At 45.4% G+C, this 122,157-nt stretch overlaps 23 protein-coding genes across 26 annotated transcripts; 8 read left to right on the top strand and 15 right to left on the bottom strand.

Annotated features, from left to right (window-relative positions):
* Positions 1-1,212: 1,212 nt before the first annotated feature.
* On the bottom strand, positions 1,213-1,550 carry LOC309676821 (histone H4; the record flags this gene model as incomplete). The annotated part of the gene is made up of 1 exon (XM_082489468.1): positions 1,213-1,550. The coding sequence occupies one exon, from the start codon at positions 1,548-1,550 to the stop codon at positions 1,239-1,241; it is 312 nt and encodes a 103-aa protein (XP_082345594.1). The 3' UTR covers positions 1,213-1,238.
* Positions 1,551-16,373: 14,823 nt separating this feature from the next.
* On the top strand, positions 16,374-17,484 carry LOC309684321 (histone H1.10). The gene has a single exon (XM_082498192.1). It carries the CDS (start codon positions 16,390-16,392, stop codon positions 17,050-17,052), a length of 663 nt encoding a protein of 220 aa, XP_082354318.1. The 5' UTR covers positions 16,374-16,389; the 3' UTR covers positions 17,053-17,484.
* A 1,027-nt stretch (positions 17,485-18,511) lies between these two features.
* Positions 18,512-18,933, bottom strand: LOC309671180 (histone H2B 1/2/3/4/6; the record flags this gene model as incomplete). The annotated part of the gene is made up of 1 exon (XM_082482375.1): positions 18,512-18,933. One exon carries the CDS (start codon positions 18,931-18,933, stop codon positions 18,553-18,555), a length of 381 nt encoding a protein of 126 aa, XP_082338501.1. The 3' UTR covers positions 18,512-18,552.
* Positions 18,934-19,250: 317 nt separating this feature from the next.
* On the top strand, positions 19,251-19,963 carry LOC309676100 (histone H2A.J). Its single transcript, XM_082488570.1, has one exon. The coding sequence runs from the start codon at positions 19,269-19,271 to the stop codon at positions 19,656-19,658; it is 390 nt and encodes a 129-aa protein (XP_082344696.1). The 5' UTR covers positions 19,251-19,268; the 3' UTR covers positions 19,659-19,963.
* A 5,412-nt stretch (positions 19,964-25,375) lies between these two features.
* On the top strand, positions 25,376-25,687 carry LOC309676802 (histone H4; the record flags this gene model as incomplete). Its single annotated transcript, XM_082489446.1, has 1 exon — positions 25,376-25,687. The coding sequence occupies one exon, from the start codon at positions 25,376-25,378 to the stop codon at positions 25,685-25,687; it is 312 nt and encodes a 103-aa protein (XP_082345572.1).
* A 285-nt stretch (positions 25,688-25,972) lies between these two features.
* Positions 25,973-26,377, bottom strand: LOC309677688 (histone H2B 7; the record flags this gene model as incomplete). The annotated part of the gene is made up of 1 exon (XM_082490544.1): positions 25,973-26,377. Exon 1 carries the CDS (start codon positions 26,351-26,353, stop codon positions 25,973-25,975), a length of 381 nt encoding a protein of 126 aa, XP_082346670.1. The 5' UTR covers positions 26,354-26,377.
* Positions 26,378-26,874: 497 nt separating this feature from the next.
* On the bottom strand, positions 26,875-27,241 carry LOC309675534 (histone H4). The gene has a single exon (XM_082487865.1). The coding sequence runs from the start codon at positions 27,219-27,221 to the stop codon at positions 26,910-26,912; it is 312 nt and encodes a 103-aa protein (XP_082343991.1). The 5' UTR covers positions 27,222-27,241; the 3' UTR covers positions 26,875-26,909.
* A 10,591-nt stretch (positions 27,242-37,832) lies between these two features.
* LOC309686042 (histone H3.2) lies at positions 37,833-38,249 on the bottom strand (the record flags this gene model as incomplete). The annotated part of the gene is made up of 1 exon (XM_082498572.1): positions 37,833-38,249. Exon 1 carries the CDS (start codon positions 38,241-38,243, stop codon positions 37,833-37,835), a length of 411 nt encoding a protein of 136 aa, XP_082354698.1. The 5' UTR covers positions 38,244-38,249.
* Positions 38,250-39,480: 1,231 nt separating this feature from the next.
* Positions 39,481-39,944, bottom strand: LOC309685902 (histone H2B 8). The gene has a single exon (XM_082498380.1). The coding sequence runs from the start codon at positions 39,907-39,909 to the stop codon at positions 39,529-39,531; it is 381 nt and encodes a 126-aa protein (XP_082354506.1). The 5' UTR covers positions 39,910-39,944; the 3' UTR covers positions 39,481-39,528.
* A 325-nt stretch (positions 39,945-40,269) lies between these two features.
* On the top strand, positions 40,270-40,917 carry LOC309668957 (histone H2A-IV). The gene has a single exon (XM_082479522.1). It carries the CDS (start codon positions 40,276-40,278, stop codon positions 40,663-40,665), a length of 390 nt encoding a protein of 129 aa, XP_082335648.1. The 5' UTR covers positions 40,270-40,275; the 3' UTR covers positions 40,666-40,917.
* Positions 40,918-53,999: 13,082 nt separating this feature from the next.
* On the top strand, positions 54,000-54,383 carry LOC309675546 (histone H4). The gene has a single exon (XM_082487873.1). It carries the CDS (start codon positions 54,014-54,016, stop codon positions 54,323-54,325), a length of 312 nt encoding a protein of 103 aa, XP_082343999.1. The 5' UTR covers positions 54,000-54,013; the 3' UTR covers positions 54,326-54,383.
* Positions 54,384-55,266: 883 nt separating this feature from the next.
* On the bottom strand, positions 55,267-55,698 carry LOC309685139 (histone H3.2; the record flags this gene model as incomplete). Its single annotated transcript, XM_082498282.1, has 1 exon — positions 55,267-55,698. One exon carries the CDS (start codon positions 55,696-55,698, stop codon positions 55,288-55,290), a length of 411 nt encoding a protein of 136 aa, XP_082354408.1. The 3' UTR covers positions 55,267-55,287.
* Positions 55,699-56,606: 908 nt separating this feature from the next.
* LOC309686218 (histone H3.2) lies at positions 56,607-57,039 on the top strand. The gene has a single exon (XM_082498786.1). It carries the CDS (start codon positions 56,608-56,610, stop codon positions 57,016-57,018), a length of 411 nt encoding a protein of 136 aa, XP_082354912.1. The 5' UTR covers position 56,607; the 3' UTR covers positions 57,019-57,039.
* An 883-nt stretch (positions 57,040-57,922) lies between these two features.
* Positions 57,923-58,306, bottom strand: LOC309681386 (histone H4). Its single transcript, XM_082495251.1, has one exon. The coding sequence runs from the start codon at positions 58,290-58,292 to the stop codon at positions 57,981-57,983; it is 312 nt and encodes a 103-aa protein (XP_082351377.1). The 5' UTR covers positions 58,293-58,306; the 3' UTR covers positions 57,923-57,980.
* Positions 58,307-62,865: 4,559 nt separating this feature from the next.
* LOC309669239 (histone H2B 1/2/3/4/6) lies at positions 62,866-63,755 on the top strand. Its single transcript, XM_082479848.1, has one exon. The coding sequence runs from the start codon at positions 62,911-62,913 to the stop codon at positions 63,289-63,291; it is 381 nt and encodes a 126-aa protein (XP_082335974.1). The 5' UTR covers positions 62,866-62,910; the 3' UTR covers positions 63,292-63,755.
* A 966-nt stretch (positions 63,756-64,721) lies between these two features.
* LOC309681819 (histone H1) lies at positions 64,722-65,448 on the bottom strand. Its single transcript, XM_082495785.1, has one exon. It carries the CDS (start codon positions 65,415-65,417, stop codon positions 64,761-64,763), a length of 657 nt encoding a protein of 218 aa, XP_082351911.1. The 5' UTR covers positions 65,418-65,448; the 3' UTR covers positions 64,722-64,760.
* Positions 65,449-67,479: 2,031 nt separating this feature from the next.
* Positions 67,480-67,934, bottom strand: LOC309685769 (histone H2A). The gene has a single exon (XM_082498354.1). It carries the CDS (start codon positions 67,897-67,899, stop codon positions 67,510-67,512), a length of 390 nt encoding a protein of 129 aa, XP_082354480.1. The 5' UTR covers positions 67,900-67,934; the 3' UTR covers positions 67,480-67,509.
* Positions 67,935-71,761: 3,827 nt separating this feature from the next.
* On the bottom strand, positions 71,762-83,741 carry WBP11 (WW domain binding protein 11). Its single transcript, XM_082498227.1, has 12 exons — positions 83,653-83,741; positions 81,855-81,971; positions 80,985-81,016; positions 80,280-80,373; positions 79,739-79,935; positions 78,754-78,887; positions 77,849-78,048; positions 76,840-77,034; positions 76,115-76,216; positions 74,993-75,307; positions 73,579-73,761; positions 71,762-72,861 (listed from the first exon to the last, which is right to left on the bottom strand). Exons 2-12 carry the CDS (start codon positions 81,916-81,918, stop codon positions 72,428-72,430), a joined length of 1,950 nt encoding a protein of 649 aa, XP_082354353.1. The 5' UTR covers positions 81,919-81,971; positions 83,653-83,741; the 3' UTR covers positions 71,762-72,427.
* Positions 83,742-87,252: 3,511 nt separating this feature from the next.
* Positions 87,253-96,558, bottom strand: SMCO3 (single-pass membrane protein with coiled-coil domains 3). 3 transcript variants are annotated; one of them, XM_082498248.1, is made up of 3 exons: positions 91,392-92,225; positions 90,833-90,887; positions 87,253-89,029 (listed from the first exon to the last, which is right to left on the bottom strand). In XM_082498248.1, exon 3 carries the CDS (start codon positions 89,010-89,012, stop codon positions 88,335-88,337), a length of 678 nt encoding a protein of 225 aa, XP_082354374.1. In that variant the 5' UTR covers positions 89,013-89,029; positions 90,833-90,887; positions 91,392-92,225; the 3' UTR covers positions 87,253-88,334. The 3 variants fall into 3 exon arrangements, with proteins under 3 accessions (XP_082354374.1, XP_082354375.1, XP_082354376.1); XM_082498249.1 differs by having other exon boundaries at positions 87,253-89,026; XM_082498250.1 differs by lacking the exons at positions 90,833-90,887; positions 91,392-92,225 and adding an exon at positions 96,388-96,558.
* LOC309683831 (uncharacterized protein C12orf60) lies at positions 93,820-94,608 on the top strand (the record flags this gene model as incomplete). The annotated part of the gene is made up of 1 exon (XM_082498132.1): positions 93,820-94,608. The coding sequence occupies one exon, from the start codon at positions 93,820-93,822 to the stop codon at positions 94,606-94,608; it is 789 nt and encodes a 262-aa protein (XP_082354258.1).
* ART4 (ADP-ribosyltransferase 4 (inactive) (Dombrock blood group)) lies at positions 96,556-99,614 on the bottom strand. Of its 2 annotated transcripts, none has more exons than XM_082498246.1 (3): positions 99,512-99,614; positions 97,471-98,197; positions 96,556-96,669 (listed from the first exon to the last, which is right to left on the bottom strand). In XM_082498246.1, the coding sequence occupies exons 1-3, from the start codon at positions 99,593-99,595 to the stop codon at positions 96,575-96,577; spliced, it is 906 nt and encodes a 301-aa protein (XP_082354372.1). In that variant the 5' UTR covers positions 99,596-99,614; the 3' UTR covers positions 96,556-96,574. The 2 variants fall into 2 exon arrangements, with proteins under 2 accessions (XP_082354372.1, XP_082354373.1); XM_082498247.1 differs by having other exon boundaries at positions 99,502-99,556.
* A 3,586-nt stretch (positions 99,615-103,200) lies between these two features.
* On the bottom strand, positions 103,201-109,407 carry LOC309682470 (osteocalcin-like). Its single transcript, XM_082496560.1, has 4 exons — positions 109,303-109,407; positions 107,519-107,554; positions 105,009-105,078; positions 103,201-103,381 (listed from the first exon to the last, which is right to left on the bottom strand). The coding sequence occupies exons 1-4, from the start codon at positions 109,367-109,369 to the stop codon at positions 103,252-103,254; spliced, it is 303 nt and encodes a 100-aa protein (XP_082352686.1). The 5' UTR covers positions 109,370-109,407; the 3' UTR covers positions 103,201-103,251.
* Positions 109,408-112,177: 2,770 nt separating this feature from the next.
* On the bottom strand, positions 112,178-118,429 carry MGP (matrix Gla protein). The gene is made up of 5 exons (XM_082484607.1): positions 118,284-118,429; positions 115,491-115,641; positions 114,688-114,723; positions 113,445-113,520; positions 112,178-112,554 (listed from the first exon to the last, which is right to left on the bottom strand). The coding sequence occupies exons 2-5, from the start codon at positions 115,549-115,551 to the stop codon at positions 112,416-112,418; spliced, it is 312 nt and encodes a 103-aa protein (XP_082340733.1). The 5' UTR covers positions 115,552-115,641; positions 118,284-118,429; the 3' UTR covers positions 112,178-112,415.
* Between the last annotated feature and the right edge of the window lie 3,728 nt (positions 118,430-122,157).

The following is a 122,157-nucleotide window of genomic DNA, read 5'->3' as shown; positions in this document are numbered from 1 at the left end:
AAATGATGCTGCCTTGAACGCACAGAAGATTCATGTCTATTTTGCATTAATTGACAGAGACTGGAGCTAAGAAAAATAAGGGGTGCATAGGTTTTCCTTAACTGGAGTCTTTCTAATTGTATTTTTAAGCCTTGGTTTGGTTTTTCCCCCCCTCTTTTTTTTTTTTTTTTGGAGGGGGGGGAAGGAAGAGTGTCGATTTTTTGTTGTTTTCTGCTGGGGTTTTTGTTTTGTAGGTTCCCCCCCCGAGCAGCTTTAATCTGGAAATAGTAGAAAGTAATACTATAGCTGGTATGGCAAATGCTTTTGGATTTAGATGAATTGCATGTGAAAAACGCTCTATTTTAAGGCTATTGCTTGCCGAAATAAAACGTTTTTAATTCGCGAGCTTTCCATTTTTGCTACTACGCGTTTCTGCCATGTTTCCCCAGCCGGGAGATCTGTCCTTAGACCCCGAGCGGAGAAGAGCTTTTGGGCGAAGGGAGGACTGGTGCTGTCCCTGGGTAAGGAGAACTGCTCCGGCTTCAGCGACCCCACATCAAAAGCAGCAGCTTCCCAAGCTTTATTTAACACAGCAGACATGTTAAGAATAATGGATGACTCCCTAAAACACAGCTTTCAGAGGACAGACTTGGGATCGTTCCAGCATAGCGTTACGAGGTGGGGGCTCAGGGAACGATCAGCTGTGACACCTCCCACCCCATGCCCGCACATTACCATGGGCCGAGCATCGTTACCAGGATTAGCGTAATTTAAATACCAGTACGTGTCTATTTCTACTACTGTTTGCTCAATTAGTAAACAGACCAACGAGAGATGCCCGCAGGGTGATGCGTGCCCGCCTCTGAGCCGGGCCAGCTCACCAGCTCGGAACAGGAGCAGGTTTGGGGTGTCTTGCTATTCAGCTCGAATTATCGGAGCACAAGGAAAGAAAAATCCTGAACCCATTAGATTCCATTACACTGATACCGAAACTAATAGCTTTGATTCCTTGATCTACTTAACTCGGATGGCCTCTAGAGTATTACCAATGCATAGTTAAAGTATTTGTTTTTTTTTTTTTTTAAGACTTTTCTATAGAACAGCTTAATAACAGTAACGATTAATTAGCAAATACAAAGCCTCAAAGCACGTACATCTCTTTTAAGACTTTTGAAGCAACACAGCTCTTTTGCAGTTAAAGTGGGTGGCTCTTAAAAGAGCCTTTGGGTTGTCGAGATGGTGCGCAGAGAGAAAAGGCTTTAGCCGCCGAAGCCGTAGAGAGTGCGTCCCTGGCGCTTGAGGGCGTAGACCACGTCCATGGCCGTGACCGTCTTCCTCTTGGCGTGCTCGGTATAGGTGACGGCGTCGCGGATCACGTTCTCCAGGAACACCTTCAGCACGCCGCGCGTCTCCTCGTAGATGAGCCCCGAGATGCGCTTCACGCCGCCGCGCCGAGCCAGGCGGCGGATGGCTGGCTTGGTGATGCCCTGGATGTTGTCGCGCAGCACCTTGCGGTGGCGCTTGGCGCCCCCCTTGCCGAGCCCCTTCCCGCCTTTGCCTCTGCCAGACATGATGGTGTTCAATCCGGCGATACGCAGCTGCCGAGACTCTGGCGCCGCGCGGGTATTTATGTGTTGTGGTCCGACCTGGTTGGGGACTGCAGAGCGTGGGGGGGGGGGCGGGAGGGAGAGGGGGGCGGGGTTCCCGCCAGTTTTTTTCTGCCTCTGTCACAGGGCGTGATGGAACATGGCTTACTGTTACCTGTTAAACAGCGCTACACAGGAAACAAAAAATTACACCCACCCCATCCCCCGTGAACGAAAAATTTCCAACGGTGTACACGTGCGGAACAATTAGAAGGGTTTCTTCCCCTCCCTGGATTTGTATAAACCCATTTGCTGTGCGTAGATGCGTGGGTTTTATTTTCTTGCAATGACTGAGGTTTGCTTGCATAACTTTAAATTCTCATTATTTTTACGCTGCTATTCATTTAGCATTTAGTTTTATTTGTGTTCAAAGCTCTATAAACTTTTTTCCAGAAATTTTAATTTTTTGATACCTCTTACTGGCATTAGGGAATCTTCCACAGCACCTGTGCTGTCAGTTTTTCTAATATATTAGCTTTGTATTTTGCTTTCCACTTCCCATTTCTAAAATGGGGAATTTTTAAATGGAAATTTCTTAAATGGGAAGTTTGATACTCTCTTCTGATTTTTATACAAGCAATTTTGAGTCTGTAAGCATGTATTAACCAGAAAGCAGAATAGAATCTATTTGACATTATTGCCTTTATATAGATTGGGACTTTTACTAATTTTGCTCATTTGGAGTTACTGCTGTGGGGATTTTTTCCCTTATTTTTTATAAAATGTCCTTTAGTATAACTATAGATTTAAATTTCTGCTACCCTAATTAGTAAGAAAATCACCTTTCTCTTGTACTGCAGATCGAGCTTTTCAATCTTTAGCTGCTGTATTGTGAGTCTAAACCAATACTGGAAACAGACAAGATTCTGAATTTGTAGTAATGAAAGTAAGGAGCAATCGTTGTCTAAGGATGTTACAAATGTCACAGTACAAGGACATCCTGAGCTGGAATAACTAACCCATAAGGAATGGCTTCATTTTTTTCTGGAAAAAAAAAAAAGGCTATAATTTTATTTTCTTTTGACCTTTTATGTAGAAAATGCAAACATAATTTCTACATACTCTTCTAAAGTATGCCATATTAGAACACGTAGTAAGTAGTTCATATCTGTTGTTCTGCTAAACTGGGAAGGAGTAGCTTCCTTCATTCCTTTTAATTCCATCATAAACCCAAAGAAGTGTTTTGCTTTCTATGGTCATATTAAAAGCTTAAAATAAGAGCTCATTATCCTAACATCTCAAATATTGTTTCTAATACTGCCCTTAGATGTTTCCATGGTCAATATCAAATCTACGTCTTTTTGGATGCTGGGGTTTTTTGTTTGTTTGTTTTGGGGATTTTTTTGAGAAGAGGATAACAAATATGGTTTAGATGGCAATTTTCTTCTCCCTAGCTAGTCTGCATCACTTCAGGAAAGGAGTATATTAATAAACATGGGAATGATCTTTGCTTTTCCCCACTTCCGATAGGAAGCAACCCTCGCTGAAGTCTTCTAATCAGTTACTGTTCTCCGAGCAGAGGCATTCACTTCTTTTACCTTAGGCTGTAGCAACTGTGCTTCATGTTGCAGAGCTGCAGAGGAAGGCATAGGTATAATAGGAAGCTTCTTTAGATTAGGTGTAGTCCCAAGCGCACCTCCTTTCTCTTCCTGGGAGGAGTGAATGTGTGAACTGAGTAAGATACTGGGGTTTAAAAAATGTATTATGCTTGCTACAGTTCTTGTTTATACAGAACTGATAGGTCGCAAACAAACTCAAGCCTTTTCTGCTATAACTACCCTAAAGAAGTATTCCAGAATAGTTTTGGGGTTCTTTTTCATTATAACAGGCTTTCTTTTCTTCACTTATTAGTGCCTCACTAGCAGCAGAACACCAAATTTCAATATCCCTCTCATTCTGCTCCCCAACCCCTGCCCGTACTTACTAGTGACAGTGCTCAAGCAACAGCACTTAAAACTTTGTTCAATTAGAACATTGGCTAAGAACAGATTCAGAACAAGATGAAATCGAGGCAGATTTGATTTGGCGAGATAGAGGCAAATGACTGAGCTTCTAGTGTAGTGAGCACACTTTGCTGTCTGTCCCCCTGATTTTTACACTCAGCTTTTGGTTTCTGTTTGTAAGTTTTCAGATGCCATGCACCTGGGTTTTGCATCCTCTAGGTAATTAAGGTGATGTGTTTTCATATGCGTTTAAGGTTTAGGACAGTAAGATAGGGCTCCTGTAGGGTATTGTGTATCAATAACCTCAGGGTAATTAGAATGCACAGTTATTCATTTAATCCTAATGAAATGCTAATATTTCAGGCTTCAAGTTTTAGACCAAAAAATTTACTGTCAGACATTGTATTGTAAGAATATATATGAATAAACCTCTGGAAAGGGATTCATATTTTTCAAACTAGTAGTTTTGAATTTTGTATGAGTATTGGACAGGTTTTCCTATTCCTTGTGCTTTCCACTCACTGGCAGCTGGCGCGTCATTCCCTATTCAAAACATTCTGTCACTTTCAAAGGAAAAATTGAATTGCAATCTGTCCTTTTGTAAATGAGGCAGGTTGTACAGACCCCTACTTTGCACTGTTATCGTGCTCCTGTGGTCTGCCACACCGAAAACATAGCACATCTCATCTGGACTATCTGGGGGAAAGAAGAAAATCGTTCCTTTGTACTGAAAACCCGGGGCAATTTTGGCAGGTCAGCACACCCCCACAGTGGAGGAGAGCTCAGAGGAGAAGCGTAAAAAGACAATGAGCTTGAGAAATAATGTGCTGTAAAGAAAGCTGCACTTATCTCAACACCAGGGAGACCGGAGGGTTACCACGGTTTTAGATAAAACAGCTGCCCCAGTGAATCATCAGGTTCCCTCAGACAACGAACAAATAACAATGTCTTCTTGAGCTACCAAGACCAGCATGAGGGGCAGGGAGAACAGCGTATATGTGCCTCAGCTCAACATAAAGTATAGCAACTGGACAATAAATAAAACAAAGTTTGAAGAAGCGACGGGCTTGACATGGTTCCAACCAACGTACTCCTTCCCAGCCACTGGGGAGGCCCAGTAACGTGACAATAAAGAAACCAGTAATGTTTGCACTGTGATTCTACTGTATACTGTATATTGCAAATGCTATATTATGCTTGTGATGCAATTTCAGTACTTTGCTGTATCACTCTGCTATATCAAAATCCTATGTAACGCCAAATATGCTCAATAAGGAAATTTGACATTAAACACTGTAATATCTAAGAGAACCTGGTTGGAGAGTATTCAACTCTGACAACAGGGAGATGTGATCGACTGAGATCTGTCTCTATATGTGGGTAAGACTGAAAACTGCACAAGATCTGACTTCGTTGGCACACTTGAGGCTTCTAAATCTATCCCAGTGGTCCTCGCTCTCTGCATCCCTGTGGCCACACATCCCACCTTCGATCCAGCATGTAAGCCGCGTGACAAAGCTGAGCTTACTGAGATCGAGAACACCACGTGATTTTGGTAAGAAGTATTTTAAGCACAGAAAGGTTTTATCTTGAGACAGGCCCAAGTCAACATTTGCATGTGTGGCTTTGCCATTTGGAAGGAATCTCCTGTCAGTCCCATAGTTGAACACGTGGTTTATGTTGCTTAAGTAAAACGAGCAAAAAAATGTCACCTAATGTTTAAATGTCACAGCTATCAGCTTCCCAGTGTGTTGATCATATCTATCTATTTGATAAGTATGACAAGATTTCGGAGGAGCGTGATAATGAATTTAGTCTGATGATTAATCTTTTGATAACATCTCTCCTTTCCCCTTACTGAGACAGTAAGAGGTGGAGACCCCCATTCTCACCTTTTTATTTAAAGGCTCCCCTCGATCAGAGATACCAGAGGTTGAGCTGCCGCCCTGCTTTGGACTGTTTCCAACCTTCTTCTTGCTGCCAAGCTCAGAAACTACACAGGGACTGACAAATCACGAAAAGACCTCTGTGGTTGCCCATCAGCCTGGGCTGAGCCTTTGAGGATGCAGTTTGCCCCATGCAGAGAGTGGCTTCTTACAGACCAGAAGATGATCCATTCAGGGGCAAAATCTTCCAGAAGTTGTCTCGCTTTCCCCTGCGCCGTGCCAGCTGCAGGCAAGGGCGAATGCATGTTGGCTGAGTCACCGTTGTGCTGCTCTGCAGGAGCTGGATGCCATTTCCTCATGGAAAATGACATCACAGGATTAGTCTCCGCAACAGCGGAGCGCAGGAAGGGACGCTGCACACGCATTTCCGAAGGAATGTTGTGTTTGGCAGGCACCGACACCCAAGCACTCGCGTGGCCCTGCCACCACTCGCACCTCCTCCTCACCAGGCCAGATGGTTCAGGGTTCATTTCAAAGCACTGCTGTTTGTGCTAGAATTGCAGAAATACATTTTCTGGGGTGTTTGTCTCACACAACAACGTAGCAGCTGTCAGGACAGATGTCCTCAGCCAACCTAGCATGACTCTGGAGTAGTGAGTGTGATGTGCCTCACTCTGCCTTGGAAGGAGAAGGCTTGCATGGGCCTCATCCTCACCACACCATGCACAAGCTGCAGCCTTGCTAAGATACGTAGGTCCCTCTTTTCTCCATCATCAAAGTTTTAGGAAACATCCACTTATGAGTTCTGATTACAGCCTAGCAGTTCCCCAATCTACAGCCTGTCTGCTCCCTCGTCATGAGCAGGGTGCTGGCAGGCTCATCGAATAGAGAACTAGAGAGTTGGACAGAGAGGAACCTAATGAAATTCAACAAGGGCAAGTGTAGGGTACCGCATCTGGGGAGGAATAACCCCCATGCATCAGTACAGGTTACAGGCTGACGTCCTGGCGAGCAGCTCTGTGGAAAAGGACCTGGGAGTTCTGGTGGACAACAGGATGACTATGAGCCAGCAATGTGCCCTGGTGGCCAAGAAAGCAAACGGCATCCTGGGGTGTATCAAGAAGAGTGTGGCCAGCAGGTCAAGGGAGGTCATCCTCCCCCCTCTACTCTGCCCTGGTGAGGCCACATCTGGAGTACTGTGTCCAGTTCTGGGCTCCCGAGTTCAAGAAGGACAGGGAACAGCTGGAAAGGGTCCAGCAAAGGGCTACAAAGATGATTAGGAGATTGGAACATCTTTCGTATGAGGAAAGGCTTAAACGCCTGGGTCTTTTTAGTCTGGAGAAAAGAAGGCTGAGGGGGGATCTTATCAATACTTTTAAATACTTAAAGGGAGGGTGCCAGGTAGGTGGGAACAGCCTTATTTCAGTGGTGCCCAGTGACAGAACAAGAGGTAACGAGCACAAACTTGAGCATAGCAAGTTCGACCTAAACATGAGGAGGGACTTCTTTATTTTGAGGGTGGCAGAGCACAGGAACAGGCTGTCCAGAGAGGTTGTGGAGTCTCCCACTCTGGAGACATTCAAAACCTGCCTGGATGCCATCCTGTGCAACCTGCTGTAGGTGACCCTGCTCTGGCAGGGAGGTTGGACTAGATGATCTCCAGAGGTCCCTTCCAACCCTGACGATTCTGTGATTCTGTGAATAGCTGGTGGAGCTGAATAGGTCTATGAAGAAAGGCTGGAAGAACTCCCAGACCAGGTTTGAAGTCTTGGGAAGATAGTAATATACTCATTTCCTCATGTGAAGCTGGTTTAGGACATGGAAGAGAAAGAACAGGGTCAATAACCTGCAACTCAGGGCAGGGGCACCCCTTTGCCCATGTTGTTTTCTTCCTTGTGCTCTGGGCTTCTCCCAGGAAGACAATCAAGGATCAAGCCCAGTCAGACCTCTCCAACAGGCACGCCAGGCAGTTTCCCAGGTACAAGGTGGTCCATGGAGTTCAGAGCTCTATACCACACCATGCAAATCTGCTCCTGCTTTTGGGTAAGGGGCAGCAAGCAGCAAACCAGGTACTCGGCAACTACAGCTGATACTTGACTGCTTCTCTTAAATCATTACTTTGCTTTCTAAACCGGCATTAAAACAACACAGTCTCCTGACACATCAACCGTTGATTAAGCTGGAAAGATGTATCATGAAAGCACAATGTTTCCTGCGTAGCCAAGACTGATCAGCTCCTCTCCTTGCCTGGGCTCCAGCAGACCTGCACTGGGCAGTAATTTTCCCCGTCGAACTCTGCCAACTCTTGCAGAGTTGTAAGTACTTAAGAGCAGCTGAAGCACCGTCTGTCCAAACAGTCTCTCTGGGGTGTAGTTTTCCAAGTAATGAATCCGCAGTGGGCACCCCTGTAGGAATGTCTTGAATTTTGTCTTGGGCTGCGTTTCTGGAGGAAGCCAAGTCTGGAAAATGGTGACATGTATTGTGTCGGTTTCTCCAGACCCTACTGCTGTGCTTTGTCTTTGTTACAATAATACTTGGTTGGAAAACCAAATACTTGGCTTGGAAACCCCAGCTGCTTACAGGGGTTTATTTATGCTTAGGCTCTGGACACAGAAGCAGGCTTGCCTTTAAGGATCCAGCAGTTGAGAAAGCCACCAAAACCCTCAGGTTCCATCCAGGTCAGACCAGTCATTTCCCAGCCCATGCTTCATGTGCAGAACTTCTCTTTGACAAACTGCACAAGATTTCCTTCGGCCTATACCCTGGGTCTCTATTAATTGAGTGTCTTACTTTCAGCTCTGTCTGACCTCCCTAACTTGGTATCATCCACACAGGCTAAGGGTACATTCTTTCTTATCATCCAGGTTGTTATTGAAAACACCGATTATTATCAAGTATTCATTCAGCCCTGGGACATTCTTTTCTTTACTGAGTGTCCACAGTCACTAAGTTGTTCTCTACAGCCCTTTGACCTTGTTCTATAGTCAATTTTCAAACATCTAACAGGCTGATGATCCTGCCCATACTCCCTCCAATCGCAAATGAGAATGCTGTGTGAGATCCTGGGCTGCATCAAAAGAGACATGGCCAGCAGGTCAGAGGAGGTGATTCTTACTCTACTCTACTCTCGTGAGACCCCACCTGGAGTACTGCATCCAGTTCTGTATCTCCCAACATAGGAAAGACATGGACCTGTTGGAGCGGGTCCAGAGGAGGGCCACAAAGATGATCAGAGGGGTGGAGCACCTCTCCTATGAGGACAGGGGTTGTTCAGCCTGGAGAAGAGAAGACTCCAGGGAGAGCTCATTGTGGCCTTCCAGCACCGAAAGGGGGCCTACAGGAGAGCTGGGGAAGGACTTTTTACAAGGACATGTAGTGATAGGACAAGGGGGAGTGGCTTCAAACTGGAAAAGGGTATACTTAGATTAGATATTAGGAAGAAATTTTTCACTACGAGGCTCATGAGGCGCTGGAACAGGTTGTCCAGAGAAGTTGTGGAAGCTCCATCCCTGGAGGTCCAGGCTGGATGAGGCTTTGAGCAACCTGGTCTAGTGGAAAGTGTCCTGGTCTATGGCAGGAAGGTTGGAACTAGGTGATGTTCAAGGTCACTTCCAACCTAAACCATTCTATGATTCTGTGGTTGCAAAACCCTTATTAAATGCCATGTGTATTGTACACCACTCCTCCCCTGTCTGCATAGATTCTCTCTAATCCACAGTTCTGTGATAATTACCAGTACCTAGACATCAGCAATTTTTGTTGCTCTCCACCCATCATGAGGAGTCAACTGAACACATTTTATTTCTGACAGTTGCTCAGTCTCACTGATTCTTGGAGGTCCCGCTGTCTTCCCAGGTAACATTTTCTGGCGTGTCCCTCTACTCCATATTAGAAATTATTTCCTTACTGCTAACTTGCTACAGCAAAGAACATTAGTTATTTTATTTCCTACAATGTATACCGAGGAAAGATGACTTCTTCCTCTTCATGCTTTAAGTGTTTGAGAAGAAAGTTCAGTTTTTAGCCTTCTCTTTGGGAACTCCAACAGTATGTGCCTTTCCATTAGGGAATACTTCTTAGACCTCTCTGATAATTACTGTTGCTGTCTTCTATGTATTCTTCTCATTACCTGAAGTTAAGTACTAAAAACTAGGCCTAAAACTCCAAGTGAGACTATACCATTCCTGACTAAAGAGTAAGATCATCTTCATGCTACAGAGTCAGATCTTCATCTGTCTTGTAGATGGTGTCATTGTGTTCCTCTCCTAATACCTAGTAGCATACTGTTGTTGATTCATTGTCATAACTAAAACCTGAAGGTCCAGATCTACCAGGTGCTAATCAACTTCTACTGCCCAATATTTATAAAACTTACATATGTCTTTCCAGGTGAAGTATCCTACGCATTTTTGAAGACAGTGCCTCCCATTTATCTGGCATTTTTCAATACGTAAACTGTCCTCCATCATTCTAGCATTTCTTTGCTTGTTGGCACCCATTGTACTTCTATAGATGCCCTGTAGACTATCATTCAGATCATAAATAAAGTTATACCAGGTCTGGGACTGATCCTTGCAGAACTCTGTTTGGTACAGTATTTTTATTTCATAGTTGACAGTCATAAACATTTAAATATAACTTTCTGCCCTGGGGGGAGGCGGGCCGTGGGTTGTGCTATACCAAGTTTTAGGTATGATTACTGATTATTAATTTCAATTCTAATATTTTTCTAAAATGAAATACAATGAAATGAAAGGAAAATCTGCAGTGTATCAGCCAGCTCTAGGGAAACATTACAATCTCTACTGAGAGTCTTTCTAAAGTTAATTTTGGAGCAAGCCAGTTAAACGTGGTTTTAAGTTCTTCCCTTATGTGTTAAAACCGATGTCTGTTTTGACTACTGTAAAATCTTGATTTTATTCATGTCTTCCTTGAATTCGGCTGAGCTGGTAAATAGTACAACTCGGTATCAATGAAGTATTCCTTCCCCAGGGTGTGCTGAGTCGGTAAACCTGAGCAATGCAGAAATCTGTGAAACAGAATGCCTTATCACGTGCTTAGTTCTTGCCCATATTTTTCAGATGCCTTAAGAGTAACAGAGTGGCTGCACAGGCTGGGCGAATTGTTGGGTCTACCGCGTACTGTGACAGAAAAACTTTCAGCATCCTATTTCCCTTTCACTCAGCACGAAGGGCTAGAACTACCTTTGATAGCTTAGGAAATGGCATCTAATAACACGTACATCCTGAGTGCCACTGAAGGGGCAGGACGTAGATTTTCTGTATCGATGGCCTAGTTTCCATTTCCATCTCTGACTGAACCAGTATTTGCAATCTGACTCACAAAGAAAGAATCGTCATTTGTCTGTGTTGTGCACCCGGGAGAAAAGACAGCATGTGACATAGGTTTAGATACCATATATATGTTGGTTTTTTTTTTCCCGGGCACTCAGTGAGAGTTACAGATAGGGTTACATTTTCACACGTTCACACATAAGACCCCAGTATTCCTTCATCTTTTTCTATTTATCTGCTTCCTCTTTTTCTTCAACTGAAAACAATACAAAATTTATAATCTACATAACTCAGTAGAACAAACTCCTGATCATAAATGGGATCCCTATGTTTAATAGTGCTGCTGCTACTGCTAATCATAATTCTCAGTCCCAGAGATGGGTGGAGAGAAGTAAAACCTGGTTACAAGAGGATCTCTGATCCACAGGCTTTCAGAAGCTAGAAGGAATATTTTGATACTTTAGGCTTTCATTTTCTGGACAGGCAAGGAGATTTTGAGGCTGATTCATTAAAATGCATTCATTAAAATTCGCTCATTAGGAATTATCTAACAGTTATGGCAGGCAGGAGAGTGAACTCTCCCCACCTTTTGATCACCCCAGAATGTAGGGATTTTTTTTTTTCTTTTTAAGTGGCAGTTTTGTTAAGACTCCAATCAACCTTAACAAGTCCTACAGTCATGGACAACATGACCACTGAGCGAAATCAGGGTAGTTCAAACCGATCTTGACAAGCCTTGAAACTAAGTATTGTGTGAGAGGTAACAATGTTTTTAGAAATTAACTTTAATTAACTACCAAAAATGTAAAAGTGGCAAGAGCATCATTTTGAGTCAATCTGTACATAGGTTTCACAACTTAATCAGGAGAAGTATTATTTGCAAAATAGTCCTAAGGGAAATGACCGTTTCCCTCCAATCAGCACTGGTGAGACCCATCTGGAGTGCTGTGTTCAGTTCTGGGCTCCCCAGTGCAACAGAAACATGGATATAACTGGAGTAAGACCAGTGCAGGGCCACAAAGATAATGAAGGGACTGGAGCATCTCTCCCAAGAGGAGAGGCTGAAAGAGCAGAACCTGTTCAAGCAGAAGAAGAAAAGATTCAGAGGAATCTTATCCATGTGTTCAGATACCTCATCAGGGGAACAAAGGAGACAGAACCAGAGGCTTCTCAGTACTGCCCAGGACAGGAGGCAATGGGGACAAACCGAAACACAGGAAATTCTACTTAAACAGAAGAAATTTTTTTTTGGACCAAGCTCCCCAGAGAGGTTGAAGTGTCTCCCTGCTCTAGCTGACCCTTCTTTGAGCATGGGGGTAGAACTTATTGCCTTAGGTGTGAGATTAGAAGGCAAGATAGGGTTTTTTTTTTAGGAATCATGATTGTTCTAATAGTGAAATATCAACTATATATTTTTGTTAGCTTACTTGAAGTATATATCTAAAAGGATACAGGCTTCTTCACTACTGACAGCCCTTTGACATCTTAACTCTTCCCTACTATATAAACTTTGCAATTGCTGAATCAGTATTGTCAATATAGTTGCACCATGTCAGAGACTTGACTGATGTCTTTTTATCTTCGCATGGTGTTTTTATTATTAACGTTGAGAGTGATTAGTGGAATGTCTACAAAATCGTTCTTTGTCAAGAAGCTAGCATGCTTCACTTAGAAGATCGTCATTTCTCTGGGTCTTCACGATGCTAACAATAGTAATTGTGATTAAATGAGTGTAGACTTTCAGCTAAATTTGACTAATCAGCTTATCTGGATTGTTCTCCTCCTGCAGTCTGAATGTCTCATCTGCCTCTATTTGTCTAATGTCTAATCTGTTTCTCCTCCATGTGGAGCTTCTGTCTTGATAAGAACTGCTATACAATTTTAGGAATGACTTCTTACATTATATGTGAACTATTTTTATTTTGAAGATCCTTGCATTAGAAAATGCACTCGCATTTTGTATGATCTTCTGTAATCTGCACTAGCACCTATACTGCTAGGCAAAGAAGGAACCCAGGGCACGTTATGCGATGATGCATGGAAATTAAGTTCTGTTTTAGGGACATAAGGGAATGCATTTTAAAGAGGCATAAGGAATTGGTTTGAGGTTCTGAGTACGAGATAAACAGAGCCTGCATTTGGGCAGGGTGCTTGGAAAGGAAAAACAGGTGAACTTTCAATCTTTGCTGCTTGATTGAAGTTTAGTATAAAAGTCTAGTATAAAAGGTGTCTCTCCACATGGAAACTGCAAACAAATTTTATTACCAGCTCACTCTCTAATTTTTTTTCCAGATAAGGTTTCTTGACAGTAAGAAAATTTCTGTGTCAGTTTGAAAGACTCTACCACTGATTTGCTAAATCACATGGTGGGATGCTTGCTTGGCTTTCTCTATTTTCCTTATCTGTGTAACACCCAGGGCAATATCAGTGCTATTTCTAAGGTTGATTGTGATGTGTGTCTCTAAAAACTGAGAAAATTTTTTTTTTTTTTTTTTTTTGCTGCAGTGTTGCATTTAACAGCTATTTCCAGCAACGCAAATCTGAAAATCGTTCAGAGCTTCTGGCAAGTTTATTTTATCCAATTAACTAGCAAATGTCACTACTGGGGCCAGGGGGGGAATAATCCTAGAAAAACCTCCCCTTTTCACACCACCTCATATCTCTAAAAAGAACCCCCAAAAACAATAAATAAAATCTCGTTTTGCAGAAATGGTTGGTAAGACCAGGAAAATTCTCACCACTCAGAAGTAGGCCAGGAATAATGCTCAATGCGGGACAGGGCCAGTTTGACGTTGAGGACTAGGTACAATAAAGGATGCTGACACATAATACTGGAAGGCAACTGCTAAGTCTTGCAGTGTCACAGACTATTAGGAAAAAAAACCCAAAGAACTTCAGAAGTGTAACTCAAAATAGTCAGCACCTGAAGGAAGGAACTGTTTAAAAGACAGGTGGATTTACTCGGACCTATCCAGAACTAAAAGTGGGAGAAGTCCTAAATTCCGCTCCTTGAAATCCTCCGTTCACGACCTTCTTCCTCTGCTTTCTTTACAAAAATGGAGACGGTCTTGTCCCTTTAAAACTTGTCACAGAGTAGGGACAGCAATGCCTATGTGCTGTGGGTGGAGTTCAAGTCACTGCCGCTACTTAGGGAGCGAGAGATCTTCCTCCACCTCTCTCTACCTCCTGTCTTTAACCTGCAGCCTGTCTGTGGGGGAGGGGAAGGAAATCTCTCCTCTTCTGGTGGACTGAGAACAGGTTTACAAAGCCCAAGCTTGAAGGGAAACTTGCCCAAATGTGTGAACGTGAGGGATGGAGCTGGTGAAGAGGACCCATTCTTGGGGCCACAGCTGCACTCTTCCACCAGCGGTTACTGTCCACTCCCAGTTGCTCCCAGCTTCCTGACCACTTTCAAGTGTAATAAACTAGATGTGCAGAGATCTAACACTAAATCAAAGCTACAGAGATTAAGGCACGTTAAGCTTCTTTCAGTCCTCATTCTCAGAAGAATGTGCATTAAACAGACCTGGATAGATGACAACCCTTCCCGGCTCTGTCTTTTGTATTACAGTCTGATTCTGCCTTATGCCCATCTCCATCCACTTAACCTGGAAAAGAAGCATAATGCCCTCATTTTGCTACCAGCAACTGCCTTTTTACCTCTTAGAAAAATATTCCTACAGCTCATTTGGGTTACCAGCCTGAGCTTTCCAACTCTATGGCTCCCGTGGATTTGTCCTACCTGTTTATGTCATAGCGATGTCACGTTCACACGAGGAGCGTGGCAGATTTCACAGCCCGCTTCAATATGCCTTACAGTCTGGTTTTTACTGTGGGGTACGGAAAAGCCTAATTTTTCCCTTTCTCTGCTTTTGCCTTCCTGTCCTTCTCTCTTTCAAAGTATTTATTAGTTGGCCTAAAAATAGAACTAAAAGAAAACATGAAAAAGTGACCATTCATTGTTTTCACTTTTGTTATTCTAATGTACCCCATTTTTCCTTGTAATTTTAATCGATCTCATTTCAACTAAAACTACTTGCTATTAAGTATAACTTAATTCTGCCTTCAACATTTAACATATGAAAATAAATGTCAGGGCCTTTTGCAACATACTGCTTATCTTCTGGAATCTCAAATTCATCCATCCTAGAAAAGACGCTCCTTTGCTGAAATAGCCCGCTGATGTTTTGCATTACAAGTTTTTACAAAGTACAATGGGGCGAAATATTAGGTTTGGGCTTAATTTGCTCTTTTCAACCAAGGGGAAAAAAAAGCCTGTTGGTTTTTTGTTGTTGCTGTTGTTGTTGTTTTAATTAGAAGCAAATCGAGGCTTTTGTCTTCTGATTGAATAAAAATTATCCCAAACAATTCATAGCAGCCCTTAAAAAAAGTAATTAATTTTTGTTGTCACTTTGTGAGGGCTTAATAATTAAGTGGGAACATAACCATTAAAGCTTATTCTGATTTACGAGGATTGTCTGAAAATTATTTTAACATTCTGAGAATGTGGATGAAAACCTAAATTGGCAAGTGTTTTCCTTTTCCTTTAAAGAAAAGAATGGCAGGATTTATGAAACCGATGAAGAAAAGAAAACAAAAGCCAACAATGTGTGCCCGAATATTTATAGATAATATTGAGGCCGAAGCATTCTGGTAACACAGGCCAGATTTCCATATAATTTAATTTATTCGGGGAAAATCGAGGCTTCATCCGGCTCCATTAATGTTTAAGTAGTATGCAATACATATTGGCGTATCTATACATTTTTCCCCTACAAGTCTGCTTCTGATTTCTGCAGGTCTTAACAATAATATACACTACTATAAATGAGAAAGCGTTAAATTAACACTTTATCCGGATTTCATAGGCACTAACTAGGCATTGACAGATTCATTTTATAAACAGAAACTATTTTTAAAAATATTAAAATCGTGCTATTCACTTACAGAACACCACAAAAAATGCAGAGCCCTGGCAAGTTCCAGACACTTTTCAACAATATATATATTCCTCCGAATGTCTCTTATTTCCCCAAAACACGAAATTCTGTGGAAATACTGTGTCCTTAATAGTTAAAGATATGGTTAAGGGAGTCGAATCTTTATCCATATTCAAAGCTCAGCCATGAAATTGTGTTACTTCCTTCTCTTTGAAATCAATTTACGACAAAAATACTGAAGCTGCCCCCTCGGTTTCTATCCTAATCTGGAGACAACCCCCTAAAGAATAAGTCTGCATTACGGGGGAGACTTTTTATCCACGGGTTTTATTTTAATTTAGAAGGAAAAACAAAAGTTTGCCGTTCCCGGGGTCTCTCTGGCTTCACAACGCGGGGTTAAACACGTCTTTTCTCTCTCATCTGAGGTCCCAACAGCAAGAAATTCCCCCGAATGAAAGTCCACCGTCTCCTCTTCACTCCCCGAAGAAACTGGGGCGATTTCGCGGCACGCATTTTACAAAAAATATGAATTTATAACTCCGAAGAAACACAGACTCGGAGGACGAAAAGCTCTTCCTGGCTAACAGTTAGGCGGGCTCTGCAAAGCACCAATCACAGATCACCGCTTCGCTATAAATTCAGGCATCGGGGTTACTGTAGCCCAATTACTTTCTTTTGATTAGGAAGAAGTCTCTGCAGCGATGTCGGAGACCGCTCCCGCCGCCGCTCCCACCGTGGCGGCCCCCGCCGCCAAGGCCGCCGCCAAGAAGCCCAAGAAGGCGGCGGGCGGCTCCAAAGCCCGCAAGCCGGCGGGCCCCAGCGTCACCGAGCTCATCACCAAGGCCGTGTCCGCCTCCAAGGAGCGCAAGGGGCTCTCCCTCGCCGCCCTCAAGAAGGCGCTGGCCGCCGGCGGCTACGATGTGGAGAAGAACAACAGCCGCATCAAGCTGGGGCTCAAGAGCCTCGTCAGCAAAGGCACCCTGGTGCAGACCAAGGGCACCGGCGCCTCCGGCTCTTTCCGCCTGAGCAAGAAGCCCGGGGAAGTGAAGGAGAAGGCCCCCAAGAAGAGGGCAACCGCGGCCAAGCCCAAGAAGCCGGCGGCCAAGAAGCCCGCCAGCGCCGCCAAGAAGCCCAAGAAAGCGGCGGCCGTGAAGAAGAGCCCCAAGAAAGCCAAGAAGCCGGCGGCCGCTGCGGCCAAGAAAGCGGCCAAGAGCCCCAAGAAGGCGACCAAGGCTGCCAAGCCCAAGAAGGCGGCGGCAGCCAAGAGCCCGGCCAAGGCGAAGGCAGTGAAGCCCAAAGCGGCGAAGCCGAAGGCGGCCAAGCCCAAAGCGGCCAAGGCGAAGAAGGCGGCGCCCAAGAAGTGAAGTGTTGAAGTGGAAATACTGAAACCCAACGGCTCTTTTAAGAGCCACCCACTATAGTCCGCAAAAGGGCTGACACACTCCGTCACCGAGCTCCGTGCCTGCAGCAGAGTGAACCACACGCCACTATCCGTGTGGGACGTTCGTCTGTGGAGTGGATGGGACGCAAAACTTCCGGCCGTGGTTGCGCTAAGACTTGGAATAATAAAGTTCACATTCCCTTGCGAAAACGTTTTCTAAAGGTTGACTTTCTTTTTTTTTTTTTTTTTTTTTTTTTTGAGCACCGCGAGAGGGTGTATGTGTAAAAGGGACCGCTGGGGGCGTGGAGGTTTCTTTCGGTGCTTTAACCAGCGCGGTTCCTAACCAGCCTGAGTGCGACCGCCACACACCTCTTGCTGACCGTAGCCGGGACCTGTCAGCAAGGCTCCTCCCGCTCGCTTGGCAGTGACCTTTCCGCTTGGCAGCGCCGTTGTTGGGGAGTTTTTAATTTCTGCGTGACTTCACCGACCTGCTTCTTTTTTTTTTTTTTTTTTTTTTTTTTTTTTCCCGAGAATGAGATTGTCGGGGCGGGAAGGTTGGGGGAGGAGGAGGGGGTAATGAGAGCTACCAGCGATCCTCTTTCGCACCCTGGTGGCGATGCAGCCGGAGCGGTAGGAGCTGTGCCGGGCAGCCGCCCCCGAGCCCCCGCGGGGCAGGAGCGCTTTGCGCCGGGGGCTGCTGCGGGCGGTATCGGAGCGCAAAGGCAGAGCGGCGCGGAGATTACCGCAGCAACGGAGTCTCCGGGAGCTCAGCCCACGGCCGGCAGTGATTGGTTGGCGGGAGAAGCCGCAGCCGCTGATTGGACGATCGGAAAATTTGGAAAAGCCCGCGCGGCGGCCGGTGGTCCCGCGTCGCCGGACAGCTCGTCCTCCCCAAACATCTGCCCCACCTTATAGGTGTCCCCGCTTCTCCCAGTTTTATTCTCCTGGTCTTTCCCGGCTGCATCCCGTCCTCTCATACAGAACAGGAAAATTTTAAGCTTAGACCGCTCCGGCACTGCCATGCAAAAAAAAAAAAAAAAAAAAAAAAGTGTGTTCTATTTTCCCCTCATCCTCATTTTTTGGGGAGGCTGCTTTAACATAGCTATTGGGACCTCTGTGAATTTATTTATTTATGATGGAGCTTGTAGTATAATGCACTAGAACTCCTATCTCTATTGTAGAAAAGCTTAACAGGGCTGCTGAAAATTTATTGCAAAAGTACTTGAATGTTAACATCTATGAATGGTTAATAATTTGAATGTACTTGAGGCTGTAAAACATTCAAAGATTTCAGAAACAGATTAATTAATCAGTGTAAGCTGATACCCTGATTAAACGGATTCATTGCAAATTCTTTTTATGCTTTTGAAGTACATCTTCGCACCCAAAAAGAGTGAGATACCAATGTGTTAAAGCTCTTTCAGGGAGTACGTGGGTGGCTCTTAAAAGAGCCTTTGGGTTAAAACTGGCGGCGCGAGAGGCTCTACTTGGAGCTGGTGTACTTGGTGACGGCCTTGGTGCCCTCGGAGACGGCGTGCTTGGCCAGCTCGCCGGGCAGCAGCAGCCGCACAGCCGTCTGGATCTCCCGCGAGGTGATGGTGGAGCGCTTGTTGTAGTGCGCCAGGCGCGAGGCCTCGCCGGCGATGCGCTCGAAGATGTCGTTGACGAAGGAGTTCATGATGCCCATGGCCTTGGACGAGATGCCCGTGTCGGGGTGCACCTGCTTCAGCACCTTGTACACGTAGATGGAGTAGCTCTCCTTGCGGCTCTTCTTGCGCTTCTTGTCGCCCTTCTTCTGCGTCTTGGTCACCGCCTTCTTAGAGCCCTTCTTGGGCGCGGGGGCGGACTTGGCCGGCTCGGGCATTTTGAACTGATATTCGGCTACTTTCTCAAGCAGCTCCGCACATAAAATGGCCGCGGCGCCCTTTATTTATAGTGCTGTTATGCAAATACCGAACCTCTGACTCGTACAATTCGATTGGCCCTCCCCCGACTCGGGGCGTACCTTTCCTTCTGATTGGTCCCAACACGATCCGTCTTCTCATTGGTTGTGTAAGCACCGGCTGCTTCCAGCCAATCACCAAGCGCTAAACCCGCCCAGGGAAGGGATAAAAGGGGAAGAGCCGCTGCGTCAGGATGATTGTCTCTGTCTCCTTCAGCGCGGGGCTGTTGTGGTTCTTATTTTTAGGCGGCTGAAGCATGTCGGGCCGCGGGAAGCAGGGAGGCAAAGTGCGGGCCAAGGCCAAGTCGCGCTCGTCGCGGGCCGGGCTGCAGTTCCCCGTGGGCCGTGTTCATCGTCTCCTTCGCAAAGGTAACTACGCGGAGCGGGTCGGGGCTGGGGCGCCCGTCTACATGGCGGCCGTGCTGGAGTACCTGACGGCCGAGATCCTGGAGCTGGCGGGCAACGCGGCCCGCGACAACAAGAAGACGCGCATCATCCCCCGCCACCTGCAGCTGGCCATCCGCAACGACGAGGAGCTCAACAAGCTGCTGGGCAAGGTGACCATCGCGCAGGGCGGCGTGCTGCCCAACATCCAGGCCGTGCTGCTGCCCAAGAAGACTGAGAGTCATAAGGCTAAAAGCAAATAAGCTCAGCGAGCGAAGCGGCTCAGACTTCGTAAACGGCAACATTATAACCCAAAGGCTCTTTTCAGAGCCACCCACACGCTCAGAAAAAAGAGTTGTGATGCTTTCTTTATACAGGTGCTAAGTATTTCTTTGATGTTGTTAAGGAGTTAAGACTATGCTCTATGGTTGCTTCTTAACTTTTGGTTCCCGCCTGAGAGTCGTGATACAATTGCTAAGTCCTCATCCTTTTAATGAAAGAACACCAGTTACATTTGTGATTCGTTGATTGTTTTGTGTCTTTCATGTAGCAGAATCAGTAAAAAGCTTATTCTTAAAATTGAATCTGCTCAACTTTAATGACTTCACAGGCTACTTGTAGTGTAAAATATGGGGGGGTGGATGGAGCTATGCAGGATGAAAATAAATAAGAGAGCATTCTAAAGCCAGGTAATTATATCTATGAAGAAAGGCTCCCTTTGCAGGCCTCCTTTTCTGTAAAGGATGTGAAGTGTCCCTGTGACTTTAGAAACAAGATGAGAAATGCTTTAGTGGAAAGGCTCATTTTCATCTAGATACTTAACTAGTCAGACCTGCACTGTAAAGCAACAATGTAGCGTCTTTCCATTCAGAAGAAACTATTTGTGGTGCTGGTATGTTCCTGTTTTGTGGGGTTTTTTGGGGGGGTTGGGGGTTCTTGGTTGTGTTGTTTTGGTTTTGTTTTTGTTTTTTTTCAAGCTTACCATTTTTATATTCCCTTACTGTACATAGCTGTTCCTCTTGTTATATCAGTTAACAGCGGGCGATATTATTTGAATTAATCTTCCATGCTGTTGGCACAAGTATCACCCAACAGTACAGTGTTAAAGCTTTTTAGAGTTGCTGTTATAAATTGTGAGAAAGACTGGCTGATTCCTCTTGCTAGGATGTTCCTGGAAGCTGTACCTGATGGTCTGCAGCGCTCTGTGTTAGGGCCACAGCTCCCACCTGTGCAGCTCCTCTGCCCTCCCCATCCCCTGGGGAGGAGGCGGAATGCTCTGGCCTGGAGGAAGGAAAATTCCACCTATACCAAGATGCTACCCCCTGCACCCCTCTTCCCCCCTCCACTCCTAAGCTGTATCAAAGAGGCTTAAAAAGGTAGGACTACTTAAGTGTTGCCTACCTAAAAGGTAGAACTGTATCCTGGCCAAAGTGGAATATCAGGGATTATTTGTGGAGAGAAATATAAGAGAGCTGCCTGGAGCATCAGACTATTCTGATGTGGTGATAGTATCAAACAAAACCTAAGGGTTTGGTTTGCAAGCAGATATGTTTAGAGCTGTAATGTTTTCATTATGTTGTTTTACTGATCCTCATTAGCTGCAGCTACATATCTCCTGGCACTTATACTTCTCTTCTTGAAGAACTGTAATGATATCAAAACTGTGTTGATATCGAAACTGTGATTTAACATGTGCAAGTCTTCTATATTTAGTTTCCAGAACAGATCCCTGCATATGTGCTTATTGGAAGATAGCTATCATAGAACAGTTTGGGTTGGAAGAGACTATCAAAGGTCGTATAGTCCAACCCTCTTGATGTGGGCAGGGGCACCTTCCGCTAGACCAGGTTGCTCATGGCCCCATCCAACCTGACTTTGGATAATTCCAGGGGTGGGACATCCACAACTTTTCTGGGCAACCTGGTCCAGTGTTGCACCACTTTTGTTGCAAAAAAAAAAAAAAAAAAAAAAAAAATTCTCCTTTGTATACAACCTAAATTTACCCTCTTTTTGTTTAAAACCATTGCACCTTGTCCTGTCACTGCAGGCCTTGGTAAAAAGTCTCTCTTAGTCTTTCTATACTGAAAGGCTGCAAGAAGGTTTCCCCAGAGCCTGCTTTTCCCCAAGCTGAACAACCCCAACTCTCCCAGCCTTTCTTCATGGGAGAGGTGCTCCAGCCCTCTGATCACATCTAGGGCCCTCCTCTGGACCAGTTTGAATAAGTCCATGTCTTCCCTTGTGTTGGGGACCCCACAGTTGGACACAGTACTACACAAGACCAGAGTAGAAGGGGACAATCCCTTCCCTTGACCTGCTGGCCATGCTGCTTTCTATGCAGCCCAGGATATGACACGCTTTTTGGGATGCAAGCGCACACCTCTAGATCAAAGCACTGGAATTCCAGAGAGAGCCCCTGGCAGTGGGGATATCTGTATCCAGGAGTGAGATTTCTCTCTAAACAAACTCCTGTATATCGAAATCAGAGTTGGTACCACGGGAGAGGGCCCTGCCCTTCTCTGCCTGCAGAAGCAAATACAACACCTCTCTCCAATTTTTTTTCTTGTTATCTGACCAGAAATTCATCCTTTGCTTCAGAATATCATTCCAAACACCTCTTATTTCACTCACTGCTCTGCTCACCTCAGTAACTGGTGTTACACTCTCTGTTGTACTGAGGTCCAATTCTTCACATTCCCTATTTTTGTTCTTAGCCACTAGTGCCTGTGCCAGTTGTGAACCGTGTGCTGCCGTCACACTGATGAGGCCTCAAATGTAAATGTCCTCTAAGTCAGGTGGTTTATATGATAAAGAGTGCTAGCAAATGGACTGGCATTAAAGACTTGTGACTTTCAAGCAAATTTCACTGGATGGAGGAGTGTAGCAAAGCAAGTTTAAATAAATGAGCTTTCTCTCATTTGCATATAGAGCAAACAGTAGTAAAGAGGAAATTCATACCATATGGTACCTTAGCTGTATCACTGGCTTCCAATAAACCTTCACATTCTAAAGAACTTGTGATGCAAAAAAAAACCCAAAAAAAAACAAAAAAAAAAAAAACCCAACCACCTCCAGTCAAGCTCCCTCAAATGTTGCAGGTCACAGTTATGTTTAGGAATAACTCAATAATGTCAGTCTATATCTTAAAAGTCTTAGAATTGCCTAGTTAAAAAAAGTAAGATGAAAGGCTTTCCTATCTGTTTTTCACCTTTCCTTTTTCTGCAATGTTAGGAATAATGTACTCTATCAAAAAGATCTTACATGACTTTAGTTTGCATATTATTATTAATACAGTTGTAGAAGATACAGCCATGGATCTAAATAGCCATATAACCTCTCAAGAAAAACTAAGAGCAACTTTGCAGTTTGATATAATACAGTGATGTGATGATTTTTTTACTAATTATGTACTTTCTTGTGCAGTCATGGTAAGAAGTTGCCTTACTGAGTGAAATGCAAGTTCCCTATTTTAGTTTAATGAGAGAATAGGGCGACAGTCCTAATTAAAGCACACCTGAAAAGCTAGGGTTTTTTTTTTTTTATATTGTTTTTGTTTTGGTTGTTTAATGGAAGAGAGTTTTGCAAAGGTTTCCTTTTTCATTTAAGTCTCAGTACAATGGGTCCAAACTCGTGAGCCAAAGGTAGTTCCTATAATCTGGGGATTGGATCCTAACCTTTGATCCAAGTAACGTTTATTGGCTCCAATCCACAGCAAAAACAACTTCATTCGGCGTTATATTTAGCAGCAAGATTTTCTTTCTGCTTTAATTGTTTTTGTCTAAGAACACCCTCTGGTCCATGAGAGAACCGATGATGTCGCTAACACTTGGGACACACATCTGTGGCTACTGGTAGCAACATTCAGGCACGTCAGCCTTCTAGAAAGCATGAAATTCAATTATATCAAATGTGCTCCATGCTTTGAGGAAAGGTGTTTGCAGTTAATTAATCTGTAAACTACTGGCCTCAGCCCCTGCATCACCCATTTCTGCCAGGACACATTGGAAGATGATTTTCCAAGTCTTCCAGTGGTTATACAGCTAGAGGGAGAAGTTATATTAGGATACTCATCCTGCATTTAGGAACAGTTAAGAAAAAAATCGTGATTTTTGACGGCCTAAAAGATTTTGTGTGATTCATTTAGGCTTCATTTAGCATTCAGAATGTTGTTTATAACTGCATTAGGAAACATATGTAGACACAAATCTTCAGGTGTAAAGAACAAAGCAGACTTTGTGGAGCCAAATGGTAACATCAGGCACCAGCCTGGCAGGTCCACTAGCAAACCTTCCACTCGGTCTACAAAGCTTTAGTTCATTCTGTTCAGTCAAAAAGCAAACATAATTAAATTAAAGCTAGTTTTGCCTGCTCGTGTCATATATATATGTAAGTGGCACTTTTTTCACTTTAATTTGTTCAAAGGAACAGTTGAAAGAAAATGGAATTCACAGTGATAATCACAGAAAAAAAAATGCAATTTTTTTTTGACACTTGTAATTAATATATTAATATCTGAATCGTGTTTTCCCCTGAATTTAGGGAATATATTCTGACAAGAAATATTCTGGAGATTTTGCCTAAATTCTGTAAATTACATTCAGGAATTAAATTACATAAACAACTCTACAAATTTAAAAGGATATCATTAAAAGGTAAACATGTTTGAGGGACACAAAATACTAATAATAAAACAATTGGCAAATACGAGAGCCATATAATTTCTATTGTAAGTACCATTTAAAATTTATAACAATTTAATTAAAAAAACATGGCCTCATAGCTCTTTCAGTATTTATTCCCACTTCACACATACAGTCCGACCTACTGTAAGCAGCGTGGACGCGAGGTTTGCTGGCAAAAGTGTGAAATACACCCCAAAATTTCTGCATAGCTTACTTGAAGAAAAAAATTTAAAAAAGAAAAATATTTGTTTTCTTTCGTCCGTCGGATCCAGCCGCAGGCTAGCGAGCGCTTCTCTCCTCCGGAGGCCGGCAGCTCCCGGCGCCCTGCGGCCAGAGCTGCCCGCGGGACCGCGCTGCGGGGACGCGGGTGGCTGAAGAGGAGAAACTCGGACGGTTCCCCCCGCGCGGCCGCTCGGAGGTGCCTTCGCACGAGCCTCAAGGTCTCAGCATCTCCCACCGGAGACCCTCACGGACCGCTTTCCGCGCCGCTTCGGGCCTCCGCTCCCTTCTGCCTCTCGCACCGACACAAAAGCGCTGAAGTTTCGCGGAGGGGGGGGGGAAGTGGGGGTGTGCGGAGGAGGGGGCAGCTGTGGGCAGCGCGGTGTCCCGGTAAACAAAGAAAACGCGGAGCCGCCACGGCCGAAACGAACAAAGAGAGGGCTGTCCGGGAAACGGACTTCCGTGGGCTCTCCACGGGAGGAGGCGGGGAGCGGCGGCGGGGCGGGGCGGTACCGCCGAGCGCGGCTCCGGATTCGTCGGATTTTGCCGCAGACCCGCGGGCAGCGGGGACGGACCGGCACCGGCACCGGCACCGCCACGGGGCCGCGACCGCCGCAGCCCCAAAACGCGTCCCGGGGCCGCCGCCGCCACCCCTCGCTCCTGCCACCGGCGGAGCCCCCGAACTGCCTCGGAACAGTCACCCGCGAAAAGGGAGGGATGGGGGGGCAGGAAAGAAGCCAAGAGCGGCGCGCGCTGGCTGCGGGCAGGAGCCGCGCGCGGGGCGGGCAGCGCGGGGCGAGAGCCGCGCGCCGCTGGCCACTGGCAGAGCCGGCGGACGCGGCGCGGGGGCCGCCGTCTCGAAGGGAGCCCGAGCCGAGGGGCCCGGGCCCGAAGGAGTCCGCCCGGCGGCGGCGGTGGCGGCGGCGGCGGCGGCGGGCGGGGGAAAGGGAAGGCGAAAGGGCGGAGACTGCGGGCGAGCGCCCGCCTCCCGCCGCAGTCCTCAACCAGGTCGGATCCCGGGCCATATACCGACGCGCCGACGCCCCGGCGGCGTGCAGTGCAGGGCTGCGGGGAGCGTGACCATGTCTGGCAGAGGCAAGGGCGGGAAGGGGCTCGGCAAGGGGGGCGCCAAGCGCCACCGCAAGGTGCTGCGCGACAACATCCAGGGCATCACCAAGCCGGCCATCCGCCGCCTGGCTCGGCGCGGCGGCGTGAAGCGCATCTCGGGGCTCATCTACGAGGAGACGCGCGGCGTGCTGAAGGTCTTCTTGGAGAACGTGATCCGCGACGCCGTCACCTACACCGAGCACGCCAAGAGGAAGACGGTCACGGCTATGGACGTGGTCTACGCCCTTAAGCGCCAGGGACGCACTCTCTACGGCTTCGGCGGCTAAACTCCCAATCACAAACGTTACACTGTCAAAACACCAAGGCTCTTTTTAGAGCCACCCACCAATTTCACAATGAGAGCTGGTCTTTGCTACACAATATACATAACATGAAATTTTGTAGCTCAGGGTTATATAATATTGTTTACTCAAACAGTACACATGCTATTCGTACAAACATAAAATTGGTAAGTTAAGGAGAAAATCGTTATATTTATCTGCAATTACAGCTCTTTTTAAGAAACCGTGGGGGCTCTTAAAAGAGCCTTTGGGTTAGAGTTTAAAACCATTTTACTTGGAGCTGGTGTACTTGGTGACAGCCTTGGTGCCCTCGGAGACTGCGTGCTTGGCCAGCTCGCCGGGCAGCAGCAGCCGCACGGCCGTCTGGATCTCCCGCGAGGTGATGGTGGAGCGCTTGTTGTAGTGCGCCAGGCGCGAGGCCTCGCCGGCGATGCGCTCGAAGATGTCGTTGACGAAAGAGTTCATGATGCTCATGGCCTTGGACGAGATGCCCGTGTCGGGGTGCACCTGCTTCAGCACCTTGTACACGTAGATGGAGTAGCTCTCCTTCCTTGCTCTCTTTCGCTTCTTGTCACCCTTCTTTTGCGTCTTAGTGACAGCTTTCTTGGAGCCCTTCTTGGGTGCTGGAGCAGATTTCGCCGGCTCAGGCATCCTTAAAAGTTAGTTTGCAAGATCTTCACTGTACCTCAACAACATCGAAAATGGCGCCTGCCCCCCTATTTATAAGGACGTTATGCAAATTAGAGGATTGTAATCGTTCCGTTCCTATTGGAGTAAAAAACATCAACGTAATTACAGGCACTTCCGTGCTGTAACCCGTCACAGCTTAGGAGCTGCATCTATACAATCATTGTGATTTGCAGTTACGGTAATGGCGGTACTGCCCTCACCAACGAAAGTTACATAGATACATAGTAAAAAGATGTGTACTCAGTACACACGCTAATTATTAAAAACGTCTGGTATTACTCCACTGGGTATTTTACAAAATTCATTTTTTTCAGGACGTTTAGAGGAAGAAGTTCTTTTGTAGCAACTTTCAAGTCCTATTGCTATTACCAACTAAAAAATATTTTAATACCACAGGTATATTAAACACTTCAGAAAAGGGGAATTCAGTAATTAACAGCTCTCGTTGTGAAATTGGTGGGTGGCTCTAAAAAGAGCCTTGGTGTTTTTTGACAGTGTAACGTTTGTGATTGGGAGTTTAGCCGCCGAAGCCGTAGAGAGTGCGTCCCTGGCGCTTGAGGGCGTAGACCACGTCCATGGCCGTGACCGTCTTCCTCTTGGCGTGCTCGGTGTAGGTGACGGCGTCGCGGATCACGTTCTCCAAGAAGACCTTCAGCACGCCGCGCGTCTCCTCGTAGATGAGCCCCGAGATGCGCTTCACGCCGCCGCGCCGAGCCAGGCGGCGGATGGCCGGCTTGGTGATGCCCTGGATGTTGTCGCGCAGCACCTTGCGGTGGCGCTTGGCGCCCCCCTTGCCGAGCCCCTTCCCGCCCTTGCCTCTGCCAGACATGGTCACGCTCCCCGCAGCCCTGCACTGCACGCCGCCGGGGCGTCGGCGCGTCGGTATATGGCCCGGGATCCGACCTGGTTGAGGACTGCGGCGGGAGGCGGGCACTCGCCCGCAGTCTCCGCCCTTTCGCCTTCCCTTTCCCCCGCCCGCCGCCGCCGCCGCCGCCGCCGCCGCCGCCGCCGGGCGGTCTCCTTCGGGCCCGGGCCCCTCGGCTCGGGCTCCCTTCGAGACGGCGGCCCCCGCGCCGCGTCCGCCGGCTCTGCCAGTGGCCAGCGGCGCGCGGCTCTCGCCCCGCGCTGCCCGCCCCGCGCGCGGCCCCTGCCCGCAGCCAGCGCGCGCCGCTCTTGGCTTCTTTCCTGCCCCCCATCCCTCCCTTTTCGCGGGTGACTGTTCCGAGGCAGTTCGGGGGCTCCGCCGGTGGCAGGAGCGAGGGGTGGCGGCGGCGGCCCCGGGACGGCGTTTTGGGGCTGCGGCGGTCGCGGCCCCGTGGCGGTGCCGGTGCCGGTCCGTCCCCGCTGCCCGCGGGTCTGCGGCAAAATCCGACGAATCCGGAGCCGCGCTCGGCGGTACCGCCCCGCCCCGTCGCCCTCCCCGCCTGTGCTTTCGGACGCTTCATGTGTTGCTTTTTAATTTTTTAGCTTTTAGTATTTGCCTGCGTGGAGACCTTCCTCGGGCATATTTAAATAATCTCTGGCAACCTCGTCCTCTTCGACCTACAGCTTCTTTACGTTGTTAAATCATTCTACGTGTTGCTTAAAAGAGGTGTGGAGGGAAAAAACCAGGCTGCCTGATAAGACGTGTTTTTTTCCCTTTTTAAAATGTAATGAAGAATTTCCTTCGTGTAATTTAGAACGTGATTAATTTTGTGGGTTGGGTTTTGTTTGTTTTGTTTTTTTTTTTTTCTCTCTCATGACACATGCACAGAGACACGCAAATATATGCATATATCTGTCATACCTTTACCTATCCAGTGTATTTTTGACCATTGTGAGAAAAGCCAATACCTAAAAAATTCTTTGAGAGAACAGACAGTGAGGGAGAAACACAAGTCACAATGTCATGTTCAGAGAATGCTTCAATGGAGAAAGCAAAAGACCTGTTCTTGCTCAGCACCTCAATGGAAATGAAAACTTAAAATCCTCTCACACTAGTGATTGGTATAGCTAACTCTCCTCGCTAAACCCGTGCCATTTAAAATAGGAATGCCACTCATATTTTTAATGGTTAACAACAAAATGTAGATCAGTGGTCTATCATTACTAACTTTCCTGACTTAAGGCAGACTTGCTCAAACTACTAAACTTTACTTCCTGGTATGGATAACATTCAAATAATTTATACTAACATTAAACACAATTTCATAATTAATTTTTTTTTTCAGCTACCTGGGGTTTTTCCTTTCTCCTTTTTAACAGCACAGATTTTCACAAATTTCTGGTGATTTTGGTAATAATAAATATTTATCCATTTAATAGAGCAATATTGAGACAAACATAAATAAGCTTTGAAGATATGTGAAAATTAGAATTTCCTGAAAACCTTTCCAAGTATTTTTTTTATGCATGTGTGGTTTCTGTTTCAATTTCCATTTAGTCTTTGTATTCTGAGGACTCATAGCATTATAAATGACCTTCACTGGAATAATTTTATGTAACTTCCTTGGAAATAAGAAAAAAAAAAGTGTTTTAGCAGTAAACTCCCTATCCCCCTGCACCTTTCTTATTTATTAATCATAATGGCTCACACATTATTGGGGTAAGAAATTTAGCTTGTTCTTTTCCTTTACCACCCCTTCCTCATCCACTAGAGAGTGTACTAGATACACATGCAAAAGGAAATTGCTATCCTTTTAAAAGATATATTTTATATATATTTTTAGATATCTCTTTATATCTATATTGCTTTTCCAAACAGAACCACAAGGCAACAGGGTTTTTCTTCTTTAAATATTTGTTATTTTCTTTTAGCTCTTTTTCCATTTCCCTCCTCACCAGGCAACCTTGTTCAAAACTCTTCAGCCTTCTTTTACGAAATTGTAAATCTATTGATAGCATCTATTTTATAATTCAGGCAGCTGCCTGCTTTGGAATTGTTACTACAGCATTTAAGGAAGTGTCATAGCCCATTTGATTTTTATTTTTTTTTCCTTGATACAAGGCCCTCTTGGCTCTTCTGCTTAGTCACCTTTTAATGAACACCACCAGTCAGCTTTCCGTTTGATTCCTACATTTCAACTAGAGTCTTGTACAATTAAGTGGTAGATCCATTAGCACGTGTGTGGGTCAGCCTCCAGTCAGATGAGTCTTTTATATTTAAAAAGCAAAAATGATGAGCAACTCCAACCTCCAAATCCGACTCTTAAGTAAAGACATCCATAGGACTGATGGAGAAATGAAACCGTGATGGAAAGATATCTCAAGGAGGAGAAAGGGTACACACAATACCATCCCTTTTGCCACATCAAAAACCTGGAGGAGCCTCATGGAGGGTCTCGGGGAAGCTCTGGGAATTCTGATTTACTTTCCTGGGGGACAAGGGTGAGAGTGGCTGTGCTATATAGTATAGTAGTGGAGTTCCACATCTATACTGGGACAGTGTGGTAATCGGTGGGGACTTAAAATTGTACTTTCAGTTAAATAGTAGATAAATAGTAACTCTTAAATGTTATTTCTAATCTGTTAAAAAAAAATAACCAAACCCTCGAAAACTCTTAAGGATACAGAGTATCAGTATTTGGAAGTGTTCTTAAAATACAATGTATACAAAAGTGTTCATAAAATACAATGTATTTTGAAATACCTCTAATGTGTTCTTAGTGACATCCATTTCAGGGCCACCAGGCTGAATAAATTTCATAGGGATAAGTTAAGATCATACTATTTGGGCTAAGTCTGAAGCTCCCAGAAGTTACAGATATCTTCAAATGTATAACAACTGCACTTACACATACACATGTAACAACTGCTATTCAGTCTTCATGGCATGTAAACAGTATTGACTACTTCACATTAAACTGACTGTTCATTTTATTTGTGTAGATCGCACTTTTGCTGCCACAAGGTGAACTCAAACTCTGCACAAATCTGCCGAAACCACCAGTGAAGCAGCAAGAACTGGCCTGGCAAAGGCTGCTGACTGTTATGGTTTTCAGGCATTGGGTGCTGAGGTGGGGTGACACATTTGGTCTGGTGAAACTTCTGTGTTATGTTGGGCTAGAGATTACCCAAGTGGCCCGAGAGTGCCAAATGTTGGCAACCCCCACGTTTTCTTTGGTGTTTGTATAGTTATCTCTTTTAGACTTTTAAAATAAACTCTCCTGGAAGTGAACTAGTCTATATCCATGTAAATGAGCTTCATTTTTTTTTTCTGGACATGTTCCTTTTCCCTACAAAAGGAATACAACAACAAAATCTGTGAGGTGACCCTGCTTGGAAGAACAGATGGGAAGATCAAAACTGGTACAGCCAAGGAAAATAACATTCAGTTTCAATGATCAGCATTGTATTTCATTCAGAAGAATGGAAGAAAAAAAAAAAAAAAAAAAACAACAAACTTTCTTAATGTTTTATTTCACTATATAACTAACGAATTGTAGCTAACATGGTTCTTTGCTTAAAAGGCCTTAAATCTCAGCATGACAGTGATTTTTTACGAGCTGCTTGACTGCAGCAAAGCACACAGAAATTCTCAAACGCTGCTTATCATTGCAGTGGGGATCTTAACTGCTTTTCATGGACTATCAGTAGTATGAATTAATTCTGAAAATGTTCAGAGCTCAACTCGCTGAACTGGCATTTGAAACACACGGGACATTTTGCATTTGATTTTTGGCTATTGCTGAAAGGCTGCGTCCCAGCAACCATCCTTCTTCCCTTTTCCATCGTGTTTCTTACATCCTGCTTTAAGCTCTGCATACACATGTGTATTACAAGATTGGCGCACTGTGCTAAAATCCATGGGAGCATACTGAACGTTTATTGAGAATTATCTCACGTGCCCTCTGGAACAATTTATTCCTTATTAGTGGCTTCACAGATCGAAGCTTTTGCAGGCCAACATTTTGTATGGCTTTACTGATTCGTCTTGATGGATCAGTGTTGCACTTTCGATAACATAAAGAAACACGGGTGCAGAGAGAACGGGGCTGCTTATAACTACCTCAAATACTCATGATATGAGGCAGGCATGCAGGGAAAAAAATGGAAGGTCTTCAGAAACATGTAGTGATGGGTCAGGATAAAGGTTAAAGAGATCAATGAAAAGGATACAGAGGAGTTTTGAGCAGCTTTTCGAATATCTTGAGTACATTGAATCTCCACATGTACATCAGAACAGATGACACAGCACTGCCTTTGCTGATGTATGAAGATGGGATAATCAAGCCCAGTAACAGGTTTTCTTCCCCAGTCCTGTGCTAGCAATTTGTCACGGTGTTTGGGGGTAAAACAGCCTGAAAGACAGGGAATCAGTTCTGGAAAAGAACAATACGCTGCCACTGCCTGGAAGCTAGATAACATATTTCTTTGTGATTAACAGTTAACTGATGTTAAGAAAAAAGAAGAAAAAAAAAAAAATCCACGACGTATAAACACTGAAATGCTACAGCAAAGCTCAGCGCAAGACTTTACAAGCAAACGAAGGCGCTTTTATTTTAAAGCAGAAGTGATTTCACCCGCACATCTTAACACACGCTCAAAACCAAACAGACTGGCAAGTGGGCAGGCCAGTATGGCTTGCAGGGACAGGCAGGGAAAGGAATGCTTGCTATGAGCCCTCAGCAGGTCTCCAGGGAGGGGGAGGTGTTGGCTGCAATGTGAGCAGTTTCGAAGCCAACAGCAATTCCATTCTTCTGTCTCTCCAACCTCTAACGCTTCTGTCACCATTAGTATTTACTCACCAACTGCTGCCTCCCGTAGCTGAATGCCTTATTGGTCCAGGACTGATCGTTATCTTCCTGGCGGCTTCTCTCAATTGCTTTTTGTTATACTGTCCCTCGGTTTATGCCGTGCTTTGTTTTTGAAGCCCGAGTATCCCAGACAAGCTGCAGGTAGATATTTTGGGATCCTGATCACCTACTATCTAGGTGCAATTGACACCCTCCCTACTTACAGCTCTTCTTTCTGGTGCTTGCATATACTATGGGTTTCCACATTTATGTGAATATGTGGGTTTGTTTTTTTTTTTTTTTCACATTTCTGGACTTTTTTTTTTTTTTTAAGCTCAATATTTCAGTTATTAATATTGTATGAGTACCCATCAGAGTGGCAAAGGTCACCGCTCTTTTCTGAGAGAGGTTAAGGCTTCAGGGTTTAGCAGTTGCAGAATAATGAAGTGTTCACCCCAAATCAGGACGGTGGCCTTTGTAACGCTGCTGCACACTGCAGCTCTGTCCTGTCACCTAGGACACTCCTACAAGTGGGAGGTTGGAGTTTTCACACAGGCTGCAGCCTGGATGCTTCGGCACTTTGCCACAGTGCTGTCCTATAATCAATTAATCTGTGGCTAAAGGAAATTTAAAAGGCTAGAAATGTCTCATCTCCTGGACTTTCACATTACAAAGAACTTTATGTGCTGGCAAGCAGTACATGCTACAGTTCTTTGGAGTCTATACAGTGTTCTATTTTCCCAACTTTTTAAAAGGTGTAGAAATGCTTTTTGGACCCAGTTTTAGAGCTTCTAAGGCAACACATCTTTTCATAAAATCATAGAATTGTCTAGGTTGGGAGAGACCCTTGGGATCATCAAGTCCAACCATCTACCCTACTCTACAAAGTTCTCCCCTACACCATATCCCCCAACACCACATCTAAACGTCTCTTAAACACATCCAGGGATGGTGACTCAACCACCTCCCTGGGCAGTCTATTCCAATGCCCGACCACTCTTCCTGTGAAAAATTCTGTCCTAATGTTCAGTCTAAATCTACCCTGTTGGAGCTTGAAGCCATTCCCTCTTGTTCTGTCATTAATTACCTGTGAGAAGAGACCAACACCAACCTCTCTACAGTGTCCTTTCAAATAGTTGTAGACAGTGATGAGGTCTCCCCTCAGCCTCCTCCTCCTCAAACTAAACAGTCCCAGCTCCTTCAACCGCTCTTCATACGATTTGTCTGCTAGGCCCTTCACCAGTTTCATTGCCCTCCTCTGCACTCACTCCACCACCTCCATCTCTCTCTTGTATTGAGGTGCCCAAAACTGGACACAATACTCGAGGTGTGGCCTCACCAGTGCTGAGTACAGGGGCACAATCACCTCCCTACTTCTGCTGGCCACGCTATTTCTAATACAAGCCAAGATGCCATTGGCTTTCTTGGCCACCAGGGCACAAAATATACAGTATATTAATATACAAAATATAAAGTATTTAATATTCATTAATATACAAAATATACAGTATTTTAAAATATACAGTAAATTATAACACCACCATTTAATAGTTAGAAGAGTTTGCATCCCAAAACCAAGGTATCAAATTGAGATTACTCTTTTGAAGTACCAGGTTTGTTGTTTTTTTTTTTTTAAACAAATTTGAGTTGGGTTTGCACTGGTTTATATATTACATTCCTCAAGCAAGTTGCCTTATTATTAGCTGTTTTTACTTCAGTAACAGCTTTGCTGAGAATAGAGCTTCCCTTTTAACTATCGCTTCATAGTAGCTGACAAACAGTACCTCCTAGAGCTCACCTATATATAACATAAAAAACATAGCGAGTTTTCATACTGCTGTCACAGTGGTGTTTGTACACCTATAATCTGAAAGATGCTTATATCCAGCTGAAGATACAACATGACCTGAAAGCGGGAGAGAAGGATGCAGCTAGGCAGCACCGCCCAGGCCAGTAGGAAACCTGAGGCTGGATCCAGATCAGACTTCACTCTTTGTGATTACTGAAAACTGTGACCAACAGGCGATTCATCTGTGAGGCAGCCCTGAAGAGGGATTTGCAAATCAAAAGAATGCGACAGGATGTTTAGGATTTATCTTTACATACTGGCTTGCATGGAAACCACCATATCACCTTTACAATTTTTTTTTTTTTTTTTTACATTACAATAGCCTATTAAAATACAATAGCCTAATAAAAACCTCACTTCTTTTTCATATGAATAGGTCTGTTTAGGGCTTTTCAGAAAATAACAAACATCAAGAAGGGCTGATTCAAATATTTTTGTTCTGGAAAAAAATGCTTTCATCAGACTTTCTTTTCTATATTTCTGATGAAAGGAAGTATTTCACCAGAACCTCAGTGGTTATGTCCCGTGTTATCCATTGGACTGATAGGGAGTACGTTCTTCTAAGCAGTGATTTGAGCCAGATGATACCATAAATGATCTGGCACTGCACTGGACGATGGCAAAACAGCCAGGAACAGTTCTTCACCAAATATCTCACTAAGTGTCTAAGACCACCTGCAAAAGCACCTTATATGATTACCAACAGCCACACCGAGCAAAGCACCAGCAGCTTACAAGCCAGTCCACAGCTGCTCCACACACTGGTCTTGGGCAGAGCCAGCTCCTACCTGGCACCATTCCTTAGCTCAGGGTCTCCCGCAAAATGCACAGAAATGCTTCTGCACCTTGCTGGTACCAGAGGACCCTTCACTTTCACTCTTCCTTTCCGTCAGGAAATCTTGCACTAAGTTACCTGTGTGTTTTCGACTAAACAAATTTAACATCAAATAAACTATCTATGGCAAATTCCGTTTTATTTTGTGCTGTCTTCGAGGGTTTTTGTTTGTTTTGTTTTATCAACTACCTCCCAGGATCTAATCCTTATCAGATTTAACTGATATTCAGAAATTTTTTTTCCTGAATTTTATAGCAAGTGCAAGATGTCTTTCAATCCCCCAATTAATTTGTCTTTGCTCACCCCCCCCCCCCCCCAAAGTTTATCAAATACTCCTGATATCAGTTCTTATTCGTTACTTATGAATTTTCCCCCAGCCTACGTCTGTTTTGGGATTTCTTGTTATTGCTCTTTTATAGTTAAGTGATTCGACACCATATGCAAACTGGTAGGATTCCAGATAGGATTTATCACTTGCACAAGGGGGGAAGAGCAATAAGCTGCAGTCAGTGTGCCACTGAGTTCACCATATCACTACTACAACCATCTGCAGCTCTTACAGACTTCAGAATCCACACAGTAAAGTCTTTCTAATTGGTCCACTAAGACAAGCTACAATAGAATATTATTAGCATCCTTTCATAATGTATTACACCCCCAAACTACCTCAGACTCGGACATTATTGCAAAAAAAAAAAAAAAAAAAAACACCACCAAAACCCACAAACCTTTTGCAAATCTATTTCCCTCTCAGCTGATAGAATGTTACTTTTTTTTTACAGTTCAAGCATACAACTCTTAGAATGAGTCCAAGTAATACTACATTTATTAAAAATCCAAGGTCTTTAAAAGACTAGAAGAAAAATGATAGTGATTAAGATGAATATAAACTGTTTCCCTTTCTCACTCCTCAAAAATCATTTCTTTCTTGAACGTGTAAAAAAAAGCATCAAGCTTGTGGGTTTTTTTCAGTCCATGCTGAAATGTAAGTATTCTGACCCTTGGCTTAAGTTATTAGATATCCACTATATAAAATATTAAGACTAGCTGTTTCACTTGATTTAATTATTACTAATTTTATCATGAACATTTATAAACAGGTTTAGAGAAATAAATAGATCTCTCGCTGATACAGACAGTAACGGGAAATGAGTTTGCTTTCATTAAGATTCATTTCTGCAATCACACTGGTAATCACGTACTAAAAAAAAAAAAAAAAGAAAAAAAAAAGAAAAAAGCTGTTCTGAAAAACACAAATCCTATATGAATGAACAAATAAGGGGGGGAGGGGGGGAAGGAGAAATCGCATCTTAATTCCCAAAGTGCTATTCCCGATACCTTCCCTCCTCCCTTTTACCCCTCCAAGGTTAAGTAACAGAAAATGGCTGAAAGTGAGAAAAACAAGGGATAGAAAATGGTGTATGGAGGCACTTGATTGGTCAGATTTTGCTGCAGAGTCCAAGTTCCTGACATAGAGAAAGGAAAATTTCTTAAGATGAAGCGTACAGCAGAAAAGCGGGAGTACTGCAGTTTTAGGCGTTCCAAAAGAAATATTTCCTCTAAGCAATTCTGCGTGGCTCCTTGTTTCTAAAGCTTAAACGAAAGCTGTATTCAACGCAATCCAACCGCTTCTTAAAGGCACAGCTACTCCTTTGTAGCGTTGAAAAACCAAAAAGACGTTATTTCCAATACTTCAACGGAACAGCAAACTCCTCAAATTACACAAAACCGCGCGCAGCATATAAAAAGAAAGGCGATGGATGGAATATGAGAGGACATTTTTGAAATCGACATTTTTCAGGCGCTAATTACAGATCTACTGAGTAGGAGGGCAAGAGGTGATGCAGCTGAACTTACAGTCAGTAAGAAACCTCGTTTTCCAGGTAGTTTCACAAAAATCACCAAATAGAAGGGCTAAGGAAGAATCTCCATCTAACAATAATTCTCATCTCGATGGCAAGTTTTTAAACAAAAAATACTGCTGGGAAAACACTTCCTCGACGCTTAGTGCAGGAAATATTACCGGGAGCATAAACGCAGATAGAGAAAGTTTATCTAAATGGGGGTGTCTAATCATTCAGCCGTGATACCTATAAGCATAAAGGATGTCCCAGAAAAAGACAACTCCTTCAGCGACTCCCGTTTTCGAAATTACCCTTGCCAGCACCCTACCTCCAGCTCTCTCTGGAAATACATTTATCTCCGGAATGAAGGAGAAGGCCTTGAGAAGGGCTGAAGATGCGCAGGGAACGTCGCCTGCGACAGGGACAATCAGGTCACGAGTGATAAAAATCACTGTCAGAACTACCGACCGAGCGCTTTTGCTGGAAGGGCGGGAAAGGACTTCTTTGCTTTCAGAAACAAAATGCCCTCCACCAACACCAACACCCCCCCCACACACACACAAAAGGGGGGGGGGGGGGTGTTAGAAAACATATTCGGTCAGGACAATAAATTGTAGTGTTGTTACTATAAGAACACGAAATGACCGCAGCAGAGCAAGAGGGGTTTACGATACCCTTAATCCCTGAATACGTCTTCTCTATTCGAGAATGAAGAGTTCTGTAATCACCTTTACGAATTAAAGGAGCTCGTACGAATGATTCTTAAGACACAAATAGCAAAAATATTTACAAGCCTTTTAGCGCTATGTTTTCATTCAGAAAAGTAAAGCATATAGTTATGTTGGTTTTTTTTTTTTTTCTATAACAGATAACAAGTCCTCTGAGGACACACGTAAAAAGCAATTCTCACCCCAAAAGATTTGTCTTAGCAGGACCGCCTAAACTAGAATTAACCCCACCGTACTATTTTGCGACACTCAGGATCCTTTTAGACCCCTTTGAAACAGGACTTACACATTTAGTACTTACTTGACGAGATACCGGCTCTTGGTCACTGTAAGACTACCCGAAAAGCATATGGAAAAACACATTACTTCCTACAGAGAGAAGAGTTTACAGCTCTTTCGTGGCCATGTGGTGGCTCTTAAAAGAGCCTTTGGGTTTTCGATAGACTGGAAGATCCGTTCGCTAGAAACTTTTAAGCGCGCTCGCCGCGGATGCGGCGGGCCAGCTGGATGTCCTTGGGCATGATGGTGACGCGCTTGGCGTGGATGGCGCAGAGGTTGGTGTCCTCGAAGAGCCCCACCAGGTAGGCCTCGCTCGCCTCCTGCAGCGCCATGACGGCCGAGCTCTGGAAGCGCAGGTCGGTCTTGAAGTCCTGCGCGATCTCCCGCACCAGGCGCTGGAAGGGCAGCTTGCGGATCAGCAGCTCCGTCGACTTCTGGTAGCGCCGGATCTCGCGCAGCGCCACCGTGCCGGGCCGGTACCGGTGCGGCTTCTTCACGCCGCCCGTGGCCGGCGCGCTCTTGCGGGCCGCCTTGGTGGCCAGCTGCTTGCGGGGCGCCTTCCCGCCCGTCGACTTACGCGCCGTCTGCTTCGTGCGCGCCATCTCGCCCTGAACAACTTCCTACCACTGAGCAACGAATGAGACTATGCAGGCAGCGGCCGCGGGGCCCGCTATTTATAACCAGCACCGCGCTGTGATTGGCTAGCGTGTAGGAGCACATGCCATTGGACGACAGGAAGGATTTGAAAAGCCCGCCGTCCGGCGCGGCGCAGGGTTGGGGCGGGGGGGAATAACGGCCGCTTCCCGCTCTGCAGTTCCCTTCCCCCGCTGGAAGCGGCGGCGCTTTCGCTTCTCTTATCCCGCCGCGCTGCCCCGCCGAGCGGGACCGGCAGTGCGGCTCTGCCACGGCCGTACCCTGCCGGCGGACGCGGAGGTTTTACTGTGATCTCGCCACGGACACGCGTCTATCGCCGCCTCTGTCCCGGGCAGAGGGGATTTCACACCCCCCCCCCCTTGCAGAAGGCTTTTAAGAAAAAACAGCCTTCCAGACGCATCATGCGCCACCTCATGTTCGATATATCCCCCCCCCCCCCTTTTTTTCTTTTAAAAAAAGCACCCCTTATTTTTTGTTTGGATTTCCTATCACGTTGTCACTTTATGACAAATCTCTGCCGTGCTTATTCTCCATCAATGAGAGGACCGAAAAAACCTACGCCACTTCCATACGAAATCTCCGGGACTAATGAAATTATACTTTCCTCTGCACCATTCACTGGCGCTGTGCATGGCGTAATAGATTTCGTGATACGTTGTCTTCCAAACAGCACGCATAAACAGGTTAATCCCTATGGAGCTCTCCACGTAAACAAGCCGCTCTGGCTCTCGGCCAGGTCGTGACATGACAGCTGATGCTTAAAGGGGACGATATTTTATTAGGAAAAGGTATAAATGACGTTGTAATAAGGGTGCCGTTGTAAAACCCCCTGCTTTATTTCCTATCAGAACGGCATAAAATAGTGACACCTTAAACACTGCCGTGCATGTTTCTCCGTAATTACTCAAAACTACAGCTGAGGTAATTACTTTAAAATGAGGAAGGAAAACTTTAATAGCCTTAGAAGTTAATTAGGTGCTTGACGTTATTTTTAAAGACATGCCCGATGAACAGTTGGGGAAGGGCACGTACGTGACGATCAAAACCCCCCAATACTTTTAACCCGATAAACATTTTCACTGCTATTTATACAGTACGTGCTAGCCTAGGAACTAAAACAGTGCCCAAATACAAATACCACTCACCGAAGCAAAAGTGTAAACGACTCTTTTAGTGAATTTGTGGGTGGCTCTTAAAAGAGCCTTTGGGTTAAAACTGGCGGCGCGCGAGGCTCTACTTGGAGCTGGTGTACTTGGTGACGGCCTTGGTGCCCTCGGAGACGGCGTGCTTGGCCAGCTCGCCGGGCAGCAGCAGCCGCACGGCCGTCTGGATCTCCCGCGAGGTGATGGTGGAGCGCTTGTTGTAGTGCGCCAGGCGCGAGGCCTCGCCGGCGATGCGCTCGAAGATGTCGTTGACGAAGGAGTTCATGATGCCCATGGCCTTGGACGAGATGCCCGTGTCGGGGTGCACCTGCTTCAGCACCTTGTACACGTAGATGGAGTAGCTCTCCTTACGAGTCTTTCTACGTTTCTTGTCGCCCTTCTTCTGCGTCTTGGTCACAGCCTTCTTAGAGCCCTTCTTCGGAGCAGGAGCGGATTTAGCTGGTTCCGGCATTTTACAAGTCTGTCACTACCTGTCTGGCGCAGGAACGACGTAAATACAATAACGGCGACACCCGTATTTATAGGGACGGTATGCAAATGAGATGACTCCAGACAGTTCAATTCTATTGGACGATACGGAATGGTGATGTCACACCGTCCGGCACCTCCGATTGGTGGCGATTTCATCTGCCTTCCCATTGGTTAAATTCACAATCGCGGTCTCCACCAATCAGAAATCCCACCGATCCCCAGAAGAAAGGGATAAAAAGGCCGGGTGGGGGCCCTCGCTGGATTCCTGTGTTTTATTGCAATTTTTTTAGTCTTTTTGCCTCTCCTCCCTCTCCCCTCCCTTTTTTTTAAACTTCTCGTTCACGACATGTCGGGCCGCGGGAAGCAGGGCGGGAAGGCGCGCGCCAAGGCCAAGTCGCGCTCGTCGCGGGCCGGGCTGCAGTTCCCCGTGGGCCGCGTGCACCGGCTGCTGCGCAAGGGCAACTACGCGGAGCGAGTGGGCGCCGGCGCCCCGGTGTACCTGGCGGCCGTGCTGGAGTACCTGACGGCCGAGATCCTGGAGCTGGCGGGCAACGCGGCCCGCGACAACAAGAAGACGCGCATCATCCCCCGCCACCTGCAGCTGGCCATCCGCAACGACGAGGAGCTCAACAAGCTGCTGGGCAAGGTGACGATCGCGCAGGGCGGGGTGCTGCCCAACATCCAGGCCGTGCTGCTGCCCAAGAAGACCGACAGCCACAAGGCTAAAGCCAAGTAAAAACTCTCTTGCAACGAACAACCCAAAGGCTCTTTTAAGAGCCACCCAAAGCTTCCTGGAAGGAGCAGGATCGCTTGGCCCTTCATATACTCGCTTTTCTAGTGTGCTTTGATATATTTGGGAACTTTAGATGTCGAGGGAAGGTGTCTAAAGCATAAATGTTCTTTCCATATATACTTTTAACTTTTTTTTTTCTACTGATCGGTGTAGGTCCCTGCTTTTTTGTTTTTCTAAGAAAGTCGACATACTTATGTAAACGTTTCTCAGTTTGACTTTTTTTTTGAAGAAAATAAAAATCAGTTACGACTGATGAGATCAGCCACCGCAGCGTGGTGGAAGGAGAGGAGATGAGGACCCGGCAAGGGTCGTGGAGGGGTGAAAGGCTCGCTGCCGCCCCCCGCCCCGTGGTGTCAGTCGGGGGAAAGCCCCGCGAACCCCGGCGGAGGTGGGCTGGAGAGGTGGGCGGAGCTTTCGTGTCCACCCGCGGCGGGGGCGGGGCGGGCGCCGGCCAATCCGAGGGCAGCGCGCGGTTTTCAAACGCGGGGCGGGATGGGGCGCGCTTCTCTTGGCGCGCAGCCGCTGCCGCCCTGGGTTCGCGGGTGGAAAAGTAGTCCCAGAGCTTTGGGAGTAGTGGCTGCTTTGTTTTCTGTCTCCTGAGGCTCGTTTGTTTGCGATTTACTGCTCGCAGGCAATAGTGATAAAATTATGTTTCGCCGGGGTGCTGTCCCATGTTTAATCCAGGATCGTTTCCAAAAGACAGCCTCAGCTATTCTAAGTAAGTGATGGCGGCGGCGGTGGTGGAAATCATCATGGAGGATCACGGTTTAAAACAAAATAGGCTAAAGTGTATTGTTCCACAGCATCTGAGCTCCTACAGAAGCACCGTGGACAGTCACATATATGTGCAGCAGAGGATCATCGTATACCAGTCTGGACTCAAACTGGTGTTTCACTTCTTTCTGACACCGCGTGTGGTGTTTAAGAGCGCTATGGGGTTTATCTGGAAAAGTTTCCTTTCCTTTTATGGTATTTTCCCCTGGGTGCTGCCGCCTTTGGTTTGGCAGAGCCTTTCATTGCCACCCTTCTTAGGGCACTTCACTGCTGCCTTTGCCTTTCTGAGCGTGAGAGTTCCTCAGGCTCCGTGGAGGCGGTCATGGCCTCCGTGATCAGCTTAGTGACTCAGGCCCGCGGGTTTTGGAGCCGCCCACTACAGCCTTCGGCTCCCTGGAGGTGGGGGCTGGAGCGGTGTGTATTCTCGGACATGGTCAGAGACAGCTTTCAAAAAGGGAGGGGGGGGTGTCATGGGGATATAAATCAAGATAATCAGTGAGAGGCCAATATTATAAGGAGGAGCATCTCTGCCGTTGCTGCCTCAGGGAGTCTATCTCGCTGGAAGGTAGTGAAGGCTCCTCTCTGCTCTGTGTTTCCTCGGAACAGAATGAATATATATATATACATATTTATTTTTTTTCACTGTAAGGGACACTGCATTCCATCCATTGTTAGGCACATATAAGTAAAACAAGATTTTCTTTCTTTTTCATGTTTTATGCGGAAGAAAACAAAACCGGCCGAAGGGCAGCCAGGAATATACTGCTGGGAGCCTCCGAATGAGGCTGCCTGAGGGCAAGGGGGGGAGGGGGGGTAGTGCGGGGGGGGGTGGTGTTTCCTTTGTTCTTCAAAAGGGGCCCTTGAGAAATAAGGCGAGGCAAACTGTGCTGCTTTTTACAGCGTCCTCCCTCAGGAGGCAGAGGAGTGAGTCATCGTGGCAATGTGTTAATGGAAAATGTTTTTCGAGCAGAGGGAGGTGACGGAGAAGTGGCCGGCTGCAGCGTTGCTGGGAAACGAGATGAGAATCGCGAGACTTGTTTTAAACGGTACTTGCTTCTTACACAATTTTCAAGTTGGTGGGAGTTTGGGGGGGGGGGTTTGGTTTTTTAGTATTGTGTTGTTTGTGGGGCTTTTGGTGGTGGTGTTCCTCCCCTCCCTGCCCTGGAACAAGCAGAGGATTATTATTTTTTTTTTTCTTCTCCTTTTTATCAGCTCCATCTCGTCGAAAGAAATTGCATTAGGTATTAATCATCTACCATTTAGAGTTGGATTTTGAACCATATCAACGGCAGGACTTTATTAGTAGCCATGCTGAATTTTAAGGCTAGAACTGGTGTAAACACTTGAGGATTTTTTTTTTTTTTTGTTTAATAATCTCAGTTTCTTTTATGCAGTATATTAAGAAAAATAACCTTCTACTGATGGATATTTACTATGAGGGGAAAGAGATTGCGTAGGTCTGAAGCACAGCACTGATTTGCAGAAGGTCCTGATTGGGCCATTTGAAAATCCCGTGTTTTGAAACAGAGGCCTCCCAGGTTTCATTTTTGCCCTCGGAACGCTCCGTGAGGAGGGAGCATTTCTCTTTTTTTCAAGAGGAATGCTCACACAGAAATGCCTGAGAAGGATGCATCTCTGTTCTGCTTCTCTTGGAAATTAAGGAAAGAGGGTCTTTTTTCCCCGGTGACGTTTGAGAAATCACTTGAAAACACAAGGATTCTAATATTTCACATTCAAATAAGATAGGGGTAGACTGAAACCTAGTTTAAAGTATTTTTTTCTATTTTCTTCACTACAAACTAGTTACGGTCAGTAATAGTAATTCAATAAATTTACCATTTTGTTCTCTGCCTTTCTACCCATGTTTCCTCCTTGAGACGGTGCATATAAAAAGCTTGGTTTCCTTGCATAGCAGTTTGACTAATGTTCTGTTTGCCATCAACAGTATTATCACAATGGTTTTTGGCATGTTTTTATTAGTACAGGCAAACTGATGAGTTCTGTATTAAAAATCTTTTTTTCCTTCAGCTAAAATATGACTGGAATATTTTCCTACAGTTGCTGCATATAGTTCTTTTCCTTGTTTCTCCTGACCAGCCATCCATGTTTAATGTAGAATGGCAATATTCTTCCACCTCATGCCACTATGTTACAAATGAACATGTTGTCTGCATACCATAGTTAAATAACAGTCCTATATATGTTAAAATAGAACTGGAGTATAGCACATATTAGCTTATGTGACAGATGAGACAAAGTTTTCTTTTGGTACCTGTAAAAAAAAAAAAGTCAAATTTCCAATTCTCCCGAAACAGAGACTATGTTTAGAGAGGAGACATTGCTTTATTCTGGTCAGGGTGCAAGGTGGAATATTTTCACAAATCATGCACACCAAACGGGACACTCCGTGTGGTTTATATACCCATTTTACAATATCATTATCATATTAGTACCTCCTATCTCTATTTGATTAGTTAGGAATTTACATATGATTGCACAGTGGAGTTATAGCTCGGGGGAAGGTCTTCACCTGGGCCAGGGTCTTGACCTATGGGGGTGATTTTTAGTATTATAATGAAGGTAGTTTGGCTTAGGACACTCAGAATTTTCATTTTTCTAGCAAGTTTCGAAACATGTAAATTAGTAGCATTTTCAGGGTCTGTATGCTTGTATGCTCCAGGATGTTTCATTTCAGGAATGATAACAATACTGGCTTTCCTTGATTAGGAATTCTTTCACTACAGATTCAAGGATAGAATCCTCATTAACCATGAGTCTCAGAAGTTCCTCAACTAAACATCCCCCACACTTGTAAAGCAAAACATCCCCAGGGCCAACCATCTGGCCAAGTACACAGCAAAATGCTCGTATGCAAGACCCTATATCAAAAGTTCAGCTGATGCCAACGGTTAACAAGTCTAGCTAATTTTAATGCTAACAAAACTGGCTAAAATTTTAGCTATAAGACAATACTTTAAGAACAAGTATTTTATTTCAGTTCAGATGCCAAATTTCTAATTAGTCTGCATCCTTCTTCAAAATTCTTTCCAACTATTCAGCCTAAATTCTTGAACAGAGGAGGAAGGTTTTAGATTTAAGAACAGTGCACCGCACTGGTGGTCATGAAAAGACATTCAGTGTCAGAGGTGACCTAAACTACTTTTGACCTTTAAGTCCACACTTATGCTTTAAAGTACTGGCTACGGCATAGGTAGTACAATCTCCCAGATAACCTGGCCTCAATGTTATTCACCCTGTAGTTACTTCATAGTTCTCTGTTTTTCCATAAAGCACTAGAAGATAATATGCATGGTAATGTATTAAAAAAAAAAAAAAAAAAAAAAAACACAAATCCAAACAAAAAAAATCCCAAACCAAAAGCCCCACACAACAAAACTCATGCTCAGTTGCAGAAACCTTCCCAAGTATGCAGACAAGTAAAACAGAACCAATTGATAACAGAACACTGATACTGTGATTGACTTCTTCATAGTGACAATAGCATATGGGAAAAGTCCTTAAATGTTCTTTTCCTTCAAAAAAATCTTGCTCACGTTTTTCTTGAAAAAGACTGCTTGTGTGCTCTGTAGCAACCTGAGTGTGAACAGCATAAAGTCCTTGTCCAAATTCCCTTGGTACTAAGCAGTCTTCTGCAGAGAAAGGTGTGATTTTTATGATTTTTTTTTTTTAATCTCCCCCCTCCCCCCATCTTTCAGGAGAAGTTGCTTTAAGTTACTATATTTACAAAAATGTAGGCAACTTAGAGCATTTGCCTACAAAAGTGAATGGGATTATTTGCCTCCTACTGCAGGTATATCCATGAAACCGTAGGCTGTTATTTGTAAAAGTGACTTGAACATTTATGTGACACAGTCTGCACAAAGGTTAAACATTTACGAGTCTGTTCATAAACTATTTTCCAACACCTTTACTCAAATATTTAGTTCCTTTAGTATCTTTCTACAATCATACATAGCAAACCAAAATGTGGTCTTACAAATCTGGTGTAATATATAGAAACCTTTTGAATAGTATATTCAGTAATTTACTTTATATATTCCCTTGAAAGCAGGCCTGCTTAGATACCAAATAATTTTTTTTTTTTTTAAACTTATTGACATTGTTTATTTCTCTCAGTTATATCCTACAAGGATTGATTTAGATATTGGTAAACATGAAAGAAACTCGCATGTCTTCATTCACACAATTTCAGGGGCACTAATGCTGATATTCGGGAAATGTGAATGACAGAAGTGAAGTCTGAAAGCCAATTGCGCTATAGCGGTAGAAACGCAGCGGAGACCTTCATTTGCAGGTAAGAATATATGCTCTGAGTGTATTTAATATGAACAGAGAAGCAGATTGCTGTAAATCGTAGCCGAGTCCTTGTGTGTCCTTCTCTGTGCATCTTCGGAGGGTCTCCCTAATATTCCTGTGGCACAGCTGAGTAACGGCGGAGGGCGATGAGTTTGGGGGAGGGATATCGATGGTTTTGGGGGATGCCCCCCAAGACTGTGAACCGGTCCAGGCTCGGCCGCAGCTGCCCGGGGAGGCGCGGCCCCGGGCGCCGCTGCGCCCCCGCTGCAGCAATTTCTGACCAATCCCGCCTGGGAAGGAGCTTCCCTCCCTCCCTCCCTCCCTCCCTCCTCCTCCTCCTCCTCCTCCTCCTCCTCCTCCTCCTCCTCCTCCTCCTCCTCCTCCTCCTCCTCCTCCTCCTCCTCCTATCTTCCCCTCTCCCTCCAGTTCCCTTCTCCACCACTCCCTCCCCTCTCTTCCCCGGGTCGTTTCCATTCCGTTAAGCCGCAGGCGCGGGAGGAGAAATCCAGCGGTTGACACCCCCGTGAGGTGGGGGGCACCCCCCCTCCCCTTGCTGCTCATCAAACCAACCTGCCTTTTGAATACCTCCAGCTTTTCTTGCATCGACTGCTGGTTTTATTTCGATTCTGCTTGATTTTTTTTTTTTTTTACTGTGGCTGCTGCCCAGGGTGTTTAAAAAAAAAAAAAAAAAAAAAACCAACAAAAAACAAACCCAAACAAAAACACAACAAAAACTAAACAAAATAACGAAAAGACCCCAACCAACCAAACCCACACCAAACAAGGAGCAGTCGGGGCGTGAGCTTGCTTTGTTAGAAAAAGTTATTTTGAGTCTGCAAATTTTGCTGCTGAGAAAGCAACACAGCATCCTGCTTGGTAAAACAATTCCTGTAAGGAGCCTGAGATCATTAGAGTCTTTTCCCCCTTGTTCATTTTGTCCTAGAAAACTTGACGCATGACTGCATGTGTAGGGTGTACAGAAACAACCCTACCGTACTAACTAGGCTGACGTGGACAAACCTTTCTCCTCTGCAGGTGGTATTTCTATATATCACCTCTTTAAGCATTCAGTTATTTCAAGCCTCTGAACTCCGTATATGAACCATATTGCTCTTGACATGCAGAGAGGGATTTCAAATAGAAACCAAGTCCTCCGCTCTTCCTACAGATGCTGCAGCTTTTTCCTGCTGTGGAACTTCCTCTATTGCCTCCCCAGGTGAGAGAATCGTGGAAATAGCTATACAAACTGATATACTATGTAAATTGGAAACCCTGGAAAAAACAAACAAACAGTTAAGTGAATAGGAGGTTTTGGTGGGGGATTTGTTTGTTTTCGGGTACTGTGTGGTATTTCTTCGAAGTTATGAGAAAAACAAAACTGATCCTAAACAAATGCATGTAATTGAATGGCAGCTGATACCACCAGGGATCAGTATAGAAGTTTTTAAGAGATGAGAACTATTTAACACCAATGTTAGGAAATGCTCATAGTTATGCAAGCAGCTGTGCTCTGCAGAATTAATTTCTATAGAGGAGATGATTGTGTCCTCAGCTTTTCACTCACCTTCTGCTTTTCTCTGTCATTTTGAAAAAAAGGTATAGAGATAAGGAGTCCATTTACTTAAGGAAACCACCAGTGATATTTAGGCAGCTCTTCTGGCCTCTTTTGGTTGGGAACTGACTTTATGATTAGGTTGGGCCTCACTAAATTTGATAGATTTAGTCACTGGCCTTATGGATAGTTAAGAAGATCAGTAAGAAGTTCTTCACCCAGTAGTTGTCTCTGTTCTGAAAGTGTCCTAGTCCGCTTAGTAGGGAAGCCATTTTAGACCTTTTATCATCTTTATCACTCTTCTCAGAACTTTCTTTTCCAGTTGTACTACACTTTTTTTTTTCATTTAGAGGCCAGAAATGTGCCCACTACTCGAGCTGCAACTGTTTCACACAATGCTACAAAGACACAACATCCTCTGTTTTATTCTCTGTTTGTCTTCTGGTGATTCTTGACATACAAAATGTTTTAATTTTAGCACTTCAGACCATTGAACAAACTATTTATTTAGTTATTTATTGTTTTCTGTTGTGGAAGTTTGTTTTGGGTTTTTTTATTAGGATCAACCTGGAGATTTCAGTGAAGGTGGAAGGTGGTGGTGAGACAGTTCTGAATACTGCGTCAGGGATCGGGGACAGGTAGTGAAACTGAAAACTGTGGTCAAAAAGAAAGTGAATAAATGAGAGATGAAGTCTTTTTTTTTTTTTTTTTTTTTTTTTTCACTTAATGACATCCAAAATGCCTAAAGCTTGGAGAATCCAAGATGCGCATGTCATAACGGTCATGGCAAGAGCATTGTTACTGCTCAGGCAAATGGAAATCTTGTTTATAATCAAAAGGATGGTTTGATTTGCCACCATCCAGCATGATCCAAGTCCACATGTCTCTATAGGCGGTGAAGTTGCTAGTCCTGTTTGTGCACAAACTCCTAATTGCTGAAGGACCTTGCAGCCATATCGAAGCAGCCCTAATGCTTTTTTTTTTAGGTGGGAGGGATTTCAACAGAATATGTCATACTTGATGTGTGTGTGTATGTATGCGCAGATGTCACACTGGAGGTGCAAAAGGACAGTATCATACAGAACAGCATAGGATAATTGTTGTCAAGATAATACCAATAAGATTAATATTAAATTACTATCTATTGAAAAAAGGGGAGGATAAAATAGGTCATTACCTTGCAAAGGACTTTGTAACTTTCTCCTGTGTGCTTTTGATTTTGCTTTCAGCCTGAGCTGTCCCTTGTCCATCTCCGCAAGTTTGGGGATACCCAGCGAGGATTACTGCATAAACACACCAAAGCATGAAAAGGTAACACTTTTAAGCATCATCAGTAACTAATAAATACCTATATGATTTTAGTGAGGTTTATAAAGCTTTGTCAGAGAAGGACCCTGTTGTTCTTTGGGTGGGAGCTGCCGCGATCCACACTGCACAAGGATTTCCAGCTTCCACTTGGAGGAAAACAGGTCAGAACGCACAAGTGGTGGCCTTCAGCCCACAGTTGCAAGTAGAGAGCCCAAAGGTAAATGCACATCCAAGAAGAAACCCTGCTGTGCCCTGAGGCAGACAGACCCGCAGGGAACAGTCAGTCAAGGTGACAGATCCATCAGGTTAGTCCAGGTGAAACGAGAATGAAAGCCAGGGCTCAGCTGACCAAATCTCAGACAATCCAGCAGTAATTTAGGGGCATATTGAGCTGTGAGGAGCAACATGTGGGACTTTCCTTTATAGACAGGGAATAACCACCAGTCATTCTGATAGCCCTGTCTTCACTTTCCCAAGAGGTGGCCTGGGCAGAGATTGACAGCTTGGAGACTCCATACGAGTAGGACGCACAGAGCATTCATTTTTCTTGTGCTTTAGTTAACATATTTGCAATACAACTTACAAAAACAATTTGTTTTCATGAAGTTAGACAACTTCTGTGATATTTTCATCACATTGATTGTCACTCCAGGCAAAAATCCATCTCCATATTTCCCTGGACTTTGCATTTCCTGTGATTATGCTCTGAGAACACTTACGTTTCCCTTAGAATGTGATGCAGTTTTGTTCCTTTCCCTCATAAATTTAGCCCATAATCAAAATAGCACATTTATCACAAGCTTCTGGCTTTAGCAGGTGAGGTAAATCTCAACAAATTGCAACATTTCTATAAGAATACTTTTGGTTAGGTTTAAAAAAAAGACACCACAGAGAGTTTCTAAGTTGATATTAATTCTCCTATTGAACTGAAATTGCATGTTCTGGGAGAGATCAGCAGCTCCTTCAAATAACTAAAAAGTTTTCCTCAAAACCCCAAAGGAAAGTAGATCATCGAAAAGAAAACAAATTTTGAAATTCAGATTATTTAACAGCTTCCTCAAGGGGATGGTTGTCTTTTCGGAAGGCCAGGAGCATTAGCAGGAATGGTGGGATGGGAAAATGAAAGCCAATGCAGAAGGGAAGAGGAACATTATGATCTTCTATGACATACCCAGAGCGGGAAGAGGAATAAAGTAATTTCCTTGCTCCTTCCTGCCCTCACCCAACCTGCTCCTTCACTCCAGTGTGCCCTGGCTGCCTTCCCACACCATAGCAGACAGCTCAAGGCTCTTCCAACTAATGTTGACTGATCAAGTAGAGGAAAACAGAACTCTTCACCCTCCCCAGACTGTCTTGAAAAATGGGAAAAGCTAAACTGTAAAAAAAAAAAAAAATAAAATAAAATAAATAAATTTAATGGGTATTTCATATACTCACTTGTTGGTTCCGAGTAACAAAATCCTTCTAAATGAACCACTGGGGGTGATGGATGGACACTGGCCATAAAATATGAGACCAAGAGGTCATATTAGGAAACGAAGTGTTACTCCAGAATTCAGTCAATGCAAATGGCTCAGAGCTCCCTCCTCCTTTTCCGGAATATGGAAAGGTTTGAGCTGCTGTAAACAGGATATATGCCTCTCCTTTTGGTTTAATTTTGTCTATTTTCAGGAGTCCCTCAACATTTCAGTAATCTACACAATGTTATTTTATACTTACAGCTGCCAGTGAAAAGTTTAGAAAAGTACCACAAACATACGCTACGCTAAAATAAAGCCAAGAAAATTGAACTGGCTGTTGTTTGGTGTGGAAACGATAAAACTGAGTAAGCAGAACTTGACTTTAATGATCTGTAAGAGACTACTTGTAAATTCCCTGAAACAAATGGTGAGAGACGAAAGGGAGAGGGAGGAGGAGGAGGAGGCTCTCAGAGCTTTTCTGAGGAACTTGTCAAAGGTTCCAAGTTCCAAACATCTCCCAACTACCCTGAAATGTAGCTATAGCCACGGGGCGAATTATGCAGGCCTTATGCTCAAAGCCATGATAACGCCAACACCTGCTTCTGCAGGTGGGAAAGAAACTCACCTGAATCTGGAGGAGGGAAACAGGACAGCGCTGCTTTTCATCGGCACGGAGAAGATAACGAGAATCTGTGCAGTTGTTTTGTTTCTTTGGAAGGCTGCTATGCCCGATAATGACCTCTGCCTCATTATCCATAAAATGCATATTAAAATTGACACCCCTGTACATGCTCATGAAGATCATGCTAAATATATATGACTATAGCACTTGTCTCTCCACCCAAATCATGCTACACGTCACCTGGGGGGTGGGGGGAACTTGAGTAGCATAACAGTGGAGGGGTTTGTACTGATAAGGCGAAAAAGGGAAAATAAGTGCCCCTAGAGGGATTTTTTTTTTTTCCCTGGGGAGATCTTACACAGAGGAGCACTTCTACAAACCAGAGACCCCCCGTGGGCTGGACCAACGCTGGAACCAGGACTGGTGATCTCTTTTGCTCTCTTGCTCTGTCTCTTCTTCTCTATCCCTCTGTTTCTCTTTCTTTTCTCTTTTCTTTTAAAATTGTTAAGTAACACAAGGCATACCTTACCACTCGCCATGATTCATTGCATATCTGTTGCTACGTACTACTTTATACCATAATTTGTCATACACCTGTTGGTAAGTAACGCAAGGCATACCTTACCGCTTGCCATAATTTGTTATATACCTCCCCAATTATCATGGACCTGGTTAAGACATATATTAATCACTGTGGGAATCTAATAAATGTTTTCGTAAGGACCTTGAGAGTTGTCTCACCTTAGTCCACACCACTGGGGATTTGAGAATCTGAGTCGCTTGCCCCCCCTCTTCCGAGTGGGGCGTGACACAGTCATGAACTATCGAATAATATTTCCTCAAATAACCCAAGCACACTGTAATGCAGCAATCTATGTGTGCCTGAACATTGCTATCATATCTATAAAAGGTTCTGTGTAAAATCGATCATAGTAAAAATTCACTCTTCAGAGCATCTGTGGTTTTCATCCCTTTTGAAGTTAAGATATTGCTTAGGTCAGGAACAAATTACATTTTTAGCAGTTTTGGTTCTTCAGCTGGGTTGTTACTCTTAAGAAATAACAGATCTCGGATAAGGATGAAAAGTTGATTATTTAAGGAAGTCTAATATAGAGAGAATCAAGAAGGTATGATGAAAAATAAGCAAATGTTAAATTTCAGGGGGGGGAAGCAATATTAACCACACAACAAATGCCACAAAAAGAGATCTAGAGAACTAAAAAGAAGGCAGAAATGGACGCTAAAGGAGATGATTGCAAGTTTTTGACAAAGTGCCAATCAACACTGGGCGTGGGAAGTGAACAGGGCAGCTTGCAAGGCAGAATACCTATTCCCACTAAACCACATAAAGAGAATTAAATTGTTTAAGTGGATAATCTACCAGAATAGTAACACCTACACAACTGAAGTCATCAGGTGAAATGAAAGCAAAGCTCTAGAAAAGATGGGCAAAAAATTACATGCTTAAAAACATACGTGCCAGATGAGAAGGGAAAAATAATTCTTCCAGTAGTCCTGGAGAAAACAAAAAGGGTCTTCTGAATCTAGACAAATAGAGGGAAAAACCACACTAGTAACTACCAGGGAAAAGGTGTGTATTAAATACTGAGAGAAGTAACAGGCAGGAAAGAATACACTTTATTGTTATCCAGAAGCTTTACTGAGCTCTCTGTTGTAATGTATTAACGCTGTAACCTGTAAATGGATGAGAAAAAAAGACTGCATATCATTTTTTTTTTCCCCTCAAACACTAAGTGAAATGATAAATAGTGTGCAAAGACAGAGTGATTCTAATATAAACTGAGGCGCTGCTGTGCCAACGGCACCATTAAGGTTGATATGCAAAGATATATATTTATCTTTCCTACTCCTGTAAAACTAAACCAGGTGATATTAATAAAAGGTGATATGAACACTACAAAACCACCCATCTGCACATGAAAATACTTATCAAAATGGTGGCCAAACATAAGCTGAATTAAATAACATACATACAAGAAAGCTACAGAGAGAAAACAAAATGATCCCAAAACACCCTCACAAAGCAGCAAAGAAAGAGAAAATTATTTCAAGAAAAAAGGATGAAAAGGACAATGAAATTAAAAAAAAAAAAAACAAACAAAAAAAACCCACACAAGTGACAGCTCAAAGGGAAAGAGCTGTGAAATTACAAAAAAAAAAAAAGCTTTTCACAAACAGGAAGCATTATAGAAATGGGGATGCATGAGGAAACAGGGGAAAATGGAGAAGATCAAACAAAATTACAGATACCTGACCAAGCAAACACAAAAAATAAAACCTGTGTAGTGCACTCAGTCAGATATAACTAACCAGGGAAAAACTCCTGAAAAGCACGAGACTGTAAATACTAAATGCTTGGAATTGCATTTATTTGGTGATCCTTCGAGAACAAAGTAAAAATACCCCCAAATATATATCGACGGTGAATTTAAATACTAAGTGAAAAGTGAAATGGTGTGTGTTCGCCCGTGTGGTTCGAGGGCCTTTTGCGCGGGTCGTGCCTCCGGGACACACGGCAGCAGCTGCGGCCGAGCCCCGGTGGCCACAGACCCTCAGCAAAACCCAACATCTCCGCCCGAAACGATAAAGCTGCTGAACCGGCACCGTTCAACGCTCTAAAGATACTCTTAAAACAAAGGGCTACGCCATAGGTGACGTGGCCACGCAGTGACCTCCTCCGAGTCGAAAACATCGGGTGACCAGATCGCCACAGCAGCAGCCTCCGAGGTCCACCCCGCCTTCGCCCCCCGGTCGGGCCCTTTGTTGGAGCGCGGGGAAATGGCGGCGGCGGCGCGCGGGCAGGGCGGGGCGGCAGCGCGCGGGCGGGAAGCGGCGCTCCCGGCCCCGCCGCCCCCATTGGTTGGATTCTACTGCAGACCCGCCGCTGCCGCCCACCGCCCCGCGCCCACGCGGCCCCCCAGAGCCGCCACGGCGGGGCCGGCAAGCCGGGCCCTGTGCGCGGCGGGAAGGAGGGTGTCCCCCCCGCCCGGCCGTTTGATCCCGCGGCGAACGGCCCGAGCCGGCGGCGGGGCCGGCTGCCTCCCGGGGCCGCCCTCCCCCGCCCCCTGTCAGAGGCGGCGGCGCGAACGTCCCTGCCCGCAGGGGGAAGGGCGCGGAGAAGAGCCCGCCCTTGCCCTGCCCCGTCGCAGTTCTCAACCAGGTCCGACCGCTGCACATATACACAGCCGCTGGGCGCCCTTTCTGTCACACGCTGCCTGGGTCGTGTAGGTCGAGAGAATGTCTGGCAGAGGCAAGGGCGGGAAGGGGCTCGGCAAGGGGGGCGCTAAGCGCCACCGCAAGGTGCTGCGCGACAACATCCAGGGCATCACCAAGCCGGCCATCCGCCGCCTGGCTCGGCGTGGCGGCGTGAAGCGCATCTCGGGGCTCATCTACGAGGAGACGCGCGGTGTGCTGAAGGTCTTCCTGGAGAACGTGATCCGCGACGCCGTCACCTACACCGAGCACGCCAAGAGGAAGACGGTCACGGCCATGGACGTGGTCTACGCCCTCAAGCGCCAGGGACGCACTCTCTACGGCTTCGGCGGCTAAACTCGATTCCTGGGAATAGGTTACGCTTTTAGAACACAAAGGCTCTTTTCAGAGCCACCCACCTTTTCTGAAAAGAGTCGTAATCACCGTTTTCTGTGTGCGTGTATTGGTTTTGTAGTCGCACTTAAGTAGATTGGGGGAGCCGGGGGGGGTTGGAGCTGGATGTTCCCCCCTGCTCACGGTTCAGATCCTCCAAGCAACAGGGGAGTTTAAAACACAGCGGCGGAGTTAATCTCGATTGCTTGTTGCTGCCTGGGGTCGAAAGAAAAATACGTCGATTATACAAGATCTATGTCTTTCGTTTCTCCCATCCCCCACATTCCCCTCTTCTCCACTGCCCTGCTCCGAAACAGGAATAAAATGGAATAGCACGTAAGAAAACCAGGATGCCAGGCAAGCCCACGCGCCCACCAGATTCAGAGCAGCCCCCTCCGACGGGGGGGGGGGGGGGGGGGGGGTGTCATGATATGGCGGCGCTCTCCTCTCGGCCACTCCAGTGGGGGGGACAAAGGGGGAAGGTGCCGCGATGAAACGCGCCACAGATCGCTGCGGGGAGGGACTGCGAGCCCTGTACTAAAGCCCCTTCTCCCTTACTCCCCTCGCTCTCTTTTCTCTCTCCCTGAAACGTTCCCTGTTCTCTACAGGCACTGCTTTCTACCACATTCCTCCCACTCCGCGCCGGCAGCTTTCAACGGGGAACCCCAGAACTGGCCCCACACGCGCATCGGGGCCGAGAGGGGGGCGGAGGAGAAGCGTCCGCTACGGTCCCCCGCGGCCCGAACCTCCCCTCCCGTTTTAACCAGAATCGGCGCTGCATCAAGCACCGAAAACACCAGTGCTACCGGTGAGCTACAGGTCAGCTACCACTGCTCTGAAAAACACCCAGAGACACAGCTCCCTTTCGTGGCCGCGTGGTGGCTCTTAAAAGAGCCTTTGGGGTCGGTGGTGGCAGGCCAGCAGCCTCAGGCGCGCTCGCCGCGGATGCGGCGGGCCAGCTGGATGTCCTTGGGCATGATGGTGACGCGCTTGGCGTGGATGGCGCAGAGGTTGGTGTCCTCGAAGAGCCCCACCAGGTAGGCCTCGCTCGCCTCCTGCAGCGCCATGACGGCCGAGCTCTGGAAGCGCAGGTCGGTCTTGAAGTCCTGCGCGATCTCCCGCACCAGGCGCTGGAAGGGCAGCTTGCGGATCAGCAGCTCCGTCGACTTCTGGTAGCGCCGGATCTCGCGCAGCGCCACCGTGCCGGGCCGGTACCGGTGCGGCTTCTTCACGCCGCCCGTGGCCGGCGCGCTCTTGCGGGCCGCCTTGGTGGCCAGCTGCTTGCGGGGCGCCTTCCCGCCCGTCGACTTACGCGCCGTCTGCTTCGTGCGCGCCATTGCTAAGAGCCGCTCTGGTCCCGCTAGTGCACCGCGAACAAGAGAACAGCGGTTAACGCAGCCGACCGCGACTCCTTTTTATATCCGAGCGCTGTTTGTTCATTGGCTGATGGAAAGGGCCGATCTCATTGGGCCAATTTGAAAATCCCGCGTTAACCCCCTCTGTGCTGAGCCGCGGTCTTTAATAGTCAAGACACAGCATTAATCTTAGTATCTTCCGTTTTTTCGAAAATCGCTTTTCTTCTTCTTAACGACTTGCCTTTATTAATTTTACCCTTTGTTAAGTTAATTCTTCTCATACAACCTGCAAAAAGACTTTGATACCAAAGAAGGGTAAAATGTAACCTGTTTTATAGTTGGGTTTTTTTGAGGACAATCTTTTTTTGTTGTTGTTTCATTACTAAAATGCAAGTATGTAAAAAGCTAGTCGCATATTTAATCTTTCTGGATTATTTAGGGAAGCATTTCTGGAGGGATCATATGTTTTATTTATAATTCAAAATCAAAAATACCACGTTAGTGGGCCTTTTAGCAACTAAAATCACATACCTTATCCTATAACATATTTTAAACGCAAATCCGGTAAACAGGATTCAGAGTCACAAATAAAGCAGAAAAAAAAAAAGGCAGAAGAAGCAAAAACTAGAGAAATCAATCTTTTTAAGGTCTTTAATCTTCCCAAAAAGAAAAAAAAAATGGGGGGGGGGCGCTACTTCTCTCTGGAAAGGGCTGGGGCTCGGGGCGACTTCAGCTACCGCCGCGGCTACAGGACGGTCCGAAATAACCAATTAAAATCTTCGCTTTTTCGGCCAATCAGAGGCGGGAGGGCGGGGCCACCATTCACAATAAATAGGAGTCGCAACAACCACTGTCTCTCTTCGCTCAGTGGTTCAGGTACGATTCTCAAGTATGGCGCGCACGAAGCAGACGGCGCGTAAGTCGACGGGCGGGAAGGCGCCCCGCAAGCAGCTGGCCACCAAGGCGGCCCGCAAGAGCGCGCCGGCCACGGGCGGCGTGAAGAAGCCGCACCGGTACCGGCCCGGCACGGTGGCGCTGCGCGAGATCCGGCGCTACCAGAAGTCGACGGAGCTGCTGATCCGCAAGCTGCCCTTCCAGCGCCTGGTGCGGGAGATCGCGCAGGACTTCAAGACCGACCTGCGCTTCCAGAGCTCGGCCGTCATGGCGCTGCAGGAGGCGAGCGAGGCCTACCTGGTGGGGCTCTTCGAGGACACCAACCTCTGCGCCATCCACGCCAAGCGCGTCACCATCATGCCCAAGGACATCCAGCTGGCCCGCCGCATCCGCGGCGAGCGCGCCTGAGGCTGCTGGCCTGCCACCACCGACCCCAAAGGCTCTTTTAAGAGCCACCACGCGGCCACGAAAGGGAGCTGTGTCTCTGGGTGTTTTTCAGAGCAGTGGTAGCTGACCTGTAGCTCACCGGTAGCACTGGTGTTTTCGGTGCTTGATGCAGCGCCGATTCTGGTTAAAACGGGAGGGGAGGTTCGGGCCGCGGGGGACCGTAGCGGACGCTTCTCCTCCGCCCCCCTCTCGGCCCCGATGCGCGTGTGGGGCCAGTTCTGGGGTTCCCCGTTGAAAGCTGCCGGCGCGGAGTGGGAGGAATGTGGTAGAAAGCAGTGCCTGTAGAGAACAGGGAACGTTTCAGGGAGAGAGAAAAGAGAGCGAGGGGAGTAAGGGAGAAGGGGCTTTAGTACAGGGCTCGCAGTCCCTCCCCGCAGCGATCTGTGGCGCGTTTCATCGCGGCACCTTCCCCCTTTGTCCCCCCCACTGGAGTGGCCGAGAGGAGAGCGCCGCCATATCATGACACCCCCCCCCCCCCCCCCCCCCCGTCGGAGGGGGCTGCTCTGAATCTGGTGGGCGCGTGGGCTTGCCTGGCATCCTGGTTTTCTTACGTGCTATTCCATTTTATTCCTGTTTCGGAGCAGGGCAGTGGAGAAGAGGGGAATGTGGGGGATGGGAGAAACGAAAGACATAGATCTTGTATAATCGACGTATTTTTCTTTCGACCCCAGGCAGCAACAAGCAATCGAGATTAACTCCGCCGCTGTGTTTTAAACTCCCCTGTTGCTTGGAGGATCTGAACCGTGAGCAGGGGGGAACATCCAGCTCCAACCCCCCCCGGCTCCCCCAATCTACTTAAGTGCGACTACAAAACCAATACACGCACACAGAAAACGGTGATTACGACTCTTTTCAGAAAAGGTGGGTGGCTCTGAAAAGAGCCTTTGTGTTCTAAAAGCGTAACCTATTCCCAGGAATCGAGTTTAGCCGCCGAAGCCGTAGAGAGTGCGTCCCTGGCGCTTGAGGGCGTAGACCACGTCCATGGCCGTGACCGTCTTCCTCTTGGCGTGCTCGGTGTAGGTGACGGCGTCGCGGATCACGTTCTCCAGGAAGACCTTCAGCACACCGCGCGTCTCCTCGTAGATGAGCCCCGAGATGCGCTTCACGCCGCCACGCCGAGCCAGGCGGCGGATGGCCGGCTTGGTGATGCCCTGGATGTTGTCGCGCAGCACCTTGCGGTGGCGCTTAGCGCCCCCCTTGCCGAGCCCCTTCCCGCCCTTGCCTCTGCCAGACATTCTCTCGACCTACACGACCCAGGCAGCGTGTGACAGAAAGGGCGCCCAGCGGCTGTGTATATGTGCAGCGGTCGGACCTGGTTGAGAACTGCGACGGGGCAGGGCAAGGGCGGGCTCTTCTCCGCGCCCTTCCCCCTGCGGGCAGGGACGTTCGCGCCGCCGCCTCTGACAGGGGGCGGGGGAGGGCGGCCCCGGGAGGCAGCCGGCCCCGCCGCCGGCTCGGGCCGTTCGCCGCGGGATCAAACGGCCGGGCGGGGGGGACACCCTCCTTCCCGCCGCGCACAGGGCCCGGCTTGCCGGCCCCGCCGTGGCGGCTCTGGGGGGCCGCGTGGGCGCGGGGCGGTGGGCGGCAGCGGCGGGTCTGCAGTAGAATCCAACCAATGGGGGCGGCGGGGCCGGGAGCGCCGCTTCCCGCCCGCGCGCTGCCGCCCCGCCCTGCCCGCGCGCCGCCGCCGCCATTTCCTCCCACTCCAACAAAGGGCCCGACCGGGGGGCGTTGGGGTGGACAGGGACGGGATGGCCTCTGTGCTCGAGTAAATCCACCGTTTTATAAGGAGTGCTGAGCAACGCCTTTAATACATTTCATTATTTCTTTTCCATGGAGATGACACGTTCCCTTTTTTGTAGGTGGTTGCATCAGTTTGCGTCTCTGCATGATTATGGGGCTTTTCTGTGCTTATGGGACTGAGGTGCTGATGAAGAAACTGATTTGTTTATCTTATTCATGTACCCATCGAAAAAATTGAGATTGCTTCAGGTGCTTTTGAAGATTTGGCTTGTGTTTCTCATGGTCATGGCCTTACTCCTTACTGATACATAATATCTCAAAGTATTCCTTTTGGTTTTTTTTTTTTCCTTCACAGAGTTTTAATTTTCAGGCAGATAATATTTTTTGTAAATTGTAGTTCTATATCTGCTCTCAGAGTGGAGAAATCATCATTTTAATGAGTTGCCTCGTTCATCTTGAGAAATCTCAAGTTTCCAAATGTAATTTATTTCTGAAAATGCATAGCAAGTTTTCCTCCCCCCCCTTTATACTTTACTTTCATCTTGTGGCTTTTTCAGTACAGCTATCTTATGCTCTAGAAAAGTACCTATATATTTACTGTTTAATACTTATAAGGTCTTCAGGTAATAGTGACAGTCAACAATTTACAAGGCCAGAAAACTTGCAGCTGTAGATGGCAACGTACACAGCATTTAATACGATTATGTTTAATATTTCAGTCTAAATGGCTAAAAGATCTACCGTACTTACCCATAACCTTAAAACCGGACTTCTCAAATGTAAATCTAAGGTGCACCATGCACTTTAGAAATTTTCCAAAATAGTCAGAACTTCTAGAGAGCTGTGATTCATCATCAGTGTAACTGGAATATCCCCTAATTCTATGTGCTATTATCTAGTAGTTCTGTAACTCTTCATGAGACTTGTTTGTTTTTTTTTTTTCCTCCATATTACCGCAGTGGAATACACCAAACTAAATTATGTTCGGATACCAATCCACATCTCTAATGCTTATCCTACTGCTCTTAAAATCAATCTTTTTTGTCTCTGCTGCTTTGTTTTGGTTAATGGTTTCTGTTTGCTTGCTTTTCAGGAGGTTTTGGCACTGCCAAGGTGTAGTCTATAAGCTCAAGATAATACACAGGTCTCTGACTTTCCTTCATCAGATAAGTGGTCCTCCAGCATTTCTGGTTGAAGAGGCCTCAGAGGTGGGATACTGCAGAATGCCAAGGCACTACTCAAAAATTCCATTTTTTCCCCTTGAAGCCCATTCAGGCAATAAGCACAGACAGAAAAGGATTATCTGTCTGCCTCGAGATTTCAGAACAAGAAAAGGCATTTTCCAGAAAAATCTATTCAGAGCTCACCCAGGAGCTGCTGCAGTGGCATAACACTAACAGCTGATTTACCTTTGTGTCTTCCCATTGCCCCCTAGAAATTTTCAGCTGGAGCAGTTACCTGAACAGGAGAAAACTGACAGCCCGTAGCACAATGTGCTCACCTGGCAGGAAACACCCCAACTGGGGAAAAAGAATCCCATAATTCATACGGTTTGGTAACATGCAATAGGCTGGGGACTCCTTCGAAGTCTGATGTTCCTTGAGTTGTTCCGGAGCTATTCTTGAAGCCTTTTCTCTGTTCCCTCCCACCAGACTTAGATTTTCTGACTCTGAAGGATTATTTCTTTTGGATGCTCCAAAGCCTTGGTCAGTCACTGGAAACTCCATTGTTATCAAAGTAGTGTGGATGATGAGTGACTGGTCGTTAACAAGTTCCTATCCATTTCCTTTAGTGAAAATGGGGGTTTTCTTGACTGTTGAGAAATATCAATGTCTAGATTTCTTTTCCATAAACCCTGTCTAAACAGTGCAGAAAACTCAGCTCTTCTGCCATTATTGATAAGGTTTCCACAATCTGTTCTTTCCAAGAACTTGAGTTCCATTTATAAATACCTTCTAACCCTCTTCCTATTGCCCTCCACAATTATTTCGACTTCAGCACTCTCCAGTAGTACCTGTTTGTGACGGGGCAGCACACACAACCACACTACACCAGGAATGACTAGCCTCCAGTTGTTGTTTTTGAAGGTTTGTGTTTTGGTTTGGTTTGGGGGTTTTTTTTTGTTTGTTTTAAGAGATTTTTTTAGCTGGAAGGCAGAACCAAGCAGTAGCTGTTCGGTTCGCAGCAGCCACCTTTCTTCAACAGAGGCTCTAACCTGGATTTCTGGCTTCTCTTCTTGCTTTGCTGAAAAAGAGGAATATTATTCTCGTGGAAAGGCAGATAGAGCTCCCTCCTGCCTCCCCGGGTTTTCTCCAAGCTGACCGACCTGCTAAAAGCAGCTGTGGGGGAAGTAGAGGAAATGGAGATGGATGAGCACCCGCTGCATGCCCATTTCTGATGAAAGAGAAGAGCTGGGGGAGGTGGACACGAAACCAGAGCACCGCAGTATCACAGAGGCAGCATGAAGCTGCTCCCCTCACCACGGGTGGCTGGTTTTGTCCCCCTCCCAGTTTAGGTGCTGAGCACAGCAGAAGAGCTTGCAAGCAAGCCTTACTCACTGGGAAGGAGAAAAGTCCCACTCTTTCCTCATCTGGCTCCCTGTCTTGAGACAGCAGTATTTTGGACATAGGCTGGAAATATTTTTGCATCCAGAGTTGTCCCCAGCACAGTAAAAGCAAAAAAAAAAAAAAGCAGAAGCAAAAGGAGCCTGGTAAGCTGAGCGATCTTTTTTATTGCTTGCACCGGTATCCAGAATCTCTCTCACTAGCTTTACAAATCTCCTCAACAATTAGCTTTGTTATGATTTTAGCAATCTCACTCACCTTAAGTGACATTTACCCATGCCAGGTAAGTTGCTTGTACAGGACCATGCCATCCAGCTCCTCTGATACCAACAAAGTCTAGAGTTTGAATGACCTTTAAAAGTTCCAAAAGGAAATAGCATCATGACAGCACCGGCTATATGATACCAAGTTATCCAGTCCTAGAGTCATTCAACCACCAATTAACTTGATCCCTTTAGATATGGATCATAGCGCTCTCATTTACCAATGAATGAATTTATAACTAATTTATAATGTGGCCACAGAGAATTTTAATTTAAAAACATTGTGATTCTAAATTTATAGGTTAATACTATATTAAAGAACGCTTCCTCTATGATATACGTAAAACAGCCCAGCAGAACTGCATCAGAATTCTTAATACCACTGATCGTATTAGACTGCTTAAACAATTATTTTTTCTTCTTGAACAATTCAGTCAATTTGACGAGAAAACAGCCAGAACTTCTGAGGCACAATAAATTCAAAATTCAATTTGAAAACTGATTCATCTTTTCTTAGTAGGAATATCTTGCTTTGACTTAAAGAAATTCAGCCGATATTTATTACATCCCAAAAGAAGCCTGCATTCTTTCAACTGACACGCTAAATCAGAACTTCCACCTCATTTAAAGTCCTGAAACACAAGCCCTGTTTTGTCGGCCAGAAGAATTAATTTCAAACACAGTTAAGAAAGCTCAATATTCCAGAGCCTCTATATCTTTTCTGGTTTGTTTTTGTTTTAGTTTTTCCCTTTTATATGTAACTTGTGGCTGTTACAAATGTAGACTGTTACGTCAGGTATGCAGGTATACTTTTTGAAGGAACAAAAGAGTAGCAAAACCCCTTGCAATTCTCTTTTCTTTTTTTCTTTTCTTTTCTTTTTTTTTTTTCCTTCCCCTGAAGAAATTGCTGATAACTACGCTTTGCACGTACGGCTCCGCCGGAGGAGGCGGCTGCAGGGGACACACGGGCCCGGGTGCTCCGGGGTGACCCCGGGGGCGGGGCGAGGCCAGAGAGCAGCGGACGAGCTTCGCCACCGAACCGCGTGATCGAAAGAGCTCCCTGTGACTGGCTGATAGTATTCGAATTATTAGCCAATGCTAGCGTGGGATTTAAAACGGACCAATTACACAGTCTCTCGTACGAGAGCTGACGTCAGCGGCTCCGTTACCCAATAGAAACGCAGATCGCTGAGGCCGTAAATTTGCATAAGGCCCCTATAAATATGGGAGTAATCGCATTATCGGGTACTCCGGTGCTCCAGAGCCACCCGAGAATTGCTGCCATGCCCGAGCCGGCCAAGTCCGCCCCCGCGCCCAAGAAGGGCTCTAAGAAGGCGGTGACCAAGACGCAGAAGAAGGGCGACAAGAAGCGCAAGAAGAGCCGCAAGGAGAGCTACTCCATCTACGTGTACAAGGTGCTGAAGCAGGTGCACCCCGACACGGGCATCTCGTCCAAGGCTATGGGCATCATGAACTCCTTCGTCAACGACATCTTCGAGCGCATCGCCGGCGAGGCCTCGCGCCTGGCGCACTACAACAAGCGCTCCACCATCACCTCGCGGGAGATCCAGACGGCCGTGCGGCTGCTGCTGCCCGGCGAGCTGGCCAAGCACGCCGTCTCCGAGGGCACCAAGGCCGTCACCAAGTACACCAGCTCCAAGTAGAGCCTCTCGCGCCGCCAGTTTTAACCCAAAGGCTCTTTTAAGAGCCACCAATTTTTTCACGTAGGAGAGCTGAATTACTGTTTTTTCTTAAAAGGTACGTACGTAGCCTGTTTGCACGTAACTGAAAAGTTAAGTACTTGTTTCTTTAAGTAGGTAAAAGGCAGCCGCTTACTTTTTAAGGTTATTTTTGGGGTGGGGGGGTTGGTTCTCTGTTAACAGCCTGTACTCAGTCTGCAGAATTCTACTTCGTTGTTTGAACCTCAGAAATGAGTGCGCGCACTTGAGTACAGCTGAAAAGCAGCGGCGACTTTGTTCTATTGTTTACCCTCTTTTTAGAGCTCCGAAGTTCCGCGGGGGGGATCGCACGTCGTCTCTTATTGCTGAAGGGGTTTAATGCCTCTGTACTTGATGGGTCCGGTAGAAAATCTTTGCTTAATAGCAAAGACCTTGCTTCTCTGCTCTAAACTGCAAAATAAACTTAAGAAAAGATTTATTTCTACTTTTTTTTTTTTATCAACTAATAACTATTTTTAAAGCAGTTTATTGAAACAAGTCTGCCCGTAGCAGTTTTGTAGCTCGGTTTCTCTTTTTCCTGTACATTCCAACATTCCAGTGCGCACCCCACCCCACCCATCTTTTTTTTCAGTGATATAACCGCCTCTACTCGATTGGAAATAGGGACACTTTTCTTTACGGAAGCGTTTTACGGTTTAAAACACCGACGTCCAAGCTTGCGAAGGAGCTGGTGTTCTTGGCTGTGAAGCCGGCGGCGGCCAGTGATGCGCAGGGTACCCGGGGGCTGGGAAAGTGGGGCCGCAGCTCTTCCTGCCCCGGTGCGAAGGCGAAGTTCCGTCCGCCGGAGCCGCGCTGCCGGGGATCCTCTCTCCGGAAGGGCAAAGGCAGAGCCGGAGCGCGGCACACGCCTTTCACCATCCCGAGCCACATCGCCCCCCGGAGCCCGTGAGAAGCGGAAGGAGGGGGCGACGCGGTGCCGAGGGCGGGGCGAGTCACCACCCTGGGGGGCGGTGCCTGGCGAGGAGGGGAGGGGCGGGGCTGGGTGGGCGGAAGGGGCCAATCCCCGCCCAGCGCGGGACTTTTAAACTCCGCCGGGGACCCGCAGTGAGAGACACTCGCTGGGCCGCGGGGTCGGCGCCGCCGCCCCCTCCTGCTCCTTCTCCTCCTCCTGTTGTCGCTCCCGGCTGCGCCGGTGAATTGCGAGAGGGTGGAGCAAGGCGCCGGGCTCCTAATTGCACTTAGGAAAACATTTTCTCTTTAAGGAAGCGCGGGTTTCCCGTGCAGGCTGCACCGAACGCGCCCGTTTTGGGAACGGTAAATCACTTCAGCCGATTCCACTCTGCTACTACGACTACCGAAGTGTTCCAGCTCTTTTTCAGATTGAGTGGGTGGCTCTTAAAAGAGCCTTTGGGTTTATTTAAATGAGTAGACTCTATAATTTTTTCTCAGGCGTTTTACTTCTTTTTGGGCGCCGCCTTCTTCGCCTTGGCTGCTTTGGGCTTGGCCGCCTTTGGCTTCGCTGCCTTGGGCTTCACTGCCTTCGCCTTGGCCGGGCTCTTGGCCGCCTTCTTGGGGCGGCCTGCCTTGGCTGCTTTCTTGGGGCTCTTGGCCGCTTTCTTGGCCGCGGCAGCTGCAGGTTTCTTGGCTTTCTTGGGGCTCTTCTTCACGGCCGCCGCTTTCTTGGGCTTCTTGGCAGCGCTGGCGGGCTTCTTGGCCGCCGGCTTCTTGGGCTTGGCTGCCGGCTTTTTCTTGGTTGCCTTCTCCTTTGTCTCGCCGGGCTTCTTGTTCAGCTTGAAAGAGCCGGAGGCGCCGGTGCCCTTGGTCTGCACCAGAGTGCCTTTGCTGACGAGGCTCTTGAGCCCCAGCTTGATGCGGCTGTTGTTCTTCTCCACATCGTAGCCGCCGGCGGCCAGCGCCTTCTTGAGGGCGGCGAGGGAGAGCCCCTTGCGCTCCTTGGAGGCGGACACAGCCTTGGTGATCAGCTCGGTGACGCTGGGGCCCGCCGGCTTGCGGGCTTTGGAGCCGCCCGCCGCTTTCTTCGGCTTCTTGGCGGCGGCTTTCGCCCCGGGAGCGGAGACAGCGGGAGCGGCAACAGGCGCGGTCTCCGACATAGTGGCAGCCGTCGTCCACGAATCGGGGGAAACCACTGGGCCTGGAGCAACGCGGCGGCCTCGTATTTATAGAGCGGAGTCGGGCGGTGATTGGTGCGCTGCAGCGCCCGCCCCGCTGCACGGCAGAAAGGTCCCTTTCTCCCCGCTCATTTTGTGTTTCTTAGGAGTCGAAAAAGCCGGTTTTTATCAGAATTCCCGCCGCCCACCCGCCCCGAGTTGGCAGTGGCGTGGAGGAGGAAGACTCTCGTTCCCCTCGGCGAAGTTTCCCTCCGGAGAGGCGAAGGGTGGGTTAAAAAAGAGGCGATAAACCCCGAGTCCTGGACCTGGGCAGACCTCGGGAGGCAGAAACTTTTGTTTTTCCTTCTAAATAAAATCCGCGGCGTGGGCAGCTGAATCTCCAAAGTAATTAATTATTATTCTTTAAAGGGTCTTCTCTCAATCTGAACTGAAAATCGGGGATTTGAACCGATATCTTAATCGCAAATTGATTTCAAAGAGGAGGAAGTAACACAGGCTCATCTTGAGCACTGAATATGGATTAGAAATTAGCTCCTCTGTCCAAAATCCTTTACCCTTTTCAAAATAATTAAAATAAATTAAATTAGGGCATCATGCAACAAGGCAAGAAGCAGATTAAAGTCCTGCGAAGGGCCATTTGTGCCCCAGAAGGAGGTGACTATCTACAGCACAGCAGCTCATACTGTGTCACTCAGGGTGCACAATACAGACATGGTTCCCCGGTGCTCTGCTGCAGAAATCGTTATTTTCTTAATAAATTAGGCGACATAAGAACTTAACAAGGCCAGCTTTAGATAACAATTACAATCAGTGCCCTATCGCTTTATAATTGAGCAGTGTGTTTATTTTGCTACAGTTTGATTGGTGAAAATCTGAGTTGGCATTATCTGAGGAGACACTGCTGCAGCTGATTTATTTCCCTCCCCTTCCCCTACTTCAGCACAACAAAACTTGCCCAAATTATCAGTTCAGGCTCCCCTTTCACAGCAGATTGCAAAATATTCAAATTTTTAATGTCCAGTGATTAATTCTCACATTGGAAGCAATATTAAAAATAACTTATCCAAACGATGTATCTGTTGTGCCAAAAATGACTGGCGGCGAGCAAGAAGTGGACAGTCTTCATTTGTGCTTTACCAAGACCATGCTTAAACAAGTTAAAAATAAACGCATTTTATTTTTCATAACATATCAGAGAATACTTGTTTTAATTCTCTATTTTCTTTGTTGACTACAAACCTTTGTTCTGCCAAAGGCCCGTAAACTGTTTGTTACTGCTTGTGACTGCAACTGGCAGCAGAACTAGAATTTTGTACAATGTTACAATTCAAATAATTTATGTTTTCGAATGGATGGTTATTAAAATGTGTTTATTGACCTGTAACCACTGATTTTCCGTTTCTATTTCAACATCTCCAAGGTAATGTTCAGCACTCCATGTTAGATAAAAATCAGAACTGGCAACAGTCTTTTTCACCCCAAATTACCTGTCCAGCCGTTACCGATTACTCCCAAACCCAGCCAGCACTCCAGCAGAACACAGGCACAGCAGCTCAGACAAAGCCATGAGAAAACCATATTAAAAATTAATAATTCAGAATGCCTACTATTATTACAAAAAAAAAAAAAAAATGACATCTGTAGGTCAAGAGGTTGTTTATAGAGAGGGGGCGGGTTGTTTTTGGAGGCATCGGTGTTGCCTCTATTTCACTTAAGGCCGGGCCCAGAGGAGCAGCTGGTGGGGTCCAGGGGCTCCGTCCTGCAGCAACCTCCCACCTCGGGTCCTTTTCACCCTGACCAGAGCGAAACCACCTTTCATGGGGAATAAATCCCCTTTTTAACACGTAGTTACCAGCAATTAACGTTATTTTGCAACGTTGAAGCCCAAATCTTTAAGTTTTTTCTTGGGACTTTTTTATGCTGAACATGTTAACATTTTTAACAGCAAAACTAGGTTGTTTTCTGGGCTTTAGGGTTTTTTTTTAGGATCTACAGCTCCTTTCATGAGGAAATGGGTGGCTCTAAAAAGAGCCTTTGGGTTACTTTTGAAGTGGGAACGCTCCTCGGATTAGTTTTATTTACTCTTGGCCTTGTGGCTGTCGGTCTTCTTGGGCAGCAGCACGGCCTGGATGTTGGGCAGCACCCCGCCCTGCGCGATCGTCACCTTGCCCAGCAGCTTGTTGAGCTCCTCGTCGTTGCGGATGGCCAGCTGCAGGTGGCGGGGGATGATGCGCGTCTTCTTGTTGTCGCGGGCCGCGTTGCCCGCCAGCTCCAGGATCTCGGCCGTCAGGTACTCCAGCACGGCCGCCAGGTACACCGGGGCGCCGGCGCCCACCCGCTCCGCGTAGTTGCCCTTGCGCAGCAGCCGGTGTACGCGGCCCACAGGGAACTGCAACCCGGCCCGCGACGAGCGCGATTTAGCCTTGGCGCGCGCCTTCCCGCCCTGCTTCCCGCGGCCCGACATCACTCCGGACACTTCTTCTCGCAGCCGCCGCCCAAACTGACGTGAAACAGGCGTCGCTATGCCCCGCGCCCGGCCCCTTTTATAGCTTCCCCGCGCGCCCCGGCCCGCTTTCTGATTGGCTGCAGCACGCTCGCCCTCTCTCCGACCAATGGCGTTGCGGATCCAAATCTACCCAATGGGGGAGCAGAAGAATGCCCCGCCCTGCGCGCTGTCCCCACCCACCAGCAGGCGGTGGCCGGCGAAGGGGGGGGGGGCAAGAGGCAGCTCCGCGGCGGGCGGTCTCAGCGCAGCGGCGGCGCGGGGCGGGGTCCAAACCCACTTTCCCCCCGGCTCCGGTCGTTGCTCGTTTCGGCCGAGCAACCACCGCCGCTGCTCTTCCCCCCCGCTCCCCCGGACGTGCTCCAGCAGCCCCTCTCACAGGCGAATGTGTGCGCAGCTGCCTGCCAGGAACAGTGGGAGCCTCTGCTAATGCCATCGCTGTCGTTTTAGAAGTCATCCTGTATTTAGAACCTCAGAAATGCTACTACAGGATAACTTTTTAAATAAAATATTATTATTACAAAATAGAAACGTTCCTTTCAGTAGTTCTGGCTTGCAAGTGTTCCTACCAATATGTGTAAAAACCAGACAGGACCATGTAACAGGAAATTTCTCTGATTCTGGAGACAAATCACTCAAATACTACTTTAATCAAACTCACGTGGTATCATTTACAAGGCTATTCTACAGAGCATTAGAAGTCAGGCTGTGATGCTTTTATTCAGACTAGAGAATATCTCACTGCACCAAAAAGCTGAACTGACTTCATCAAGATTCAGGATGTTTCTTTGGTGGGGCCTGGGCTTGTCTTACAGACAAAGAGAGTCCACATCACTTTTTGCCCCCTTGCTCTAATTACCCACAGTTTCTCTTTATTCCTCGATATCCTTTGCTCTTTCTTCCATGCATTTCTAGCAAGGGCAATGAAGCAGCCTGGACCCCGGACAGCCACATCCTTCCGCTCCCCCTCTGTTCCACAGAGAGATCTTCCTCCATTTCCCCACAGCATGGGATTCTTCTCTCATTTCCATACGTCCCCAGTCTGTGTGATTTTTTTGTTCCCATCCTCATTCCTTGCTGCTTTTGTTACTCTAACTTGTGGCTCTTTGTAATGCAACTCAGATCCTACGACATGGATATCAAAAACTTACAGTGAAGCGAGTAGCGTGCGTGCCAGGCTATGCTGCTCGCCCTGGACACTGGCATTGCCCTATTTCAGGGAAAGACAGACATGACTCCCACCAGATCATCCACGATAGCCTACCAAAACAAAACAAACAAATAAAATAAAATTAAAAACCAAACAAAAAAAACACATTTCACCTAAATTCTGCAAGTCAGAGAGCAAGAGAGAACTCACGGCATCCTTGTTTCCAGTAGGGTACAGTAGTAGGAATTCTGATCTAAATTGTACAGCATATGTCAGTTGTGGCAGGATTACAAACAAGGCAAAATAAGAACAACTTCATAGCCCACACAAAGGACAGTCACAACTTGTTTATGTTTGAGCAACCAAGACAAGCTCCCTGTTCTGCAGGTTCAGTAACCTTTAGACAGCATCTTTCCCCAGTGGTGTGATTCAGTGGATTACACCAAATTTACTAATCTCAGGAATCTTTCCATATTTCCACTTTTTGGGCCATCACTAATCTCTGATCCATCGGGCAAGTCACATCCCTTCTCTCTCCCCCTTTCCTCCCCATGAACATTTCTTATTCTGTGAACACTACTCAGGGCCACAGATGAAAAATGTGACCCCAAGATGGAGGTGGTATTACAGAGAAGAATTCCAAAGCTCTGTGTTGTGACCACACAAAGACATGAACAAATTAGACTGGTTTTACATTACCAGTTGTCCAGAGCTGAGAACATCTATTCTGGAGTTGTAGAGAAGATGGTATTCCAGGGTTGCGCCCGTAACCAGTGCCATCATAAGGTAAATACATAATTGTTTCCACAGGCTGTGTTGAAACACAGACTGTTCTTGAATATGCCACAACCTTTGTATTGTGTTCTTCTCTCCTTTCTAACAAAACAATTTCCCTTTAAATCATAGAATCACAGAATAATTTAGGTTGGAAGGGACCTTGAAGATCACCTAGTTACAACCCCCCTGCCACAGGCCGGGACACCTCCCACTAGACCAGGTTGCTCAATATTCAAACATCGATTCAACTCTCCCTCAACAAAGAAACAGTATCAATTTGATATGTCAAATTGAACAGTATTCCATTGTTTTTTGACCAGTATCAGAGTATTGAGACACAGTAGAGATACTAGGGAGCATTTCCCTATTTCCTCTTGACAGAAGTACAAGCACAAACCTTACAGAATTCAATAGATATTCAGCCAAAGCAAATTTCATTGATTTGTTCTTTAAGGATTCCACTCACTCAGAGTCATTACCAGAGAGCAAAGATAACACACGGATCAAGGGAAAAATCCATTTGGCTGATGCAAGCATTGCCAGATTAGCAAAGAAATTGCTGGGGGGGGAGGCTGTCAGCAGTTCTCAAAGCTGGATTTGATGTTTCTGACACAGTTCATGATTTGTGTGGCTGATCGACAACCAGGTGTTTACCTGAGCGCACAGACTGAAGTCAGGGCATCCACGTACCCCATTGCTTTCATAAAAGTGACAGGAAGAGTTTACTTCTTTGTGCTCTTTCCACTTAGAACTTCATTAAAGGCAAGGAAGGGGAAAAAAAAAAAAAAAATAAACCACACACCCCCATATTAAATTAGCTGAAGAAGCTGAAGACAAACCACAGTTCTGGTCAATCAGATGAAGTATCAGGCCCACGTGCAGCCAGCTTCTACGCACACAGTCCCAGATAGTAATACAGCTCCCAGACTCACATGTTTATCCAAAAATAAAACCACAACAGAGAAGCCTCCTATATGAGTGCCACACAATGCAGTAGACATCCTGGCCTTGGACTTGTCCCAGAAAAACCAAACCCAACCCAACCCAGCCCAACCCATCTTGCAGTTCCTGGATGATTTCCATTGTCAAATCCATTTTTCCCCATGTGGTCTCAATGCCTATTCCAGGAGCACTTTCTCCTCCAATTCATCATTCCAGACAAAACTTGAAATATTTCAAAAATGCAATTATCTCTCTGAAGCAGCAGCTCATTTGAAAAAGACTTATTACCCACACAACTGATCCCATTGGTCTTAAAACTGATTTGTTTACAAGACCCCAGGAGATTTTGCAGTCTGTTTCAAATGAGAACAAAAGTTCGCTTCTTGCGTGTGGTAAGGGTTACTGGAATATTTGGCTTAGTGAATAAAGCTAAAGGAATACTTCCACTGAAACAGAAAAAGAACGCTTTAAGCTGGAAATTTGAAAGTCCTTTTTTAAAAATATCTGCACCTTAAAAATCACTAACTTCACATAATTTGAAATCAGAGATTCTCCACCACTAAAATTACCTGTCCAGCTCTCAGAATTAAAACTGTTTACCAATTTTTACTTAAGGTAGTCTGTCCAAGATGCATCTAGTGGGTATCTGAGGCTTGACACAACAAACCTTTCAATAAGAGTATATAAAAGAAATCGCTTTGTAATTATTAGTAGTACTTCAGGACAAGTTTCTACTAGCTACCAACAAACGCTGAAAGGGATATTTAGAAACTTAAAGACAAGAATATGGCAGAACTTTAGCTAAAAAAAAAAAAAGTGTATGTTATTTATAATGTAGCTATTACTTTTCTTTTCTGAGGTTCAGAACACCTCTACCTTCCTGCAAGGTCAGCAAAGAATCTCCCCCCTTTCCATCTACATAGTACTTTCAGACAGATCACAAGGAAACCAGTATTTTGATACACTGAACATTTATTGTCTTTCACAAGACAAAATGAAGTTTCCCCTGCCAATGAAAAGCCATCGAGATGACCATAAAGGGGACAGGGTGCAAAATTCCAGTGTACAGTATATGCAACAAATTACCTCCCTGACTACCCTGGAAGAAAGATGATTGATCAATCTCACTGCAACTAAAAAACAGGATTATAAAATATTTACAGAAAAGAACAGTACAGAAAATAAAAACTGGACAACCATATGTGTATGAAAAGCTGCTAACACTTTTCTGGCTCCTTAAAAACCAGTTCCGCTACCCTCCCAGTGTTCAGGATGTGCATGGATTCAGACAGAGCATAGTCACCCCCCACGCTCCCCCTCCCCAGAGTACCATTATCTCCCTCCAAGGAAGGGGCAGGACTTGAGGAACACAGCATCACCTTCTTGACTGTTACTTCCTTCCACCAAGGGGACACGCTAGCTCTGAAAGGAGGTCCCCAGCCACACCTCATCTGCAGCAGTCTCTATTCAGAGCATACTGGCAAGTTAACTTGTGGGTAGGGAACTATTCCCTGTCATGCGAGCCCTTTTGTTGCTTGCAGGAGGACCTTTCCTTCTCCTCCCTCCACGGTGGTCTGATCTGTGTGGAGGGGCAGGAAAGCTAACTAGGACTACGACAGGTCACAGGAGACCTTCCATTTCTTTCATGAAGGCTTCATACACATCATCCTTTGTCTGTACAGAGATAGGGGCAGATGATCCAGCCTTAGGGGCAGCTTTGGTTAATGGGAGAGCAGGCTCATCATCCTGTTTTCTCTGGGAGGCAGCAGAAGCCCCTTTATTCTCTCGGCGCACTCGCAAGGCAGTGGGCACAAAGCGAGTGATCTCTGCCTTGGGGTTAGTGATCTGCGGCTTGGCACTGATCGTGGCCGTAGCTTTCTTCTCAATGGTGGCCGCACTGGTGTCATCCGCCTTGGGGCGCTGAATCAAGCTGGGTGGGGCACTCAGTACGCCGGGATTTGGAATGGGAGCTGGTGGGAAGAGCCCAGGTGGAGCAGGTCCTAATGGAGGCACCAGGGGTGGCCGTAACATGCCTGGGCGAGGAGGAGGGATACCTGTAAGAAGAAAAGAAAGCGTGAACTGACTCCACACCTGTGAGTCTTAAAATCTTTGGTCAAAAACTGCACAGGCTCGGAAAGCCAAGAAGGAAAAAAAAACAAAACAAAAAAAAAAACCAACAACAAACAAACAAAAAAAGAACATGAAAAACCCCAAAACCAAAACCCACCCCCCCCCAAAAAACAAGATGCGGTAGCACCAGCTTTAAAAAAATAAAAGTGTTTTCAACACTGCACCAAATGCTGCACTGAAAAAGCTGCTGCTCCTCACACTTTGAAAGCTACAGAAGCCCGTGTGTTGCTCCCTTTCAAATTTTAAAGTTATAATCTGAAAATAAAGTTTCTTGATGATCCATCCCACTGGAACTTCAGAGTCATCAGAAATGTCTGACCAGACAGAAAAAATAAATACCCCTATCTCCAACTCATTAAGTGGAACACTATTATAGCACCCGGGGGTTATTTAGAAACAGTCCAGCAGAAGTTTAAATTCTGAAATTCCCTTTTTGAGGGATTTCTTGCTACCAAACTGCACATAGCAGTATGGAATTATCTCTTGTTATTACACAGAAAAAGATACAGCACAATGCAACCACACAGACAGGAACAAAGCAAACTGGTAACCACTTATACTTCCTTGCTTGGTCACCGCAGCAGAAACTGGGAAAATAAAGCAGGGAGAGACTGGGCGCTGAAGCAGACAGAACACTTTACCTGGTGGGGCAGGAGGGGGCAGGCGAGGAGGAGGCCCACGTGGAGGAGGACCTGGGGGCAGACCTGGTGGGGGGCCTGGGGGAGGACCAGGTGGTCGCCCAGGTGGAGGACCCGGTGGTAGAAGTCGAGGTAAAGGCCCACGCAGCCCTGGTAAGCCAGGAGGTCTCAAGAATGGAGGAGCTCCTGAAAGCATGCAGACAAACAAAGAGAAATTTAGTTCATGGTTAAGAAAACCCAAAACTATCCCATCAACTAATACTAAAGATTCTCAACAGGAACTTGAAAACTGTTCTAATGCTAGCCAGCTGCCAGATTAAACAGATCTTGTAAAGGGCTCTTCCCCATGTAATGAAACAATGGCCGAGAACAGCTACTGACCTGAGGTCGTTAGAATTTAAACAGCTAAAAGGGAACGAATTTCTCACTCTGGCATTTGATGGAACTTCTGGACCGAGAAGTAGTAAGTAGTTTTTCTCTATTGAAAGTAACTGTTTTGAGGTTCCTTCTCTAGGGAATATCAGAAATAAAACTGTGGGGAAGACACTGGAAAGACTTTTGCTCTCCACCCACTCTCCTTGGAAAAAAAAAAAAAATCTCATTGTTAATGTATCCATATAGAATACAATACATTAAAATCCTAGTATACTGCTCCTCAGTACAGTCCGACTATTAATCTTTTCAACGTAAGTATAAAAACTAAATGAAAACACTCAGGTGTTTGCCCTCAAAAAAAAAAACCATACACTATAAAAAAAAATAAGTCACTCATTGGCCTCATTGCTAGTGGTCTCCAGGCAATCTAATACTGACATAAATTCAAATTTAGTACTTATTTCATCTAAGGATAGTTTTTTCCCCTAACAGACCTGAAATACAATCACATGGTAGAACAGCAGAAGCCTTCACAACACAGCTTGTCAAAAAAAAAAAAAAAAAAAAAAAAAAAAAAATCAACCCACCCAAAAACCACACAAAAAACCCACCAACATCAAAGCCTCTAAATAGGTAGTGACTCCCAAACCTCTTTTGCATGTCTTGTTCAGGGCAGAGTGTGAGGAGAACAACACAAGAAAGAAAGAAAAACAACCAACAACACTGTAGAGACACATGGCACCAAGCCTTGTCCTTCATACTCCAACACCGTCTCTGCTACTGCTTCAGTCTTAGTGCAAAAAAAAAAAAAAAAAAAAGGCAATGTCCATCAGGCTGACTACAGCTACAGGAGCTTGATGCCTCAAAAGCACAGTACAGCAACAACAGACTGACCGCAGAAGAGATCACACAGCAAGAGACCACACTGGGCTCCGATATCTCATCTGCAACACATTCTGCAGCTTCAAAACTCCCAAACTGATACACTGGCTGTAGTACGGAGAGCCTGCATCCTTCAAACCAGAGTAAATCAAGTATTCACCTGGTGGAGGGCCAGGTGGAAGGCCAGTAGGTGGCCCTGGGGGCCTCAGTGGAGGGGCCGGAGGTGGTCCTAGCGGAGGTGGCCCAGGCATAGGAGGTGCCTGTATCTGAGTTGGAGGAACAGGCTGTGGAGGTGCTTGCTGCTGTTGTGTCTGGGAGGTTGCAGTAGATGACCCAGTCTCTGCAAGAGCTTCCTCGCCGAGTTGTTGTTGCTGTTGTTGTTGTGATGTCTCTTCAGACTCTGAGTCCTCTTCCTCCTCTTCCTCTTCTTCTGAATATTCCTCCACTTCTCTCCCTTCTTCTGGGATTTCCTGACCTGGAAATGGAGATGTATTTATAAAATCACCCTACAGGTATTTGTGAACAGCAGAGAACTTGAGCACACATTTTATTTTTTTTTTTTTAAATAAGAAAAAGAAAGATAAACCTTACTTTAAAGGAAAAACAGAAAGAAAAAAATTAAAAAAAAAATAAATCACTGTTCTAGATACAGTTCTGCCACCAAGAGCCATGTGTTCCTGTGAGAGCTGAAACTTCTACTACCAACCCAAATGACAGCTATTTGATCTACAGTTTGTGGGAGTTTGCAGGGAGGGGGGGAATGGGGACACAACCACAAAATAAACACAACCCCCACGTCCAAGAAACTCTGGCACCTTTGAAAGACACTGGGGTGCCTTTCTAAAACAAAGTCTTCACTCTATTGGTTACCTTATTTCTGCAAAAAGATATTTTTACAGAGCACAGATCCTTACAGATTACAGGCTGAGTCCACAGACAATTTCACCCTTTCTTTTTCACTAAGATATTCATATTTCATTTGAGTAATTGTTGAAAAGTTAAGCAAGATAAAATTTAGATCCCAGTACATCAAAAACCCCGTAAGTTGCTACTATAACTTCAATTCTGCTATGCAAAACACACACTCTACTAAACTAAAAAGAATTTACAAAAGACAACAAATACCTAACCACAGCTTATACTCTTGGCAGATCTTACATTATGACAGTAAAAATATTTACTTTATAAAATAAAAACCTATGCAAACAAAGTAAGCTTACTAGAGAAACCTTAACTGGAAGCTTAACAGCATATCTCCAATTAATACATCCATCTCACTCACCTGCCATTCGTAACATCATGGCCTGGAGTGGAGTCAGTTCTTTCATGTTCTTTTTCTTTTTTCGTGACTTCCCAGGCATGTCTGCAAACCGTACACTATGACCTGGGGAAAGGAAAGCATGGGCAAGGGTGGCAGGACGTTGGAGGAAAATAATAAAAATGAGATAGATTTAAGTCTTCTACGTAGTATGGATAATGTAGGATTCTAACATAGTGATGGTGCTTACATAAGGCTTAATATTGGTGTTACTGATTATTTGAAGACTTGCTAACCTAGTATTCATTATCGATTGGTCTCAATCGAGAAAAAAATATTATCCAAAAGCATTAGCGGCATGAAATTTAGTTGTCTTAGTTGTTCAAGTCACTGAACAGTGAGTGTATTTTACAGTGAGGCTTAATTTTTGTAGGGTACTCTGCCAATTCAATGTTTCAAGTGAAAAATGGCTAAAGACCTTACTAAGCTAACTCAACTGTTAAGAAAATGGGTCCATCCAAAAAAAGATGCTTCACTTCCAGATAGTTTCCTTCCGATCCATTTACTAATTAAAACTCTTCAGCTAGAATTTAGGTGAGTTAGAACAGAGTTAGCTGGCTAAACAAATTATTTTCCCCTCCTAGTCAGGAAAACAGACACAAGCTATTTTTCTCTTTTGAAAAAAAAAACAAAACCACCACACACCACACAAAACACCACACACCCCATTCTACAACTTCCTATCATACCTGATTTCTTTTCTTCACCACCTTCCCTCTCCTTGTCATTATCACGATGCAGGAAGTCCTCGCCCTCACTGTCTGCATCTGACCTGTCGCTGTCACTGTCATCGCTACTCTCATCATGCTTGTCTTGATCCATATCCTCAGGATAACCTTCATCTTCACTGGTACTGGACATATCATCATCATGCCCTCGCTGCCCTGCAGGAAGCAAAGTATTAGGAAATACGTAAACTCCAAATACACTGAAAGACAGAATATTTTGTACATCTACAGTTAGAACCCCCCCCCCCCCAGCAACAGCGTGGGCATATTGTCAACCCTCTACTGTTTAGCACATCTTCTGAAAGAATATTTTGGAGAGTGTATTTATAACATTGCCTATTAACCAGCTGGTTAATTTGCACAGCAAACAAGGGAAGGCAACTCCTATATGCAACTCATTAGTACATTTCTATTCAGCAATTGCCCACCACTGAAATACTTTGACACTTTCTGGTATGCAATAAAGTTGATCTATCTATTCACAAAGCATCTAGGGATGATACAGTAACCATGCGAAAAGGAGGACCTAGGTTCCCCTAGCAAATGCATACCCAGGATCAGTTGGGGGTTTTGTTATTGGTTTGGGGTTGTTTGGGTTGGGTTTTTTTTTTGAAAAAGGGAGGATTTCCTAGAGAACGGTTGGGTTTTTTAGGGGATAATACATACAACATTACAGCACTGCTAAGACTACATGGGAAAATATCCGATCTGTGAAACCTAATGAAAAAAAAATATCTGAAAGTTGTACATAGAAGTTTCAACATTTAAAAATATAGCTGGAAACAAAATTGCAGATGATATGGAATATACCAGAATCACCTCAGAGGTGCAATCACTTAAGAGGACTCCTTCAAGTAGTATTAACACCCATATTGCCCTGAGAATACCTTGTCTAGGGCACACTACATTCACAGCAGTACTACCCATAGCAAAACAGAGGAAAACCCCAGACTAACAATAAAGTCCTTACCTGCTTCAGAACCATAAGAAATCTCCTCTTCTCGCCTTCGAGGAGCCATCTCCAAGCTGAAACCCACTTTACGGCCATACATCTGTAGGACTTGAGGTGGAGGTGGCCCTGGAGGAGGTCCAGGGGGCTTCCTGCCTGGAGGTAAACGTGGAACACCAAGGCCAGGAGGAGCAAGTACAGAAATGGACCGAACTGGTGGTCTGGAATAAAGAAAGGAAATGAAAAATATAGAAACACAAACAAACAAAAGCAAACATGCACTTAATATAATTCTTTAGCCTTCTCTCATCATTGCTTACACACCTTGTAAAAAGAAACATGAACATTTATAAACTATAGTATTTTCCCAAGGAGTTTACAACCTCATACAAAGACATGATTGCTGGAAGACAAGACAAGAGCAAGCTTCTCAGAAGGCAACGGAAGAGAATACTGAAAAAAAAAATAAATAAGGATTGAATCCCACCACAGAAGCAGAATGAAGTAAGCACAAAGTTGGTGAAAACAGAAGGCTATTCAGAAAGAAATAGAAAGAACTAGTCCTAGAACGAGAAACCTGATAAATAAGTAAACCAGGAGCTTAAATTGAATAGACTAGCAAGACAAAATAACACACATGGCAATTTAAGGGATCCTTATGTTCAACTGTCAGGGCTTTAAGTTTTACTGATATGCAGAAAGACACATTCTAGAAGACATAGTGTCTTCTAGCATTCTTCATAGCAATTTAAACAAAAACCTGTAATAGTAAGTAAAGATTAAAGAGCTAAAAGAAAGTACAATTCACTCACACAGAATTCCTGATTTCTGCTAGTCAATATTACTTCTGCTTCTACCCCTAGCTCCTCCCCAGTAATAAGACTGCTCCTTTTTTACTTCCCCTCCAAGTTTCTTTTTCTGCTTACCCATATGCTGATGTTTTCTTGAGGATAGAAGGTGGTTGGGCCCCTGGAAGGGGAATATCCTGTATGAGGATGTTGGAGGGAGCATGCGGCATATCTGGTAAGGGGATACTTTCTACTTCAACATGCTGAGCATTCTGGGGAAAAAAAAAAAGAAAAAAGAGACAATGGGTTACTCCCACAGAAGCTACTGCACAACTTCAAGACCTTTCAGAGTACAGAACACACAGCACCTGCCACCACTTCCCAAAGGTGTCTGTTCTCAGGGCATGTTATCTTGCAGCAGTCCATGAAAGACATTTGGGAAAAAGTCAACAGTAAAAGCTTTCAACACAAAACAAAGCACACACAGTATGCCCATGAAAGACTTTACTAAAAATCCAGTCATGTTTCTATATCTCTTCAGACCTTCAGTTCCCAAAGGGGACTTCAGACAAGTACACCTGTATTTTCTGAGTATCCAGAAGGCACAAATCACATGTTGCTGCATATTCTAAAGAATGCAAAAAAAGAAAAATCTTACAGATACTTCCACTTGGGCAACACTATGTTCTCCAATATGGTACAGAAGAATGTCAAGGAAAGGTCTTTAAAGGAATGCCAAAGGATTCTCATAATTTCCAGTGACAGATTCAACAGAAATTCACAGAAATATCAACGGCACACCCACAGGCTCACTCTCTTTTTGATACAGGAAACAAATTCTGATATTGTTGATTTACAACATAAGTTTTCCTTTCCCCTGTAATTTCTTGTTGAACTAAATCAATATCAGAGATAAACACAGACTTGACAACGCCCCATGCTGTCCTCACTGAAATGCTGTAACCAGAGATACTACACCATTTAATATAAGTACTTAGTATGGGCCACATAACATATATGCCGGTCTCTTACAAAGTTCCCTTCCTTTGCAATTGTCGCACCTAACAAGCAGATAAATAGTGTACACTGCCACAGTACAAGTCTGAAATACAATAAGCATTACCTTGACAGCATCAAAATACTGGCTGAGTTGCGATCTCTTTTGCTCATACTCCACTTCCAACTTGCGCAGTTCTTTATAGATGTCAGGATTCTCCTTCTCGTAGAGCCGCAAGATGCGTTCAAAAGTCTCACGGAGTTTTTTGCGTTTATCCTTTAGCACTTTTTCATTAAGTTGTGGCTGCTGTACTGGGTTAAACTCTAATCCGAGACAGCAAAAAACAGGAATCAAACTTCAAAGCAAACAACTTCCAATCCCCATCTACAGCAAATCCTCAGCCTTATGATAATCCCCTCTTTCAACTCTAAGTTACTATCACACATACTACTTATTCTTTTTTTCCAAGAAGACGGCTGATAAAAGTCATCTTTGATGACACCGCATCACCTCAAATCATAATCAATCCCCAACTATTCACAGAATCTTCCCTTCTACCAGGAAAGGGAAAAGGATATTCTATTTTAGTCTTAGTTGTCCCTTAAAATTATATTATGCGTCTACATAAACCATTGCCTAAGTCCAACACCTGGTACCTCTCACTCACCCATCTCATCCAATTTTTCCATGTCGCGGATAATCTGCTTTGGATCTTTCATCTTCAGTACAGCTGCTCGTACCATCATTCGTTGCTTTTTGTTCTAAGAAAATCAGAGATCAAGCAGATCAGAAAAACACCACAGGAGAGAGAAAGAAACAGAACATTTGTACCAAATACTCCCCTCCCAATATTCCCAGTCCACAGAAAGAAACGTGCCACAAAATGCCCAGCAAATACTAACCATGACAAATCAGCAGCAAAGGTAATTAAAACTTCTGGAAATTTTAATTCCACTATTTTGCTATTTACAAATGCTTCCACAATTCATTCACTCCAACTAAGGCATATACAATCAACAAGATAAACTGACAAAGGTATACAGTAAAATACACTAAAAAGTATGTGAGTCTTGGGTGGTTTATTTATTGTTTGGTTGGGTTTTTTTAATTCCCAGGTACCTACGATAATGTTTCAAAAATCTGTAATCATCACAAGTTAAAAAATAGTAGATGATGAGATATGGTTACTCAAAACAAGATTTCTGTCTACATTTTCTTAAAACTACTTGTTTGGACAATATTTTCCAAAGTCAATCTTACAGTATCAACCAAAACAGCTGTAGCCTACTCATCAGCTACGGCCCATTACAATCACAAACATGATACATAGTACAGAAAATGACAAATAAACATTTCTGATCACTTTATTTACCTTCTTTAGCTCCCTTTTCCGAGCTTCCTTCCCTAGAGAGGAGGGGGAAAGAGAAAATAACTTGAAAAAGACAACCAAAACCATTAAGAACCTTTCCTTCATTGAGATTAGTGCTGTTTCTCAACAGTTCACTCATTTTACAGAGACTGTAACTTTTACACTCATCTTCCCAGTGAGAGTGAAATACAGCATGAAATAGATTTCTATTTCATGTGTGTTATACAGAAAAGAAAGGAGATAAAACAGTCTTTGTGTCTTCTGAAGCAGGGGTGTTCCTATACAGAAAAGAACAATAGGCCGCAAAAGTCATAGTGATGTGTGCAGTCATGAAAGGATTGCTGCCTAGAAGCTGAATTAGAGCCAACAACAGAAAACGCACTTTAAAAACATGTCGGCTTTGAACACACATCTCAAGTAAAGCATATTCACCATGGAAGTCTGGATTTGCTTTAGCTGCTTAGTATTGATAACATGTGGCATGTTACCAAAAGGAAAAACACAGTTAGGCAACTCCCACATCTAACCAGACCACTTGCAAAATTTGACGTGTTCCTCAAATTGTAGCCTCAGACAGATTAACAATGTCCCAAGCAGCAGTTTGCAGTTTAGCCAACAGCTAAGTATAAAGACCTTTGAACACTGATAATTACAGTATAAACTAAGAGCTAAATACTGCAGAGAAACAATAGCTTGCAAGCAAGCAGCCTTCTCAGGAAGTTTTCACATCAGCCAAAACCAAGAGAATGCCTTTCAAGTTTGGGAAACTCAGTTCTGATTCACAAGTGAGGATCATATATTCAGAGAAAGCCTTATATCTGCTTCCCCAACCCCCTCCCCATTCCCATTCGCTCAGCTTTTATGGATACTTACGGGCCTGATCTGTGGGATTCATAAACTTCCCACTCTTGGTGGATGATGTAGATCTCCGCCCCATTTTGACTTTTTTCCTTCCAACTCAAAACCGAAATTTTAAAAAGAGGGAGAGACCTGGAAAAGATGACATGATTTCAGGTCCTATGTACCAGTAGTTTGAGTATGCTTATTTCTCCTCTCCATACATGCAGGTGGCTCCCTCAAAAACCTCAAATACTTATGAGATCCTCAAATGCTACTACAAGATCAGACATTCACATTGAAATCACCCTACATTAACTAAGTGTTACTATTTAAGTACCTACTTACTACTGCTTTGCTAAGTACCTACTTTAAATATCAACTAGATTGTTATTCACTCCAAAACTCAAACGAAGAACCTTCCTGCTTACACTACAGGTAGCACAGGGGAGAGAGAAACACACATTCTGTTTTTCAAAGAGCATATCAGAGTCCTTCTAGCTTTTGATTTACTCTCATAAAAGCTCTTCAGTTTTTACTTTCCCATTCCTCTCTATTTCAAATGTTTCCCACAAATTTTCTCCTTTCCTCAGACTTTTAAGCTGCCCTTGATTTCTCACTCTAGCAACCAATTCTATCCACCAGCAAGCGTTCTGCACACACACCGATGTCATCTTCTTCTCCCCACAGACCACTGCTATGACACTGCCCTTATGCTCTCTACCTTCATCAGTATTATTTCAAGCTGTGTTATGGTGACCAAAGAAAAGGTTATTCTGGAAATAATTATTTCTTGTCTTTAGATGTTTCTTCAACTTACAGACAACTACCTAAGTGTCCAAACTACAGCCAGTCATGTTGGCTCTCTCACAGCTATAATCTCTCCCCACCTCCACCCCTTATTCCTTGTCAAAACACCATCCAAAAAAAAAAAAGAAAAAAAAAAAAAAAAACACAACACACAACAGATTCCACCTCAAAACCTAAAACACTCTCTGAAATTTGGGAGTTGATGGGATGCAGCTTTCTAGTCACCACACTGCATCCAAAGAGACCGCAACCAAAGTGAAAGTATTTACAAGTTCAGTCAGAAGTTCTCTGCTGCCTCACTACAGTCGCCATATGCATCCTTCTTCCTAATTACAAAAGACACCACTTTCAAAACACTAAATGATGTGCCTCCCCTTATGCCCTGAAAAGAGATTCAATCACAGTGTCTCATTTCATGCTTCAAGGCCTGGCAGAAGGGGTTTACAGCAAGCTTCAAGAACTGACCACATCCAATGTGCTGACTAGTAAAATTCTACAGAGCTCTGCTGATGGCTCATGCTTCCAGTTATGCTCTCAGTTGGCCTGATGTTTGCAAGAGCACCCCATAGCTTCTGATCACCGATAACATACTTCCTACTTACAAGATTACACCGATTTTATTGCAAGACACTATTATTTCTTTAGGTGGGAACCTCACCAAACAGAAGTAAGAGTTATATTTGCACCCCACATTTCCCAGATTTCTAACATGTAAAAGGAAAGAGAATAAACTTCTGAAACCTCGATCCCAAATTCTTTCAGGACACAAAGCAAAGAGCTTCAACGCAACAAGTTAACAGCCGATAGGGAAAAACTAAACGACCACTAAATTAATGGTTTTTCTGGCCACTAGAGAACGAGGCAGAAAGTCTCCCATGAGGCACACGAAAGCCTTCCCCCCCTCCCTCGACGGAGGGAGGGAGGAAGGAAGAGAAGGCGGTAGCGCAAACCGCCCTCCTTTCCTTTCCTTTCCTCGCCTCGCTTCCTTTCCCCTTCTAGGCCCGTCTCGTCCCGCTCTTCTCACCCCTCCGCCCGGCCGGGGCGGCCCGACTCCCTCCCGCTGCAGCGGCCTCTATAACCCCCGCGCTCCTCGCCGCCGCGGCCCCACCGCCATCTTGAACCGGGACCGAGTGGCGCGCCGCCGTAAAGCGCGACTGCCGCGCCGCGCCGCGCGGAACCGCGCTCCGGAAGTGAGGACTCCAGCGCGCCGACCCCACCTCTATGATTCCGCTGCTCTTCTCTCCCCCTCGCGGAGGCTCCTCTATGGTTGGGCCGGAGGGTGAGCCGGGAGGCGGAGAGGGGGCGTGGCTCGAGGCGCCGCGCGCCCGCCGGGGATCACGTGATCGGGGGGGGCGGGGGGCCGTTGGGGGCGACCGTTTTTTCCGGCCTCTCAGGCGGCGGAGCGGGAATAGGGGCAGGAGGCTCCCTGCCGGTCCCGGGGGCGGGGGAAGGCGCAGTTAGGGAGGGGTATGGGGAGAAGGGCTCCTTTGGGGTGGGGGAGTGCTACGGCGGTATGGCCGGTGCTGGAAATAGGCGGGGACAGAAGGGAGGTGCTTCAGTGCGGCCGTTCTTCCCCCGCGCCCTCCTGGGGAAAGTCAGCAAAACGTCCCCCGCCCTGTCTTGGAATAAGGTGGTGCTGAGGGGCGTATTGAGAAGCCTCTGTGGGGAATAAAGGCAAAGAACTGAGAGAGCAGCAGTTCCCGGTAGACTCGGATGTTACGTGCATTTCTTGTTGAGTTCGGCTCCCCTGTGAACGTGGCTGGCATCCATCTGTTGGGCTCCCGTGCCAGCTGCCGTTCCAGGGGACGGCTGGAGAAAAGTGGCTGGATGGCATTCATCGGGCAGCTCGGGCCATACAAAGGCAACAGGAGAGCTAATTTGGTTCCAGGAGAGACCACAGGACTTACTCTGTTACTTGTCTTCCCTGCCATGGAAACTGCAGCCAGCAAAACTGGTGACCAGCTTTGCAGAGGCTGATGGACACGGTGGGAACTGTTCTGCCTCGTTGTCCAAAGTTCCTCTCCCAGCAAAAGTCCCCAGGCACATGAAGAACCAGGATAAAGATACATGAAACATCTTGTTGGATACCAGTTGCATCACTGTGAATAAGGGAGGAGACAAGCAATAAAGTGTGGGTGCAGGCTTAAAGAACTAATACACTGGAGGGAGGTGTAGGGAGGACATTTTTTCTATGCGCAGGTGCACCTGGGAGCAGAGGTGGTCTATCTCTGAGCAGAACGTGTAGACCCCCTGCTTTGGGTGGACGTGCCGTGTAACACGACGTTGTTATCAGTTTTTCAAATAACAGAGACTTAGTTGGCAAACTTGGAACTTTATGAAAGATCATTGCAGGGTGGGTAAAAGTAAGACTATAAGCTAAGCATCATATTAACACCAACATTAGTCGCAAACTGCACAATATCCAAGTTACCAGATGGCCAGCCCAGGAGCATCCTCAGAGCCAGGACTCAGGGAGGTCTCACTGCCTAGGGAGTCTCACCGTGTACACAGCAGAGCCATCCGCACCTTGAGCCTCTTTGGCCTGTTCTTTCATATTGTTCTTGTTACCAGAAAGAATCTGCTGCAGGGCAGATTTTGGTTGCAGCCATCCAGTGTTTCTCCACGGGTTTGAAAGCAGTTTAGGCTGGTTTTGGCTGGTTTACAGTTTCTTTTCTTCTTTGGGGCTGTTCTTATTTGGAACACGCATGTTATACAGTTCTATTTCTTAATCCTTTGTCCACAGCAACAGACTGAGCAGAAGGAGAATGCTTGAAGGGGTGTGATGGGAACACTATGGTGTTCCCCATGTCACTGGAGAGGGGGACAGCTGAGGTTTTGGAGATTGGCTGCTCCTCACAGGGCTTGGGGTCCTCTGTCATGACAACACTGGGCTCAGTGGGGACAGTGGTACTGCTGCAGCCCTAACTGCTTTCTTCCAGCAGTGTCTGCTGACTTGGAGGACGATAGTCCTCTCACATTTTTCACTTGGTGCTTCTGTCACATCAAGTGGCAGCTCCAGGGAATCTGAAGGAGAAGCATCGTCAGACTGGTTAACCCCAGACAGGTTATGACATCTTTGGAGGACCAAGTGTAAGACTGGTCAGAGGGCTAGAGAGAGCAGGAATTATTTTGTGAGACAGTTTCAGTTCCCAAGCAGAGATAAGCTATTTTTGCTCCACTGGGTGCTCTCCCTTGTATCTAGCCAGTTAAATGCATGCTGCACTCAGTTCAAGTATATAACTGTCCATAATGCAAGTAAAACCCATTGATTTTCTTATTGCTAGAATTGGGGGGGAAAGTTTGGGAAGGTCCCAAGATGATCAGCAGCTTTTTTTTTAACCTCAAAACCACCTTGTTATGGCTGGATGTTGCCATACCCTTCTATAAGGTCATGGTTGGCTCTCCTGGCTGGCTGGGGATGCTGGCCTGGCCTCTGTGAGCTCACAGCCTCCTACCTCATAATCAGAAGGACACGCTGCCACCCAGCAGCCTCCAACACCTTCAACGTCTCCCACCATCTCATCGTCATGAGGACACCTGCCACACCTGCTGTTGCGAGCAAGTCAGCTTTCCTTTAAGCCCACCAGGAATAAGGATCTATCAAGAGGTGAATAGAAATTGTATATCTTTATGTTTCTTATTGCGTATCCCACTTCCCCTGACACTGCTTGGAATTTGATTTCAAGAAAATGTGGATGAACTGCCTGGAAAATACAACAGATTTGGGTTTATTTGACTCCACTATTCTCATACTGCAGTGATTGGCAGTCTCGCAAAGATACGGACAGAGCTGGTGGGTTTTCTTCCTAAATTAGAATGTACATCTGCACGTAGAAAGTCAGCAGGAGCCAGGAACTCCTGCCTCTCCAGCATTCAAATATTGCAGTTCTGCTGATCGACAGCCTCATGCCTCTAAACAAGTACCTTTTGTGTCAGAAGATGGGAGATGTCACATCTTGGAGAAATGATGCCTCAGGTCTCCATGTCACCCACCAAAATACCTCTTGTGAGGCAAGGCAGTGCTTCTTGTCTCCTATGAATTCCCTCTGCTGACCCACATCGCCCAGTCTGCGGCTTGTGCTGGTCCCAGTTTGTCAGTCCCTGGCACCCATCCATGCTCCTGCACCCTGGGCATTCTCCCTGACGTCTGGCAGAGCTCCTAGAGAGTCAACAGCTGCATTGCCATCTAGTGGCTTTTGAACACAAAAGCAAAGAGGAGTCAGAAAAGATGATTAAAACTGGGAAGGTGGGGGGGGGACACAAAACATCAAACCCAAGAATGGAAGGGTTATGAAGTCAATGGAGAGCTTCCCTGGTGCAATCTCGCCCATCTCTTTACTTTCACAGGCACGATCTAGTTATTAATATAATCATCTAATATTGCTAATATTGAATATCAATAAAAAGTATGAATTCAAGTATGCTTTTAGTATGACGGATGGTGGTACCAAAAACCACGACCTATACACAATCTTACTAGATTAGACTATCATGGATATAAAAAATAATTTATAAATTGCAGCTATAATGAAGTTTTTAGGGTTTTTTCATTATTTTTTAAGATTGTTTTTTCAGACAGAACAAAAAAAAAACCAAACCAAGTACAGGAAAGAGAGGTTTTATAATATTCAGGTACATCTTTATTAATTCTTGAATTAGCTTTTTCTATTTTTTCAAAGATAAAAAAAAAAAAACAAACCACAGCAAATCAGAGCAAGAGACTGCAAATCATGTTCTTGCTTCCAGCTTTGTTTTTAAAATCTGAAAAATAAGGACATTTGGTAGCATATTGCCAAATGCAGAATCTGAGCACGCTCTTGGCAGTCCTACATTGGTGGGACTGGCTAAAGCACTTGAAGATAAATTGAGTGCATTAATAGAGTTGTAATCCTACAGACACTTGTACATGTGTATAATCCCATTTCAATCAACAGAGCAGCAGCTCTGCACAGAAATATTTACCTGAGGGTTGGCAGGAGCAGGGCATTACTGAGCATAAGAGGTTATTCATGCCTGGAAGACTACAGCCAGTTTCTTTCAGTTGTGGGGCAAGGCTGTGTGTGTTTGCTTCGAGGCCCATGCTTCTCTTACATTCTAATCTATTGGGATTAGAGTTTATATTTAAAGAAGATCTCTGGCTGGCTCCTTAGGTAGGGATGCGGCAGGAAATAGCAGTTAAATATGCTTCAGCTAGTCCTTGTAAGCAGTTCAGTGAACAGGGAATTCAGCCTATTAGATTTAGCACTAAACCACACTAAGAGTTTAGCAGCCACAGCTGTCCTGATGAGCCCTCCAGATGATGACATGGACTGGCTTGTTGAAATTGTTTTTTCCCATCATGTTGTTGTCTTTGATACAGAAACATAGTAAGAGAAAAATCACACCTTCTCACCACTACTGCTCCAGCAGTGAATACTATTCTCACTAGTACGAATTACAGTTCAAGGTTATCTATAATGAATCCAGAAAACAGCTGAAGGAAAGGTATGAAGTATTTGAAGCATTGCCTCCCAGAAGCACCTATAAACCTGTTCCCCATTAATATATTTCAGTGGCAATTTCGTGATCTGCTACATCTCTTGCTCTGCTGCCACTAATAAGAAAAAAAGCCATCGGTAATTCATTTACCGTAATGAATCAAAAAGGTTTCTGCAGACATAGCTGCTGCAGTCTCTTTCACAGCAGGAGCGAGACCTCTGACTTCATTTACTGAACCTGCTGTCTCACCAAAGAAGTCACTTCACGTATGGCACGCTGGTACTTTTCTGAGGCTGCTTTAAACTCCGCCAGGTGCTTCTCATAGCTTTTCACAGCTGCCAGAAGCTGATTCCTCTCCACAGCTCCCAGGATGGCGTGGAGAATCATTTCAATGCCGAGCCCAAGAATGGTGATGCTTATTCCCCCAAGAACAGATGCCCCGATCTGTGCAAGGAGACTGACGAGCTTGCTCACTGTGAGAGTTATAAGGTTGGAGCCAAGTAGTTTGATAGCTACCATCCCAGCTGTTGAAGTCGCTTCTCCAAGAACAATTGAAAAAACTTTCTGGGCTATTGCGATTTTCTCCAGCTCAGGCTCTTTGATGTCATACAGCTTCTGGTACAACACAGGTTCTAGCTTTTTCTTCATGTCGCTATCAATCTTCTGTACCTGATGCTGAATCTCACTCATCGCTTGAATGATAATGTCACAGTTTGCCTTGACAGTGCTGCCCTCTCTCATCTGAATGTGGCTAATGGTACAGCCCAGGTGTTCATTCAGCACTCCAGCCAGCTCATTTGTTGCATGGAAATTTGTGGCCATGGAGTCAAGCAATTCCTGGTGGAGATGGATCAATTCTTCCCTTCTCTTGGGGTTATCTGGGTAAAGGAGGTCGCTCAGTGCCATTCTTCAGAAATAGGCTACTTCAAGAGAGAAAAGAAATCTCTTAGTCTGTTCAACACCCAGAAGCCTAGCCCTTAAAGAGCAGTGAAACTGCTTTGTCTCTGCCTCACTGGTTCTTTTTATACTCAGCAAGTCAAATCCCAAGGCACAGCTTGTAAATATAGAAATCTTAATTCTTGTTTTGGATCTTTAGCCAAATGGTTGGAAAAGGACCTTATGAGACATTGGACATAAGTAGAGCAGCAAAAATAACTAACAAATATGTAATTAGCAGATCGCTAAAATGAACATGGGTCATTTTTCACCTTGGAAACTGAAGATGGTAGAAGCTGAACCAGTTCACTAAAAAGTGGAACAATCTCATCTAATCAGCAAAATCTAAAATAAGCTGTGGAAATAAAAGGCCTGTTCTAGAAACACTTTTGTATCAGCCTATTTTTTTCAGTTACTGGCATCGGGTTTTTAAACAACTATGCTGACTGGTGGAGTGGGCACAGTCTATATCACCATAAGGGTGTTTTATGCCAGTTTAGCTTATTTGTCCTCACATTCAAGAGAAAATATTACTATATAAGCACTCTGTGCTTATACTAATAAACATACTTGGGAACTCATAGAGAACAGTAAAATTATCTATAATAAACCCATCCTAACCTATATCACCTTACACGCATCTCCCACTCTGTTTCCTTCCCTGATATTTAACCCCTGTTCCCTCGTTGTTTATTCACCTCCCTAATGCTGTAATCGATTCCCTGTTGTTTTTTCACTCATGAACATCAAGCAGCTGCAGACAGCCCCGTGATGTTCGGAATGCCACCCTGAGGTGCACCTACTCCAGCTGGATGTCTGTGATGGCAGACTGCCTTGGAGCAGCACCCACTGGCTTGCAGGGAGAACTCTGCTTGTGCAGCCCCACTTTCTCCATACCCCACATGTCATGTATGGAGCTAATATCGCTGAGTGCTCACCAAGCTTCTAGGACACGGCTGGGTAGAATCAGGCCCTTCCTTATTGCTGTGTAGACCAGAGCGCAAAATTTAACTTCTTCATTTTTTTTACCCCGCCCTAAACACTTGTGTCTAATCCTTATGGTTATTATTCTTCTCTAATCCTTATGGTCATTATTCTTCTCTGAGCCATCATGGCTTTGCCAGCAAAAGGGCATATTTAATACATTTTTATTCATCACCTGCATAGCAATATGCAGAGTCCAAAGTGACTGGGTTATCAGTGACCATGGAGTTACTCCTTATCACTGAGCTTCTGTGATCAACTCTGTGCCACTTCGTTTTAGCCCATCACCAGCTGCAAAGTAAAAATGCTTTAGCATGATTTTGACCTAAATGCATGTGTCTTACTTTGCAACAGGGGCAAACTATGAATGAGTAGGATGACTCGTTTCTTTGTTGGTACTTTTGCATTCTCGGCCCTCTTATTGTAAATCTGGGCCACCTTTATGCAGTGCTTCGCATTTTTCCAAGATAAACCTCTTCTTGCTGTTGGTGCCCGCATATCACAGCTATAGCTACAAATAGCTATGTGTAGGAGACTAGCTCAATTTTTCTTCTTAAATGATACCTTTGTGCCATTTTGGTCCTTTGTAATTCTTGCATTATCTGCTAACTGCAAATCATCTGACACTGACCCAGCTGTATTTTACTAAACACACCCTCCCCCACAAGAACACTGTAGAAAAACAGAATGGTTTCAACAGTCCCCTAGCCAACTTTTAGTCTGAGTGTTGAAATACAAGCCAGTCTGATGAGTTTTTTTTTCACAATATTTTTGCAGAGTACTGTATGTTTCTTCCAACCACTTACCTTGTGGCTCTGTCAAGAGAATAAAGTCTTTAACACATCTTTCTTTTTCTTCAAGCTGGGGGGAGCAAAGTACACATACAGTAAAGGTTTGTGATTTTCAGGAAACATAAAGCCATGTCAACACAAGGTATGAATTCATATCTGTCCTGCCTCAGGGATGTTGCTGGCTTGCTCTCTGACTCAGTGTATTAGATCCTTTCCGCTCCAGTGATGTTTTGTTGAAAGGTCATTTGTTTTTCCTTATTTGTAGAAACTGAGCAAACAAATGTTCTAAGAGGAATAGCACTTCAACAAACGTTTTACATAATAGACAGGTGTGGAGGAGACTTTTAGCGCCTATTATTTAAGCATGATTATTTCAGCTTCCAATAACTGCTCTAGATTTTTTCTCTTAATGCTAAAATTACCTATTAGTCTTCACATTAACACTTTTACAAGTTTTTACATTTGCTTTCTGGAGTTAGGCAGGCCACATATATTTCCATATTTCTGACTATTTCTCCAGCTCCAGGGAAATTTTCTCCAGAAGCTTTTCTAATTAAACATTTAGACTGCCTACCTGATTTTGTCTGAGTGCTCCTGCAACCAGCTGAATGTGTACGGGACAGTGACTCCATCCTCTTTCCCCTGTGTTCCTCTGGTCGTTTCCAGCAGCATGTGATGAGTTAGGGATCCAGAGGCTGGGCTTCAGCTGGGTCCCATGTCCTGCCTGCTTGTTATTAATTCTATTGTGTGATGTTTACCCAGATTTGTTTCATTTTCTTTCTGCTTTCCCCTTCCTTCCAATTTTAACACATTTGAGTTTATTTCATGCTAGTTCCCAATTGTTAGGTCCTCCAAAGGCCTTCTGTTCCTGGAGAGAATAGGTACAGCATGAATCCCTCTGCCTATGACAAAGGTACCATTGCAGGTACCTACAGCCATGGCTGAAAGGGGATGGTATTACTTGCTGTTCTCAGAACATGTAGGGCAGCACTTTTCATTCGTACATATACAGGATTAGGTTTTGTACTGGGATTTATAAATTTCTATTGTTTATAAGTATAAACAAAAGCCACTAATGCTTGCAGCTATTCCTTGAAATAATGAGTTGTTGCCATGACTGGGTTTGTACACCTGTGAATTATGGATAAAAAAATGAACAATCTCATGCAAATAGAAAAATAGATGCCACAGACAGTAAAAACAGGCTTTGTCTGTCCCCCCAAGACAAGTTTATACTTCTGCCTTCATCCCAGCTAGACATCTTCCATGCGCTGATCCTTATAAAGATGGACCTGCTGCCCACTAGGCTCTGGTCGTGAATGCTGCCTCCCTAGTAGAGAATGGTTGAGTTCTCAGATGAAAGTCAAAGATCAAGCTTAAAATGAGTACTCTGCAACTGCCAGCTTGCTTTCCCCTGAAAGATGAGCTATTGTATTCAACCCAGAGCCAGAGCACCAAACTCCCCTCGTTTTCAGAGCCGTAAGCATGAGAAGATGAGCTGAGAGAGAACACTAATGATTTAACGATTACATTTCTGCAATGGTCAATCAATCAGTTGGGACTCCTGTTATTAACTGAGAATACCATGTGATCCTGAAATACTTCTTCCAATATTGGACTGAATTGAATTAATCAGGCTGGCAACTGCCTCTGTGTCACATTCTGTAGGCTGGAAACTGATTTCAGGTCTTCAGGCTTTACAGTGGATGCAAATTCTTCTCTTCTAGAGTCCCTACTCTATCATTTGGAACACAGCAGAAAATCATTTAAACAATAAGCAAGCAATTTGGTTCCTGCTTTACTCCAGGACTTGAGGGAAGATTAATAGCTATTGTTTCAGACCTATTAAGTTAGGGGGAAGGACTTTATCTGGAGTGTCTGCCACCCCTCTTTGCTGCAGTCCTCTCCTCTGATGCCATGAGAGTGAAAGAAGTGGCGTGGAGACCCAGAGCCAGCCCTGGCTGAACAGCAGTGGAGGCTAAAATCAGTTTTGCCATTTCACAGAATTTCGGATCACTTTTGCCATGGGAAGGGATAGGAGGAAGAGGTAGAGGGTTGAGCTGAGCAGTGAGAGAAAAGTATGCAGCGGGCTGGGAAGTTGCAACTGCTTGGACACATCTAACTGCATATTTAGCCACAGCAATAGCTGATGCAACATGTCTGCTGCAACCAGTCTGGATTTCCAGGGCTCTGGCACAATCAAAGGCAATATCAGAAGCAGTCCCTCAGCTACGTGCTGTCCCAGGACTGGACCTGCAGTTGGCCTTGGGAGACCTCTCAGGTGCAAGCAGGAGGCTGTAACTTCCTTAGTAGCCAAAATGATAGCAAGATGAGAGCCCAAGCAAGGAGAATGTTTTGTGCTTCCACTTATCAAGGGATGCTTGCAACATCTAGTCACTGTATAAACAGACAGATATGGGTCACTTCACAGGAAACTGTAGCCTGACAAAACATTGTATTACTCAGTCTTCAGTTGCTTTGTGTCTTGAATGTAGACATCTGATGCATTTGACTTTGCTGTGTCTATTTCCCCCTCCCCAGCATATGAGTTTAATTCTGTGTAGACCCACCAATGTATACAAACTGAAAGATTCCAACCCTGACCATTCTGTGATTCTGTGAAATAGATTGTTTGCTAGGACTCCCATAAATTTACCAATAAACACCAAAAGGCAAAAATAATTCACTTATAGCACTTCCATTGCTTTTCAGATTTCATGCTGAAGGTCAGAGTCATACTTCCTGCAGTCATAAGAGTAATGATACTTGCAGCTGTTTACACCATACTTTGCTGGCCTGCTTGGTAAGACCCCTGCAAAGGCTGACAAAGAGCTTTTTCTGTGTTTTCTTCTAACTCTAATGTCTTGGGGGAGGGTGGGTTGAGAATTTGTAATACTGGTTTCAGAAATGTAACATCCTAGCTGAAAATATATCCAGTTATATTCCCCTGTGTCCTCTGGGTTTCTTCTGTTTGCTTTTCAGAGTCAGACCCCACTCCAGAAATGTTAGCCCGCCTTGGTTTGAAGAGTGATAAAGAAAGGCTGATTGAGGCCTGCCAGAATTTGCATGACTTGGTGTACCTCTATGTCTCTTCAACCAACACAATATTCCGACTCCTCAATGCACATCTTGGCACCAACTTCCCCATCATGCCAGTAAAAGAAAATTTCAGCATTAAACAGAATCTGCAGCTCGTGATCAGTGCTTTGAAACAGATGCAAGCCATGGTGGAAACAGAAGACAAAGATGTATGGGGAAGCATCAGTCACAGTTTGTATGCTAAGATTGCTGATCCCACCACCTCCCTGCAGGACAAGATCGCTGCAGTAAAGGAACTTTATGAGAATTACAAGGGGGTTGTAGAAAACATCATGGGTGCACTCGTTGCAGTGATGTTGAAACACAGCAATTTCCCTGACACAGTAGAATCTGCTATTCATCAGTTGCTGAGTTCACCTGCCTTATCCCTCCAAGTATCAGAACTTCTTGTGGACTACGCTGATATTGTGAAGATACTGCGACAATATGAGACACCAAGTACCACAGAAGGCAGCTCCTCCTCCAATGGAACATCACAACACCTCAGGCTTCACTCTCTACCCTCCTCCTCTTCACTTGTTGTTTTCCTACAGGCTATCCATCCAGGACACGGGTCCATAAAGAAAAGCCAGAAAATAGCAGCTGACTACTTAGAGGAGGTTTTCAGGGTGCTGAAGCCACCTTGTGAAGGATTGCAAACCGTTGTTAAAATGGTTGAAGCCTGTGTCCTAGCAATAACAGATAAGCAGTAAGAGACATAAATGTGCTGTTGTATCAGAAATACATCTTGATTCCTGTAATTCTCACATAGGAAAGAGTTTAAGCATGTTTGAACACATACAAACAGTATCTGCAGCAGCTGTTTCTAATCTTTTCATTCTTTTTTAAAATCTGTGCTTAGTATCTGTGAGCATTTAGGGGTGAAAATCAAGTTCTGTCAGCTTATATTTGAAATCACTGCTAAACCAAGAGCACCAAGAAAGTAATATCAAATATAGATAGAAAACAAGCCAATAGCAAAATAGTATTGTATTAAATCTGGTTTAGCTGCCTGGACAAGTACGTCTCAGGATTTCAGGGGCAGTAGTTCAGTTTCACAGAACATGTTACTTAGGTTTTGGATGATTAGATGATGGCCCCTGCCTTTACAGACACCTGAATCTGATACACAAGATGCTGAGCCTCAAACTCCTCCATTTCATCTGCTAAAATCAGAAGACATCCAAATTCCTTAAGTGCCTACATTTCTAATGCTAATGTTTCTCGTGTGCCTAAGTTCTGCTTTCCTTGCCACAGGATTTCCGAGGGAATAGCAGCACCAAGCTTATATGGAGCTGCTCCAAGAGGCAAGCAGTTCACACAGGTGCTTTTGACTGTCCTTACTTTTGACCAACCGTTTGGCAGCTTGTGCAGCCCTTTTATATTCAGATCTCTTTTGGATAGCTAACTTCTTGCTTAGTGTTTCGGACAGGGGGTGGTGAATACAGAACTCCAGCTTCCTGCCAAGACCAGCAGTGACTGAAAGCCGGGGCCATCTGTGAAATGTGTCAGTGAGTTTCAGTTCAATTATTTGATGATTCCACTGCAAAGTTAAATCACCGTGACTAGTCTCCTTCAACCAGTGAGATAACCTCTCTGATCGTAGCCTCAACCCAAGGATGGCGGCAGTAGAGGTGAGGGACCAGGGACAAAGAAGCAAGCAAGGCATATTGGAAAGGGTAATTGCGGGCAGAAAATGTTTCTTATTATTTCCACACTGTTATTTTTTGTAGATGGGACAACTTCATAGCTGTTCTGGCTTGGGTGTCTAAGGCTCCTCAAGAGCTAAATGAACACATAAAAGTGAGAGGAGTCTATAGTTAAATTGGAAGTTCCAATTCAAATTTGTGATGTTGATTCAGCCTCCAGCATTAGACATTGCAGACAAGAACAGTAGAAAGGCATATAAATGAATTTCAGTCACATCCAACACTCATGAAGACAGCAGCGGGCTCCACAGACTGTCCTTCATTTCAGCATGAAATAACCAGCGTGTATTCATCAGCCACTGAGAACTGTAATGAATACAGCATCTGCCCAAGTTTTTCAAAATAATTGCTAAAGTCAAACATGAAAGCTGAAGACAGGCCTGAGAAGTCTTGTGATGTTCTGCTGCTAAGTTCGTATCTCAAGGCAGCTTTATGCTTCTGTCCCCCATGTGTGAGATGCAGACAGTTAGCTTGAGATGAGACCTATGGCTTTGGTGCATGGGGTCATGCGACGGGGAAAGACTGCTATGCTGCTGTCCCCTGGGACTCTGCACTCAAAGAAGATATGCAAGGCTGCACAGTTACCCACTCAACTTTACCACCGTGGTGCCTTTTGCATCCCACAGACAGGCTCTTTCTCACTAAAAGTAAAGGTAGTAAGAGATCTGTAAAGAGTCCAAAGTCAATGTGTGTCTTTCCTGAATGCCTATGGGAAAAGCCACCTACACTGAAGGGTGGCCCTGCCCTAGTCTTCAGAAAGGCCACAGGTAACTGCTCTCCTACCTGAATGGGTCCAGGGAATGTCTGTTTTGATGAACTAGGCTGGATGCTCCAGTCTCGACTGGAGAGCTGCAGCTGAAAGCAGAGGGAGGGTTGAACCTTCTGTAACAACAGGAACTCCAGATACTGATTTCCTGTGAATTCTTCTTGCCCACTATTCAAGTGTATATATCTGGATGCAGCCAGAGAATCAGTCATTGCGGGCCAAGCACAAGAAAACTCCAACTATGCTAAGAAGAACAGCAGAAGCGAGGGCAGTGGAACCACGGTTCTTGCTTCTTGAAGCTGAAAGAAAGAGGAGAGCAGTCATTTAGACCTCTTTTGGCTGCCCAAAGCTTCCTGCACTTGCTAGCATGGCCTTTGCCCGTATGAGCCATTTCCCCCACTCTACCCAATACTTTGGCTTAGGTCTAGGCACAGACTCTCATGCCTGAATGATTATTCTGTGCTCAAAGTTTGCACTGACACACTGTTGCTCAGAGAGACAGAAGCAAGAGTCCTCTATTGGTGGTGGACTCACAGAAGGGCAGGGCTGTGGAACAGGCCCAGTGAGGTCTTCCAGAACAGAACAGTTACTTCTGTAGCCAGGATACTCACAGTGTGTGCTTTGCCAAAGGATACCTTTCCTCCCTTCTGCCACAGGAGAGAGAACACCACTAAAACAGCAATAGTTTTGTCCAGAGGCTTGAAGTGTAGCAGCCTTGCAAGCCACCAGAATAAATATCTGAATTCAAGCTGCCTGCAACTCAGTTGGAGCTGCCCTTGCAGCAGGAATGCTGGGGACCCAAATACTTGTGTCCTACGACATCCTTGCAGTGGCAGATGGGATAAATGGAGGCTGCAGAAAACCCCAAGACCTGCTGTGTATCAGTTGGATTCATCTCTAGTGAGCTGTGAGCTACTCCCAGGTTTCACAACAACCAGATGAAAACTGGATCATATGGATCTTGTAGGCAAACACAGTGGGTAAGCTACAGATTTGGCCTTCAGTGTGGCCCCAAGTAGGTACAGCTGGTGAGGGCTTCTTGGAGTACTTGAGACCAGACTGTCCTGTGCCCCCACTGCCTGAAGGCCTATATACAATACCTTCCACGAGCTGGCAGCGGTACTTGCTGTAGTTCCCCACAGAGTGCAGATGCAGCCGGTTACCATGCTGTGTCCGAAAGAAGCTTTTGACAAGGAATATCTCATAAGGAGGAATGAGGACTTCCTTCTCAGATGTGTAGTAAGAAAAGCCTTGCAGAGCTGCTCCCAGGCAAGTGGTCACTGTGAACAAAGTTTCATTCCCAAACTTCTGGGCTTCATTCCAGAGGCGGGAGGTGGAGGTGAAACGGCCAAATCGTACCCTGCTGCCTACCATGGCCTCGATATATAAGTCTTTTACACCCCTGTGCACCCGGTAGCACTTATATTTTCCCATGCTCTCCTTGTTGCTCTGCCATTGCTTCATTATCTGGATAGCAGTCGTTAGGTAAAAATGAAAATATTTGAAGGTGAAGTTGTGTCTGTAGTGCTCCGGAGAGCTTCCTGCTGTAGATGTGGCCCAGTTCAGCTGCGAGTGCAGGGAAGAGTTCATGGTGTAAGCCATGAGGACTATGGCATGGCTCTCATGCATCTCTCTCAGGAGACCTACAGGGCTCTTTAACAAAGCCTCCTGAGCCTTCTTCCAGAGACTCAAATAGTCCTTGTTAGCAGCTATTTCCTTTTGGAAATAGTCTCCTCGCTCCAATTCTTTCATTACCTGTTCTCTGCACCCCAGATACTGGTCATCAAAGGAATGCAGAGCCATATCCATCATGAGTTGGGACACAGCCTGCAACATAAAAGCAAATGAAGATTGGCATCAGAAGTGTGAACTTTTTGTGTATCTCTATGGATGCAAGCCAGGTTTTTTCCCTAACCTCTTCTTTGTCATTATTGGCAGAGCAAGCATAGCAGGTAGGCATCTTTGACAAGCCCTTCCTGAGCAACCTCAGGTTATTGTCCAAGCCTCACCCCAGGCAAATGCCAGCCATGATGCCAGTGTCCTTATTTTATGTGGATCAGTGGCATTAAAAACTTCAGGAGAATTTACCCTTTGGAGGCCAAGGGTATAGAGTCTGTAGGACAGACTCGTGGTCCATTTATTTAAATATTCTGCTCATGATTAGTAAGAGGTTTTGAAGAGGGAAAGAATAAGTAAAACAGTGTGCTTGGGGCAGTGCAGCCTGAACACATCTCAGAGGTGCATTTCTTCTTCCTGTCTTGTAATACCCCTCAGACATGTTTTGGTTCTAGTGCATGACGTTTAGTAAAGCAAAATATAGTAGCACTGTACCAAAACTTTTATTCATCCAGTTTGTCTTAGAGAGCCCAGCTGGACCTGTAATGCAAATAAGCATTAAACATATAAGGATTTATACAACTGGATGCTATAACAGGAAAATAACCTCTACTATATCCTGTCTATGAAACGGCACAGTAATTATCTGTTTCCAGCATTTCTAAATAATAAAAAACTTATGTAATAAGACCTAAGAAATTACATGAGTTATGAATTGTCCTTTTTGCTTTTTGATCTCCTAGTAGACTAGTCAAGTACTGTAGTCAGTTGACAGTTCAGTTCTACAAGTAGATAATCGCTTCATCTCATCTATTCATCCTAGACATATAACCAAATTGATACCTTTCTTATCCTTGGAAGTTATACTGGCCCATAAACTATACAGGGATTCAGTTTATTTCTCCATGATACCATTATTGCTTTAACAGAGAGCTAAAAGGCCATGACAAGCAGTCACAAGGGATAGAGCAATATTGTCACTGTCCCATCCAATAGCACATTGCTTTTGTCAGAGCCTTAACTGAGACAGGCTGGAAAAGGAGAGGAACATGAGATCTACTCACAGACACAACCTGGGAAACCATCTGACTCCAAACAAGAAGAAATTTCCAACCAAGTAGTTAAAAGAAATTAGGACAGGTAGGAAATGGAACACAGTAATTGAAAGCAGAAGAGTTTAAGCTGAATCCAAAGCTCCTTAAAGAATGTTTCAGATGAAAAAAAAAAAAAAAAGACAAAGGGTTCTTTCAGTGGAATGAGCAATTTCACCATTTCAAATAAATAACAATGTTTACCCCCTCTTACCAGCCTTTGCCAGGAGATCAGCAACAGAAGGCTGGCCAGCAGCACTGCCATCCTAGAGTCCACCCAAGGCACTGTAAAGAACATTGAACTCAAGTAGCCATCATTTACATCAGTTTCTTTGTTTCTTTCCCTTTTTTCTTCAACTGGAAAATTCTGCAGTTTGTAATTTGCACTCAGGTTTTGATGACCATTCTTCAACTAAAGAGTCACCAGATTCTTCAGCAATTCAGAAGTCACTAATTAAACCAAACAGACAATTTACTGGTAGAAGTGTGCCCCCAATCCGTAAGGTTACACCAACTCCATCTGGTGTAGATGTCCTTTACCTTGGCAATTTTCTTATTTCCAAGGTATCTGGTGTTCTTGTTCTTGCAAAAAGGAAGAAAACTCCAGCTTGAAGAAGTCTAAGGCAGTTCTCTCCTGAGGAGTGATGCGTCAGGATGAGGTGGAGAGCACTCCTTGGTCAAGAGCTTAAAAAGCCCTTTTAAAGAAGTGCAGAGCTCTGATAAAACCAACACAGAAATGCAGGGTAGGTTGGGATCCCATCTGGAAGCAGAGATAACGTAACTGTCCATCTTCTTCTTAGCTCCTCCTGGTTTCTAATAGTGTGTGGCCAATCCTACCCATACACCACTGCAGAGTGCTACCTTGTTGAACTGTTTACACTAAAACCACGCAGACTGAGTGTGTAAATACAGATTCTATACTGGGACTAACCCCTCTAGTAGCTGCTTTCCAGTCACCCATCCCAATAAAGGGGCAGTGAGTTACTCACCTGCGAAGCCCCCCATGGCCTCTGACAACTTTTCTGCATGGAAAAAGAGTCAAGAGGAGGTGTCAGGGCTTCGTTCTGACTACAGAGAAGTGAAGTCCATTTTCCATTGCCTGTTAGTGATAGACTGGGGGAGAGGGGCACTTGCAGTCATGGTGTGATTCCCTGGGAAAAGGGATGTTTGTGCAGCTGCTTGGGTTCTGTGGAGAGAAAGCATTTGCTGAATATTGCTGAAACAGGGTGAGAGACGACTTAAAGGTCTCATACTGCGTTCCTTTCAAAGTGATCTATAACACTACACCAGCTGATGCTGCTGACAGTATCTGCAGCCACTGGTGATATGAGATGATGACATGAAGGATGATGCAAACTGATAAATGCAGCCTATCTACTTCTTCTTCTTCTTGGAATTGCTCTATCCTCTTGGGCTGTCTTTCGACTGCTAAAAGGGAGTCCAGAGAAGAGGTTGTGAATTTATTCGAAGGCATCTCCTCTTCTATTCATGTAGAGATGAAAAGGAGCTAAACTGTGGCAGGCTCCAGCAGGAACTTGACAATCAGGATAAACAGCCCCACTAGAATGTCGATTCAGCTGTATATAATCCAGCTGCAGATTATGTCCCTATTTTTCCCTTCTGGCCTCTTAGCATATGTTGCAGTATGAGGTGAATGAGGAAGAAAGCCCACTGAATTTACGTTGTCAAACGCTTCTAATGCAACATAGCATACTACTTATCACATGGCGATAAATATAATGCCCATAAGATGGCAGCAGAGGAACTATAATGGTACTTAAAGCTGCATTGATCAGGTGAAAATTGAGCTCCTTCAGTCCAGCAGTAAATTTGTAATCTGATTTGCACACTCGGATCCCCAAAGGCCATAATGACTTCAGCTCATATGAAGAACTGGTGACACAGGGCAGATGACATGATCAAGGCCTTTGTGTGCAACTTCCCAGGACAAATATTTACTGAAAGGGAGAAAAAAGTACAGAACTAACAGAAACATGCAAATAGAGACAGGAAGCTTGATTTTCTTTTTCAGCAAATAAAACCATACAACAGCAAAACCCCTAACTTGTTAGTACAGCAGATATTAGGATTTCACTAATCTCTCTAGTATTTTTCCCCAGCAAAAATTTCACTGCTTTCAATGAGCACTTTGTTCGTTTTTACAAGATGGTGTTCAGAGTGTTGCTGTGAGCAGTGAAACCCCATCAGTTTATGCCAATAGGGGGACCGGTCCCAGGTGTTTGACCAAGACAAACAGTGGTACTTATTAACTGTCTTCTCCTTGGCCAAGGTCAGCATAGCCGGTGCAAGTCATAGCAGTTTGCCAAACAAGAGATGCTCACACTCATGCTGGCAGCCGTCTTTGTGGACTTATCCCGTGTCCTTACTTCAGGGCAAGGTCTTTCAGAGAAATGCTGAACTCAGTAGATGGTGAATCAGGAAAAGCCTCGCCCTCCTCTCCCGCACTGTCACCGTGTACTGGGATCATGACCTGGATTTCAGTGTAGTCAGTTCTGATTCACACTGCGGCACGGGAGAGGAGAAAGAAGCCTCATGCACCTGGATCCTGCTCCTCAGGGTTCACAGAAGCAGGCTTTACCTCCCAGACATCTCTTCAACTGCAGATAAACGTTGTACAGAGGGACAGAGAGAAGCAGCACACTAACCTGCTTTATATAAGCAGTATTTATTGCAATCAGCAGCCAGGGTTGGCTGCACCAGCATACACACAACCAGATTCAGTCTTTCTCAGTCTCCTGAGGCTCAGCAGTCTCTGACCTTGGAAATGGGATCTGCCATCTACCTCTCAGGGAAGGAAAGCTGACAGAGCACTTCAAAGGAGGCTGTGCAGAGAGTTGCTAAAGTATAATATTCATACAGGGGGACAGAACGAAGTAGTGCAGAAGAGGATATGTATAGAAATAGACACATATATATTTTGTATATATATATATATATGAGAGAGATACAAGCTGCCTTGAATAAACCAAATGCTGACACAACTTCAATCCATCCTTGAACAGATTTTCTTTTTGTTTATTTCACAAAGTTTATTGCTTTCTTTTTGTTTGTTTTCTTTTTTTTTTTTTGAGCTTTTTAGACACTTTTATTTTCAAGCATAAATGCTAAAGCATTAGAGAGGAACAGATTGGGGTTTTGTTCTGCTTGGGTATACTCAGTTTCACCAGAAACCAATTGTAACAAAAACAACAAGAGATTTCCAAGTTACTTTTTACAGTCAGTCACTGAATGCACCATACAAATGTGAGGGCTCATCTAAAAGGACTCCTAAAACACACCTTCGGGGATTTATCTGTTACTGATATACAGGCCAATTTTATTACAGAATAATCAGAAGAGTGCACAGGAACTGGATTTCTTGCTGTGTGGTAGTGTTTCCACACTTCTGTCCTTACAAAATGATCCTACTTTGGCACATGTTTACAGTGATTATTCCACCTGAAAATACTGAGCCTTCCCAGTCATTGTACCAGGAGGCAGCTGTTCCACCTTCTTCCCAGTGAGTATCCCAGGATCAGATCCGTCACATTTACGTACATTGTGACATTATCCTTTAATCCTCCTGCATTTGGTAGAAAAGGACAAAAGGTCTTGTTATGTTTCTAAGGCCTACATTGATTTTCTTGAGCGGAATCACAGTTTTTTCACCTAGTGCATCATGGGAATTCAAATAGGGAATTCTCAATCATTTCTGATGAAGCTCAAAATACCACAGAAGACAACTGAAGAGAAACATTTTTTATGAAAGGAAGAAAGCTAATGAAAGCTAAACAAGTGGATAATTATTGCCTTGTTGTTCTAGCTGGTTAGGGAGACTACTGAAGAAGGCCCTAGTCTAGATGTTTTTCTTCCCTCCTTCCCACCCACAATCTTCATTCTCCTGTAGGGTTCAGAGTAGTCCCAAGCAAAATGAGCAAAGTGACCATCCCATCCTTAGTATCTCCCGAAGAAATGGTTGTAGGCCATGGAAAATCCTATTTGGTCAGAGAGATAGTCACAGGGGGGGTAGTTTTCACAACGCTCATGCATCTGCTCCATTGGATTTTTGTAATACTCATAGTACCTGGAGTAGACAAAGAGAGAGATGCCATTCTGCAGATTCAGTCGACGCGGTTGGAGAGGTTTCCCATCCCAGACACTGACATGAGAAGACTGCTTCCTTAGAGTGCCCCAACAGGGGACTTCTCATGGTGAGTTAAACACCTACTGACGTGGGGATGGACTACGTGATTAATGCTGAGAAAAGTCGGAACTGAACCCAACTTAAAGCAATTGTTGTTGAGGTTTTATCAGCAAAGGAGACCAGAGAAGCAGTTAGGGGGTTTTTTTTGTTGTCCCCAACCCCATTTCCCAACTACGCAGACATCTTTATTATTATTATTATTATTATTATTATTATTATTATTATTATTATTATTATTATTATTATTATTATTTTACATGTTTATTTTATCATTTCCTGCTTACCTTTATTTGCACCCAGTTTCTGCTCACTTTCCTGCTAGCCACTATTTTCCTTTAGCTTAAGCAGTTTCTCATTTCTGTTGCTGACAACAATGCTATCCCCACTCAGATTTGTTTCGCCAGGCTAAGCAAGCCCAAATCTCCTGGTCTCAGCTATACACTCTGGATGCCTGTCTCAACTCCTCTTCTAGGTTTGGTTAATCTTTCCTGAAGACTACACATTGCTGCAGGAGTCCCACCAGTATCTCATGAATTGTTACTTTATTTCTGTATTGGAAATGCACTGCAGCACCCTTGAATTCCATTTGTTGCATCTGTATTTCTGGACTAACTTTACTTCATGATCAAATAATACACCGGACTGTCTGTCTACTTCAGTCCGTCCTGATTAATGTTTATAGCAGACGCTGCTTTAACGATGCCCCACCTGTAAGGGGGTCATCAGTACAGACAATAGATTTGCTGCTACTGTTTTTTGTCTTGTTTTTAATCACTCCAGGTTTCAACATCAGCCAGTTCCTCTGCTAAAATACTCTGACCCTCTCCTCTACAGATGGGGCATCCCAATCTTCTACTATCAATCTTCTATTATCAAAAACCAACATTGTCCTTACAGTCCAAATATGGATTGAATAAAAATTCTTTTTGCACAGGCTTACATGAGACAGTGGCTTAACAATCTCTTCCAGGAAATTCATGAAGAACCTTTTTGTGTGACCTCAAATTTCTCCAAATGTTTACGTCTAGAATTTCTCCAAATCTTTGTGCCTAGGATTTCCACACGAAGGTGTGTAGGATCTACAGCTTCAGAAAGAACAACTATTCTGATTTAGCCTCATGCCTGCAACAGAGCTGTGCTTCCATGGTAGGGAGGCAGAGGCAATGACCAAGGCTCTGTGATGCTTATTATCCTGGAAACCAGCTCTGATGACCCTGCAGGTTAGAACAGCTTCTAACTTGTATCCTGCTATCCCCATGGCTTGCCCAGACAGCTAGTACTGTCTTCTTCCCTGGGAGGAATATCAGAGTCCACCTATGAGTTCTCAAAAGGATGAAAAAAGAACCATTTATCTATCAATAAGTGTCTCCTACAGCCTTTTTTCTTCAACATTTGTTATAACATAGATGTACAACAAATTAATGCCTTGTCGTGTCCTGTTGCTTTCCCACCCGCTATTCAGAACAGGTCCAGAGTCCAGCTCGCAGCCTGACTCGTGAGTTGTTACCGTTCATACAAGGTAGATCTCTTCTGCCTCTTCATAAAGGCATTGGCAACTTCCTTTTGAATTTTGATGCCTACCGAGAGAGAACACAGCAGGTTAGAGATGCAGGGCCACGGTCTATGAAAAACAGAGACCAGTCTAACCTCTGAAAATGGACAGTCTACTCTCTTCACAAGCAGATGACTGCCACGAACGGTCCTAATTGCCCATTCATCTCTCCCCACCCCACTGTCCATTCAAAGCCCAACAGCTGGGCTCCCTCCCTGCTCCAACCTGCACATCTACATGGAGCAAGGGCCTTTTCTGTCATAAACTCAATTTCCTTATCACACAGCATGATCTGAGTCCACAGCAAACGTGCAGAAGGCAAAGTCCTGACAGCATAAAATATGAATAAGGAGAGAATGAAGGGAAAGGCACACACTCTCCCTAGCCCGCTTAACTTCAGAGTCTTAGCTTCCTTTCTGTATTTTGACTTAGACTCAATGATGTGCGATACCAGCCACCAGGCCTTAAAAATGCCTGTAATGAGCCATAAGCAACAGGCAGCACATGGAAATACCAGTGCTCACGTGTGCAGGGTCCCATGAAAGATGAAGGGTGTAAAATAATGAGAGTAAACAGTGCCCAGGGAGAAATACACCAAGTAGATGCAAAGATCCTGGTGTTCAGGCACCTAGAGAACATGAGGGGTCCTTCTGCCATGACAGCAGTAGCCACTGGTCTCTGCTAACACACCGTGGCAATGGAGTTGCTTATTTTTTCTCTTGGACTTGTGGTTCTGCGAACACCAGGGTGCTGTGGAGCACCCCGCAAACAGCAGGTAAGGCCATTTTGCCCCCCCCAGTCCCAGCCAGTGCTCAGCACAGCCCAGCACAGCCCAGCACAGCCTCACTCCATGGGAGGCCCAGTAGAGGTGTGCACGGATGCCGGCACATCAGCAACACAGAGAACTGTGCACCAATACATGTTTCAGCAGAGAAACCGGCAAACTGGCACTGTCACTGAGGGAACACAGTTTCTAAGACCTCTGTCTGTGGGGAGACGGTGGCGTTTGTGGCTTTTCCTCATCATCATGGGGTGTTTGACCCTGTTTCTGTCTGGCAGGTCAGAGGTGCTCCCTCTCTAGCAAGCTGAGGTTTAGTCTGGATCAAAAATACCGACTACACAGAAACTGCCAATTAATAAGCTGTCAGAAATCACCACCTTTCCCTAAACACACTTTGGAGTTTTTTTTCTCTTTCCCAATCTGTTTGCATTGGCTCACTGGAGAAATACCAGCTTTCAGCAATGTTATCCTTTAAGGTGTGAGAAAGGAGAGACAGGGAAGAACGAGGGGGATTTTCCACACAGATTTCTGCCAGGATCAGCTTGCTGCAAAAGCTGTGGACATCCCGAAGTATGCAAATCCCCATGTCGCAGGCGCCCTGACAGAGGAGAGACTGCAGCCCTCAAGAGCAGCAAGGAAGGCTCTTGCTTTCAAGCTCTGCTGGTTGTGGAATTTGGCAGAGATGTCACAACTTGTTGCTGTGTGCCACCAACCCTTTCTCCACTGTGATCCTGCACACCAGACTGGCTTCTCAGCAGATCCAAAAGACTGGTGCCTGGAGGCCCTGGGGCAAGTTCTGCTCCCTTAACGGTCTGGGGACACAGCAGTCACTTTGAATAGGTCCCTGAGGCCAGCTCAGAGAAGCTGGGAGACTGGCTGTATTTCTCCACTCACATCACCCTGTTTCACAGAGGGCAGATACATCCAGCTGATAACAACCTGCAGGACCCACATCTTGCCTGGGGGCTGCTCAAGGGTTGTGGAGATGCAGGCCGGTGCAGGGGGCTGACCTCCCTGGTGTCCCCTGCTCCCACATCTATGAAAGGCAGCCCCTCTGCTCGCTGCAGGTGCTGCTACACCTCAGGGACCACAGTGCTGAGGGAGCAAACAGGGAGCAGCGAGAGCACAAGAAGGACATGGACCTGTTGGAGTGGGTCCAGAAGGAGGGCCACAAAGATGATCAGAGGGGTGGAGCACCTCTCCTATGAAGACAGGCTGAGGGTTGGGGTTGTTCAGCCTACAGAAGAGAAGATTCCAGGGAGACATTACAGCAGCCTTCCAGTATCTGAAGGGGGCCTACAAGAAAGCTGGAGAGGGACTTTTTACAAGGGCATGTAGTGATAGGACGAGGGGTAATGGCTTCAAACTAGAAGAGGATAGATTTAGATCAGGTATCAGGAAGAAATGTTTCACTATGAGGATGGTGAGGCAGAGAAGTTGTAGAATGCCCCATCCCTAGAGGTGTTCAAGGCCAGGCTGGATGGGGCTTTGAGCAACCTAGTCTAGTGGGAGATGTCCCTGCCCATGGCAGGGGCACTGGAACTAGGTGATCTTTAAGATCCCATCCAACCTAAATCATTCTATGATTTGATGATTCTTTTTCATCCCTTGAACCTATCAAAGGGAAGAAGGGAAGTAGATGTGGGAGAATGGAGCTTAGCATCGGTCACAATGATATACTCACTGGCAGCTCTAGGAGATCCTGAGGGGTCTTTGGGATCTGGAAGACAGACAGACAGAGGGGAGTTTAATTGTGAGTCCTCCTCCTCTGCTCCACCCTAACTGAATCCCTCTGCCTACTGAGTGGATCCATCTCCCCCTCTTTCCCAGAAAGCCTCTTCCTCACAAAAAAGGGTTATATTAACACCCACCCTTTAGGGTGTTAAAATTCACCACAGCAAAAATCACCCATTATGCCTGGATTTGTTTAATTTCAACTTCCTCTGAGCCCTATTAAATGAAACAATAATCACCTAACCACTGTGGATGCTGGAGGAAGACCTTCCTCCTTCTCTCTCCCCACCCTTGCTAAAAGCAGGAACAGATAGAGATAGGGGACCATTTGAGCAAAACCCCATATTTGGACAGAACCTGAAGATAGCTGACCATCTCCTCTATATTTGGAAAGAGAGGTTTCCTTAGCTCTAGGGAGAAATCACAAACTGTTGATACGGAAGGGAAATAGGGCCAAAAATTAGGAACAACTCTACCCTCAGAGCTCTGTGGCTCAGGGTTGAGGTACCTGGTTCAGCAGCCCTCCCAAAAGGAATTTACATGCTGTATTTATGTGTTCATTCCTAATATTAACCCTTAATCCTCAATGCTCCCTCCAAACACCCAAGGAAAGCATCCTCTAAGATAAATGGTAGGTCTCCTGATCTTGGATCTCCCACACTGCCCTGTTTCACTATTTTTTTCTTCCACGATTTCACCATATTTTTCTTCAACAATGTCAGTTCCACCCAACTCACCAGGTATTTGGCATCAGTATATTTATGGGCAGAAAGAGGACTCTAGAGACCAAAAAAAAAAAAACCAACTCTGCTTAAACAAAAACTTTGTGTGAAAAGGGTTATGTGTAGTTCTATTTTTAAGCTATTTATACATTCCTTGGATTTAAAAAGAAATAAATTAGAAGTTACTCCAAGACCATTAAGCAATCTGGAATAAATGAATAAATATAAATAAAAATAAATGACTAAAAAAAAAAAGCAGATACATACTCAAGAGTGAAAAAGGGAGAGAGACTGACAGAACGAAATATATTTCCCGGTGTTGAATCATGACATATCTGATGACAAGGACTAAATGAAATTTAACTCTGAATGGGATAACACAGAAAAGACAAATCCCTCTCCTGCTCAGCTTCTCTTTTGCTGCTGTAAAGGGAAAACACTTGTTTTTTCTGATCTTTCCCCTTTTCCCTCTCCACCAACTATAGCGCTACCACTACAGTACTATCTTTTGATCATTAAGTCACCGTGGCTAAATCACCTTCAAATGGGATTTGCTCTTATTTCAATGAGACAACTCCCCCATTTTTTTTAACCACAGATAGGAGCTGTCTTCCCTACAGAAATTCTCCACATCCCACATTTCTCAACAGGTACAGGCTTGACTCAGTGCCTGTCTCTGCGATCCCACAGCATTCCAGGGCTGCCAGGTACAAAAATCCCTCTCCCTGTGGTTGACAAAACTGTGGCTGCACCTCAACCCTCTTACTCAAAAGGGAGCACTCAGCATACCTTTGCCAGGTCACCTAAATGCAAGAGATGAGGCTCTCTATCCCCAAGCCCTCTCTCATCCGTGATTCTCTCTCTCGGACAGAGATCTGAAGTTGTGCAATGAGCAGCAATGCACCTCCTCCCTCTGAAGCTGTGCGTCTCTCCCAGACCGAAGGGAGGCTGATGGCAAGCTGCAGGGTTGAGCAGCATTCCCGGGAGCCTTCCCAGGAAGACATCTCCTTACCTTTCTCACAACAGCAGAGTGCTGCCAGGGCCACAGTCACGATCAGCAGTGCCAGCAGACTCCTCATATCTTCTTTGGCTGTGCTAGTCTCCCTAACCTCAGAGCTTTCCTGGAGGTTACTGAAGTTCTCCAGAGCTTGCTTTCAGGCAGCAGTTTATATCCTGTGATCGCCTGAAGAGATCGGGGCTCTGGCTTGTGTTCCTGTGTCTCAGCTCCAAAACAAAGCCCGTCCTTTGTGCTGGGAGATATTAGGTCCTGGCAACAATTTTGACATCCATCTCAGGACTCATAACACTTCCAGAAGATTTTATCAGAGGTTTTGAATGGGACAGTTGAAGAAAAACAGCTGGCTAAAAAATTAGTTTTATTATAAACATGAAAGTTATTCAGCTTCTTGCCAGAAAGCCAGAGGAGACACCAGCACACCCTCAAGTACAGCAGCTCTTTTCATGTGATTGTGCTCTCTCGTGTGGAAAATCAAATGAGATTGAGCCCAATGGTAACACTTTTCCCCCACCCCATATTGACCCATTCCCCTGAAGGTAAAGAAACCCATGAAACAGTTTGGCAAACACACAGTAGATTTTCTCTTCAGACAGTTTCACCAAACCACTTTGGAGTGCTGAGATTTTTATACTGCTGGGATCTTCGGTAGTTAGTTTGGGGGATGGTCTTTCTTTTTTCTTCCTAGAAATCTTCATGTATGGAGGCTATTAGTTTGTCTTCTCTTGTCTAAAAATCGAATAAACCTTGAGACTCCAAAAGTGTTTTATTCTTCAGGACTTGAGTGGATGTGGTTGCATGGTATGTCAAGAGCTCTGCATGGGCTATTCGACAGCCTGTCTACCAGTAAGCCCATACTCCCCAAACCCACCAGCCAAGTTCCCAAAGCCATGTCCCAAACTCAGCACATGGATCACATTTTCCTGCACCTCACATCCAGTCTTCCTCAGCCCCACACGCGGGGGAGACATCCAAGGGTTACAGAATTAAAGCCTAAAAGGCTCCCAAGGGCAGTCAGAGCCATTAGGGATTGTGCCAATCCCCAGAACACTGCTTTTTAGCCTAAAGAGATTTCAAAATAAAAAAAAAAAAAAAAAAAAGTTTAATTCTTCTACAGTCCAGGGAAGACTGAATATATATACTAACAACTTCCAGCAAAAGAAAATACCTTAAAGAGCAACAGCTTAAAAATAAATAAATATATATCTAAAAATAATAGGTATTCTAGGAAATCTATGCTTCCAAAAGAAAACTTGAAATAATATAAATATATATTTCTAGTAGTCCAAATGGCTTTACTTCTCTTCCCAACTTTTCCCAAGCTTTCTAACCAACATGTAGTCTCTTAAACATGTTTGTTTAATGCTTGCACTAACGAAATCCCACAGAAATCTCTGGTATTATTCATTATTTATACTGGTAAACCAGAGGTTGGAATCACCGGATATTTCTGGACACAGATTCAGACAGCACTAACCCTGTGCCTTCCATTTTGGTAGTGTCACAGTGTCAAGTCAAATCCAGACACTACAGACTTGTTGACTTTAGGGTATGAAAGTTTTGCCCTGGTTTGTGATCATAAGATTCACCTACTTGGGAACATGCAGAACAAGTGTGGGTGCAAATATACGTAATCCTTATGACTTTTTTTCCTTACACTCATTTATCTCTCACTTTTTCCTTTGGACAAAACTTCAGCAGCTGTCAGGTTGGAGCTTCAGATTAGAAATGTTTTCAATAAATCACATTTCTTTCCAGAAGTTCATCTTCAAAGCTGGCAAAGCCTTCAAACATATCTTGCAAGAAAATGTGTGTTTCTAACGTGGCAGGTAGTTTTGGCTCTAGACTTAATTTCACCGAATAGTCAACAATTTGATACTTTATGCCTCATAGCCTTTGATAGCATGCCATGAATCTTTCCCACTTCTGTAATTTGCAGGTGTCTGTGGAAGCCTGGAGATGGGAATATTGAAACCAGCTGTGCTGAGCTGAGATAGAAGATGTTATGTTTCCTACACACCCCACACCAAGGGGTCTTGGAGCTGCTGTGGCTGCTCCAGCCCGGAGCAGTATTGAATTCCTGGGCATGTCAGCACTGGTTCTTCTTGGCCCAGGGACAGGCTCTGTGAGCTGCCCTGGTGCTGGTGACAACCCAGCAGCTGTCACGTTCCCTCCTCAATGGGTCAAGAGGTGCTCAGCAACCTGTGCAAGGGGTCAGGCCACATCTTGATTTTGAGTGAGTTATGAACAGTAAAATAAAATTGTTCTAGGTGAACAAAGTTGGGCTTAACCCCAAATGCTGGTTTTCTTTTATTTTATTTATCACCTGGAGCAGCTTTTCACCTTTGGTTTCTGCAGCTTTGTAGCACTACCAGCATCATTCCAAGTGGAAATAATTGCATGAAAGGGGATTCCAAAAGGAAACGAGTAAAGTCCAGATCACTTGCTCCTTTCTACAGGAGCACCCTACATCAGGACCTGAGGGTAGCTGGATAGGCAAGATGCAATTTACAGGCTTTTTCTGTCACTAACTCTTGCCTTAACATTGTTTTTAAGATTAAACAGGCACCTTCTAAATTTTGTTTTCCCAACTGAGGAAAGATCTAGATTTCATTTTCAAAAAGTGCATCTCACCCTGCTTTCTGAACACCACGCCGTTTTAAGATGTCTTAAGACTAGAAACTGAAATTTGCCAGTGACCTCTAAAAGGAACCACTTGTAGACATTGTAGATCCTTTCAAACTCATATGATTGCAAAGTAGTGACTTTATTCCATAATCCGCACCAGATTCTTTGATAAACAAACTCAGCTTCTTCGTGGAGAATTCCACACCCCACCCCCACCCCCAAAATACTGTGACTCATGAGAAGATAGTATCAAACCAGCAATTTATTGTGTAGTAAACACCCACATCCTGAACTCTCTCTGATCTCTGCTACATCAGCTCAGCGCTAATTAACACAGTGTAGGAATCCATGGCTACATGGGAGAGAAGCAGCAGGCAGGATAACATACAGGGACACAAGCAACTGAATATGTTTCAGAGCCATTGCATTTTTTTGGGAGGATACCCTGGGCTCCAGGCCCCAAGGTGGGGACAGGTCATCCTTTACTCATTCCGCCTCCTCCCAAAATAGTGCCTGTAAGCAGCAGCATAGCCATGGCGAAAAGCGTACAGTTCGCAGGGGTAGTAGTCCTCACAGATCTCCCTCTGACGTTCATGGGGTGCCTTATTACGCTCCCTGATCCTGCAAAAGTAGGATAGAGGAGTGGTAAGTGCTCTCATCTTAAATATCTTTCTACAGTCCTTTCCTGCCCCACAGTTCCCCAGCAGGATTAAAGGTCCATCACCTGATTCCATCATCCAGCTACTGAGATGTTACTATACCAGCTTCTGTGTTCACCACACCCAGGGGAGCGATGTGACTACGAGAAGACCGTTTTGCCTCCCCAGGTAACTTTTTATTTCAGGGCTAGGTAAGGTGGTGGGGAGAAAGGGATGGCTTCTGCCTCAACCTAAGGAAGAGTCCTCCCTCCGCAGCCCTCCTCCCCAGCCTGCTGCCTTCAGCTCTTCCGCTCTTCCCCAAAGCCATTCATGGAACAAAGACCTGAAACATCCCGCAAAGGGGCCACCAGGTAGTGTGGAGAAGCTTTGCCTTGATGCCTCGCTAGGAGATAATTTCTGTGCTTCAGCCTTTATTATCACAAGCCCTGCATGAGGTATGAAACTGCCTATATCTGCTTTTTATAGATGAAGCAAGGAGGCCCCCAGATGGCCCTGTGATTTAGAAAAGGTCATGCAAATACTGCATGAGAGCTGAGGACTAGATCAAGACCTCAAACTGAGCTTCCTTTCTGGCCACCCCACACTGATTCCCTCTCCTTCTGTTGTTTCCTTTAGAAAAATTAAACAGATCCCTCCCAGCACATGACATGTCCTTAAACACAAGGGCTTGCTCTCTGCTATCTGAGTTCTAGTTTCTCCCAGAGTTGGGGACTTCATGGGCACCTCAAACTGAAAGGGGCTGAAGCTTCTCAGCTTCTCTCACCATGGCTTCCTCCCCTGGTACCCGCCTGTGCCTGGCAAGGAGAGACCTCTCCCCACTCCCATCCTCAGTATCCCAAAGCCATAACATACCTCTCCTGAGAGATGGCTTCTAGTCTCCTGTCAGCTTGTATGAAGCCATTGGCCCTTCGCCTGTTGATGAAGGGATCTGAGAAGGCAAGGGGTTGCTCAGAGTAGACAGACACTTTTTCAAGGCCAGATTTCAACAAAAACTATCTTCCATGTTTATAACAGCCTCCTCGTCCACCCTCCCAAGCACAGTGAAACCCAGGACCTTTTAATACTCCCTGCTGTCCTCCCTGCTGGTTTGTGCACAGGCTCTCCCTCTGGCTTGTGCAGCCCATATGGAAGTGCACATACTGTTCTTGCTCTGCTGTTACTCAAGCCACCTGGGGTAAAGCTGCTGTGATTTTGCTTCCACAGCCCCTTTGAGTGAGTGGAGCTTGGCCAAGAGGTAGATGCCAAGCTGCACAGGCTGTGGGAGCTCTGGGCATGCTCAGCACAATTAGCAGAATCGTGAAATTACAGGTAAAAATGGGAAGGGCCTGAGTAAGTCTATCTGCCTCCAAGGTTAGACAGTCAATGAGCAGTCTGTGTGGCAGTTTTGGACTGAGGTGCCTGAAGGTCTCTTCTGTCCTTCTTGAGAAACATCACAGTCCTATCGCAGAGTTGAGGAGTCTGCGGAGGTCTTTGGTATTGGCTCCCACATGTGCCTTTGTGCTTCTGACTAGCTGCTTTGTGAAGTCCTTCTCCCAGATGGTCTAATTTCTTTTTAGTTTCGACCCATCTGTTCTCTAACCTCTCCAGGATATTGCGTTTTCCAGAATGAAGCTCTCCACCCTTTCATGCTTTTCCTGTGACACTAACTCTTGCTTCCAGCCAAAGGATCCCTCCTGCCCACACATGCCACCTTGTTCTTCCAAGGGGCTGAAAGTAAGGCTTTCACTATCCCTGGGGAAGAATAAATCATGTCACTGGCTTCTGTAGTACCTATTTCCGTGCTCATCCCAACATCCTTTTCTAGTGCCACTTAACCTGTTTTAGGTGCATGCGGCAGGGATATAAGCTCATGACTCTGTTTTCCAACTCTCATTATATTCTTTGAAAAACAGTGGTAAGCACTTGTGCCCAAACATGTAGAGTCTTTTTTTAACTCTCTCCCTTTTCATCCTGAAACTTCATCACCCAGTAAATTCAATTTCCCTGGGCTGAGTGGTTCTACCTATTTAATCCCTATGGTAAAGTACAAGGAAATTGTCTTGGAGATGTCTGTAGCACATTTCAAGTTCAAGAAAACAGTAAAGCAGTCTCTTACTGAAATACTCATGGGATTCCATGCTCTCCCGGGACTCTGGGGAAAGAAAAGAGTAAAACATGTGGTAAGACACTGTATTGATGGGATTCACAGTCTTTCACACACCACAGATCAACAGAACACGCACACACAAATCAGAGAAGCCAGGTTTTAAGGCACCTGTTTACAAGGGAGAGAAAGGGATCAGTGGTGTTACCTAGCATTTATATGAGGAGTTTAGGGTATTCAGGAGTTTAGAATGGAGCTACCTGGTGTCTTAGCCAGGACTTCAGGGTTCGTGCTTGGTCTTCCAGTGTGTGACTCTCACCTTCATGTTCCTGACGCTACAGTAGATATGATACCTGCCTGCCTTCAAAGCCTGCATGTGTGCTTAGGGACTGTATTAGCACAGTGAGTTGTGCTTGACTCTTACATGAAACAGCATCTTAATTCCACTATCATGGAACTGTGTGCCTCACAGGAAAAGGGGGCTGATACTACAAAAAGAGAAAGGGAAATCTACCCATTAACAAGGAATAATTAAGAATAAGAACTCTTATTGTAGTCCAGACAACAGAGAGGCAGAAAGAGGAGCAGTCTGTGAGGTGAGCTGGAACAGAGAGGAAGGGGCTGAAGCATCCTGGACCACAAATCACAATGACTGGGAACAGGGCTAGGAAGATCTGACACAAGACCAGGAAAGCAGGCAAGAGATCAAGTTAAGGCGAAAGAAGATACAAAGCTGAATAAAAAGCATCTGAACAGACCCAAAGATGTCTGCAGGTTTGGAGTTATCACTCTACCCGGTAAAAAAGGTCACCTACCATAGCAAGTAACAACCATCACCAAGACAGCCAGGAGCATAAGGACGATGAGAGTGCGCATTGTGCCAGTGCAGGGAGGAATCTCTCACTCTGTCTCTCTCGCTGTGTCTTGCTCTCTTCCCACTGAGGGCAGCTGGAGAGCCTGGGCTGCCTGCAAAATTAGCAGTGGAATGTTTATTATGAAAACAGAGCCAGGAGGGGGCCCATGAAAGAACCTAGGGAACATGATGGCTGGCTGGTACACACTCTTTATGGACCCATTACAAAACATCCTCTATTAGCAGATTGAATCAGGTTTCGGGAAGGAGGGGGCATGCCCCCTTCTTGTCCCAGTTCAGGGCTGGGGGCCATAATTCACAGGCAAGCATGTCACTCGCACTCCATGCTCAGAAAAGCTGGCCTGTGCAAGTGGAAGGAATTTCAGGGGCTGCCGGGGGCCCAGAGGGAGAGGTGTATGCTGATCCCAAATGTAAATGTTTGCCTTTCTAACTTTTCCTCTGATCTGCCCTCTTTGCCCTCACCATCCTCTGTCTGGGCACACCCAGCCCAGACGGTTCTGTCAGCTTTGCCGACAGAGACATGGAGAATGAGGCTTCAAATAGTCCCTCTCCACTCGGCCCCCCTCCCTCCAGCTGGCCAATCGTCAGAGGAGGAATCCAACCTTACTGCCCCTTCCCCTCTCCTACTTTACCGTTCCAGGAGTGACAAGCAGCAACATAGAAGGATCCCTTCTGCTGGAGGGATCATGATTTTTGCACTGAGATGACAGCAGCACTCAGAACACTATCTCCGCAAGTCCTCACTGTGGTCCTGCTCCTACACAGCTCTTCCAGCCCAAGGGACAACATCTTGGTGAAGGCAGAGGTAACCATATCTCTCAGGACTGCTGCCTCTCTGGTCTAGCACTATCAGTCCTTGTCCCACTGGGTGCCAAAGTCAGACATCAATGGAAGGCTTTTCAGCTGGGATGAATGTCCCAGGCCAGCAGTCTCTGGGAGCATTACCTCACCTTCAAGCACCTAAAAAGCTTGTCTGGGACAAATATCATGGCCAGCAGTGATGGACAAAAGATGGGTTGTTCGCCCCTCCAGTTTTGTGGTACAGTAGGAGGGACTGAAAGAAGAAAGGAGGACTTACAGAAATGGCCATCCCTGCTGGGTGACAGGCAAAGGGGAGTAGTTTGCTACAGACAGGGAGGGAAGGTGGGTACCCAATGCCTTCCATCCCTCTCTCATGGCAGTGGTGGGGCTGGGACCATGCATGCTGCCTGGGGATGAGCCTAAGGCACAGTAATCATTGCTATGTCTGATCCAAGCTGTGGTGACCACCTGTTTTATCCACGTGTACATGCAGGCATCAGAATTTCTCACTGACAGGGTGCAGACTGAGTGCACTCTGGGTGCAGACCATTTCCCCCAGGCCAGTGTGGTGTTATCACTGCTGTCACCCACAGGGACTGGTCTGGGGAGCCATGCAGCAGGTCACACAGCCAAGAATTACAGGGACATCTAGCCAGAGCCTAACACTTCCCCGGTGGGGAGTGAAACTTCAGTGGAACAGGATTACTCTGGGCTTTACAACTTACCCATTCAATCCCAAACTCATGGCCCTTGCCTGAAGCCTGTGGTCTCTGGGAGAGAACCTGAGTAGGGCCTTTGGCTTCAGACCAAAGAGAAAGAATTGCTTTTCTTCCCCATTATCCCACGCCATGCAGAGAGCAGGTCAGTCCCACACTATCAGTGTCTCCCTAACCATCCACGTCCTCCCTGTTCAGTGCTCAGCCTGGAATGAGGAGGTTGTGCTGGGGCAAAAGCCAGAAGTCTGCAATAGACACAAGGTCAGAGGAGAAATGAGACTTTTCTGCTGCCCCTCCGAGCCCTGCCACTCCAGTCTCTTTAAGGGAATTCTCTGCTCTGGGATCACTTGCATTCCTTAGTGTTGAATGTGGATTTCATAGGTTTCCTGAATGTCTTGTACTCTCCAGGAGTTTGTGGGAGCTGCCAAGAAAGGGAGGCTTAAGGGAGAGGCTGGAGGAGAGAGCCCAGTGGGAAAGCAGTGGGGCACAGAGGGGAAGATGCTGGGAGCACTTTGGAATGAAGGTGAGGCTGCACAGCAGGGAACTCCAACGCATTTTACAGCCAAACCCTCTTTATTTATCTGTCTTCACTCAGGGCAGAGCCCTCTGCTCCCTAGAAGACTCTGCTCCCATTTCAGAGGACTCTGATGCCAGAATGCCTGGAGCATCCCCTGCCATCAACCACAGAAGAGCCACAAACACCACTTTAACCCAAATGTTTCATTTTTCACCACAGAGGCAATGCATTTTCCAAGGGATGAATGAACACGTCGGCTACACAGCCCAATAGCAACAAATCTCCTTCGGGGAACACTTTCCCTTGCAAAAGTACATGCCCTTTCTACTCCCCCTGCACTCCATACTTCTCCAACATGCATCTCCCCTCCCCAGCATTAGTGGGCTGCCCCAGAGGTAACACACCACACAGCACAGCGAGCCCAATCCCCCTGCTTTCTAGCAGCATCCACTGGTTAGAAATACAGAAAGAGGAGCTAAGATGAATTGCCTGCAAACGCCAAGGAAATCACCGCAGTCCCCCCAAAAAAGGGGACATCAGAAAAGCAGCCCTCTGACCTGTCTGCTGCTGGAGTGGAGAATCACAAATCTTAACGCACGCCACAGCAACTACTCCTAACATTTTGCAGCTGTGAAGCACCAGCAAGGCATTAATAACGAGCAGCCGTCCAGGAAAAGCAAAGCCGTCCCTGCATACTCACAAAGCCGCCGCTTCCCCGCCAGCCTGCAGCTCTCGTCTGAGGGGGCAGCTCTCCCGGCGTCCTGGACCCTGGACTGAAGAAGAGGGGCCTTTTATTTATTAGCATTGATCAGTGACTCCTCCCCTCTTCTGTCTCCCACTCTCGATCCACCCCCAGGCTGCCACCTTCTCCGTCAAAAACACCTTCTGCCCACAGCCAGGAAACCAACAACCTCAAGAAACTGAGCCAAGAGGGAGAGGAGGGAGCCGGAGCAGACACCAGGGGCTGGTGGGTGCACAGCCACATCCATGCTGCCTTTCTGTGCCCAGGAGCAGTGAGTGGGCAGAGGTCTGAGGACAAGCTCCTGTCTCCCTCTTTGTATCAAGACACACCCACCCCCCCCTTCCACCCTCTTCTTCCCCAGTCATGGTCTAACTAGAGCCACCCTGCTGGCCAGGGCACCTGTTCTTCCATGAGGAGCAGGAGGCCAGGGGCCGCCTTCTGTCTGCTTTCATGCTCCTTTTGCACCAGTCTGATCCCCCCTCCTAATGGCAGGCTAATGTCAGACTGAAAACTCACCTAACAAAGGTGTCTTCTTTTGGAGGCAGCTCTGAAACCTCCAAAAGTGATAAACCCTGTGAGGCAACGGGCTGGCTTACACAAACTCAAGCCCCCGAGATGCACCTTCGCTGCTCACACCAGACCCACAAGAGTGCTGGACAAGATGTCAGACAACCCAGGACATGTGTTTGCTGGACTGGGCTATTGGGCTCCTGGCCCTGCCTGCACCCGAGCCAAGAGCACACACTCCCCACGTTGGGATGCTGAACCCGTGCGAGTAACAACCCGCAGCAGTGCCCCCTCGCTCAGCGGAGATCCACACCTGGTGCATGCTCGGCGTGGGTGCTGGCAGGTCCAGTCCTTAAGGAAGGGTTGACACAGCTTGAGGGACTGAGCTCAGCAGAGGTGAGATGGTGGGGATGACCAGCTGCAGAATCAGCGGCTCGAGAGGTTAAGAAAATCCATCACATCTATTTACTAACCAAGCATAGGACACAGAGCTATGAGCCACCTTTGAAAAGGAGCGCAAAAGACAAGGATGTTTCTTGCCCTCTTCTACCACCTTTCAGGGACAGCTGAATATTCAGCCCTGTGACACGCTGAACCCTGAAAGAAATCAGGACCCAGAAGATCTGGTCGTCCTCGTCTACCTAGATATTGGAAAAGCTTTGGTCCCAGTGCCATCTGGCAAGTTTTTGGTTAAATTGGAGAAAACAGGCATTAAAACCAAAGTTGTGAGATGGTAAGGAACCAGACAAATGGGGCAGAAGCTTGAGCAGTGGAAAGGAGAAAAGTTGAGAAATTACTAATTTAATTTCTCTTGGGACTAGTTTTACTGAATACTTCCATTAATGACTGCCTTAAAAAGAGAATACTTGTCGAGGAAGTTTGTTGATAACACCAAGCAAGAAAGCAACATCAGTGGAAAGGAGGCCTGAGAGCTCCCACAGGAGGAAAAGGATGACCTTGACAGCTGGAGTAACAGAAACAGGGTAATATGCAACACCCCAAAGGGAAGGTCTTCCACGGGGATTAGCAGTAAGAATCCTGCTGTAAATTAAGACCTTATAAACTGGGAGTAAACAGGGAACAAAAGGAACAACTATGAATCAACAATCATAAAAGTGATCACATAATACTGATTCTGAGATGTCTAGTGACAATGTGCCAGCAGAGATGGGCACCTGTTAGTGCCACTGGATAAGATGCCAGTGAGACCTCAGCAGGAGTCCTCTGTATGACCCAGGTCACCCATGTTCATGGATGAAGGATTCCTGTGGGAAGTGGTATAGATGAGGACTAACAAGGCGAGGAGATTTGCAGTCACCCCCAAAATGACAGACCTTTTCACCATAGCCTGTGGGAGTCACCAAGCCTCTCCTTCCCCGTATTGTCCATAAGGCTTCTCCAGCAGGACAATGGCCTAGCAATTAGGTTTTGTTTCCAGTACTCCTCCAGGGGCCGTTTCAGAGCCCACAGCTCTTATGATCAGGAGAAGTCCCATTTCTAGCCTCTGTGTCTTTAGGGCCACAACCCATATCCATGTGTCCCTCATCAAGTGCCCGGCTCATGCCAGGAAGGCTTCAACAGAGTCGCTGAACACTGCAGCAAGGGAATAACCCCTACCAGCTGTATGACAGAGCAAGATTTCAAAATCCAGGATACCCAGAGTATCAAGTAACTGGACTCACCAATCTGGACAGCCGTTTCCAAGCTTGCTCCTGTGTTTCAGGATGTAAGTTAGTCAACCACCACATGGTCTATGGCTTAGGAAGCGATTTCTCAACATGATAAACAAGTGCTTTTCAGAACAACTAGTTCTACAGCACATGAGAAAACAAGACTTTATTTTTACTTTTTCATTTAGTCCTAAGTAATACCTAGGAACTGATCCAAGAAGCAAGTATAATTGAGCCACTAAGTAACAGGGTCCGAGTATACACAATATAATTAAAGTCAACAACCTCATGGAATAAATCGTGCTGAAAACTAGCATACTGACACTAAGCTTTAGAAAGGGAGATGTTTTTTAAACACAGGAGCTAGTCAAAAAGACTATGAAATAAAAATAAACAGAACACATTTCAGACATTTAAAGAACTTGATATACATATCTGAACGTGTGTTAGCTCTGGCAGCAAACTCACTCAGCTACCCGAAATTAACCCTAAAACTAGTTCAAAGGCTAGTTCAACCTGGGAAAAACACAGATTTAAACATTTCAAAACTAGATTTTAAAAGTTCCAAAGATTAAAAGAAAGGGGGAGCACATAAACAGGAGAAACAGCAATCAAACTTTTTTTTTTTTTTTTTCAAAATAACTGAAATTATTCATTTCCATTTCAGTGGTAGGGTGGGGAGAAAAGAGTAATTTCCTAACAAACAAGAAGACTTTTTTCCCAAAAAAATATTTAAACACATATCTTTGAAATCTGTTTCCACCTTTCCCCTGAGAAGAATTTTGCCCCCAACATTACAACTTTGTGCAAAAAAAAACCCCAAAAACATTTCTAATGCAAAAATATGCATTGGTTCCAATTGCAACTTCTTCTAACAAAGTGAATCTATGTATAGTCTTAGGAGTATTGTAGCAACCACCGTCTGAAGCTTACAGATAGTGTCAGTCTCCTGTTGGGGAGGAAGGTGCCCGTGCCAGCTCATAGCTATCTTCTTTCATGCTTCCTCCATCATTTTGGGCCACAGTGTATTTTAGAAACTCCCCTTTCCGTCCTATGCGATGACTTCCAGTGACTTTCTCCTGACCATGGATGTGGAGCACACCCGCACACTCAACCTCAGGGGTGTTACTCTGGACTCTGGGAAAACTGGTTGCTCAGAATCCCAGTGCCAAGGGGTGGCACTGAAATTAAACACCATGAAAAGGTGCAGATCCTGCCTGCCTTCCTGACCAAATAAAGAGGGTGAGAGGATAATTCTTCTTCCACATGCAGTGTCCTAGTGAATGTGGGCCTGTCTCTACATTAGCCACTATCATAAGGAGAGGTCTCTAACTGGTGAGCTGTGGGGTTTATTTGGCTAGTCCATTGGTAGATTGGGGTTTTTTTAGCCACTGTATTCTGTCGTTGCTGGAAAATCTTTAAACTATTGCAATTCAAAGATTAGTGGACAGACACAACCTCACAGCCACAATCTATGGAGTTGTGATCCTTGAAGTTACTCCTTGTAATCCACCAGACTTCAAAATGAAGCCCAGCATCCTGGAAAAATGTCGGTCTGGGTATAAACACAGGAGCATTTGGGGTCAGCAGTACAGTTCAGCGTGAACTCATTGCTCTCCCTTTCTGCTTGCTGCAAAATGTGAGCTTGGCGCAAG

Source organism: Vanellus vanellus (assembly GCF_965231255.1).
Source record: "Vanellus vanellus genome assembly, chromosome: 1".
NCBI lineage: Eukaryota > Metazoa > Chordata > Aves > Charadriiformes > Charadriidae > Vanellus > Vanellus vanellus.
The sequence above is the reverse complement of the archived record's forward strand: the minus strand, read 5'-3'. Positions and strand labels throughout refer to the sequence as shown.

Bases quoted from the DNA above. Each gene is read 5' to 3' on its own strand.
- LOC309684321 (XM_082498192.1), top strand. From the start codon at position 16,390: ATGTCGGAGACCGCTCCCGCCGCCGCTCCCACCGTGGCGGCCCCCGCC.
- LOC309676100 (XM_082488570.1), top strand. From the start codon at position 19,269: ATGTCGGGCCGCGGGAAGCAGGGAGGCAAAGTGCGGGCCAAGGCCAAG.
- LOC309675534 (XM_082487865.1), bottom strand. From the start codon at position 27,221: ATGTCTGGCAGAGGCAAGGGCGGGAAGGGGCTCGGCAAGGGGGGCGCC.
- LOC309685902 (XM_082498380.1), bottom strand. From the start codon at position 39,909: ATGCCGGAACCAGCTAAATCCGCTCCTGCTCCGAAGAAGGGCTCTAAG.
- LOC309668957 (XM_082479522.1), top strand. From the start codon at position 40,276: ATGTCGGGCCGCGGGAAGCAGGGCGGGAAGGCGCGCGCCAAGGCCAAG.
- LOC309675546 (XM_082487873.1), top strand. From the start codon at position 54,014: ATGTCTGGCAGAGGCAAGGGCGGGAAGGGGCTCGGCAAGGGGGGCGCT.
- LOC309686218 (XM_082498786.1), top strand. From the start codon at position 56,608: ATGGCGCGCACGAAGCAGACGGCGCGTAAGTCGACGGGCGGGAAGGCG.
- LOC309681386 (XM_082495251.1), bottom strand. From the start codon at position 58,292: ATGTCTGGCAGAGGCAAGGGCGGGAAGGGGCTCGGCAAGGGGGGCGCT.
- LOC309669239 (XM_082479848.1), top strand. From the start codon at position 62,911: ATGCCCGAGCCGGCCAAGTCCGCCCCCGCGCCCAAGAAGGGCTCTAAG.
- LOC309681819 (XM_082495785.1), bottom strand. From the start codon at position 65,417: ATGTCGGAGACCGCGCCTGTTGCCGCTCCCGCTGTCTCCGCTCCCGGG.
- LOC309685769 (XM_082498354.1), bottom strand. From the start codon at position 67,899: ATGTCGGGCCGCGGGAAGCAGGGCGGGAAGGCGCGCGCCAAGGCTAAA.
- WBP11 (XM_082498227.1), bottom strand. From the start codon at position 81,918: ATGGGGCGGAGATCTACATCATCCACCAAGAGTGGGAAGTTTATGAAT. The intron at 78,049-78,753 runs GTAAGCAGAAAA...TCTTTATTCCAG, and splicing joins AAGAAAACATCAGCATATGG to ACCACCAGTTCGGTCCATTT. The intron at 77,035-77,848 runs GTAAGGACTTTA...TGCTTCCTGCAG, and splicing joins TTCTTATGGTTCTGAAGCAG to GGCAGCGAGGGCATGATGAT.
- SMCO3 (XM_082498250.1), bottom strand. From the start codon at position 89,012: ATGGCACTGAGCGACCTCCTTTACCCAGATAACCCCAAGAGAAGGGAA.
- ART4 (XM_082498246.1), bottom strand. From the start codon at position 99,595: ATGTTCTTTACAGTGCCTTGGGTGGACTCTAGGATGGCAGTGCTGCTG. The intron at 98,198-99,511 runs GTAAGAGGGGGT...TTTATGTTGCAG, and splicing joins TGATCTCCTGGCAAAGGCTG to GCTGTGTCCCAACTCATGAT. The intron at 96,670-97,470 runs GTATTGTATATA...TCTTTCTTTCAG, and splicing joins CCGCTGCCAGCTCGTGGAAG to CTTCAAGAAGCAAGAACCGT.
- LOC309682470 (XM_082496560.1), bottom strand. From the start codon at position 109,369: ATGAGGAGTCTGCTGGCACTGCTGATCGTGACTGTGGCCCTGGCAGCA. The intron at 107,555-109,302 runs GTAAGGAGATGT...TCTGTCTTCCAG, and splicing joins ACTCTGCTGTTGTGAGAAAG to ATCCCAAAGACCCCTCAGGA. The intron at 105,079-107,518 runs GTGAGTATATCA...CTCTCTCGGTAG, and splicing joins AGGATCTCCTAGAGCTGCCA to GCATCAAAATTCAAAAGGAA.
- MGP (XM_082484607.1), bottom strand. From the start codon at position 115,551: ATGCGCACTCTCATCGTCCTTATGCTCCTGGCTGTCTTGGTGATGGTT. The intron at 114,724-115,490 runs GTAGGTGACCTT...TTCTTTCCCCAG, and splicing joins GATGGTTGTTACTTGCTATG to AGTCCCGGGAGAGCATGGAA. The intron at 113,521-114,687 runs GTAAGAGACTGC...TTGCCTTCTCAG, and splicing joins GGAATCCCATGAGTATTTCA to ATCCCTTCATCAACAGGCGA.